The following is a 134262-nucleotide window of genomic DNA, read 5'->3' as shown; positions in this document are numbered from 1 at the left end:
TTTATGAGCTTTTCTCTAACTTCCTGAGTGTGAGTGTGTGTGTGTGTGTGTGTGTGTGTGTGTGTGTGTACAGCTGGGAGCTGTTTATGCTCCTTAAAAATCCTTCTAGTTTTATTTATTTGAGAGATATCAAGGAAAGGCAATGCCTATTAGCCGTCAAGTAATAGAAAAGGAATGCAGATAGAGTAGTAGTGTACTTAAATGGAGCTGTGGAGAATAATATAAATCAAAACTGTCATTCTTGAGAGCCTAAAGTTGTACTTCTAGCTGCCAAAGATGTCTAAAATAAGAATTAATCTGCACATTTGTATCTATTGATAAATATATTGTTTTTATTTGGCCATCACAAAATTGCTAGCATTCCCTCCTTTCACCACTTGTGTAACTCCTATAGCTTTTATTTACCTGTATTTAAATAATCCACTCTCTAATACTGTAGGGTAAGAGTATGTTAAAACATGAGTGAGCTGTTTGAGAACCCTACTAACACTATAACATGATTTTTATTCCTTTTATTCAGCATTTCAATTTTTAAAAAGCTTTATATTTTCAATATCAAACTTAAGCTAATTTTTAAAAAGAAACATTAACTAAAATTGATAATAATCCTTCAATTTTTCAGCCAGATTTATAAAAATCAGACTATGTTTATGTGATTTCTAGCAACTGGCTAAAAAACTGGAAAATGTAAAGCTAGCTATCTGGTGTCAAGTAATTATTTTTACTGAATTTTGATGAGTTATTTACCTCTTGGGTTAATGTGTATTTGAAAATATATTAACTGGTTAATTCAGGAAGTCCAAATTTGTGTGTATATATAAAATTGGGAGAGTTGTTTTGTAGAGGCAGAGATTCTCAGTATTGCCCATGCTGGTCTCAAACTTCTGGCCTCAAGCAATCCTCTCACCTCAGCCTCCCAAACGTACTGGGGTTACAGAGGTTAAGAGCTTTGTGGGGTTTTTAACATGTGTGATAACCTTGAATAAATTGATCTTCAATACATTTTCCAGGAAAGCTAAAATACTTCATCTATAAACACTTAAATCTAGAGCAGGGGTCCCAACCCCTGGGCCATGGACTGGTACCAGTCTACGGCCTGCTAGGAACCCTGCTGTGCAGCAGGAGGTGATCAGCAGGAGGTAATCAGCAGGGCTATGGAGCATTACTGCCCAAGCTCCACCTCCTGTTAGATCAGCGGCAGCATTATATTCTCATAGGAGTGCGAATTCGATTGTGAACTGTGCATGCGAGGGGTCTAGGTTCACACTCTTTATGAGAATCTAATGCCTGATGATCTGTTACTGTCTCCCATCACCCCCAGATGGGACCCTCTAGTTGCAGGAAAACAAGCTCAGGGCTTTCACCAATTTTACATTATGGTGAGTTGTATAATTATTTCATTATATATTACAATGTAATAATAATGGAAATAAAGTGCACAATAAATGTAATGTGCTTGAATCATCAGTTAGTGGAAAAACTGTCCTCCACGAAACCAGTCCCTGGTGCCAAAAAAGATTGGGGACCACAGACCTAGAACTTTACGGAAAAACACAATGTGGTTGCCGTTTTTACGTAACTATGACTTACAAGTAGTAGCATTCCTCGCTCTTGCTCAGTTCTGTCTTGTGTCTTGGAATTGAACACTCACCTCCCATTTATTCCATGAATTCGAAGTGTGTGTCTTGTACTTCTGGGGTAGATTTGTTCCAAGGGTGTGTATATCAGTTGCCTGGGTTCTCCCATGCCGTTTTTGAGGCATCAAGAACAGCATCATCTTTTTCTTCTCCTGCTGGCTTCTCTGTTCTGTCTTCTGCAGTAGCAGAGGACTTTTGTTTGTTATGTCTGGCTTAGTAGGGACTCTCCAGGGGTCCCTTAGTCTTCCCTTCCACTTCCCTCAATTCCTATTCCCTTTCATCCTCCCTCCAGGTCCAGAAGCTGGTTTTCCTCTTCTGATTTATGCCTGAGGCAAAGCAGCTGTCTTTTAAAGATAAGAACCAGAAAATAGAGATATCAAACAGACGTAAAGAATAATATAGGAAAGACAAGAAGTCCCTTTCCCTAAAAATAGCTTTGTCATTAGCTCTTTTTATGCTGAACATCCAGATTTATTTCCCATTGTCCCTTTGCTTGAATAAACCAAGTCAGTCAAACTACCTCACCTGATGAGAAAGAAAACAGTGAAAAGGAAATCCTCTAGGCCAGACTGATTTAACCAAAGTAATATAATATGAAAAGTGGCTAACTTGAATCTTCTTTTTTGGTAAATGTTAAAATTATAGCATAACCACAAAGGAAGAGTTTGGGGACACAAAAAAAGAATAGGATAAAAAGACTTACTGGAAAAAAATGAACTGTGAATACCTAGTAAAATGAGAAGCAAAGAAAGCACATGCATATTATATATACATATTTAAATAAGCATGCATAAGAAAGCATGAAGCATAGTTAGATTTTATATACTACATATTCATGGGAGGATTGAGGAGGAGAAGTCAGAGTTGAATGGCTGCACTCACTGAACAGGAGAAACCCTGAGATTCCAAAGAATAAGGTAAATTGTCAGCTGCCACTGCCACCTCTATCTTTCCTCTTAGGAGCTGTGGTCCCGGAAGAGGCAGATGTAGAAGAGAGCCTCTAGGATGAGAATGATGATCCCAGTAGTGCTTTGCTTCCCTGGATATTCCTCAAGGGTAAAATTGCATCACAAATGTATATGCATCAAGAACTAGTATCACTGGTTCCATCTGCAGGATGTAAATTACAATGTAGTAAAGAGAAAGGTCAATGCATACTTTGCATAGGGGTTAAGTGCATGGGTTTCAGTGTCAGACAGGCAGTGTTAAGACCCTAGGACATGTGATGTAGAATCTTGTTACACAATGTATGATCCACAAGCCAACATTGTTGGCCTTGACCTGGGAGCTGATTAAAAATGCAGAATCTCAGGATTCACCCTAGACCTACCAAGTCAGAATTTGCAAATTATCAAGACTCTTGGGTGATTCTTTTGCACATAAAGTTTGAGAAACACTGGTCTAGGGTAAGTTTCTTAATCTATTCCTGTCTTAGCTTTCTCATTTCTAAAATGGGCATACCAGTACCTACTTCCTAGAGATGTGGGGATTAAATGAGGAATACATGTAGAGAGACAGCCAATGTCCAATAACTGCTAATGAAGACAAGTCATAAAATATGGTTCAGGATTTTGAAATTGAATTCTATGCTCTGCTGCACACACAATTAAATTTAACTAAAGCTGAGTTTTAATTATAAATGCTAACTGACTTTTATGACCATTTCTCCAAATGAAATAGTCATTTAAAAATGAGTAGATTCTAAAAGGGCTGTCGATACTAATTGCTTAGCTATGCAAGTCACTTTATTTTTTGAGAAATCGATTTCCTTATCTGAGCACAAGGCAGTTCAGCTAAGATCCTTTTTAATTCTAAGTTTTGAGTTTTAGTTATTTGCTGTGAAAATTAATACTCTTTTTCACTGATTAATTTGGAAGATCACAAAATAGATATAATGATGGTATAATTCCTAACCTTTCTAATTGATGACTATTTTAACTTAGAAAGCAGAGAAAAGCACAAAAAAGGAAAGGTGACCAGAATAGGATACAAAACCTGAGAAATATCTTGTGGATCTCTGTTTTCATTTCTATAAGTATAAGGTCTCTAAGGCTGCAGTTAAATGTGTTGTTGGAGGTTCTTAAACATCACTGCATAAAAATCACCTGAGCCTCTTGCTAAAAAACACGAATTCCCAGGGCCCCATCTGTAGATATTCTGATTCATGAATGAAGCCTTGAAATTTATAACAAACAAGCCGAGAAATTATAATGTAGGCAGAACACAATTTGAGAAGCACCATGCTAGGTGATTTTTTTCTCATGTCAAACATAGTTTGATTCTTGCATATTAGATCATATAATATAAACATATTTTCTACTCACATATATAAATATTCATAAACCTTAATGTCATATATAAGTAGAACTACTGTCATTTGGGAAATATGAATATGAGTTTCAACTTTGATAAAAGCTCTACGTTGGGCATGATAAGCATCAGGTAAGCAAATAATTTAATGTCTGTCTTTCTCTTTGACTTTAACTACAAAATAAAACTGAACTAAAAACGTTCTTGAAAGGATCACATGAAATAAGTATTTCAAAAGCTCTAAAGCAACTTTAGACATATTGGCTTTGATAATATTTATTCAGTTCATAATTCTTTTCAAGTTTGTAAACTTATTGAAGGTAAGGATTGCATCTTTTAAATTTCGTTTAGTGGATAGCTATTGTTTCTGCCTGCCTGACATTTCTTCCCCCTTGTTTTGGTAACAGCATCCTTGTTTTCCTTTGGGAAACGTCTGTTCTTCCATTATCAGTTCATGTTCGGGAACTGGAGGACTGGTTCAAATCTGGGTCTATCAATGAGCCTGTGATCTGCCTAGCAGATCAGAGCACTCTATTTTTCCTACCACTGAAACTGGTTCAGGAATTTGTAAGTGACACAAGCCTGGCCAATAGGAGCGAACCCCAGAATTTCTGCTGAAACCTTTGAGAAAGAGAACCCTTTTTTAAGTTTTAATTTTTATTTATTTATTTATTTTTTGAGACAGAGTCTTGCTCTGTCGCCCAAGCTGGAGCGCAGTGACGCGATCTCGGCTCACTGCAAGCTCCGCCTCCTGAGTTCAAGCAATTCTTCTGCCTCAGCCTCCCGAGTTGCTGGGATTACAGGTGCCCATCACCATGCCTGGCTAATTTTTGTATTTTTAGTAGAGACCAGGTTTCACCATGTTTGCCAGGCTGACCTGAAACTCCTGACCTCGTGATCCACCCTCTTTGGCCTCCCAAAGTGCTGGGATTACAAGTGTGAGCCACCCTGCCTTTCTGAAGTAGAGAAAACAGCAGCCTAGAGTCATGTTTGCTATCACAAAAGAAAGCATAGTTGGGAATAAAGCCATTGCAAAAGAAAACAGAAATGAGTGTAAAAATGGCAGATACGTCTATGACATCGTTTAGGGCCTTGAATTAATCCCATCTAGACTTTTCCAGTACAAAAGCTTTCTCTCACTGTCTCTTTCCTACCTAGGCAATTATCATGCAGTTGGAGACTTTCAACAAATGTTGACTTACTTGTTTGCTAATGAAAAAAACAAATCCTTCATCACAGATGACAAAGCAAAGATGTTAAAATTAATCATTGCAATGTTTTGGTGATTCATTCAAAAACACATTACACGCACATGTAGATAACTGAGAGTTCCTTTTTGTTTGTTTGTTTGTTTGTTTCAGTAATCTGCGGAGCAACCAAAAACATCTTGTGTAACTAGACATTAATTTTAGGCACTATCCATAAATTACCATTCTGCTTTGCATAATTCACCAAATAATCCCCATACTGAATACCAAAAACTGCTCAGCTTGAAGAATGAGTCAGTCTGACTGTCTGGTTCTAGCTTAAAATCTAAGAACTCAGAGCTTCTGTTCTTTTGTTCCTTATTGTTTTTGAGATTTGAAAACCGGTCACTTCACTTCATATCTTGCATCTGTAAAAGCTGACTAGAATACAGGATTCACAAAGCAGGTAGATAGGAGGTTTTTTTCTTTGTTCATACCAATTTTAAAAAATTAAAAGGATGGCTTCAAGTAAATAATTCTTTACTCTTTTAACATGCTGCCATCATGTGGTTGCTTTGCTCATTCACATTCAAATGTCTCAAAGTTTACATTTATAGTGACTCTTACTCAGGAAGGTACTAAGAGGAAGCTCCCAAAGAAAATGAAGGGAAGAGAATACATTCTTCCCATAATCCTACTGCAGAGGATGGTAGAAATATATGTGTTATTTGCCAAAATGCAAGGTAGAATGTGGTAGGAACCTAAAGAGACAGAGTGCAAAAGAGACTCAGAAGGGAGAGTCAACTCTCTCAGATTTCAATCTATTAAAAAAAAAATGTAAGGCTGTAATTTTAGCAAAACTATTTCATAAAATGTGACAGTACAGTAAGCCCTTGGTTAACCCCAGCTTACCCCAAAATCCATACATACTCAAGTCGGCTCCGCACCATATATGGGTTTTGTATCCTGCGAATACTATCTTTCCATTGTGTTTGGTTGAAAAAAAATCCACCTATCAGTGAACCTGTGAAGTTCAGCCTTGTGTTGTTCAAGGGTCAACTGTATTTACATATATTATTAATTCCTTGCAACATCTCAGCAATCCTCTCTGTTTTAATTCTGAAGTGCTTGAAACCAACAGAGTATATGCCAAATGTCTATGTAAATTAAAAGTGAGAGTCTTTGCTCGTATTTTGGACTCATAGAGCTTTACATAGTTTACTTTATTGTTTCTGAGTCCTGAGTGGTGGATAAGGCAGGAAGATTTGAGAAGAGTTCATCAAATTTTTCTAACTTGAGAACTTTGTTTACTGAATCTTGCTTTATATGTAGGTGCTAAAAAATGTGGTTTGATTAGATGAATTCATGTAAAAATACTCAAACATTTTGAGATTTTGTACTTAATTTTTGATAATCAAAGAAAAATTTAGTAAAATGACTTGGATTAAGTTCTATTATGATATTAATTGTCAAATTGTTTTTAGATTGAGTTTTAGCACCTAGAAAGAGAATTGAAGAAGTTGTACATTTTTAAATTATAAAAAAGAAAAAAGATTTCTAGTGCTACATACAGGACGCATAGTTACTAAATTCTGCTTAGATTTGAGCACTTACATCTTGTCTGCAAATTATTCTTTTAAAATATTACAACCTTCATTTCTGAGCTAAGAGAGGTCTTCCTGGTCCTGCCCACACTTAGGAATCCTATCATCTCAAACCCCTGGACCTCAGCACTACTTTTTTCCCAAATCACAAGTCAGAAACAGCCAATCCAGTAGTTTGCAGCCTCCTTGCCTTCTCTCTTAAACACAAATTTTATTTAGATCACCAAAAAGATTCGTGTTATGGGCTGATTGTGTCCACTGCCTCATAATTCATATGTTGAAGTACTAATCCCCAGTACCTCGGAATCTTACCTTATTTGGAGATAGAGTCTTTACAGAGGTAATCAAGTTAAAATGAGATCATTAAGATGGGCTGTAATCCAGCAGGACTGGTATCCTTATAAAAAGAATAAATGTGAACACAGAAACAGTTTCAGAGAGAAAACAATTTGTAGACACTGGGAGAAGGTTGCTGTCTACAAGCCAAGAAGAGAGGTCTGGAACAAATCCTTCCCTCAGAAGGAACCAACCCTACTGAGACCTAGAGCTTGGACACGTAGTTCCAGAATTGTGAGACAATAAATTTCTGTTGTTTAAGCCAACAAGTCTGTGGTATTTTGTTACAGCAACCCTAGCAAACTAATACAATTAGATTGGTAAAAATGGTTTATATTAACTTCCTTTTAGGCATGTATATCTTTGCAGCTAGCCCTAACTTCCTGTTCTGATTCTAGAAAACACAAAAACAATATATTGCTATTTTCATCCAGAAACTGTTAGTGTGTTAAATCATTTTTGAGAAAAACTAAGACCCTGGAAAGAGATTGTATACTTTAACAATCAAAGTAGAAGATTAAAAATTTGTACTTACAGGCATAAATATTGGCATTGGCAGTTATTCTTCCAACCGCATCTTCCTATTTCCCTGTCCCAGCCAAAATTCTATCAGGTTATGTGGAGAGAAGACCAATTATTTTCCTCCTTAACCCTCAATATTTCAGGCCAAGAGAAGAAAAAGAATATTAGTTTTGTGATTCTCAAGTAGCAATCTTTTAAAGACCATCACCTGGAGGAGAAGAACACCAGTTGAGAATTATTGATGATAATTGTCAACCTTTTTTTACCAACCTTCAATGATAGGGTGTCCCCACCTGTAGAGGGGAAGATGAGCCTGCCTCTAACTGTGAAGCTGCAAATGCCTAATATCGGTTTCCACAACTTCCTTTACAGGCAGAGCATGGACACCCGACCAAGACCACAGACCAGACATGGCCTACACTGACCAAATCAGATGTTGTAAGCCTAAAGAAGCAGGGGCTGCTCCAATTTCATTTGGAAAAGCCAGTAGCAGCCACATCCATTTTCTGAGGTAACAGGAGCAGTTGTGCCACCACAGCACCCAAGGTCGATAATCAGGTGCACAACAATGATGATGCCTGTGTGATTCTGTAGTATAATTCTGAACACTGTTCATGGCTGATGAGCCTGCCTTCCTGCAGTTAGAACTACCCCATTTGTGCTTCAGTCAGCCATAGTTTCTGTTGCTTCAACCAAAAACTGACTGACCTAAAGGATATGGTTGTTTTAAATTTATCTTTTAAGAAATATAGAATTCTCTAATTTTTTTGCTTTTTACAATAAAGGGTTCAAAACATTTTACTCAGTAAATAGAAATATTAAATGTAGATTTAAATTCTTCATGAATGGTTGACAGATGGAGGTAAATAGGAAAGGAAAATAGAGAATAAGAGGCAGAAAGAAAGACAACTTATTAGATGTTCAAAAGTTTGTTTTTTAGAATTTTAAGACTAAAAACCTTCTTGATTTCCCATCATTGTTTGGCCCATATTTTACTTAACTTGAAAAATCTGTATCAAATATTTATTTAAGATAACTAAATAGAAACCATAATAGAGAATATAATATAATATAATATAATATAGAATGCAATTTAAAGGTATAGTGATATAATGATTTTCACCCCACAAAATGGCAAGACCCCAAAAGTGTGACAATGCACTATGTTGGAATAAATGTGGGGAACAGGCCCTTTCATGTTGTCTGTGGAAATATAAATCAGGACAACCATGTTTTGGGAGGAAAATTCAGAAGCATACATCTGGATGACTCATGCAGCTGCCCTTTGGCCCAGCCATTCTATTTCTAGGAATTAATGCGGCAGATAGATACATACATGCATAAAACTACAAAAGTAAAAGGATATTAATGGCAACCACAATCAAGAACTAATTATATCAGTTCTGTTATATATATATAAAAAATAGTATGCTATGAAGCTGTTAAAATAAGCCAGGAAGGTCTCCAAATGCTGATATGACAATCATAGCCAGGACTTATTGGTAAGTGGCAAAAAAAAAAAAAAAATGCTTACTTATATAGTATGTTATCATTAGAGGGAAACAATAATTATAATGATCTTTATGACTATATTTGTGTGTATACGCTTGTGTGTGGATAGACTATCTCTAGAAGTTCTCTTTTTCAAAAAGCCTGTTAATACAAGTAGGGATTACTTGTGAATAGGAAATTGGGTGTCCAGGGAATAGGGCAGATGGTAGATTATGCCCTTTGTATCTTTTGAATTTTATAATACATTTCTTTATTATGGATTTTAAAATCACAAAAGGTACTAGACTATACATATATGCATGGATATAGTAAATCATTTTTAACTATAAAGAAATACAAGTATATAAAGATCTATCAAAAATTATAAGAATAAACCCAAAATTCCAAAAATAAGTACTTTATTAGGAATTAGATTCATGCAGAAAACATCCATAAATTGGTTTCTAGTTAAATAACCCACATCTGTTATTTTTGCTGATACAATGTGGTAGATAAAGCTCTTTCCCTCTCACCCTAGATCTTACCATAGGCCTGGGACAATTTGGCAAAGCAAGAATGGACTTGTTCAAAGTCTAAGAACAAAGAGGAAGAAGGTTTGTATGTGTTCAGCGAAGAAAAAGAGATACAAATTAGAGAGAGAGAAGAGGGGTCTTGAATCCATGGAGCACGGTTACACACATTGACAGCCCTGGCTGTCTCCAATATTTGGGGAGAAATGTCTTTTCAACACAGAAATGAGAAAGATGGCTCCTATGGCAGATGGCAAAGTGGTTCCTCGTATGCACTGCCAGAGGTACGCTTAAAGCTAACATTTCAAGCAGAAAGAGACTTTAGACATTGTATATAATCCTCCTAACTCTTTTAATTTTTACATATGAAGAAACTGAAACCTAGGGAAGTTGTGACTTGCCTGAATTTACACTGCCTGAATCCAGGGGAATTAGGATAAATGTTCCCCTAACTGATGTTTCCTCAAATCTACATTCAGTACTTTTTTTTCCGCTACTCACATGAATTGCTTGCTCCCCAGAAGTAACCCTTCCGTATGTGGAAGGAGGTGCTTCTTCCATGTTCAGTATAACAGAGATGCAACAAAGTGAAGGAAGCGTGTTCCCCCTTCTCTTGTAAGCCCACAGCCAGAGCAGCTAAATTTCTATACATTTGGTACAACTCTTTCAGCTGGACTTCAGTTCTACAGACAAAGGATATGTAAAGTAAGATCAGGTTGGGGTAATGCTGTGCTGCAGCCAAGGCTGTTCTGGGTGCAAATACCAGAAGCCAACTCAAATTAGTTCAAGTAAAAAGAGTGTTAACATCTGAGATGCAGAAGTACTGTTCTTGGGTTTCACATACTTTGAGGAGAGTAAAGAAATAAGGACAGGTTTTATATGAAATGGAAAGCTGGGGCCAGGCACGGTGGCTCACACCTGTAATCCCAGCACTTTTGGAGGCCAAGGCAGGCAGATCACCTGAGGTCAGGAGTTCGAGACCAGCCTGGCCAACGTGATGAAACCCCATCTCTACTAAAAAAAATACAAAAATTAGCTGGGCATGGTGGCAGGCCCCTGTAATCCCAGTTACTCGGGAGGCTGAGGCAGAGGTTGCAGTGAGCAGAAATTGCACCACGGGACTCCAGCCTGGGTGACAGCGAGACTCTGTCTCAAAAAAAAAAAGGAATCAAAACTGTTTTCTATATACTCTTTCAGTTTTGCATCTGACAGGACAACATCTACAAAGAATAGAATAGATGACACTCTTGTAGCGGAACCTTAAAAAGCCATTATAGGAAAAAGGAATGAGTAAAAGATGGCTCAACTATCAGCTCTTGTTTAAAAAAAAAAAAAAGCCAAGATTTTAGATTAAAACTTTAATATGAACCTAGAACATATTATTAGGAGCATAAGGCTTACCATAAGGAAAGTTATTTTTTTTCCTTTATTAGTCATACTATATCTAGAATTTTGGGCTCCACTCTAGACACTATGAGAAATAGACAAAATAAAAAATTAAAATATCCAATGGGTAAAATTTTTGAAAACGTAGTTTTTCCAGAGGAAAGACCATAGCCAGAGGACTTGATAACCTTCTTTAAATATTTGAGGAGCATTTAATTAGGGATATTCTGTGTGCCTATGGGACAGAACTAGGATGAGTTAATAGAAGCTGTGGAAGTGGAATAGTGTGTGGAGGGAGGCCTTCTGTGTCACAAGGGTTCGTGTGTGATCTGTGAAGGGAGCCATGTGCTTCACTGCATGATAGAGAAAAAAACTTTTCAGCACATGGCCCAATTCAGGGGAAAAAAATTTGTAGGACACATTTTTCCAACTCAAAATAGCTTTCCTGAATTCCACTGGGGAAAGCTTTTTACAACTTAGATTAAATTATTTAACAAACAGCAGGATGTTGAGAGATTTTGGCATTTCTTTGTAGCTATTAGAATTTAATATCTGGGCATGTTAGCAAAATAGCAACTTTTCAAAACCCTTACATTGGTGTAGCGCTTGAGTCACAAGATACCCTCACTGAGTTATTTCATTCTTGAAACACCTCTGCAAAATAGATACGGTATTTACTATCCCTGGGAAACAGGTTTAGAGAGGCAAAATGACTTGCCAGAGTCTAGCAAAGGAGTATAACGTTCAAGCAAGATTTAGTTCTCTCCTTTTAATGCAAACTTTAATGATCAAGGTGGTTGCCGTGGAGACTTTTTTCTTCTTTCTTATCACTCTGCTTAGTATGAAGTCAAAAAGCAACCAATCACTGCCTCACAGGCTAGATGTACGTGTTCCTTCCATTCCCAAGAGAATCTTCAGATGAGAGTGTTTTGTTAAAACAGAGGGAACATGCTTTGTATAACTAAAAGAAGGTGCTGCTTTCAAAAAGTGCATAATCACTTAAATGTTAAAACTCTGCAATATGATTTTTTAATAGTTTATGAGAAAATATTTTCTGTATATTTCACTTTTAATCTACAAATACATTAATATTGGCATTATGCATTTGGATTGCTAAATAGCTATGTCATAATAACTATTGATTAATTTTTTTTATTAACCTAGGTTCCAATGATATGGGCCCTCTACATCCAAGAAATAAAACGGCATAATGATGAGCTCTAATATCAACAGTGTGTACCCAGCACTTAGCACAGTATCTACTAAGTATTAGGCAATCTATAAATATTCATCAAATAAGAGAGCTTTTTTGAGCTGCACCACTAGAAAAATGGTGGAGCAAGAGCAAAGAAAAATCCCTTTGGTTCCAGAAAATCTCCTGAAAAGGAGGAAGGCTTATCAAGCCCTCAATGCCATCCAGGCAAAGCAGGCACTTTTGGCAAAGAAGGAGCAGAGAAAAGGAAAAAGGCTCAGGTTTAAGCGACTGGAATCATTCCTACATGATTCCTGGCAGCAGAAACGTGACAAGGTGTGTCTCAGACGACTAGAAGTGAAACCTCATGCCTTGGAATTGCCAGATAAACATTCCTTGGCCTTTGTTGTATGCATCGGAAGGATTGATGGCCTGAGTTTACTGGTGCAGAGAACCATTGCAAGACTTCGCCGAAAGAAAACGTTTAGTGGTGTCTTTGTAAAAGTCACCCCCCAGAACCTAAAAATGCTGTGTGTAGTGGAACCTTACGTGACCTGGGGATTTCCAAATCTGAAGTCTCTCCGGGAACTCATTTTGAAATATGGACAAGCCAAGGTCAAGAATAAGACCATCCCTCTGACAGACAACACAGTGATTGAGGAGCATCTGGGGAAGTTTGGCATCATTTGCTTGGAAGATGTCATTCATGAAATTGCCTTCCCAGGGAAGCATTTCTAGGAGAGCTCATGGTTCTTGTGCCCTTTCCACCTCTCAGCGGCCCATCATGCTACGAAAAATGGAATGGGCTTCCTCAAGGATATGGGCATAACTGGCTATCAGGGTGAATGCATCAATCAGCTCATCTGCCAGCTGAACTAGACCCAGGTGCCAAACTGCAGTAATTTTTATCAATGAAGTGGAAGCATGTGTTTTTGTTTTTTGGGGAATTTTTATCAAGTATCTTCAGAGATTATTTCCTGCTTTATCTTCAAAAACTGGAAAGGAAGGGTCAAAGAAAAGACAGTAACTGGCTGGGTGTGATGGCTCACTCTTATAATTCCAGCACTTTGGGAGGCTGAGGCAGGCAGATCACCTGAGGTCATGAGTTCAAGACCAGCCTGACCAACATGGAGAAACCCTGTGTCTACTAAAAATACAAAAATTAGCTGGGCATGGTGGCGCATGCCTGTAACCCTAGCTATTTGGGAGGCTGAGGCTGGAGAATCGCTGGAATCTGGGAGGCGGATGTTGCAGTGAGCCAAGATTGCACCATTCCACTCCAGCCTGGGCAAAATTCCAGAGCAAAATTCCATCTCAAAAACAAAAGAAAAGACAGTAGCTTATGTTTATGGCAAGTACCTCTCATCGCAGTCCAATTCCAAGGGAAAATTCCAGCATTTTCTACATTTGCTGCCGCCTTGTCTGAAATCAGCACATTCCATGGAGGAAGGAGTCCTGCTTTGTTGCATCTTCTATCCTAGCATTTAATGTTGGTAAATGAGTAATCCAGCATTTGTACAAGGCTCCCTAAGACTCCTGCAGCAGTCGGCCAAGCCCAGGGACATAATTGAATCTGGAGATTCCTAGGGTTTTGTTTTGAAAAAGACTTGAAATACACACAGGAAGAAAGACATAAAAATAAATGTTCATTTGTCTCTGCAAAAAAAAAACAAAAAAACAAAACAAACAAACAAACAAAAAACCAAGAGGGCTTTTTCTATAAAAACGAAACAAAAAAAAACTGTCAGACTTAACAGATATCTATACACCAGTGTTCACAGCAGCATTGTTGTGACCAAAGACAAAAGGTAGAAGCAACTCAAATGTCCATCACAGATGAATGGATAAACAAAACGTACATACATAAAATGGAATATTATTTAACCTTAAAAAGGAATGACATTATGACCCATGTTCCAATGTGGATAAACTTGAAGGCGTTATGCTAAGTGAAATAAATCAGACACAAAAAGACAAGTATTCTGCTTCTGTGATGTATCTAGAGTAGTCAAATTTACAGAGACAGACAGTAGAATGGTGGTTGTCAGGGGCTGGGCGAAGGAGGAATGGGGAGTTATTTTTTAGCAGATAATGGAGTTTCAGTTTGGAAAGAAGAAAAAGTTCTGGAGACAGATAGTATTGATGGTTGCAGGGCAATGTAAATGTACTTAATGCCACTGACCAGTACACATAAAGATGGTTAAAATGGTAAATTTTATATTATGTATATTTTACCACAGTTGTTTTTAAAAGCTAAAAAAGAAATAAATCATTTACCTTTAGTTTCATGAAATTAGAAATCATGTCCCAACTCTATAATGGCATCTTGGAGATTTAATGTAGCTTAAGTTTTTAAATAATTTTTTTCTTTAAAAAAATCACTTGTATTTGAAATAATTTATTACTAAAATAAGTAGAAAAATAGCTGTCAAGTGTGAAGGAAATGATCATCTTTAAGCATAACTAAAAATTAAATTCTCAAAAGGCATAAATGCCTAAATTATTTAAAGTTTTTATAATTATGAAGTTACGTATTAATGTATATTTGTGGAGGAGGATGACAGTAAAAGTTTTCTACCAGGACTCATGAAGAAATTTAGAAAGGACACTTCATTTATAAAAACTTTTACTTAGTAACATTTGAAGAGTTCTCTCAGTTTAATAGCTGGGGGACCATATTTGTTTCCATGGGAAATAATCTTTCCTTGAAACTATTCTATAGAGAAAAAAAGAGTCGAGCATGGTGGCTCATGCCTATGACCCTAGTGCTTAGGGAGGCTGAGGTGAAAGGATCACATTATCCCAGAAGTTCAAGGTTACAGTGAGTTATCATCACATCACTGCACTCTAGCCTGGGCAACAGAGTGATACCCTATCTCATAAAATAACAATATTAATAATAATAAAGTTATGTAGAGGGGCAGAATCAAGTGTCGGTTTAGCCTTAACACATAATAAGGAGACATATCCCTTATAATAATGTGAATGGTGAAAGTATATGGCTTTGTTCACAGCCTTAAATAGATGGTATAGGTGGGAAAATACTGCTTACAGACAAACAGGGAGTCCATAGACCAGTGCTTCTCAGCTGGTGCTATTCGACAGAATGCACAAGTACTCTCCATGCAATCCAGTGCTTTCCTAATAGTCAGAAATTGCTCTTCCTTAACATTCATCCTCACCACAAATAAGGAGCTATTTCCTGCAGACCCTAACAGCCTTGATTGATTATCAGTCTGTATGATGTTTGGCCCTGCTTGCAGTAACAGTAGGCACTAGGTTATTGTCCTGATTGTGATCTTCAGCTTTCTCTGTTCAGTAGGTGTCATTGATGTGCCCTCTCAATTAAAGCTTCCTGCTAAGAGTTAACTTTTGCTATTTAACCCTCACCTTTACCTTACCTTAGTTATTCTATTGCATAATACTTGTGTAATATTATATTATTTGGTTCTGATGAGCTATCATTGCCATGACATTAAAATATATATATATATATTTTGAGACAGAGTCTCGCTCTGTCGCCCAGTCTGGAGTGCAGTGGCCAGATCTCAGCTCACTGCAAGCTCCGCCTCCCGGGTCTACGCCGTTCTCCTGCCTCAGCCTCCCGAGTAGCTGGGACTACAGGCACCCGCCACCTCGCCTGGCTAGTTTTGTGTATTTTTTTAATAGAGACGGGGTTTCACCGTGTTAGCCAGGCTGGTCTCAATCTCCTGACCTCGTGATCCGCCCGTCTCGGCCTCCCAAAGTGCTGGGATTACAGGCTTGAGCCACCGCGCCTGGCCATTAAAATATTTTTATCAGGCCGGGTGTGGTGGCTCACGCCTGTAATCCCAGCACTTTGGGAGGCTGAGGCGGACGGATCAGGAGGTCAGGATATCAAGACCATCCTGGCTAACACGGTGAAACCCTATCTCTACTAAAAATACAAAAAAATTAGCCGGGCGTGGTGACGGGCGCCTGTAGTCCCAGCTACTCGGGAGGCTGAGGCAGGAGAATGGCGTGAAACTGGGAGGCGGAGCTTGCTGTGAGCCGAGATTGCGCCACTGCACTCCAGCCTGGGTGACAGAGCGAGATTCCGTCTCAAAAAAAAAAAAAAATATATATATATATATATGTGTGTGTGTGTGTGTGTGTGTGTGTGTGTGCGTGTGTGTATTTATCATTTTTATCTTTTGGTAGAATTTCTAAATTGCATCTGAAAGGATAGCAACAAAATACTCATTCAACTTGCTATTGTAGTCTAAATGTCCTTAAAACTTACTGTAAATAATAAATAATTTCAAAACCACAATGTGCTTTCACCATCATGCCAGTTTAGGTTTTTCGATGGGTGAGAAATGAGATATGCTATAAACTAGAAGTTAGCAAACTCTATATAGTACATATTTGAGGCTTTCTGTGCCGTATGCTTTCTGTCGTTACTACTCAACTCTGCATTTGTAGTGTGAAAGCAGTCATAGGCTCAGTTATAATAAAATTTTATTTACAAAAATAGGCTTGGAGTCATGGTTTGCTGACCCCTGCTATACACAATAAGAACTAATGGAGATTAGAGAACAGAAACTAAGAATGGAGACTGGTGTAGTTAGAAATCAGATGGAGGTGAGGTCTTACCTATCCTGGAAAGGTAGAGAACACGAAGAGTGTATTCTAGGTAGGGAGACTGCATGTGTCAAGACACAGGCATAGAACTGACCATTCATAGAACCCCCAAAGAGGACTACATAAAGGAAGAATTCACTTAGGCCTGGGGATGATAAAGTTGGAGGGTGTTTAGATGAATTTTATGTCATGGTGGATAGATTATTAATGATCCTAAAAGGCTGTTTGAGATTTGGACTTTGCAGATTATAAAATTCTTATTATGCTTTTATTTCATTGTAAGTATTATCAGAGGCTACGGAGTCCATTTGAAATTTCTCCCTGGGCAACCTTTAAATCTTAACTAAAATCTTAAGAATTTCAACAACTTCAGAGATATGAAGGAGTATATGGAAGCAGAGGCAGATGATAATTACTATGCAACTGCTTTCACATTGATTTTTTAAAACCACTTTATTAAGTTATGATTAACATGCAAAAAGCTGTACATATTAATGTGCAGTTGGCCCTCCCTGTAGGTCCCACATATTTAAAAAAATACAGTAAGAAATAATGCAAATTAAAACAATACAGTATAACAACTATTTACATAGCATTTTTATATTGGGTATTATAAGTAATTTAGAGATAAAGGATCCAGGAGCATGTGCATGGGTTATATGCAAATATTATGTCATTTTATATAAAGGACTTGAGCATTCTCAGATTTTGGTATCCACTGGGTGTTGGGGGTTCTAGAACCAACCCTGCACCTACCACAAAGATAAATGACTATATATAACTTGGTGACTTTCAAGATAAGTATACACCTGTGAAACCATCATCACAATATATGCCATGAACACATGTATCACCTCTAATAGTTTCCTCCTACCCTCTGTGTTATTATTATTATTTTATAAGAATACATAACATAAAATCTATTCTCTTAGCAATACATGCTCATTTGACTCTTATAGTACTTTTGCAAGAAATTTTATGAAATCATGCATCAGTGACCTTTTATAAACTATAAAACAATAAGAAGTAAGGTACTTATGTAGTATTAATTCTATTAAATAGGATAAGGCTCATATTTTAACCCCACTTTGCAGACCTAAAAACTGAGAACTCAGAGAACTTAATCCAGTGCAATCCAGTGCACGCTAGATCAAGGTCACGCTAACTAATGGCAGAGCCAGTACTATCAGTGCAGTGCAGTAGAAACAGAACTAGTTTAGGTCAAAACATTAAGGTTAAAAAATGACTGTAGCAGTAATTAGCCAGGTAATCTTTGAAAAATCAGTCATTTACCTAAGTATGAGTCTCTTAATTTGTAAATTGCAGTTGGTATTAATAATACGTTACTACCCCACAGTAGCTGTGAAAACAAATTGAGATCGCATGTATTTGTTCTTCTTTTCCTCATTTCCTTTCACCTCTCTCAACTTTTTTTTTTTTTTTTGAGATGCAGTCTTGCTCTGTCACCCAAGCTGGAATGCAGTGGCACAATCTTGGCTCACTGCAACCTCTGCCTCCTGAGTTCAAGTGATTCTCCTTTCTCAGCCTCCTGAGTTGCTGAGATTACAGGCACATGCCACCACATCTGGCTTTTTTTTTTTTTTTTAGATGGAGTCTTGCTCTGTTGCCCAGGCTGGAGTGCAGTGGCATGATCTCAGCTCACTGCAAGCTCCGCCGTTCTCCTGCCTCAGCCTCCCGAGTAGCTGGGACTACAGACACCTGCCACTATGCCCGGCTAATTTTTTGTTCTGTATATTTAGTCAAGACGGAGTTTCACCGTGTTAACCAGGATGGTCTCAATCTCCTGACCTCATGATCCGCCTGCCTCAGCCTCCCAAAGTGCTGGGATTACAGGCATGAGCCACTGTGCCCAGCCTCCTCAACTTTTTTAGTTTATCTGCAACCAATAATGAAAGCATGCATGTGACCTGTCATTTCCCACATCTACCTGTTAGAATCTCTTACTGTAGTCTTTTTCGGTTTTCTCCTTTGTCAAATTATTTTTTAAATTTTATTTTATTGTGGTAAGAATGCTTAACATAAGATCTACCTTTGTACAAATGTTTATGTGTACATACACTATTATTGATTATAGGTACAAATTATACAGTGGATCTGTAGAGCTTATTGATCTTGCTTAACCGAAACTTTATGCTGGTTGATTAGTAACTCCACATTTCACCCTGCTTTGCTCCCAATCCTGCTGGCCTCTGGTAGCCAGAATAATTTCCTTCCTTTTTAAGGCTGAAAGTATCCCATTGTATGTATATGCAACATTGTCTTTATACATTCATCTGTCCATGGACATTTAGGTTGTTTTCACATCTTGGGTATCGTGAATAGTGTTGCAATGAACAGAGGAGTGCTTCACGATACTGCTTGATACTGCTTTTGATTTCAGTTCTTTTGGATAAATACCTTGAAGACAGTATTTTAGTCTGTTCAGGCTGCTATAACAAAATACCATGGACTCAATGGCCTATGAACAACAGAAATTTATTTCTCACAGTTATGGAGGCTGGGAAGTACAAGATCAAGGTGTTGGCAGATTCAGTGTCTGATGAGGGCCTACTTGCTCATGGACAGCTACCATAGACTCTAACATCACATGGTAGGAGAAGTGAAGAATCTCTCTCTGGCCTCTTTTATAAGGGCACTAATTTCATTCATAAGGGCTCTGCCCTCATAACCTAATCACCTCCCAAAGGCCCCATCTCATAATGCTGTCACCTTGGGGGTGAGAATTTCAACATACGAATTTGGGAGAGACATAAACATTCAGATCATAACAGTAGAATTATTGGATTAAAGACTTGAACGTAAGACCTGAGTTGAACCTAAAGGATGCTATGCTAAGTGAAATAAACCAGACACAGAAAGACAATTACTGCATGATCTCATTTATATGTAGATTCTTTAAAAATTGAACTCACAAAAAAGAACAAAAAAGTAAATAAGTAAATAAAAACACAAAAATTAAAAATATTGAATGCATAAAAGCAGAGAGCAGAATGGTGGTTGGCAGGGCTGGAAAGCAAGGGAAATGGGGAGATGTTGGTTAAAGGGGTGCAAAACTTCAGTTATTCAGGATGCATAGATTCTAGAGAGCTAATATAAATCATGGTGACTAAAGTTAATAATAGTGTATTGTATACTTGAAGTTTGCTAAGAGCAGATCTTAGGTGTCCACAGGGAAAAATGTAACTATGTGAGGTGTTGTATTAGTCTGATTATAGCAATCATTTCACAATGTCTATGTATATTGAAAGATTATATTGTATGCCTTAAATATATACAATATTTATTTGTCAAATATATCTGAATAAGGCTAGGGGAAAAAGTATCCTAAACACTGTAAAATGTATGTTTCTCTTTATAGACACTAAAATGTTTTAGATATTATTCTCAATTATGTTACTGTAATAGTGTAATACAAATATGTTTTATTATACTATAATAAATATTAAAATTTTTAAATATAAAAATAATTGTTTTAAAGACAATAACAAGGAAGAACCATAAGACCTGAGACTGTAAAACTCCTAGAAGAAAATATAAGAGAAAAGCTCCATGATAGTTGATCCATGAATTTCATGGATATGAGATCAAAAGCACAGGCAACAAAAACAAAAGTAACCAAGTGGGACAACATCAAACTAAAAAGCTCCTGCACAGCAAAAGAAAGAATTAGCAGAATAAACAGGCAATGTGTGGAAGGGGAGAAAGTATTTGCAACCCATATATCTGATGAGGGGTTAATCTCCAAAATATACAAAGAACTCCTACAACTCAATAGTAAAAAACAAACTAATAACCCAATTAAAAATGGGCAAAAAAGTTGAATGGACATTTCTCAAAAGAAGACATACAAATGGCCAACAGGCATAGGAAAAAATGCTCAGTGTCACTAGTTATTAGAGAAAAGCAAATCAAAATTACAATGAGATATTACCTAACATCTGTCAGAATGGCTACAATTTTTTTTTTTCAAGACAAGTGTTAGCAGGTATTTGGAGAAATTGAAACCTTTGTGAGAACCATTGGTGGGAGAGCAAAGCGGTGGAGCCATTGTGGAAAGTAGTTTGGAGGGTCCTGAAACGATTTTAAATGTAGTCTTTCGATTTCCACTTATATCTGCATCGGTTTCAGTATTCTTTGCTTCAACATCCCAAGTGAGAAAATATGATTGGTTTAAGTGGGGGGAAGATAAACCCAAACCTCTAAACCTTAAAGTGATATCCTTGAGCAGCCAGCTTATATAAATGGACTTTAAGCAAGAAGGGGGAAATTGGGGTGACAGATAATTATAATAGATGTAATATATGAATCAAATGTTAGTTACTGTTCTGATTCATAGTCTAGTGTGCCTTCTAGTAAACCACACATTGGGAAAAACAAGCAGTAGTGGGAAATTACCTTCTGGGAAATTCCAACAGCTAATCTCCAACAGTTAACGTAGGCCACAAATGGTAAATCAGTTACTTACGGATTCCATGTTCCATTATTTAAATGTACTACCAGTTAAGAGAAAACCACACCTTATTCTTAGACTTCTGTGGGCATCTTATGCTTAGATTTCATTTCAAATCAGTGCCTTTTGCTCCACTGGGCAATTCCTAATAGAAAAATGTAGGTACTTTATCCTTTACTGATTTACACATATTTTAAACTTTTTTAGGAGATAAAAACCCTGTATGTTCTTCTGCCTTAAGACATAGAATTTTAGAGTTGGCGATCATCTTTGAGTTTAGACTAACTCTAATTTTATGAGTGAGGAAACTAAAGGTCCTGAATATTACAGTGACTACCCCAAGCTCCAGTAAATGGCTGGAGGCCATGACAGTCTAGGTCCTTAGTTTAGTTTGGCTCTAACACATGCAATAGCACTTTATTTTCCAGTAATATTATATAAATGAAATGGAGTTTTTCCATGTGCGAATTTTCCAGATAACTAAAATGTAAGCACTAAATTAATTGTCAGCCATTTTTTGAAACGTTTTAAGGTGTGTATTTTGCACTTTTCTGTCTTGAAAAATAAAGTAAATGGGTCCTCACTTAGCCTTTTATAGACAGCTCATTCAGCAGTATAAACATTACTTACTGTGTTATTATATAAGGAAATCCTTTTGAAATATGAAAAGCTGTATCAATAGTGACTTTTCTGTGTCTTCATAGGAACTACATAAATATCTGTTGGTGGAGTGATTCTACACATTTGCAATCATGCAGGAGACTGAGGTTCATGGCAACTATTTTTCTCAGAGGCTTACAGACAAAAGTTGGAGTCTGGTTCAAATTGAAGGTTGATTCCAGACTAGCATAGTGCTGTGACATACATGTATTATTTTTATTAAAATATTATAAAATTCAGCTTTCTCTTTCCCATTCCCTCCCCATCATCTTGCCCTTTCCCTCCATTTCCCTTTCTTGTTTTGAGCAATTCAGGCTTAAAAACATTAGGTGGAGCAGAGCCAGACAGGAATCAACAAAGGGACTGACTTGCATGAGGTGTCAAACCCAGGAAGAATGAGAAAGGCAAATACATTGGCAGGTGATGTCAATGTGAGAAGGGTGAGGAGGGCATCCACACAAGAAAAGGGGGCTAGAATGAGATGTCAGCTCCCAAGTGGTGTGAGAAAGGCTCCCACACATAGGGGAGCCTGGCATGGAGACTTGGAGCCCAAAAGAGTGAGGATGACACACTTGAGTGAGAGTAACCTGGCATCACATGTCAGAGCCAGAGTCACATGAGGAGGGCTTTCAAATGGGTGCAATGGAGAAGGGAGAGACTTGGCTCAGGATGTGAAAGGCTATGCAGGGTAAGGAAGGTCCTTACACAAGGGAGATATGTGGTATGGGATATCAGGGCCCAAAGAGTGTGAGGAGGGCATCTACCTGGGGAGGCAGTCCTGCAGTGAAGCAGAGCCTGAGGAGGGTGTCCATGCAGGGTGGCAACTTATGGGTTTCAAAGCTGGAGTGGATTAAGGAGGGAGTCCATATAGGAAGGAGACCCCACTTGGGGTGTCAGAGTTCAAGGAGGATAAAAAAGTCATCCATGCAAGGAAAGTAGCCTGATGTGGTATATAAGCCTGAGTAAGGAAGATGCACATTTGGTGGGAAGGAGGTAACCCCGTCTCAGGAAGGCCAGGGAGGTGAGGGGCTTCCATGTGGGAGAGGCGGAGCAGCAGATTGATGAAATAAACATGAAAAGGAGGAAACTAGGTTGGATTCTGTAGTGTTGGATTGAAATTGAAGGTGCCAACGTAACTCATGGATTTCAATATTTAGAGATAGATGTAGAAATTAATGCAGTTGTAAATATGTATATGTGTATTTGCACATATGTGTCCACATACACATATTTCCTACATCTAACCACTGATAGGGCCTTGGAGCAGTGACCACCCCATCCCCACACCCCACCTGCAATAGGAATCAGCACACCAAGCACCCAGATCATGGCTTAAAAATCAGTGTCCACTAAAAGAAGCCAAGTCTTCCTTGAAGAAATGACTGATTTCAGGGATGGGCTTGATGAAGCACTAGATGGGCCTGAAATATCTTGTCCTCAAAAGCAAGGAAGTGCCTTAGAAACATAGGGACATGTAAAGCACATGGGCATCAGCTTGAAGGAGCTCCTGCTGGTCAAATCTGGGGCCCTTAAGCCTGGTAGTAACAATAGTAAAAATATATTATGCATGGCTTCAATTTATATAAATAAATGAATACATAGAAAATTTGATGAGAAATAGAGTGTGGAGCAAAGTTTCAAAGTACCTCTCCACAAAATACTTAGTAATTACAAAAAAAAAAAAGAATAACTTCACAATGGAGAAAGCTAGCAGACTATATCTTAAGTGATTTAAGTTAATAGCCTCAATAGTGGGACAAATTGAAATTATTAGAGACCTGATAGAATGAAATTCTGTGATATTCCTGCCAAAGATGCAAAATCTGAATATAATCATAAGGAAACATCAGACAAATCCAATCGAAAAACATTTTACAAAATAAGTGGCCTATAATTTTGTTTTAAAAGGTGGCGGTCATGAAATTCAAAGAAAGGCTGAGGAATAATTTCAAACTGAAATTTGAACAAAAAAATACATGACAAATACAACACACAATTCTGAAATAGATCCTTTTGCAATAAAGGACATTATTGGGACAAATGGAGAAATGCAAATGGAGTCTGTGAACTTGATATGGATTTGATGGTTGTAATGTAGAAATGATAATCTCTTGATTATAATGGTTGTCCTACGGCTTATGTAGGAAGAATGTCTTTGTTTGTAAAGAATATACCTCCAAGTATTTGAGGGTGATGGGTCAGCCACTTACTGTCTAATGATTTAGGAAAATAACATTATTTGCATTGTACTTGTAATTTTTCTGTACATTTGACAGTATTTCAAAATTTAAAAAAGTTTCAAAAAATATCCTCTTGTATGACTCGTGTCATTTTCTCAGCAAGGTCTTCTCTGACAATCCCTTTAAAACTGCAACCTCTGCCCAGCACTCCCATTCCTTTATCCTCTTTTATTTTCCTCATAGTATTTATCCTCTTGCATTCCACATAATTTACTGATCTATTTGCTCTCTATGACCCCACCCCTACTCCATTCCATTTCTAGAATGTAAGCTCCTTGAAGATAGGATGCTTTGCTTTTGTTCACTATTGTAAATCAATGTGTAGAACAGTGGCCAGCATATGAGATGTACTCAAATAGTCATTAAGTTACTGAATACAGTTGGTTGTTCAGGGACAGGTTCTATTTTTGCTCTATAAATTGATAGCTCTTTGTTCATCAAAAACCCAGAAGGCTATTGAGTTTCATGAAGTTTAGGTCTAAGTATGTTAAACAAGGTAGACAGTTAGGGATCTTTAGAACTCAATTAATTCCTTCATCCTAACTTCTAATTTAAAAAAAAAAAAACCCAAAAGTATATAAATGGGTATCAATGAAGTAACAAAATAGATTTCACAAGTTAGCAATAAAATACATTGCCATGCTTTGCATGCATATGTATGTGTGTGAGAGGTTCATTTAAAATCATCTATATCTTGTTTATATTGAGATTTTTGCCACAGTTGTCAATAAAAACTTCCCAAATATTGATCATTTCTTAATATTCAACAGACTACTCCTTGCTAAATCAATATTTTGCTCTTTAATGGTTCATGATTTTCACTTGTATTGAAAATGGCTGTTGTAAATATTTTTGAGTCATAGAAATTTAGCATTATTATGTACATTTAAGACTATTTTAAGTAAAGTTGTTCTAAAATTGTTATTTAATTACAAATTAGCATCAACCATTTATGGTATCTTTATATCTTATTGGTAGGCAGGTATGTGTTTTCAATTTACGATTTCAAATATCTGTGATATTTTAGTATCTGCCTTTTCCTTCTATCATTAGAATCTAACAAAGCAGAGATTTGGCTTTGTTTCTTATGACCTAAAAATATACTTCTTTGTTTAGAAATAGAACTGTTTGTTGACAGCATCACATATCTACAATTCTGAAACGAGGGCAATGTAATAGTTTCTTGCCATAACAACAACAAAAAAAACCTCCAAAAATCCCAGTAGTGCCTAGAGTGAACATTTCTGTTTTTGTGTGTGTGTTCCATTTGTGGTTCTGAAAATACTCATAAATTAGCATGATAATCACCAAGTTGTACATGGTGACTGAGGAACAATTTTCAATATTACATAACTGAATATATAAATCTAGATATAGCATCAGTTGACTGGGCTATCAGTTTTTTACATTATTATACAGATTAGATCTTACTTAAAAGACAATATAAACCTAAATTACAACATAAGTGATAGCAATGAAATTTTAAATGTTTTGTAAAATCTCATGGGGTAATATTAGTTTATCATATGCAAACCAATGCTCAAATATGATATGTAAAATTCATGATCCATTACTAAATCAAGTATTGCTTTAAGAATTTCATTAAAAATTCCAGATGTTATTGTTTCAGCAGAGTGATAGTTTGGCCAATTAAAATTAATTTTAAAATCTATTAAAAAGTTTTAATAAGTCAAGCAATGTCCTCTCATTTGGCCTGCTGTTAACACAAATTAAATGAAAATACTGATTATAACACAATTAGCAATTTTTCTAAAATGAAGAAAAAACAATTCTTACAAAATAAATATATAATAATGTATTCATTATATATATTTTTATAACATTCGGACATCACTGGCCTATCACTAGAATGCCAGACATGCCAAGCATAATTAAAATAAATCATCTTTTACATTTACTAACTTGCAGCTATTTAAAAGTAACATAGTTCTTTACTTTTAAAAATGTTGCCAGGCGCGGTGGCTCAAGCCTGTAATCCCAGCACTTTGGGAGGCCGAGACAGGCGGATCACAAGGTCAGGAGATTGAGACCATCCTGCCCAACACGGTGAAACCCCGTCTCTACTAAAAAATACAAAAAAACTAGCCGGGCGAGCTGGCGGGCGCCTGTAGTCCCAGCTACTCAGGAGGCTGAGGCAGGAGAATGGCGTAAACCCGGGAGGCGGAGCTTGCAGTGAACTGAGATTCGGCCACTGCACTCCAGCCTGGGCGACAGAGCGAGACTCCGTCTCAAAAAAAAAAAAAAAAAAAAACATCGTTATAAATATAATTTTGTCAGTGTATGCCTCCACAAATGCTGGGGTTAATTTGGTTTTTGTTTGGTTTTGTCTGTTTCTAAACTTTTATTTGAAGCTCAGGGGTACATGTGCAGGTTTGTTCTATTGGTAATCTCATATCATGGGGATTTGTTGTACAGATTACTTTGCCATCCAAGTACAAAGCCTAGTACCCAATAGTTATTTTTTCTGATCCTTTCCCTCCTCCCACCCTCCACCCTCAGGAAGGCCCCAGAATGTGTTGTTCCTCTCTTTGTGTCTCATTTAGCTCCCACTTACAAGAACATGTGGTATTTGGTTTTCTCTTCCTGCAATAGTTTGGTAAGGATAATGGCCTCCAGCTCCATCCATGTTCCTCCAAAGGACATGATCTCATGCTTTTTCATAGCTGCATGGTATTCCATGGTGTACACGTACTACATTTTCTTTATCCAGTCTACCATTGATGTGCATTTAGGTAGATTCCATGTCTTTACTATCATGAACAGTGCTGCAATGAACATATATGTGCATGTGCCTTTATGATAGAACAATTTGTATTCCTTTGGGTATATACTCAGTAACAGAATTTCTGGGTCAAATAGTAGTTCTGTTTCTAGCTCTTTGAGGAATTGCCACACTGCTTTCCACAATGGTTGAACTAACTTATACACTGTAACAGTGTATAAGTGTTCCCTTCTCTCCACAACTTCGCCAGTATCTGTTATTTTTTTAAATGACTATTTAATAATGGCCATTCTGACTGGTGTGAGATGGTATCTCATTGTGATCTTGATTTGCATTTCTCTAATGATCAGTGATACTGAACTTTTATTTCACACGCTTGATGGCCCCATATATGTCTTCTTTTGAAAAAGCATCTGTTTATGTCCTTTGCCCACTATTTAAAGGGGTTGTTTGGTTTTTTTCTTGTAAATTTGTTTAAGTTCCTTATAAATACTAGTTAATAGAACTTGTCAGATGCATAGTTTGCAAATTTATTCTCCCATTCTGTAAGCTGTTTGCTCTGTTGATAATTTATTTTGTTGCGCAGAAGCTCTTTAATTAGATCCTATTTGTCAATTTTTGTTTTTGCTGTAATTGCTTTTGGTATCTTTGTCATGAAATATTGCCAGTTCCTATGTCCAGAATGGTATTGCCTAGGCTATCTTTCAGGATTGTTATAGTTTTGGGTTTTACATATAAGTTCGTAATCCATTGTGATTTGATTTTTGTATATGGTGTAAGAAAGGGCCCCACTTTCAGTCTTCTGCATATGGCTACCCAGTTATCCCAACATCATTTGTTGAATAGGGAGTCCATTCCTCATTGCTTACTTTTGTCAGCCTTGTTGAATATCAGATGGTTGTAGGTGTGCTGCCTTATTTCTGGGCTCTTGATTCTGTTCCCTTGGTCTATGCATCTGCTTTCATACCAGTACCATGGTGTTTTGGTTACTATAGCCCTTAAGTATAGTTTGAATTCAGTTAGTGTGATGCCTCCTGCTTTGTTCTTTTTGCTTAGAATTGCCTTGGTTATTCAAGCTCTGTTTTTGGTTCCATATGATTTTTTTTTGAGATACAGTCTTGCTCTGTCACCAAGCTGGAGTCCAGTGGCCCGATCTCTGCTCACTGCAACCTCCACCTCCTGAGTGAAGTGATTCTCCTGCCTCAAACCCCTCGAGTAACTGGGACTACAGGCGTGCGCCACCATGCCCAGCTAATTTTTGTATTTTTAGTAGAGACAGGGTTTCACCATGTTGGCCAGGATGGTCTTGATCTCCTGACCTCATGATCCGCCTTCCTCGGCCTCCCAAAGTGCTGAGATTACAGGCATGAGCCACCACACCTGGCCTCCACATGAATTTTAAAACTGTTTTTTCTATTTCCGTGAAGAATGTAATTGGTAGTTTGATAGGAATAGCACTGAATCTGTAAATTGCTTTGGGCAGTATGATCATTTTAAATATATTGATTCTTACTATCCATGAGCATGGAATGTTTTTCAATTTTTTGTGTCATCTCTGATTTATTTGAGTAGTGTTTTGTAGCTTTCATTTTAGATATCTTTCACCTCCCTGGTGAGCTGTATTCCTAGGTATTTTATGCTTTTTGTGGCAACTGGGAATGGGATTTGGCTCTCAGCCTGGCTGTTGTTGGTGTATAGGAATGCTAGTGATTTTTGTGTGTTGATTTTGTACCCTGAAAATTTGCTGATGTTTATCAGCTGAAGAAGGTTTGGGGAGGAGACTATGGGATTTTCTAGCTGTAGGATCATGCCATCTGCAAACAGGGATAGATTGACTTCCTCTCTTCCTATTTGGATGCCCTTTATTTTTTGCTCTTACCTGATTGCCCTGGCCAGAACTTCCAATACTGCATTGAATAGGAGTGGTGAGAGAGAGCATCCTTGTCTTGTGCCAGTTTTCAAGGGGAATGCTTCCAGTTTTTGCCCATTCAGTATGATGTTGGCTGTGGGTTTGTCATAGATGGCTCTTATTATTTTGAGGTGTATCCCTTCAATACCTAGTTTATTGAGAGTTTTTAATATGAATGGATGTTACATTTTATTGAAAGCATTTTCTGCATCTATTGAGGTGATCATGTGGTTTTGTCTTTAGTTCTGCTTATGTAATGAATCATGTTTATTGATTTGCATATGTCAAACCAACCTTGCATCCCAGGGATAAAGCCTACTTGATTGTGGTGAATTAGCTTTTTGATAAGCTGCAGGATTCAGTTTGTTTGTATTTTGTTGAGGATTTTTGCATCAATTTTCATTGAGAATATTGGCCTGAGGATTTGTTGTTGTTGTTGTATCTCTGCCAGGTTTTGGTATCAGGATGATGCTGGTCTCACAGAATGAGTTGGGAAGGAGTTTCTCCTCTTGAATTTTTTGGAATCGTCTCAGAAGGAATGGTACTAGCTCTTCTTTGTACATCTGGTAGAGTTTGAATGTGACTCCATCTGGTCCTGGGGTTTTCTTGGATGTTAGGCTATTTATTGCTGATTTAATTTCAGAGCTCATTACTGGTCTATTCAGGGAATCAATTTCTTCCTGGTTCAGTCTTAGGAGGGTATATGTGTCCATGAATTTATCCATTTCTTCTAGGTTTTCTAGTTTGTGTGTATAGAGGTGTACATGGTAGTCTCTGATGGTCATTTGTATTTTGGTGGTGTCAGTGGTGATATCCCCTTTGTCATTTCTAATTGTGTTTATTTGGATCTTCTCTTTTCTTCTTTATTAGTCCAGCTAGCAATGTATTTATCTTATTAATTTTTTCATAGAAACAACCCCTGGATTCATTGATCTTTTGACTGGCTTTTTGTGTCTCAATCTCCTCCAGTTCAGCTCTGATTTTGGTTATTTCTTTTCTCCCACTAGCTTTAGTGTTGGTTTGCTCTTGCTTCTACAGTTCTTTTAGTTGTAATGTTAGGTTGAAATCTTTCTAATTTTTTGATATGGGCATTTAGTGCCATAAATTTCCATCTTAACACTGCCTTAACTGTGTCCCAGAGATTCTGATAATGTTGTATTTTTGTCCTCATCAGTTTCAAAGAATTTCTTGATTTCTACCTTAATTTTGTTATTTACACAAAAGTCATTTGGGAGCAGGTTATTTAATTTCTATGTAATTGTATGGTTTTGAGTGATTTTCTTTGTCCTGAATTCTACTTTTATTGCACTGTGATTCAAGAGAGTGGTTAACATGATTTCAGTTCTTTTACATTTGCTAAGGATTGTTTTATGTCTGAGTTTGTGGTTGATTTTAGAGTATGCACCATGTGGCAATGAATAGACTGTATATTCTGTGTTTTTGCATGGAGGGTTCTGTAGATGTCCATCAGGCCTGTTTGGTCCTGTGTTGAGTTCAGGTTCTGAATATCTTTGTTATTTTTCTGCCTCAATGATTTGTCTAATACAGTCAGTGGGGTGTTGAAGTCTTCCACTAGTATTGTGTGTGAGTCTAAGTCTTTTGAAGGTCTCTGAGAACTTGTTTTATGAATATGGGTGCTTCTGTGTTGGGTGCATACGTACTCAGGATATTAGGTCTTATTGTTGAATTGACTCCTTTACCATTACGTAATGCCCTTCTTTGTCTTTTTTTTATCTTTGTTGGCTTAAGTTATATTTTGTCTGAAATTAGGACTGCAACCCCTGCTTTTTTCTGTTTTCCATTTGATTTTTCTTAATCCCTTTATTTTGAGCCTATGGTTGTCACTGCATGTGAGACGTGTCTGTTGAAGACAGGATATCACAGGGCCTTGCTTCTGTATCCAGCTTACCACTCTGTGCCTTTTAATTGGGGCATTTAGCCAGTTTCCATTCAAGGTTAGTATTGATATGTATGGATTCATCCGTCATTGTGTCGTTAGCTGGTTATTATGCTAACTTGTTTATGTAGTTGCTTAATAGCATCACTGATCTATGTATTTAGATGTGTTTTTGTAGCGGCTGGTAAAGATCTTTCCTTTCCATATTTAGTGCTTCTTTCAGTAACTTTTGTAAGGAAGGTCTGGTGGTAACAAATTCTCTCTGCATTTGCTTGTCTGAAAAGGATCTTATTTCTTCTTTGCATGTGAAGTTTAGTTTGGGTTGATATGGAATTCTTGGTTGGAATTTCTTTTCTTTAAGAATGTTTTGAATCTAGGCTCCCAATTTCTTCTGGCTTGTAGGGTTCCTACTGGGAGGTCCACTGTTAGTCTAATGGACTTCCCTTTGTAGGTGACCTGTGCTTCTCTCCAGCTGCCTTTAACATTTTTTTCTTCCATTTCAATCTTGGAAAAATCTATGATTATGTGTCTTGGGGCTGATCTTGTGAATTATTTTGTGGCAGTTCTCTGCATTTCCTGAATTTGAATGTTGGCTTCTCTAGCTAGGTTGGGGAAGTTCTCACCGATAATATCCTGAAATAAGTTTTCCAAGTTGCTTCCATTCTTCCCATCTGCTTCAGGGATGCCAGTAAGTTGTGGATTTGCTCTCTTTACATTCCTTTTCATTGCTTTTACTTTATTCTTATCTGACTGTCTTATTTCAGGAAGCCAGTCCTCAGGCTCTGAGATTTTTTTCTCCCACTTAGTCCGTTCTGCTGTTAATACGTGCAATTGCATTATGAAATTCTTGTAGTGTGTTTTTCAGCTCTGTTGGGTCAGTTATATTTTTTTCTACGCTGGCTATTTTGTCTGTCAGCTCTTGTGTCACTTCATTGTGATTCTTAGCTTCCTTAGATTGGGCTTCAATGTTCTCCCAAATCTTGATGATCTCCACGCCTAGCCATAAATTATATTTGTCATTCTGGCCATCTCAGCCCAGTTATGAATCCTTGATGGAGGACTACTGTGATCATTTGGAGGAAAGAAGGCACTCTGACTTTTTCAGCTGTCAGAGTTCTTGTGACGCTTCTTTCTCATCTGTGTGGGCTAATCATATTCCTTCAATATTTGAAGTTGCTGTTTTTGGATGGGTTTTTATTTATTTTATCCTATCTGATGACCTTGGGGGTTTGATCATGGTGTAACATGGGTTCAGTCGACTGGCTTCATTTCTGAAAGATTTTAGGGGGCTAAGGCTCAGCTCAGGACTCCTGGACTCCATGCTCTAGCTCTAGGGGACTGGTATTGAGACCCAACTTTGTTCTCTGGCTTCTTGAATTTAGGAACTGCTGCACTGTAGGAGCTGGGGTGCTCCCAGACTGCAACTCACAACACTCCAATGGGTGGTGCCAGCCAAAACACTTCATAGGGTGGTGGTAGCGGAATTTATGCTCGTGTGCACAGGTCAGCAGCAGAGGCGGCAGCAGCACAGCACAGGGGTTGCATAGTCGTTATCTGTGTCAGGGTGCTAGTGGGTGCCAGGGTGCTGGCTGCTGTGCCAGCATTCACAGCAGCTGTGGTGGCAGCACCGCTCAAGGGGGCAGGGGACTCTTGCTGGTGACTGTTTACATGTTCACACCTGTGGTGGTATTAGCACAAGGGTGGGGCACCAGTGGGTACAGGACTGTGTGTGCCCTCTGTGCTTGTTCCTGTAGGTGGAGGTGGCCCTCAGGGTGGAGGTGGATCCACTGTCTTCCATGCCTATGTTTCACGTTAGCAGCAGTGTCAGTACAGGGCTGGGGCACTAGCCAGGGCAGGGCTAGTGGGCTTGTGCCTGCCAATGCTCCACAGACAATGGCAATGCGGTTGGGAGAAGGATGGGTGCACTTATGCAGGCAGCAGTGGCATGGCAGGGTGCACGTGTACACACGCACTGGTAAGAAAGGAAAGGTAAGGTCCACCCGTGCCAGCAAAGTGATGCAGAGGGATGGAGTGAGTGCATGTAGGCAAAGCACACAGGGCAGGCTGCCAAGTGGGGAGGGTGCAGGTTGGCTGGTGAGGGTCTGCCAGCCTCTCTCCTAGAGCACTCTGCTAGTCAGGCCACGTCCATCAGCCAGAAGCTATAATGTGGATCCCTAGGAAGTACCTGGGAGGCTGCACTGCAAGCAGACGTGTCCAGGCCGGGTCCCCAGAAGAGACCAGCAGAATGAAGGGTGCTCAGGTCAGATGGCCTCTTGTCACAGGCAAGACCACCCAGCAGAGTTCAGGTCGGACAGTACCACCAGGGCTCAAGTCTCCTATAGGATCAAGTCGAACCTAGGGCAATGGACATCCCTGGCCATGCTCCACTAAGGATGCTCCCACATCAAACCAACTGGGCTCCATGCTGGCTGTAGCTCTGCCCCAACCACCTATCAAAGCAGCTCCCCCTGCCAACACAAGTGTCCATGGTGATCACAGGGTCTCCTCCTGCCAGGATTCCAGAATCCAATGGCCAGGATTCCAGAGTCCAATGGCAAGAATGGGTTGTTCCTTGCCTGTTCAAGTCAACCTTTCCCCAGGAGTTGCTGGTGACCAGGAATGAGTCTTGGTGAACAGTAGCCCTGTGCAAGGTTCCCAGTTTCCTTCCCCTTCAGCTCAGCATCTGTGTCTGTCCTCCGTCTGCTCTCAATGGTTTCCCTCTGAAGTTCTGCTAGGAGCACACCAGTCTTCCCAACGTCTCGGTCACTTGGTTGCAGATGTTTCTCCTGCCTGCATCTAGTTGGCCATCTTAGAGCAGGAAAAAACAGGCTGATTTGTTAAAAATCATTACAAAAATGTATAAGTTAGTATTTTTTTTACTTTAAACAAACTGAGGATTTATATCCTATTTATCTGGCTCATTTGCAGTTTATCTGGTGATATAGTTTGTTGACTCTGAAAAGAGATGACTGATTGCTCTCCATACTAAAGAACCCCATTGAAAATGGCAGAAACAAATAAAGCCAAAATTTAGTACCAGGATAAAAAGAGAAATTGGTTAATCATTGAGGTATTGGTATTTGTATTATTTTATTTCCTGTCTACAGAAACAATATATTTCTTGTAGTTTTATTATAATCTAATATATGTAATATAAATATGACCTATAGGTACTACTAGAGTTATTAAGTAAAAATAGAATTATTGGAGACATTCTGTCAGGTCAAATTTTATTTTATTATGTCAGAGTTGGAAAGATTCTATGGGACAAGGAGCAGTAGTTCACACCTGTAATCCCAGGAATTTGGGAGGCTAAGGCGGGAGGATCACTTGAGCCCAGGAGTTCAAGACCAGCCTGGGAAACAAAGTGGGACTCCATTTCTACAAAAAATAAAAAATAAAAAAAATTATTCGAGTGTGGTGGCACACACCTGTAGTCCTGGCTACTCAGGAGGCTGAAGTGGGAGGATCACTAGGGCATGGGAGGTCGAGGCTGCAGTGAGATATGATTGTGTCACTGCACTCCAGCCTGGGTGACAGAGTGAGACCCAGTCTCTAAGAAATGAAATCAAATTTAATAAATAAAATACAATAAAAAGATTTCAAAAGAACTATTAGAAAATAGTAGTTTCATATTAGGACTATTATATTAGAATCTTAGAGATGCAAATCTAATAATTAGAGAAACTATATATTGGTAATGCTAAAATAAGGTAACTTGGTGATCAAGATGCCAGCTTTGATCTTGACCCAGGTGCTTTTGTGGCTCCTGAGCTCCCAAAGTATACTAATATTCTTAAATGTGAATTATCCTAGATTATTAGACAACAAGTCTAAGACAGACTTTATTATTTAAAATATTTGTATCTTGCTTTGTTACCACACCTCTTTCTTCCCCAGAGTATCTCTTCTATATCCAGCAAATTTTCAGTGGCTTCCTTGCAAGGTATTTGTTTCCTATTTTGAAGCTTTCCCAGTTAAGTGAAATCTAACTTCTCAGTAATATATGCAGTTTCAATACAGGGTATCTGGAATCTCATCAGCAAGATGTGTTTCTGCCAGAGATGAATGAAGAGGGGGAAGGTTGGAACCAGGAGGCTGGAGAGTATGATTGGGGGAAAAATTATAAAGGGGGCAGGGGAAGATATAACGATTGACCATAGAGAGAGGCTTTTGGAAAGAGTGAAGATAGCTGTGAATTTGAGAAGAAATTTAGGAAAAGAAAAGAGATGTAAAAAGCAGATTTTCTGAAGTTTGCCATATGATGTACTATTTGAACTCACTCTCCTTCACTTTCTAACCTTAATGTGAGTTTGATTTTCAGGTTGTAGTCTTTTCTAATACTTACCTGTCAAAGTGAAATAAATAGTGGACCCTCTGTATCCGTGGATTCCACATCCATGGATTCAACCAACAGTGGATCAAAAATATTTGGAAAACAAATTGTGTTTGTACTGAATGTCTTTCCTGTCATTATTTCCTAAACAATACAGTGTAACAACTATTTACATTGTATTAGGTATTATAAGTAATCTAGAGATTATTCAAAGTACACAGGAGTATGTGCATAGGTTATATGCCAATACCACAACATTTAATATCAGCGACTTGAGCATCTGATAATTTTGGTATCCACTGGGGTTCCTGGAACCAACCTCCAGAGATACCCAGAGACGACTGTACTTAACTATTAAGGTAAAATTCTCAATCATCTACTATCTGAAATCGTCTCTACTTAAAAGTTGTACATGGAAATATGTGGAGAAAGAAGAGGGCTTAGGACCAAGCCCTGGAAAAGTGCTATCTTGAAGTCAGGTAGTGAAGAGACAGTAAAGGAAAGAAAGCAATAAAAGGAGAAGAGGAGCAACCATATGGTATCCTGGAAGTAAAGAAATGGCAGTATTTGGAGTAAAGTGTGGTCATGCTGCTGAGAGGTAAGAAGAAGGCAGAAAACTGACCACTGGGTTTGGCAACATGACAAGTAACACTGACAAGAACCTTTTGGGAGGCCTGATGGGAATGAAAATCAAATATAAGTGGTCGAAGAGAGATTTGGAGGTGAAAAAGTGACAACCACCTGCAAAGAAAAATCCCATGAGAAGGTTTCTGTGAAAGGGAGCAAAGACAATGTGGCAGCTGGAAGGAGGCCTATGGGAAGCAGAGGAACTCTTTCTTAGCTATAGTGGGGGCAAAGCAGGAGAAGATGGGTGCAGATGCAGGGAGGATTGTATAACACTGGTAGGAAGAGCAGATTCTCATGGAATGAGGCCATCACTGAGATTGAGGGCAGGGAGTGGGTTAGATCACTGATTCTTAAACATAGCTGTGCACTGGAGTCATCCAGCAGGTTTTAAATAGTGTTTATGCTCAAATCTCACTCCCAAGAGACTCTGATTTAATTGGTATGGGGTGAATCCTAGCATTCATGAGTTTCAAAAGCTCCCCACTTTTCACCTCCCCTCCATTCTCGGCCCCAGGATTCTGATATGCACCAAATTTTGAGAAATGCCAGTTAATGCTTTTTGAGGATACAGAAGATATTAGGCACCAACTAGTTGCATAGATCCAGACTGCCATGTAGGAAAAATAAAATCAAAGTCACTTCTTGCTTTCAAGGCACTGTAAATCTGTAGGCTATTCAAAAATCTAAAATCAGTCCAGGAAATACGAAAGTAATTTAGGAGCATTAGCAATTTAAAGTATATTAAAGAAATCAGGGTATAAACCATATTCAACGATGCAGAATCAAGGGGAATAAGAGATCAATTTTGGAGATTGTGGCTCAGGAAATGTTCACTAAAGGAGAGTATTGAGCCATATTTTGAAGAAGTAAAGTGCAAAATTTGACAGCTATCTGAAGCACATTTCAGATAGAGGAAGCAACAAAAGCTTTGTAAACAAAAGCAGGTGATCAAGGAAACTATGGAGAAAACACATTGCTGAGCAACTGAAGGATAGGAGTGGCAGAGAGAATTTTCACTGTATACCACTTTTTTTTTAGTCTTTTAAATGTTGAAACATTGACAACTTTAGCCTTTTTAAGAATACATCAGGCCGGGTGCGGTGGCTCAAGCCTGTAATCCCAGCACTTTGGGAGGCCGAGACGGGCGGATCACCAGGTCAGGAGATCGAGACCATCCTGGCGGACATTGTGAAACCCCGTCTCTACTAAAAAATACAAAAAACTAGCCGGGCGACGAGGCGGGCGCCTGTAGTCCCAGCTACTCGGGAGGCTGAGGCAGGAGAATGGCGTGAACCCGGGAGGCGGAGCTTGCAGTGAGCTGAGAGCCGGCCACTGCACTCCAGCCCGGGCGGCAGAGCAAGACTCCGTCTCAAAAAAAAAAAAAAAAAAAAAAAAAAAAAAAAAAAAGAATACATCAATAAATAATGGCTTTTTAATGGGAAAAGAATAATCTAGATTGAGACCACTAGAAACAGTGAAAAGTAAGAGTAAAGAGATACAGATGAGCCTGTTATAAAGACATTGAAAGTACCAGCAGTGTCCACAGGAGTATAATCTATTTTCTCTACCATTCACCTGAAAAGACAGAATAATAATTTATCTAAATAAGACCTAACATCACTGTAGTGAAATGATCCTTAGCAGGCACAAAGTAAAAAACCAACGTGGGCCAGACACGGTGGCTCACGCCTATAATCCCAGCATTTTGGGAAGCTGAGGCAAGTGGATTACTTGAGGTCAGGAGTTTGAGACCAGCCTGATCAACATGGCGAGATCCCTGTCTCTACTAAAAATACAAAATTAGCCAGGCATGATGGTGCATGCCTGTATTCCCAGCTCCTTGGGAAGCTGAGGCAGGAGAATCACTTGAACCTGAGAGGCAGAGGTTGCAGTGAGCCTAGATCGTACCACTGCACTCTAGCCTGGATAACAAGATCAAAATTCTGTCTCAAAACAAACAAACAGCAACAACAACAACAAAAAACAATGTGGAAGTCTATCCTTGTGTGTCTAATTCTCCTACCGACGGAAATATTAGAGCCAGACCAAATGTGTTTCTTGTTGCTGTTTATTCGGAGAAATTTTTGCTTTTGTTTTCAAAGTACTTTGTAGCCCTTAAGCCATTAATTACGTTGAAGAGATATTCATATTGTTTCATGTGGTCTCTTTTTCCAAAGAGGGGATAAGGATAAAAGGTTATGTTTTCTTAAGTTCTCTCTTCATGACTCACAATTATTTTGTAAGAACAACTTTTCATTAATGCAGGATGTTTACGTGCCTTAAACAATTTCCAGAAAAGCTGAGTTCAAGTGCAAAACAACATTGAATATTGGCTGCAAATTGAATTATAAATTACTCAGAACCATCTAAGTCAGAGTTAATGTTGCTTGTGGCTTCTCAATATGGTACTCAATTTATCTGTAAGTTTTCGAAGAGGCGAAATTGTATTATGTGCTGAAATTAAAACAAACAAACAAACTTGAAATATTAAAGATACTGTATAAAACAGTAAAACTCGGGTGATTTTCTTCATTACAAAATTATTTCTTTACTCTGGTATCTTTTTAAAGGAAATTTTCAGTGTAGTTAACTACACCTGAAGAGCCAGAATAATAGTTTTTCTAAGTAAGACCTAATATCACTGTAGTAAAATGATCCTTAACAGGAACAAAGTCAAAAACCAAAGTGGAACTCTGTCCTTGTTGAGCAGATCTGATTCACCTGCTGATGGAAATCTGTAGAGGCAGACCTATTTAGAGGGAATTTTGTAAATTACTTTTAATTATTTTTAAAAATCAGTGTAGATAATTTTTCACTTTTGTAAAATGAAAATAGTCATGAAATATTGCCCGCATTCATTCTTCATGCTAATAATATTTTATCTTGGTATGATGCATTTCAGTTGAAAAAGCACATGACTTAGCTCATGCAGTCTTCACAATAGTCCCATTCTGCCCAAGAGAAGTGGAATGCTCACATAGGTTGATTAGACCAATGTCTCGTAGCTGGGAAGCATAAATGTCAAATCCAGTTTGTTCTGAATTTAATTTTCCTCTTTTTTTCCACTGCTGCATCTTTGCTTCTTACCTTTTGTGGTTCATGTTCAAGTTATCTGTATGTTATTTTAGTACAGCCCAACAAAACAAAATTTCCAGTCAAAATATTTATATATGTAGATAAATTTATCTATTAAAGACAGCTCAGCACAACTTCAAACAATAAAGTATCATTTATGTGGTGAAGCCAGAGTGGCTAAGAAGCGAAGCTTGGTTTGTTTAAATAGGATATTGGGGTTGGTCTTTTTCCTTTTTTTTTTTTTTTAACTTAAGGGTAAAAACTATGATATGAAAAGGTCACAAACAAGGGCAAACTGCATGACCACAAAGCAAAGTTGACCATTTTTTTCTTCCTACACAGAGACAGCATCTGCAGCAATTTCATTACCAATTTTTTCTTTTTGAACTCTACTGAAAACTTCAAATAAGCACTAATGTCAATAATTATAAATATTTTGCCATATTGTTTATGCTTCCTGCATTAAAAAAATTTTTGGAGCATTTTAAAGAAAATTTCAGAAATAATTTTATATTTCCCTGAAATATTTTAATGTGCTTTCTTTAAAAGTAATAAAACAAAGGACATTTTCTTACATAAACAAATGCCACTGTTTTCTCTAACAGCATTAACAATTATTGCTTCATATTACCTAGTTCTAAGTCTGTATTCAAATTTCCCCAATCATGTAAAATTTAATTAAAAAACAACCACTTAAAAAAACAACCATTACCACTAATTGGAAGTTTAATGACATCAGCTTCCAAACAAGGTTCACACATTTTACTGGGTTGTTCTATCTCGCAATTCTTTTTAAATATCTCTTAATTTAGAACAGTTTTCTCCTCTTTTTTCTCCTCCCCTGAATTCTATTGCCTTATTGAAAAAAGTAGGTCAATTTTACACATTGTGGATATGGTTAATGATTCTTTGCGTTGTCTGCTTGGTGGCTTTTTATTTTCAGTGCCAAGAAATTAGTCCTGAAGACTTGAACAGATATGGGTTCAATTGTTTTTTTTAAGAATACTTCGTAGGTGGGATTGTGTAGTTCATTTTCATGTTGATTACATCAAGAGGCATGTGGTGTATCTGGTTGTTTTAGTTTTACAATACTAAGATTGATGGGGGGTAACAGCCATATACCTTCATTGTAAATTTCCTAACCTTTCATCTAATGATTTTACAATAGATTAATGACCTTTAAATGATTCATGTGAAGGTTTAAAAATTGAGATTAAAAAAATTATATTATTTATTCTGCATATATTAACTGACATTCTGTTGTTCAGAGAAATTTTTCTCATCAGTTCAGTATAAACTGAAACATAATTCACAGCATACAGACAGGATAAATGCTTATTTTTTTACCTTTATTTGTATCTATTTATTTGAGACAAGATCTCACTCTGTCACATGGCTCACTGCAGCCTCAACCTCCTTGGCTCAAGCAATCCTCCTGCCATCTCAGCCTCCAGAGCAGATGGAACTGTAGGCATGTGCCACTATGTCCAGCTAATTTTTTTTAAATTTTTTTTTTTAGAGAAGAGATCTCACTATGTTGCCCAGGCTGATCTCTAACTCTTGGGCTTAACCAACCTCCTACTTCAGCCTCCCTAAGTGTTGGAATTACAGGCAGGAGCTACCTTGCCTGGCCTACTTCTTCACCTTGAATTATCAGTCTTGAGATATGAGTAATGAGTTGGTGCTGTGGACACTTCCAACAGCATCCAACAAATTTTTTTTTCTCTCTCTCCTCTTCTCCTTCTACCTTCTTCTTTCTCCTCCCCACTCTTCTCTCTGAACTCTCTTTTTTCTCTTCAATTTGAACGCATTACTTTTTAAAAATCCAATAGATTTGACTCAAACTTGTGTTCATTATTGTTTTTGTTGCTCAGTGTGCTCCAATTTGGCCAGTGAAAGAGTCTTCAAACTTGTCCTCTGTCCTCTCTGCCCTTCCATTCACTGTAATAATTTTTATTACCTTTTCATTTATCCATCTACTATTGTTGTTTTGTAAATATGACCATTTATGCAATATTTTATCCCTCACATAACTTAATACATAACCTTTGCTGTACTTATTTCTTTCACTTAATAATACATCCTGGAGATCACTCTATATTTGTATGTAAATATTTTTCTCATTACTTTTCAGTGCTCCATCCTATGTCATTGTGTCAATGTACCATATTTTATTCACTAAGCTATCTATCAATGATCATATGATAGTTCTTTCCAATCACTTGCTGTTGCAAATGCCACAATAAATAACCTTGTGAATAATTTTCTTTTTATTTTTGCAAAGCACAGTCTTTTTAAAAGTAAAGAATGATTAAAATAAGGGTTATTTAGGAGAAAACGTTTGCAGAAACTACTTCTATTATATACTATTAGCAAATGAGACTAGTGTCCTAATAATGAATTATTACATAGATGTAAATCTCTTTAAAATGTCTTTACATTGATTGTGTTGTGACTGCAGACCAGGCATACTAGTTAAGGAAGGCTAACTACTACAAAAAAAAAAAAAAAAAAGGAATTGTGATAGCTTAACACAATTTAAGTGTCAGTGTTCCTGATTGTCAGGTATCCCTTCATGTGCTCAATCTTGTAAATTTAACTTCTTCTATGCTGTGGAGTCATATGTGTACAACTCTCAAATACAGAAAAAGAAGGCATAGAAGGCACACTTACTTTTCAAAAGCCTCCATGTTGAAATAACACGTGTCACTTCTAGAAACACTGACAAGAATCCATCACATGGCCACCTCAGGAAGAAGAAATGGGTCTGGTGAACAGTGAGCCAGTCTCAGCCATTCAGGGTTTTGATTACCTACTTCATATTCTTCAGTGTTTTTAACCCAATTTTATATACATATTTATAATCCATAATCCATATGAAGATCATGTTAAGTGCAATGGTGCCTTCTCCATTCCAAGTAGGTTTTGCAAATGTAAGAAGCAAATGGAGTGAGGAAGCTAACGGCAGCTACAATTTTAAAAATGAATGAGCCAAGCACAGTGACTCATGCCTGTAATCCCAGCACTTTAGGAGGCCAAGGCGGGCGGATCACTTGAGGTCAGGAATTCGAGACCAGCCTGGCCAACATGATGAAACCCTATCTCTAATAAAAATACAAAACTTAGACGGGTGTGGTGGTGGGCACCTGTAATCCCAGCTACTTGGGAGGCTGAGGCAGGAGAATCACTTGAACCTGGGAGGCGGAGGTTTCAGTGAGCTGAGATCGCGCCATTGCACTCCAGCCCCGGCAACAAGAGTGAAACGCTGTTTCCAAAAAAAAAAAAAAAAAGACTACATTTTTACATTAGCTATCATTCAAAACAAATTCCAGCATGTAGGGGTGACTTGGGGAGATCTGGCCACTCCAAAATATGCAGTCTGAATAAAAATGTTGCTTGTTTATAACTGCAGTTTCAAATTATGTCTCTGAGCGTTGTAGGACAATCAAATTGCCACAGCCAACCAAGAACAGAGCTGCAATATTTCAGATACTAGTCATCTGGAATTTTCAACATATCTTTGGAAATTTAACTGTAGTTTGGACCAGGCGCGGTGGCTCATGCCTGTAATCCCAGCACTTTGGGAGGCCGAGGCAGGTGGATCACTTGAGGAGTTTGAGACCAGCCTGACCAACATGGTGAAACCCCATCTCCACAAAAACAGAAAAATTAGCGGAGCGTGGTGGCAAGCAGCTGTAGTCTCAGCTACTTGGGAGGCTGAGGCAAAAGAATCGTTTGGACCCAGGAGGTGGAGGTTGCAGTAAGCTGAGATCACGCCACTGCACTCCAGTCTGGGTGACAAAGCAAGACTCTGTCTCAAAAACAAAACAAAACAAAACAAAACAAAACAAAAAACTGTAGTTTGAACTATCCATAAAGAATGTTTATAAGCCAATTTAGAGAACACAAAATGTAGAAATTTCCAAACATATTTAAATTCTTGAGCTTTGATAAATTTTCAAATAATGCTATTATAAATCTTTTTTTTTTTTTAAAGCAAATGTACTAGTATTTGTTCCTGACACCACTGATTAGCAGCCACTTGGAGTTTTACATATATTCATATGTAAAAGTATTATAAATTTGTTATATGTTTATATTTATACATCTCATATATGTATACACTCCATTTATTTTTAAGTGTGGTATAATTCATAATATTCATTAATTTGAGGAAGCCCTTTCTGCAAATGAGTAGTTTTACTACATCGCAAAATCAGTGATGTGAAACAAGTACTTCTACATTATAACATACAATAACACTTATTTACCAGATTTTCCCCTCTCCCTACACGTTTTGTAAAATTCCTGAATTGACAGCTTAGCTGGGGGAAAAAAGTGACTTGTTTTATTTTTTAGAATTAAGTTGAGTATACTGTTTTGATTTTAAAACAGCAAAAAATGGTTGGGTGCAGTGGCTCACACCTGTAATCCCAGCACTTTGGGAGGCTGAGGCCGGAGGATTACAAGGTCAGGAGTTCGAGACCAGCCTTGCCAACACGGTGAAACCCTGTCTCTACTAAAAATACAAAAATTAGATGGGCGTGGTGGTGCCTACCTGTAATCTCAGCTACTTGGGAGGCTGAGGCAGGAGAATCGCTTGAACCCGGGAGGGGGAGGTTGCAGTGAGCCAAGATTGCGCCAGTGTACTCCAACCTGAGACACAGCGAGACTCCGTCTCAAAAAAAAAACAAACAAAAAAACTAAACAAAGAGCCAGTATGTAAAGTTTTATATCTTGTGGTGAAATATGAGAAGTCACCTGGACAGCTCTTGCCTGGAGATGTTGGACTAATCTATCAATGGAGGAAGAGATTGTCTCTATTTCCTGCTGAGAATCTGAGCAGTAGAGGATTATGGAAGAAATGACTATTTCACAAACTATGAGGACAGTAGGAAACAATGAAAACAATATTTATCTAGAAAGAATGTCATTGGCCAGGTGCGGTGGCTCAAGCCTGTAATCCCAGCACTTTGGGAGGCCGAGACGGGCGGATCACGAGGTCAGGAGATCGAGACCATCCTGGCTAACACGGTGAAACCCCGTCTCTACTAAAAAATACAAAAAAAAAAAAAACTAGCCGGGCGAGGTGGCGGGCACCTGTAGTCCCAGCTACTCGGAGGCTGAGGCAGGAGAATGTCATTGATGTCTTAAAAGTTGTTCAATAATAGAGTTTACATATTTCATTAAAGACAAAGAAAATCACAGGTATGTAGACACATAAGCACTAATTAAATCCTCTTCTGAGAAGTGTTTCATTTAGAAGTACGAAGTTATAGAAAGAGCATGGAGGGGCCGGGCGCGGTGGCTCAAGCCTGTAATCCCAGCACTTTGGGAGGCCGAGACGGGCGGATCACGAGGTCAGGAGATCGAGATCATGCTGGCTAACATGGTGAAACCTCGTCTCTACTAAAAATACAAAAACTAGCCAGGCGAGGTGGCGGGCGCCTGTAGTCCCAGCTACTCGGGAGGCTGAGGCAGGAGAATGGCGTAAACCCGGGAGGCGGAGCTTGCAGTGAGCTGAGATCCGGCCACTGCACTCCAGTCCGGGCGACAGAGCGAGGCTCCGCCTCAAAAAAAAAAAAAAAAAAAAGAAAGAGCATGGAGGACCTGAATCTGGTCATTGTATGCCTGAATGTCCCCTAAATCTGTTTTTTCATCTTCAAAAATAAAGATAAGCTCTGCTCATGTCTACGTTGGATATTTTCAGGTTGAAATGAATCCTTAGGAAGTCTTTTAGAGCAGTTGATCTTCAATATCATGTCTTAAATATCCTAAATCTGCTGACTCACTAATCATTATCTGATAACCATGTATCTATTCCTATGCACAAAAGCACTGCTCTTTCATCCTCTGCTTGGGCACTAACAATATTAAATTTCAATAACAGTAATTCAATAACAATAGATACAATATTTACCAAGATAATTCTCAGATGCATTGACAGCTGTATTTGTTTCCACTAGGTTACGCTGAGATAACCAATGACTGTAAGCTCCTCTAACCCCTCATTCCACTATAAAACAGAGTTAAGAAAGTCTAAGGGTGTAGAAAAGCCTTTATTTTAAAACACTTTATTTTAGTAGTTTTGGGGAACAGGTGGTTTTTGGTTACATGAATAAGTTCCTTAGTGGTAGTTTCTGAGATTTTAGTGCACTTGTCGCCGGAGCAGGGTACACTGTGCCCACCAACGTATAGTATTTTATCCCACATCCCCTCTAACCCTTCCCCCCAAGTCCCCAGTGTCCATTATATTATTCTTACACCTTTGCATCCTCATAGCTTAGCTCCCATTTATAAGTGAGAACGTATGATGCTTGGTTTTTTATTACTGAGTTACTTCACGTGGTATAATTGGCTCCAGCTCCATCCAGGTTTTTGTGAATGCCATTATTTTGTTCCTTTTTATGGCTGAGTAGTATTCATGGTATATATACATATACCATATTTTCCTTATCCACTTGTTGGTTGATGGGCATTTAGGAGGGTTTCATAGTTTTGCAGTTGGGAATTGTGCTGCTATAAACATACATGTTTCTTTTTCACATAATGACTCTTTTTCCTTTGGGTAGATACCCAGAAGTGGGATGGCTCAATCAAATGGCAGTTCAAATTTTAGTTCTTTAAGGCATCTCCATACTGTTTTCCATAGCGATTGTACTAATTAACATTCCCACCAGTAGTGTAAAAGAGTTTCCTTTTCACAACATCCACACCAACAGCTATTATTTTTTGATTTTTTAAATTATGGCCATTCTTGCAGGAGTAAGGTGGTATCTCACTGTGGTTTCAATTTGCATTTCCCTGATAATTAGTGATGCTGAGCATTTTTTCATGTTTGTTGACTGTTTCTGTATCTTATTTTGAGAATTGCCTATTCATGTCTTTTGATTAAGTTATTTGTTTTTTTTCTTGGTGATTTGTTTGAGTTCCTTGTAGATTCTGGATATTAGTCCTTTGTCAGATGCATAGGTTGCAAATATTTTTTTCACACTATGTGGGTTGTCTGTTTACTGTGCAATTATTTCTTTTACCGTGCAAATGCTTTTTAGTTTAATTAGGTCCCACTTACTTTTTTGTTGCATTTGCTTTTGAGTACTTAAGTCGTGAATTCTTCATCTAAGACAATGTCTAGAAGAGTTTTCTAATGTTGTCTTCTAGAAATTTTATGATTTCAGGTCTTAGATTTAAGTATTTGATCCACCATAAGTTGATTTTTTAATAAGGTGAGAGATGAGGACCCAGTTTCATTTTTCTACATGTGGCTTGCCAGTTATCCCAGGACCGTTTATTGAAAGAAAAGCCTTTGGACTCTTCTCTGAGCATGACCATCCTATTGAAAGGATCCTATTGAAAGGACTGGGGAGTCAATCCCCAGTCCTTTCAATAGGATGGTCACACCTTTTATATGGTTTCTGCCCTGAGGCTCAATCTGTGGAGGGGTGTGAAGTATATGTTGTATAACTTTACATTCTATTTTGTGGTGCCTCCCTTTTAGGACAAAGGTGGCATTTAGACTCCTTTCAATACTAAGAAAGCTGTATGGAATTTCAAATGTAAAGAATTCAGCCAATGAGTTTTTCTCAGTTATGATTCTTTCATAACATTGGGCATAAAAAATGTACGTAACAAGCAAGAGTTTTGGTAATACCCAGTTTAGTCACAGAACCCATGGCAACATCTCATCTTTGGTAAACAGTCAAGTATTACAGATCAAAAACAGATTTGATGTTCATTATGCAAAGCTAGCAGTGCACATGCAGAAATGTGGTGAACACCATCTTGTTAGATATTACCACTAAAGAGAGTTTTCTAGTTTAGTATAAAGTCATTGTGCCCACTGTGAAATCACTTTACTTTTCTGGGTCTTTTGCTTCAGCTGTCTTTTAACTTTCTTTTTTTTAAAAAAAAATTCAAATTATTTATTCATTTATTTATTATAATACTTCAAGTTCTAGAGTACATGTGCACAATGTGCAGGTTTGTTACATATGTATACATGTGTCATGTTGGTGTGCTGCACCCAGTAACTCGTCATTTACATTAGGTATTTCTCTTAATGCTATCCCTCCCCGCCCCCCACTCCACGACAGGCCCTAGTATGTGATGTTCCCCACCCTGTGTCCAAGTGTTCTCATTGTTTAATTCCCACCTATGAGTGAGAACATGTGGTGTTTGGTTTTCTGTCCTTGCGATTGTTTGTTCAGAGTGATGGTTTCCAGCTTCATCCATGTCCCTGCAAAGGACATGAACTCATTCTTTTTTATGGCTGCATAGTATTCCATGGTGTATATGTGCCACATTTTCTTAATTTAGTCTATCATTTGCGATGGTTCCAAGTGTTTGCTATTGTGAATAGTGCCGCAATAAACATACATGTGCATGTGTCCTTATAGTAGCATGATTTATAATCCTTTGGGTATATACCCAGTAATGGGATCACTGGGTCAAAAGGTATTTCTAGTTCTAGATCCTTGAGGAATTGCCACACTGTCTTCCACAATGGTTGAACTAGTTTACACTCCCACCAACAGTGTAAAAGTGTTTCTATTTCTCCACATCCTCTCCAGCACCTGCTGTTTCCTGACTTTTTATTTTTTTTATTTTTTTTATTTTTTTATTTTTTTTTATTTTCATTTTTTTTTTTGAGGCGGAGTCTCGCTCTGTCGCCCAGGCTGGAGTGCAGTAGCGCAATCTCGGCTCACTGCAAGCTCCGCCTCCCGGGTTCACACCATTCTCCTGCCTCAGCCTCCCAAGTAGCTGGGACTACAGGCGCCCGCCACCTCGCCCGGCTAGTTTTTTGTATTTTTTTTAGTAGAGACGGGGTTTCACCATGTTAGCCAGGATGGTCTCGATCTCCTGACCTCGTGATCCGCCCGTCTCGGCCTCCCAAAGTGCTGGGATTACAGGCTTGAGCCACCGCGCCCGGCCTCCTGACTTTTTAATGATTGCTTTCTCTTATTGCCAACATACTTGGTAGGAAATTCCAGTTGGATTTTCCTAATGTCAACTTACAGTCAGTATTTCACAACTTTCCTGACTTACCTCTTTCTCTACCCCTCTTAATTTGCATCTATCCTTTTACCTTCCCTGTTCCTACAGATGATTTTATTATTTTATATCCCAGACCACCAACCTCAAAAACCTGGCTCTTTTCTCTTATCGCTTAGTATCCACCATTCCCCCTACATCTTCCTAAATAGCATACTTAGTCACAAAATCTTAGTGCTTTTTCTTTCAAGATGTTTTACAACCTTCACTTGGTTTCAGTGTTACATAAGTTTTAGGCTGTATTGGTAAATTTTCATGCTGCTAATAAAGACATACCTGAGACCAGGCAATTTACAAAAGAAAGAGGTTTAATTGGACTTACAGTTCCACGTGGCTGGGGAAGCCTCACAATCCTGGCGGAAGGCAAGGAGGAACAAGTGCCATCTTTTATGGATGGCAGCAGGCAAAGAGAGAATGAGTTTGTGCAGGAAAACTCCTGTTTTTAAAACCATCAGATCTCAACCAGGTGTGGTGGTTCACACCTGTAATCCCAGCACTTTGGGAGGCTGAGGCAGGAGGATCACCTGAGGTCAGGAGTTTGAGACCAGCCTGGCCAACATGATGAAACCCCATCTCTACTAAAAATACAAAAAGAAAAAAAAAGAAAAAGGTTGGGTGTGGTGGTGCATGCCTATAGTCCCAGCTACTCTGGGAGGCTGAGGGAGGAGAATCGTTTGAACTTGGGAGGCAGAGGTTGCAGCAAGCTGAGATCGTGCCACTGCATTCCATGGTGGGTGACACAGGGAGATTCTGTCTCAGAAAAAGCAAAACATAACAAAACAATGAAACCATCAGATCTCGTGAGTCATATTCACTATCATGAGAACAGCACGTGAAAGACTTGCCTCGGTGATTCAATTACTTCCCACCTGGTACCTCCCACAACACATGGCAATTCAAGATGGGATTTGGGTGGGGACACAGCGAAACCATATCATAGGCTTTATACCTAAGTGATATCAACTTTATCAGCCTTCTAACAAAATTTTTCTCTTTTCTGATTTGCCCTGTAACCCATATTAGATTAGTATCCTAAAAGTAAGGAACCCTGTATTCTTTCTTTCTCAGAAATATTAATTGGTTCCTCGGTCTCTCAGGGTAAAGTCTGCTATCTTTCTCCAAGTATTTAGGGTATTGACTCATTATAATAGTTAGGATTGGGTTCAGCTGCAAGTGACAGATGACCCAAAATAAAAGGGGCTCAAACAAAATAGATGCCCGTGTTCAGAGAGATCCAGGGTAGGTTTGACACTCCCTAGTATCAAAGACTCTTGCTCCATTTATCTTGTTATTCCCTCATGTGTGGCCTATATTCCTAAGTTCACTTCATGGTTCAAGACGACTCTCCAATTCTATCTTCAATCCAGTCAGCAAAAATAAGAAACTGGTTTGCCTTATTTAAGGAAACTTCCTGGATGTTGCACCCACCACTGCAGTTTACACCTTTTGGTCAAAATTTATTTTCAAGACCAAATGTAGCTTTATTCTGATGAACATTAGCTATGGTTGGAATGTTTTTGTCCCCTTCAAAAATTATGTTATAACTTAGTTCACAATGCAGAAGTGTTGGCAGGTGTGGCCATTTGGAGGAGACTGAGTCATAGGCCCACCCTCATGAATGAGATTAGGTGCCCTCATAAAAGGTCTTCATGGAGAGGGTTCATCCCTTTTCAACTTTCTTTGTCTTCCACAATGTAAGGACACAATGTTCTCCACTCCAGAAGATACAGCATCAAGGCTCCATCTTCGAAGGAGAGAGCAGCCCTCAACCAGACAGCCAAACCTGCCAGTGCTTTGATCTTGGACTTCCTAGACCCTAGAACTGTGAGAATTAAATTTCTGTTCTTTATAAACTATGCAGTCTCAGGTATTTCATCACAGTAGCACAAAACAGACTAAAACACTATGTGTCCAGCTAAAAATTGGAAGTTTTATGACTGAGGTTGATAGAAAAATGGACATATGATTATAAAAAGAAATCTCTGCCTACCTACCTTCTAACTGCTACTTCTTACACCAATTCACCATTCCAGTCAAAAGCTCTCCTTAGTCCATTTAAACATAAACTCTTCAAAATGCTCCAGCCTGCAGTTGTCTCTGTCCTTTAAACTAGAGGTACTGTTGATTTGGCAGCCAATCAGGGACTTATTTTGTAACAACCTTCTTATTTATTTATTTATTTTGAGGCAGTCTTACTCTGTCACTTAGGCTGGAGTGCAGTTGCATGATCTCTGTTCACTGCAACCTTGGCCTCCTGGCTTCCAGCAATTTTCATGTCTCAGTCTCCCGAGTAGCTGGGATTACAGGGGTGCACCGCCATGCTCCGTTAATTTTTGCATTTTTAAAAGAGACAGGGTTTCACCATGTTGGCCAGGCTGGTCTCGAACCTCTGGCCTCAAGTAATCCACCCACCTTGGCCTCCCAAAGTTCTGGGATTACAGGTATAAACCACCACACCCAGCCTGTAACAGCCTTCTTAATGTGGTTTTAATGATTAAGACATTGCTTGAATTTTCCTCCCATTTAATCTTAGCTAGATTAAGGGAGGCTCTTAAGCACTATATATCCCATCTCCCAATTGCTATTGCTTGGCGTATTGCCTGGAAAGTAGAATGACTTGATGGATATGATCTATTTTACCTAACAAGCTGACAGCACCAATCTAGTGCTATCATATATTCTATTATTAGGGAACGGTTATGTATCATGCGGTATAATGTACGGTATTGCCTTCCATCTCAGTTGCATATATACAGATAAAAGAAGACAATACAGTAATAAAAATGTGTTAAATCTCTACAACAATTTCCTTGGTCACTATGTTAGAAATATGCAATAGGGGCATTACTGGGTGTATTTATAATTTAGCTGTGGAGATAAGTGTCACAAAATACTAATACAATCATCCCTCTGTATCTGTATCTGTGGGGTATTGGTTCTAGGATCTGTCCCCACCCCCCGCTGCCTGGATTCCCAAATCCATGAGTGTTCAATCCCTTTCATAAAATGGCATAGTAGTATTTGCATATAATCTATGCACACTGTATGCTTTTGATCATCTCTAGATTACTTACAATATCCATTACAAGGCCTATGCTATGTAAATAGTTGGTACACTATATGGTTTAGGAAATTACTGGAAAAAAAGTCTGTATATGTTTAGTACAGATGCAATCATACTTTTTAAAATTTTAAAATAGAGAGAGAGAAAGTCAGGGTCTTGCTTTGTTACCCAGGCTGGAGTGCAGTGGTACGATCATGGCTTACTGCAGCCTTGAACTTCTAGGCTCAAGGGATCCTCCTGCCTCAGGCTCCCTAGGAACTGGGAGTACAGGTGTGTACCACTATGCCTGGCTAATTGAAAAAAAAAATTCAGTGACAGGGAATTGCTATGTTGCCCAGGCTGGTCTTGAACTCCTGGTTTCATGCGATCCTTTCACCTCAGCCTCCCAAATTGTTGGGATTACAGGTATGAACCGCCACACCCCAAACGCAGCTTATTATTATTATTTTTTTTTCTCGAGACCGAGTCTCACTCTGTCACCCAGGCTGGAGTGCGGTGGCACGATCTCTGCTAACTGCAGCCTCTGCCTCCCAAGTTCAAGCAATTCTCATGCCTCAGCCTCCAGAGTAAATGGGATTACAGGTGTACGCCACCACACATGGCTAACTTTTGTATTTTCATTAGAGACAGGGTTTCATCATATTGATCAGGCTGGTCTCAAACTCCTGGCCTCAAGTGATCCACCTGTCTTGGCCTCCCAAAGCGATGGGATTACAGGTGTAAGCTATCACGCCTGACCACACCCAGCTTATGTTGTGAATATTTTTGATCCTCAATTGGTTGAATCCACAGATGTAGAACACAGGGATACAGAGAAGGAGGACTCACTGCATAGACAAATACACTATTATTTAGGAAAACAATTTCAACACATGGACTCCCTTCCCTTGCCCCGAAAATCCTAAAGATAAATATTGATATCGATAATAGATAAAAGGATAATACGATAAGAATCTTGATTTTTTTAAATTTTAAAACAATAAATTTCCAAAAATTCTGAGGACTAATGTATGGAAAAAGTAAGTTAGTGCTATATTAAAATGGGTGTTGGGTCCCATGATCTTTGTTCTTCCTGAAATGGCAGTGGATATGGGTTGAGCAGATTCTGCTGATCTTTGTAATATATTCCCTGCATTTGTGAATTGTTACCTGTGTGCAATCTGTGATCATGAGAAGTGCAAAGCTGGGCAATTTGGAATTTAAATCGATGGCTTTGGTTTTATCAATACTGAATTAAACACACAGGCTTCTTAACCTAAACAGAATTCAGGAAGGACTATGGCTTTGGTGCCAAATATATTATTACATCACTTTACATATTCTTCACACTTAATGAAGCTCTTTCACAATTCTATCAAGTTAGTTTATCTGGTGTTATGAATCCCTATTTAATAAATGAAGAAACAGTGCTTCAGTGTTTAACATACTTCAGGCCATATAGCAAGTAAGTGGCTACCCAAACTCAACCCTAATTCTTTTACTCTAGGTCAATATTTTGCATAATACCACACTGGAACTCAGTTATTCACAGCTGTGTGAATCCTTGAAGGCACATATTTTTCCTGGATGCCCTAGGTAGAGAGAACTAAGATTCTAATGTGGATTTCCTGATGAGAAGAATTTTGCCATTATCAATCTAAGCTAATATCCTTGGAAATAACTGGGGAACTTATTCATATTTTCTTAAAAATAGGTTTTTAAAGCAAGATGTAGTTGAGAAATTTGTAATTCCCAAGTGTAAGAGTCTCAAATTCTCTACATAAAAAGACAAGAACATCAGTAGTTAATACACATGCTAGTGTTTCAGAGGAGATAGTAACTAGTTGTGGAAAATCTAGATTAGTTAGGAAAACGCTATTAAGGAAAGAGTCAATAATAGTGGGTTCACCTACCTCCTATTAGGATTGTTTTTGTTTTGTTTTTTTTGAGACAGGGTCTCAGTTTATCACACAGACTGGATTTCAGTGGCACAATCATGGCTCAACCTCCTGGGCTCAAGTGGTCCTCCCACCTCAGCCTCCCGAGTACATGGGACCACAGGCAGGGGCCACCATGCATGGCTAATTTTTGTATTTTTAGTAGAGATGGGTCTCACTATGTTGCCCAAACTGGTCATGAACACCTGGGCTGAAGTGATCCTCTTGCCCTGACATCCCACATTTTTTATGGCAAGAGAACTAATTGGGTATGGCATTAAACAAAAATAATTACATAGCTCTGGCTAGGTATATTATATACATGTATTACCATTAACACAAGAATTGGAAAGATAAACCAAAAATATTAACATATTTGCATCATACCTTTTCCGGGGGGCAGGAAAGAGAGTAGGAAACCATCGCACCACTCTGAGAAAAGTGCAGAAAGTAATACTGTCCTGTTCTCTGAAGGAAAGCTATTGAGTTATTAAATCAATTTTGGATTTTAGTTTGGATGTTGGATGACTTGGTTGTGTATACTTTGGGCAGGTTTCAAGCTTGCTGCTTCCACATCGAAGAAAGAAAATACACCAAATAGCAAAAAAGATTTAGAAATAAAAGATACTTTATATCATCCCTCTCCAGCATCCAATGTAGAAAATAATAGCAGTTATTTACTGAAGGCTAACTATGTGCCAAACACATGCTACCATGTACATTGCATACCTTTTCCCTTAATCTTTCAACCATGTGAAAATAGATGATACCATCTTTTCACAGAAGAGGAACTCCAAGCTCCGAAAGATTAGTAACTAAGATGACACAGTGAGAAGGAGGCAGAACAGAATTCATCTCTACTTGCTTTTGAGTTCATCCTCTAACCACTACTCAGCGAGGCAACAGTAAATTCCTTTTGTTGGGCTTCATAGCAAAGAGCTGGCAGAGTATTATCTAAACTAGACATGGCATTAATGTTGGTTTGTTATATATCACAAAGCTTCCCTGGAGCCATCGTTAACTATTATATCAGGTTTTGTAGCTTAATATATCATCATTATGTCATCAGTAGGAAAACGGTTCATGAACTCTTGCTATTGACATCGTAAGAGTTCCTTGGTTCCAAGAAATAATAAACCTCAACGTCAAAATCGTTGGGAAGTTCTTCTCTAGAATTTATCTCATTGAAATTGGGAGGTCCTCTGATTCAATAAAATCTTTCCAATTGAAAACCAATCTAAAGTACTTCAGAGTATATGTTTGTTGTTGTTGTTTTTGAGAAGGAGTCTGGCTCTGTTGCCCAGGCTGCAGTGGCGCGATCTTGGCTCACCACAACCTCTGCCTCCCGGGATCAAGCGATTCTCCTGCCTCAGCCTCCTGAGTAGCTGGGATTGCAGGCGAGTGCCACCACGCCTAGCTAATTTTTGTATTTTTAGTAGAGACGGGGTTTCACCATGTTGGCCAGGCTGGTCGTGAACTCCTGACCGCGTGATCTGCCCGCCTCAGCCTCCCAAAGTGCTGGGATTACAGGTGTGAGCCACCACACCTGGCCTAGAGCATATGTTTCAAAACGTTCATCACATTGAAACTATTCAGTTATGTTAAAAAGTATAATACACTAAAACACTACAAATGAGATTGAGACACTACTGTCCCCAAGGAGCTGGAGATATACGTAGGTGTTAATAATCTACTAGTTGGAAGGATAGTACTGTGTGTACAGTATCATTATTTTAACCTCATCATTTGCAACTGATTGCATTGCACTGACCCTCTGTAACTGCCTGTGAATCATGTCAGAGTTACTCTGTCGACATTTGCCGAACATTTGTCATGTGGCAAAATATTTATTGTAGAAAAGTTGACACATAATAGCTCTGAGGTTTCACTAAATGAGCTTTACACATCAGGCTACAGGTACAACCCATTGATGCGTAGTCTCCAAAAAATAGGGTTTACGATTTAAGAATACTGCCTCGCCAGAAGCTCCGTAAGTGTAAACAAAAAGGGTTTCGTGACCAGTGAGATGACTTGGCTTCACCGTTTGCTGTCACAGAACTATCCCGTGGGGGATTTCATAAGTAGTGAGGGAGAGGTGGAAGACCCGGCTGAAAATAAAGTGGGAGCAACCGGTCCTGATTTGTTGGTGGCTGGGGATTCGCCTAGAGAGAAGAAACACGGAATCTTTACTAAGGCTGTGGAAGGCGTCAGGGCAAACCTCAGACTCCTCTCACTGGACGCGTTCGCGCCACCTGTCAGACTAGAGGAGCCGCCAGGGATTGAGAGGGTCGGGAGAGGGTGCCCGGAGCCCCGGAAGGCGGCTGCAGGTCGCAGGTCTCCGCCCGAGAGGCGCTGGGGGTGGGGTTGGGAGCGATGGGGGCGGCGTGCTAGATACCGAGGAGACTTCACGTGGTCTCCAGAGCCCTGCTAGGGGAGCCGGGGCGCTACCGCGCGCCCCTCCCTAAGGTCTCAGCTCCTCCTCCCAGGCACGTGACCGCAGCTGGCTGCTAACTGCGCTCCCGCAGAGTAGCTCGCTCTGTTTCTTCCCTCCCGCCGCGGTGCCCTTCTTCTCCCCCGTTCCCATCCCTCCGCCCTCCACCGCCTCGCTCCTCACGTCCCAATCGCGGCTTGAGCTTAGAAGCGCCCGCCCCTCCACCCTTTTCTTTGCTTGCTCATTGGCTGAAGTCTCAAGGACGCGTCCCGAGGGCGGGTGGCAGCCATTGGTGGGATGAGCAATCCGAGTTCCCGGATGAGGGAACATTCTGCAGTATAAAGGGAGCAGGGAAGGCGGGAGACAGCGCAGTTTGAATCGCGGTGCGACGAAGGAGTAGGTGGTGGGATCTCACCGTGGGTCCGATTAGCCTTTTCTCTGCCTTGCTTGCTTGAGCTTCAGCAGAATTCGAAATGGTAAACTTCGCAGAGACGCTCGATGACTTCGCGGGTTTTTGCCGGCGGGAGAAAAACCCGTTACACGGGGGATGGGGGTGAAGTGGCGACGGTTGGGAACGCGCGGAGACAGGATTTAGAAGAGCGGGGGGAGGTGTTTTGTCGGCTGCTAGCGGAGCAGCCTCGGATCTCGCGGCGGGCGGCGACGGTTGGGTGGCGCGCGCAGCGCCGCTGGGGGCCGGCGGGCGGGCGGAGGCGCGCGGCCGCGGCGAGCGCGCGGCGGGGGGCGGACGGGCGGGGTCGCCCCTGCGGCGCGCCGCGGGCCAGAGACCCCGGCGGGGTGCGGGGACGCGCTCGCGGCGGGACGCGCCGCGGTGGGGGATGGGCGCGCCGCCTTGGTAATTCTATATTCTCCGTTCCTCCTCCGCTCGCGGGCGTGTGCGCGCCGCAGGCTGGCGGTAAGGCTGGAAAGGACTCCGGAAAGGCCAAGACAAAGGCGGTTTCCCGCTCGCAGAGAGCCGGCTTGCAGGTCAGTAGTTGTTCGTGCGGTCTGGGAGTCGTGATGTTTTTCTTTGCATCTCCTTTTTTGTTATTCATGGCTCTCGATGGGCGTTTCGTCTATGCGTGGGTGATGCGGTGTCGCGACTTGGGCTGCCCATACGATAAATATAGGGGGGAGGAATCACGTGTTTCGATGTCGGGACGCGTTGCTGCGCCCGTGCCCCTTGCTTTGGCGCGCATGTTATTTCCCCATCTCTAGTTCTCCTATTTTTGTGCATTTATGTTTGTGTATGCTTAAAATTTAAGTTCCCAGTGGGCCGTATTCATCGACACCTGAAATCTAGGACGACCAGTCATGGACGTGTGGGCGCGACTGCCGCTGTGTACAGCGCAGCCATCCTGGAGTACCTCACCGCAGAGGTAAATGGGTGAACGCCTATAATCTGGAGAAGGTTTGGGGGGCGGGGAGACGGCAAGAGGAAAGGAGGAAAGTGATGCAAGAAAACTCCCAGGCCCTGAACGCGGCGAGAGGCCTAAGAGAACGCTAGAGGGAGCTGGTGTTCAACAAGGATCCTACTGAGCTTGAGTTCTCTGCTCCTGGAATTAAAATTGCGTGCCCCTGTATATCTTGCTAGTCAGATAGCGGGGAACGACTCCAGTTGGTAGACAAGCGTTTGTGAGGGTTTTATTCTGTTCTCTGAATCTTGGTCAAAGGAAAGTTGGAAGGGAACTGATTAGATTCTGCCTTCTAGGTACTTGAACTGGCAGGAAATGCATCAAAAGACTTAAAGGTAAAGCGTATTACCCCTCGTCACTTGCAACTTGCTATTCGTGGAGATGAAGAATTGGATTCGCTCATCAAGGCTACAATTGCTGGTGGTGGTATGTTAACTTCTAAAATTTTTAAAAATTTCTTCAGAGGAAGGAATTCTTTGCTGCTTTAATTTAATTAGTTTTTCTAGAAGAGGAAATTTATATTTTCATTGATGCAAGTATGGTTTTATGAAATTTGATTCATATGTATAACTGAATTTTTACTTCATACTTGAGCTGCACGTTTTTAAAGATACTTGAACAGTGTACACTTTTCTTGGTTTCAAATACTGTGATTTTTAAAAAAAATCTTAAGTAGAATTAATTCCTGTCACTCTCCTAGGTGTCATTCCACACATCCACAAATCTCTGATTGGGAAGAAAGGACAACAGAAGACTGTCTAAAGGATGCCTGGATTCCTTGTTATCTCAGGACTCTAAATACTCTAACAGCTGTCCAGTGTTGGTGATTCCAGTGGACTGTATCTCTGTGAAAAACACAATTTTGCCTTTTTGTAATTCTATTTGAGCAAGTTGGAGGTTTAATTAGCTTTCCAACCAACCAAATTTCTGCATTCGAGTCTTAACCATATTTAAGTGTTACTGTGGCTTCAAAGAAGCTATTGATTCTGAAGTAGTGGGTTTTGATTGAGTTGACTGTTTTTAAAAAACTGTTTGGATTTTAATTGTGATGCAGAAGTTATAGTAACATTTGGTTTTGTACAGACATTATTTCCACTCTGGTGGATAAGCTCAATAAAGGTCATATCCCAAACTAGTTGTGTATTAAATTGGCTTGATTGTAATAGGAATTTGTTATGAATATCTAGCAGCAATAACTAAGCACATTTCTTTGTGACTGAACTGTCAAATCTAGATCAACAACGCGAGATAGACCAAGTATATATTTTTAATGTTATATAATAAGCTACTAAAGTTTTAATTTAAAAAGTTGGCGGTAGCTGGAGTGGGACCATTTCAGTTTGTGCATTGACTTTGCTTGCTGTGTGACAGCACTGCACTAGTATGCTGTTAGTGTGGTGGACTTGGGGAGGGAGAGAAGAGGTAGGAATGTCCTGTATATCCACATAATGAACTCCGAATTTAAACTCTGAAGCTAATAGTGCTACGTGCTAGGCCCTGCTTTGAAGTCTGAAATTGTTAAGCACTCAGTAACATCACTGGGGATATACTATCTCCATTTTATTGAAGAGAAGCAGGGTTTCTTATTTGAAAGTACCAAGTTCTGGTGGTAGTTAGAATTAACAGCTTGGCTCACAGCATTTTGTAAAAATTGTTACCTTGTTGGGTTGAGCAGATCGTTTCCACAGTTTGTCATGTTTTTAAAAAAAATTAAAACTGCACATAACATTCCCCCCCACCCTCACCGTGAAGACTAACATGACACCATACTTCCAAGTGGTAATGTTCCAAATGGGAAGGAAAAGGTGAAATCAAAAGTTTGCTTTTGTTAGAGCAACACTTGAGGGGCTGATTCCTCCCTTGTTTTGGATACACAGGATTAGGGCCGCTCTGCACCACTCGTTGCAAGCTACAAATTAAACTGCTTTGTACTTATTTGGATAGCCTGACATCTGGGTCAGAAAAAAATGTGCAGCTGAAATAAGGCTGTCATACAAGCCCTAAGATTAGGTTCAAACGACGCTCTAACGTGTCCCGGAAGTGCTGAGACTGTACTGATTGACACCTTGGTCCTCACCTGACCGCATCCTCCCTCGCTTGAGGGGCTCAGAGGCGGGGCCTCCAAGCCCTGGGAATTAAACTGAAAACGAGTGTCCCCTTCCGCCATCCCGTCCTCATGCCCCCATCTGCGAGGGCCGTGCCCGGAGGTCACAGGGCACGGCGCTTCCAATGCCGGAAATCGGGTCCGGGGCGGAACCCCCCACTCCGCGATGGGCAGCCCGGCTGCCATTGCTCGCCTCGCGGGCAGGTCAGCTTCTAGCCTACCGGCGCCGTGCGCGGACCACCGAGTCAGCTCGGATGCCCGGGCCCAGGAGCTTGGTCCTGGGCCGGGACAGATTCGGCTAGCACCCTAAGGGGCCCGCGGGGGGCGGGGAGGCCGCCGTGAGGAGGCGGAGCTGCGAGGCCCGCCCGTCAGCCCGGGCCGTCGCCGCCGCTGCCGCGGTCCCCTGCGCTCCTCCCAGCCAGCCACCGCACGCCCCCAGCCGGCCCGCCTGGCCTCCTCCGCGGCGGCGGCTTCCGCCCCTCTTAGCTGCGCTGCGAGAGGAAACGGAAGAAGGAGCAAGCTATGGAGGGTAACAGGGATGAGGCTGAGAAATGTGTCGAGATCGCCCGGGAGGCCCTGAACGCCGGCAACCGCGAGAAGGCCCAGCGCTTCCTGCAGAAAGCCGAGAAGCTCTACCCACTGCCCTCGGCCCGCGGTGAGACCTCAGCGTTCCTTCTCTCCCTGCCCAATCCCCAGACCACCGCGTAGCCCGCCCCTGCCCCCACCTCGGCCCCTCCTGGAAGCCTGCGGAGCCCCGGCCTGCCTGAGCCATCCCCAGCCCCAGGCCGGTAGGGAGCATCTCGACACACCCCCGCCCTGGCCCCGGCCCCGGCTTCGGGCCGGGGCTCGGGGAGAGCTGCCCGAGGCTCCTCTGCACCAGCCTGCCCGCCGGCTCCGCGTTCCGCCGTCCTGGATGTCCAGGTTTCATTCTCCCTGGAGGAGACTTGTCTGGTCCCGTCTTACCACAGTGAGGCTTTATTTGTATCTGTGTTGTTTATGTGGCCCCCTTCCTCCCCATTCTCAGTCCCACATAAGGCCTAGGCCCCTATCGAAGTGAGAGGAACGGGGTACTCTAGTGGCTAATCTCAGGTACCATCATTTCTGAGATCTGTAGAAAACTGTTCCTAAAGCAAACATCGAATACCTGAGATGACATTGCTTTTCCCTGGGAGAGAGTTCCTTTAAAAGAGAAGAGCACACATTTGGCAAGAATGTTCAAGAGTCAGTAATGATTGCTGAATAGTATCTGATTTGATAACACCGTAATTATCGATGAACCAAGTCTCTGAGGAATATGGTACTGGGTTTCCTTTAGTTCAATTCAGCTTATTTATTGTCCTACTCAATAGGCTTCAGAGTAATAATAGCCAACATTTATTGAGCACTTACAAAGTGCCAATAGTTATGCCTAACATTTTGCATGGATTATTTCATTTATTCCTCAGAACAATTCTGTGTAGAGGTGTGGGATTCATTTGACCAGGTTTACCCACATGGAAACAGGCTTTTTGATGAATGAATGAATGAATGAATGAATGAATTAGCGAATGAATGAAAATATCTTACCCAAGGTCACACAACAATTAGTGGCAAAGTCAGAATAGTAGCTGAACTTTCAGACTTCAAAAAGTCTTTAACCGCTACACTGTTGCCTTGCTGTTCGTTTTTCCAGATTAAGAAGAAAGTTATCGATAGAAGAAAGTTATCGATAGATTCAATTAATTGTAGAAAATTGTTAATGAAAATACTTATTTTGTTGTCTCTTAAATTTTTTTTCCCTACGTCGTTGAAGCCCTGTGCTCTTTGCTTTTCTCTCTATCCTTTCCATTACATTGCCTTCTAACACTATACCCGTGAGGACAGGAAAATAAAGTTAAAGAGTTAATAATTTTTAAAATTGTGGTTTAAAAACCCACCAGATTTACGGTCTTAACTATTTTTAAGTGTACAGTCCATTAGTGAAGTATATTGACATTGTTGTGCAGACTCTTAAGAACTTTTTCATCTTACAACACAACTGTGTACTAATTAAACAGCTCCCTATTGCCCCGTCTCCCAAAACCCTGGCAACTACCATTCTACTTTGTGTTTCTGTGAATGTAACTACTTTAGTTACCTCAGATAGGTAGAATCATGCAGTATCTTTTTGTGACTGTCTTACTTCACTTAGCAAAACGTTCTCACGTTTCATTTATGTTGTAACATGTGAAGGATTCCTTTTTAAAAGAATACAGAATAGGCTGGGCGCGGTGGTTCACGCCTGTTATCCCAGCACTTTGGGAGGCCGAGGCGGGCGCATCATTTGAGGTCAGGAGTTTGAGACCAGCCTGGCCAACATGATAAAACCCCATCTCTACTAAAAATACAAAAAAGTTAGCCAGGCATGGTGGCGCATGCCTGTAATCCAAGCTACTGGGTATGCTGAGGCAGGAGAATCGCTTGAACCCAGGAGACGGAGGTTGCAGTGAGTCAGTATCGCAACACTGCACTCCAGTCTGGGCGACACAGTAAGACTCCGTCTCAGAAAAAAAAAAAAAACTGAATAATATTCCATTGTATATATATACCACATTTTGTTAATCCATTCATCTGTCTATGGACATTTGGGTTCCTTTCACCTCTTGGCTATTATGAATGATGTTGCTATGAACAAGGATATGCAAAGATCCTGCTTTCAATTATTTTGGATACCCAGAAGTGGGATTGTTGGATCATATGGTAATTCTGTTTTTAGTTTTTGAGGAACCACAATACAGTTTCTGTAGCGACTGCACCATTTTACTTTCCCACGAACAGTATGTAGGGTTTCAGTTTCTCACCATCTTTGCCAACAACTATTTTCTGTTTTTGTTTGTTTTGATAGTACCTATCTTTGGGTGGGAGGTGATACCTCATTGTGGCTTTGGATTTGCATTTCTCTGATGATTAGTGATGTTGAGCATCTTTTTATATGCTTTTTGGCTATTTTTATAACATCCCATTTTTGGAGAAATGTCTATTCAAGTCCTTTGCCCTTTTTTAAATCACATTACTTGCCTTTTTGCTGTTGAGTTGTAGGAGTTCTTTATTTATTCTGGATATTAATCTCTTATCAGATACGTGATTTGTAGATATTTTCTATTTATATGTTGCCTTTTCGTCACTTTGTTGATGGTGTTATTTGATACACAGTTTTTAAGTTTGTTGTAGTGCCATTTGTCTATTTTTGCTTTGTTTTTTTTTTTTTTTTTTGTGCTTTTGCTGTCATATTCAAGAAATCATTGCCAGGAGTTAATTATTTTTGAATCCTCCCCTACTGTTGAGTATGATTTCATTTAGTCATTATCTAGTCCTAGAGGGACAGTTTTAACATTAAGTGAGTAGGCAGTCTAGACAGAATAACTTGGCTTTTGAAGTCTGACTCCACCTACTAGCTTGTAACCTTATTCTTGAGCAGGGTGGAGAACCTCTTTAGCCTTTAGCTTTTTCATCTTTAAAACAGAGACAATGTACTAATCTCATAGTGCTGTTGTGCGGATTAAATGGGTTAATACAGGTAAAGCATTTAACAGTAAGCACTCAATGAATTTTGGTGTCATCCCCATTTTACAAGTGTGAAGCTCTGAGAATTCTTAAAACCCACCCAAACTTACACAATCTATCATGCTTCTGTCATGCAAACAATTTGAATGAATCTCCTAAAAGACATTATAAGATACCAAAGCACAACACAATTTGTTGCTCTTAAAGACTTGAATGTAGGAAAAATTAAGAAATGTGAGGGTGAAAGTTGGTAGTACAAATGTAAGGCAGTATGTGATTACCAGATAAAGTGATAGGGGATAACTATGTAGTCCAAAAACCGTAGTTCAGATGCAGATGTTGTCTCTGACTCCTTTTTAGCCACTGACAGATTACTTAACTTCTCTGAGCCTTCTTTAGTTACATGTAAAGTGAAGATGTCATCACATGATTTATGTGAGCTGAAATAAAGTTATGTGCCAGTACTCAGAAAAGTGTATTTTATATAGAACATTCTAGAAGATGTTTATTGGCACAATTTAAGAATTCAGGAGAGAGAAAGATCTAGGACATTTGTGTGAGATCCTGATAAAATATTTCATATAGAAGTTGAAGCTATTGGTTACAATGAGATATTACAATTTTAGCCCTGAACTTCACTTATACTAGTCCACCGCCAAATTCTTATAACTCAGAAAGTTGACTGAATGTTCGTCTGGATGTGCTTAAACTAAGAGAGGCAAAATAAAAGATCACATTTTGATTTCCATTATTCTTACATGATAAGTGGAAAAACATGAGACTAAATTCCTGCTAGATTCCAGGATTTTTGTCCTCTTAAAATTTTATTTATGCCAGGTAAGAAGTCTGATACATAAGACACTTTCAGAAATTGGCAAGAGTTTTTCTTGACAAAAAACTTGATCCCCAAATGAATCTAGGGTATTGTTTCTTTCCATGTTTTTAGTTGAGAATATTATTTTACAGTTTACTTATTGCAGTGGACTTCTAAGTGAATTCAGTTGTACAACTTTCAAATATTATGAGTTTGGGTTTGAAAGTATTGATATATATGAATAGCTACCACATAGAAAATATAAATATTCTAGAAAAATGTCAGTAAACAGAACTTAGTAACTCTGTAGTTTCTGAATAAACTGTACATTTATTGAGTTATTGATACGTTCTGGATTTTCAGAGAGGGATGCAATCTGTTTTAATGCTTTACATTGCAATTTTAATACTTTAGTGTTTCATAATAATTGGAAGATAGTTTGAAATGTAGATTTTTTTTTAGAGAAAAGCATTTTTATTGTTTTCAGGAACACTATAGTAATTTGAATCAATTGGTGGCTTATAGCTTCAAAAAAGACCATTCTTCATCTACTGTAATGAATGGATAAGTATGATAATCCAAATTATATATTGAATAGTATATAACTCGCAGCATCCATCTGCACAATAGCAATTTAAATAGTCCTTTTTCTTTCTAATTTTTGCTGCATTATTTTAAAATTTATATCTAATAAAAAATTCAAAGTTCTGTCTCTTTTTGTCTTACTTAAAATGGTCTAAAAAGTAGCTTTTAAATTTGTCATTATACATATGGAGTATTATCCAATGTATTCTTTTTAAGATAATTTCATTCTTTTGTGTTTCTGACTTAATTAAAATTTAGTGACAAGTACAAATTATACATTCAAAACAATTATTTCTATAGCACCAACTGAAGTGTTACAGAAATGATTTCCAAATTTCAGCTAGTAGCCAAATTATTTCAGATATTACAGTTGAAGAAAGAATACTGATTGGGGTTTGAATCTTGATTTAATAATGATGTGACCTTGGGTATATAGCTTCATCTTTCTGAACTTCAATTTCCTCATCTATAAAATGGGGTTTGATTTATTCAACAAATTTTTACTGAATATACATTTTTCTGTCCCAGACAATATTCTAAGAACTGGGGATTCAGTGGATAGTAAGACAAAATCCTTGTCCTCATGGAGTTTACATTCTAGAGGAAATATGAAGTATATCTGTCTGGTATATGACACAATAATTCCATTTCTGTCATTACCTCTTCCTTTTCTGAGCCTCAGCTTTCTCGTTTATAATCTTCACAGGCTTATTGTGAGGATATTTTATTATCTTAAGTGCTATAAGCATGTCATGTATTATTTCTATAGGAAAAAAAACTTGCATAGTGCCTTGGAGTTGATAGTATGTTTGTCTCTTCTATCATTTGTTAAAGTAATTATTTGAGCGTAAGATAATTGCTTTAAATTAGCAGTAATCTTAATCTGGATTCAACTACTCATTCCATGCTTTGTTAACATTTAGTTCTTCTGCCTTGCTGACTTCATCTCTTACATTGCCTGTGTATATAGCTGTCTCTCTCCTACATCTGAAATACCTTAGCAGTCAGGAACCATTTTAATCTTAATTATCTTTTTTACTCCCATGATGCCTAACAGTATTTTGCATGTATCTGTGACATCTATGGGCCTGGATTTTCTGGAATGATAGCTGTTTATTTAATTTTACTCTCTTCAATGAAGATAATTTGTTAAATAAATAACTGAATGAAAATATTATAGCTGTAAGGCTTTCTATATTAATACGTTCACAAATGAAGCTTTTCTATAATCAGCCTAAGTGTTCAAAAAAAAAATGCATATATATATATAGGGATTGTCTCTATAGCAAAAATTTGGAAAGCATATAAATGTCCATTAGTGGAAACTGATTAAATTCATTGCATTCATAAACTATGCACCTATTAAAAATGATGGCATGGACCTGTGTTTATTTCTATAAGGTGATATATATAATGTGTCAACAATTGAATAAAATTAAGCTAAAAACAGGTAGATTATTATATTTTTAATTTAATAATACCTAAAAAGCTAGACAGCTAGCTAACTAGAGTAACCAAAAGGGTATAGTGATTTTGTGCGGGAGGAGGGGAGGGTTGGAAGATGATTTATAAGTGATTTTTACTTTGTTATTTTATTTATTTATTTTTTTGAGACAGAGTCTTGCTCTGTCGCCCAGGCTGGAGTGCAGTGGCACAATCTCAGCTCACTGCAACCTCTGCCTCCTGGGTTCAAGCGATTCTCCTGCCTCAGCCTCTGAATAGCTGGGACTACAGGCGTGTGTCACGACACCGGCTAATGTTTGTATTTTTAGTAGAGATGGAGTTTCACCAAGTTGGCCAGGCTAATCTCAAACTCCTGACTCCTGACCTCAAGTGATCCACCTGCCTCAGCCTGCCAAAGTGCTGGGATTACAGGCGTGAGCCACCACACCTGGCTTGTTATGTTTTTTAATGAGCTGAACATACATATTTGTATAATCATGCAAATAAAAGCTATTTGTATTTTGTGAGAAAGATAAAACATTATTTATTTTTCAAATCATGTGTTCTGATATTCAGTTTAGCTAATGACATACATTATATAGGAGTCCAACAGAAACAGGAATAAAAATAGATCTCAGTTCTTCCTTTTTGGATTATCAACATAAATATTTTAAATTATGTATTAACTTTTTCATTGGTCTTTAATATGGAATATACTAAATTACATGCAGATTATGTTAAAACTCCTAGTAGAGCAGTATGTCTGGAAGGTAAATGCATAAAATAAGATTGGATAAAATCTTTCATAAAAGTGAATGTTGTCTGATTTATATGTACTATCCCAATTAATGTTCGTAACACTGCACATTATTGTAAAAGAGATCCCATGTGATAGCTAAGACATTTAATAAATCAGAAAGATCCGATGTGTTCTAAATTCTCACGGTAGTTGAACTGAGTCATATTCTTAGGCATCGGTTCCAGTGATTATTAGTACTGACAACCTTGCTGATTCCACTTTTAAGATGATTAAACTAGATTTTGAGGCCCAGAAGTAATATAACTTGTCCACATTTTCACTTGATGGAGCCAAAGGCTGTGTAGTATGACTCATGTATGCACACAGCTACTGTTAGGCAGAAGTCTTATGCATGAAATTCCAGAAAAAATTTCATTATCATAGTAACTGCCAAAAATCTGTAACAACTATATGATTCTGCTCTAGCAATATCCAAAATTTAGGTGTTAACATGGAAAATGCCCAGAGGAACCATGGGAGTACATGTTTGTGCTAAAAATGAAAGGGGGAACACACAGATAACTTCTAATTAGCATGCATTGGGTCATCGTGGCCACCTTTATTTATTTTATTTTATTTCATTTAAAAAAATTTTTTGAGATGGAGTCTTGCTCTGTTGCCCAGACTGGAGTGCAATGGTGCGATCTTGGCTCACTGCAACCTCTGTCTCCCGGGTTCAAGCAATTCTCCTGCCTCAGCCTCCCAAGTAGCTGGGACTACAGGCATGCACCAGCATGTCCAGGTAATTTTTGTATTTTTAGTGGAGACAGGGTTTCCCCATGTTGGCCAGGCTGGTCTCAAACTCCTGACCTTAGGTGATCTACCCGCCTCAACCTCCCAAAATGCTGGGATCACAGGCATGAGCTACTGTGCCCGGCTGGTGGCCACTTTTAAATATTAAATATATATAACCACTTCCATATCTGGCTCTACAATTTTTAAAAAGTTTTTTTTTTCATGTATTAGCCAAAATAGTTACATAAAGAGACACTTCCTCCTCCAGCTGTCTTATGGTTATGCAGTGGTATAGTTTATATAGGAAAATCATGATAAATGCTTGATTGCTTTTATCAGTTTTCAAGAAAAGGAGACTGTTCTTTTCATTCTCCAAAAAATAGCAAGTTATTATTTTTTAGGTTTTTGGTCAGTGGGAGCCCCTTTATATTAGTACATTTAGTTTTGGAAAATTTTGAAATAATTTCAAACTTACAGAAAAGTTGCAAGAATAATACAAACTTACACAAATACAAAATAATACAAACAATACAAAGAATACTAATTTCCATATACATTTCATTTGCTTTGTATTTGTTAAAGTTTTTACATTTGCTTTATCATGCCCTTCCTCTCTCCCTCCCTGCTATCCTTCTCTCTTTCTCTTTCTCTTTCTACACACACACACCACAGTCTATTTTTTCTGGAACCAATTAACAGTAGTTGTAGACATGATCTCCCATTACCCTAAATAATTAAGTATACATTTTCTAAGACAAGGACACTCTCCTAGATAACCACACAGTAACCATCAAGTTTATGAAATCAGTGCTTATACCTTATTCAAATTCTGCCAGTTATCTCAATTATGCCCCTTATGGCAAAAATACATGTCACATTTATGTGGCCATGATGTTTTATTTTGTAGATGCCATCTTTTTTTTTCTTGACCTTGGTATTTTTAATGAGTATAGGCCTTTTTTTCCTTTTTTTTTTTTTTAAATCTCTGCTCACTGCAACCTCCACCTCTCGGGTTCAAGCAATTCTCCTGCCTCAGCCTCCCAAGTAGGTGGGATTACAGGCATGCACCACAACGCCCGGCTATTTTTTTTTTTTTTTTTTTGTCCTTTTAAGGAGAGACGGGGTTTCACCATGTTTGCCAGGCTGGTCTCAAACTCCTGACCTCAAGTGATCCGCCTGCCTCAGCCCCCTAAAGTAAAGTACTGGGATTATAGGCGTGAGCCACTGTGCCTGGCCTAGGCCAGTGAGTTTATAGAATTTCCTTCAACTTCTTTTTTTTTTTTTTTTTTTTAAATAAATAGAGATAGGGTTTCACTGTGTTCTCCAGACTGGTTTTGAACTCCTGGGCTCAAGTGATCCTCCCACCTTGGCCTCTCAAAGTGCTGGGATTACAGACATGAGCCACCATGCCCAGCCCTTAATTTGGGTTTGACTGATAGTTCATCATATTTGTTTTTCGTGTAATACCATGGAACTGATGTGTATTCCTTTATTATTATTTTTTGAAATGAGTCTCACTTTGTCACCCAGACTGGAGTGTAGTGGCATGATCATGGCTCACTGCAACCTATGTGTCCTGGGCTCAAGTGATTCTTCTACCTTAGCCTCCTGAGTAGCTGGTACTACAGGCATATGCCACCATACCTGGCTAATTTTTGTGTTTTTTGTAGAGCCAGGGTTTTGCCATGTTGTCCAGGCAGATCTGGAACTCCTGAGCTCAAGTGATCAGCCCACCTTGGCCTCCCAAAGTGCTGGGATTACAGGTGTGAGCTACCATGCCCAGCTGATGTGTATTCTTAGTGTAACATATCAGGAGACACATAATGTTGATTTGGTCCTTACTGGTGAGGTTACTTTGATCACTTTGTTAAAAGTTAGTGATTGCTGTTTTTCCCCACTATGATATTATTCTTTGAGATGGAGTCTCCCTCTGTCACCCAGGCTGGAGTGCATGGCACGATCTCTACTCACTGCAAGCTCCACCTCCTGGGTTCATGCCATTCTCCTGCCTCAGCCTCCCGAGTAGCTGGGACTATAGGTGTCCGCCACCACACCTGGCTAATTTTTTGTATTTTTTAGTTGAGATGGGGTTTCACTGTGTTAGCCAGGATGATCTCAATCTCCTGACCTCGTGATCCACCCGCCTCGGCCTCCCAAAGTTCTGGGATTCCAGGCGTGAGCCACTGCGCCCGGCGGTGTTATTCTTTTCTTCCTTGTATTTAATACATATTTTGTAGGGAAATACTTTGAAACTGTACAAGTCCTGTTACTCAACAAACTTTCACTATCTCTTTGTAGCATCCATTGATTATTCTTTCCTGAATAAATTTCTGATGGTTGCCAAATGTGGTTTTCTAATTCCATAATTCCTTCTACATTTATTAGTTAGCATTCAGCCTCAATTATCTGTTATGGATTCATGGTTTCCTATTTAATCTGTCATTGTCATCATTTATTTTGGTGTTCAGATTTAGTTAGTGGGAGCCCCTTCAGGCTGGCTCCTGTGTCTTTTGGACATCTCCTCATTGTTCTTTGCATTTTTCAATTTCCTAACATGAAACAATTTCAGGTTCACATTTTACTTTCTCTGCCCTAGGAATCAGCTAGTTCTCCAAGAAGTCCTGATTCCTTTTATTGGACAATGCTATTTAGAAACTAGATATAGATACTAAATGAACTCATAGCTTACAGAGGTGTCATTGCTTCTAGCCCTATCAGTGGACAGTCAGGAAATAAATGTATGTGTGAATGCATGTATGTATATTTATGTATATATGTGTGTTATATGTGTTTGTGGTCTACACATATCTATAGTAATTTAGTCAGTGTTAATTTCAGTATCTGTGATGCACGCACACATATATAGTGTATTCACACACTTCCAATGAACCCTAGAATGCCACAGGGTTCATTCTAGCCATCTCCATTTCCATATTTGTGATACTGTTCTCTGTTACAGAATGAGAAATGTGGCTCCCACTTATTTGCTCATTTTCCCTTTTATGTAAAATTTTGTATGTATTTTAGCATATAAAAGCCCATAGGTCCAGGCCCTCTTGAGCTCAGCCATGATTTTGGTTGTGACTGTCTCTATTTTTTAATTTATTTTATTTTTTGATACAGTCTCCGTCATCCAGGTTGGAGTGCAGTGGCACAATGTTGGCTTACTGCAACCTCTGCCTCTTGGGTTCAAGCAATTCTCCTGTCTCAGCCTCCCGAGTAGCTGGGACTACAGGCGCGTGCCACCACACCTGCTACTTTTTGTATTTTTAGTAGAGACGGGGTTTCACCATGTTGGCCAGGCTTGTCGCAAACTCCTGACCTCAAGTGATCCCACCACCTCTGCCTCCCAAAGTTCTGGGATTACAGGCGCGAGCCACCGCACCTGGCCATGACTGTCTCTTGAGTCCCAGTAAGCTTCCTTGGTTCAGGGTTCACAGGCGTTGCCAACCCCAGATGCCAAAAGGAAGAGAAGGGAAAGGAAGAAGCCTAATTTTTCTATTAGAGGAGGGAAAGACAGGGGAAGCCCACCATTTAGAAAATATTCAAACCATATCTACAGTGTTAGAAGATACTGCTATTACATGCTGTATGCTCTCTCTTAACCATCATTTAGTCTTAGTTGTATAAATAACTATACATTTAATGCTTACTACTACCAGTCCTTATGTCAGCATATATGTAATTATTTTGGATTCCTAACACCTGTTTTATAGTGGATTCCCCGAAGGGCCTGTGGGAACTAAGTTCCATTAATTCTACAATGTTGAAAACAGTTCATCTGTGACCTTACTGCTTGAAGTCGATTTGGTGGATACAAACTCTGCCTTATATTTTCTTTCCATGTGTATCTGTGTTACTCCATTGTTTTATGCAAGTACTACTGATGAACAAAGTCTGATGATTTATAAGTCATTTTCTCTTTTTGCCTAGATGTTTAGTTAATTTTATTAGAATATGTCTTGGTGTTGGTTATTCTTGGTCAATATTAGGTCTGTGATTTGCCCTTTCATTTAATAGTTTCAGATTTTTTGTTCTTGTATCAGAAAAGTTTATTCTATCTTTTGTTTTTCTTCAGTACTCGTATGTATGTTGGATCTTTATTGTTAATATTTGCTGTTTTCTCTTGAAATTTTTTTGTCTTTTTCACTTTTAAAAAGATTTTTAAAATTTCCCTCTGGTATATTTTCTTTCTTTTAAAGCATTATCTGTTGTATTTATGAGTCTTTGTTTCTTCTAGATTAGTCTTTTTTTAATTGGCTTTTTAAAAATGTCTTATTTTTATTGAGTTTTATCATGTAAGTTTTTGATAGATAATTTCTTCTTCTTTTTTTTTTTGAGACAGAGTCTTGCTGTGTTGCCCAGGCTGGAGTGCAGTGGCGCAATCTCAGCTCACTGCAACCTCCACCTCTGGGTTCAAGCAATTCTCCCACCTCAGCCTCCTGAGTAGCTGGGATTACAGGCACCGGCCATCATGCCCAGCTAATTTTTGTGTTTTTATAGAGACAAGATTTCACCATGTTGACCAGGCAGGCTAGTCTTGAATTCCTGACCTCAGGTGATCTACCCACCTCAGCCTCCCAAAGTGCTGGCATTACAGGTATGATCCACTGCATCTGGCCAATAATTTCTGATGTTGTTGTAATTTTGATATATATTGTTCTTTTATATCATGCATTATTTTTTAGTTTTTTCAGCTTGTTTTGAAGTAGTGCAGTGTTCATCTGTTTTGTTAGCAAGTGTTTGTGGTGTGTATTCATTGTCTTCAGAGGTTTAATTTGTATTCATCCTTTTTTCTTATAATTTTGTATCAGATTTGACTTGTCATTTTCTTTTATTCATTTTTATGTGCTGTTAGACTTTCTAAATATGTAGTGATCCTTCTGTTTTTGTGTAATGTTTAAAAATGTCACCTTGCTAAATGAGATCTTCTCATTCCTTTATCCTTCCCTACTTTTGTCTGGAGTTTCTCTTTTTGTTTTTTTTTCTTGTTTTCCCTCTCCTCTTCAGTTTGGGTCCTGTTCCCAGCAGTTTCTTCTTGGTATGACTTTGTTCTGGAAGAGAGCTTTGGTTGATTATTTTTAAAGGCATGTAGTGACTAGAGTCTTCCATGCCCTTAAAGTTTTATTGTGGACCCTTGCACTTGTGTACTATTGTATATTGTAGTAGGCAAAACTCATTCCTTTTTACATACTCTTCCCAGTTTTGCCTGTTGTGCTATATAGAGAGTATCTGTTGGTTATTTTTATTTTTATTTTTTTTATGTTCTGTGGGCTGGCAAATTCCCCTTTATTATACTCCACTACCTACACAGATCTTGTAGCAGTTGGTGGTTTGTCCCCACCTTCTTATATTTTGGGATTTTGTGCATGAGATTTTCTCTGATTTTATGAGGGAATTTGGAGAGATTTAAAATTTAAGCTGCTGTCAGCCTTTTTTCCAGAATTCCCACAAAAGTTTTTATGTTTAAATGTTGTGAACTACTACTTCCCTTAGACCATGCTGGTTTCCATGTGATTGCAGACTAAATACAGACTGTAGTTTAAAAATTGGCCAGACATGTGGCTCACGCCTGTAATCCCAGCACTTTGGGAGGCCAAGGCGGGCGGATCACTTGAAGTCGGGAGTTTGAGACCAGCCTAGCCAATATGGTGAAACCCCATCTCTACTAAAAAAAAAAAATTACAAAAATCAGCTGGGTGTGGTGGTGGGTACCTATAGTCCCAGTTACTCAGGAGGGTGAGACAGGAGAATCACTTGAATCCTGGAGATGGAGGTTCCAGTGAGCTGAGATTACACCACTGCACTCCAGCCTGCCTCAGTCTTAAAAAAAAAAAAAAAAAAAGACAATTTATGTTATATTTCTCATTAATAACTGTAGATTGGTACCTACTTGAATGTGTGTGTGTATATATATATACACACACATATACGTAACATAACATTATGTATAAATATATATACATATATTTATGTTTTATAAATATATATAACTATATATAAAAATAGCTTTATTGAGACATAATTCATATGCCATACACTTCGTTCATTTCAATTATACCATTCAGTGGTTTTTTAGTATTTTAGCAGAGTTGCACAACATTTATGGAAATCAATTTTAGAATATTTCCTCACTTCAAAAAGACACCTCATTACTACTCTTTAGCAGTCACTCCTCATTTATTCCCAGTTCCACCCTCCCCTGAACCCCCAGCTTTGTCAACGATTCATTTACTTTCTGTCCCTGTAAGTTTGCCTGTTCTGTACATTTCATATAAATGGAACCATATAGTATACTATCTTTTGTGACTGGAGTCTTTCACTTAGCATAGTGTTTTCAAGGTCCATTCATGTTGTAGCACATATCAGTACTCTGTTTTTTATTTTTGAAAATATTTCGTTGTCTGGATATATCATTATCCATTCATCATTTGATAGACATTTGGTTGTTTCTTTTTGCCATTATGAATAATGTTACAGTGAACATTTGTGAGTCAGTTTTTGTATAGTATGCTTTCATGTCTCTTGGATATGTACTTAGGAATGGGATTGTTGAGTCAAATGGTAACTGTGTTTAATTTTTTAAAGAACTACTAGATGATTTTTCAAAGCAGCAGCACCATTTTACATTCTCACCAGAAACTTATTAGGGTTCCAATTTCTCCTCATCCTTCTCAACATTTGCCATTGTTCATCTTTTGGATTATAGCCATCCTTGCGGGTGTGAAGTGATACATGTCTTTGTGGTTTTGATTTTTATTTCCCTAATAGCTAATGATGTTGAGCAACTTTTTTTTGTGCTTATTGACCATTTATTTGTTTGTTTTGGAGAAATGTCTGTTCAGATCCTTCACCCGTTTTTTTAACTTGTGTTTTTGATCTTTTTATTATTGAAATGTAAGAGATCTTTTTTTTTTTTTGAGACTGAGTCTTGCTCTCAGCTCACTGCAAGCTCCGCCTCCCAGGTTTACACCATTCTCCTGCCTCAGCCTCCCAAGTAGCACCTTGCCCGGCTAGTTTTTTTGTATTTTTTAGTAGAGACGGGGTTTCACCAGGTTAGCCAGGATGGTCTTGATCTCCTGACCTTGTGATTCGCCCGTCTCGGCCTCCCAAAGTGCTGGGATTACAGGCTTGAGCCACCGCGCCCGGCCAAGAATTCTTTGTATATTCTGGATACATTTTTTTTTTGAAAATCAGGTATGTTATTTGTAAACATTTTTTTCCATTCTGTTGATGATAGCCTCTGAAGTACAAAAGTTTTATATTTTGATAAAGCCCATTTTCTGTTTTCCTTTTATCACTTTTACTTTTGTTTCTATAGTTAAGAATATTTTGCCTAAATCAACATCATGAAGATTTACTTCTGTATTTTCTTCTAAGAGTTTTGAAGCTTTAGCTCTTACATTTAGGTTCATGATCCATTCCGAGTTAATTTTTGTGTCCAGTGTGATGGAGTCCAAATTTATTCTTTTGCATGTGGATAGGTAGTTGTTGACCCACAAGTTCTGATATGCAGTATTTTCATTTCTATTCAGTTCTAAGTATTTTGTAATTTCTATTATAATTATTTCATTGATACACAAGCTGTCTAGATTTTTTTTTCATTTTGTTTTTTCTTTTTCAACCCATTTGTGATTTATTTTATTTTATTTTATTTTTATTTTTTGAGACAGAGTCTTGCTGTCTCCCATGCTGGAGTGCAGTAGTGCGATCTCGGCTCACTGCAAGCTCTGCCTCCCGGGTTCACGCCATTCTCCTGCCTCAGCCTCCCAAGTAGCTGAGACTACAGGCGCCCGCCACCACGCCTGGCTATTTTTTTGTATTTTTAGTGGCGGCGGGGTTTCACTGTGTTAGCCAGGATGGTCTCGATCTCCTGACCTCGTGATCCACCTGCCTCAGCCTCCCAAAGTGCTGGGATTACAGGTGTGAGCCACCGCACCCAACCCATTTGTGATTTTTGTTTTAGTTACATTTTTTGTAATTGATTTCTCACATAACTGTATTGTGCTCATAGATTGTGGTATATGTATATGGTACTAATTCTTTGAGATTTGAAGAGGACCACTCTGTGGTCTAGCAATAATGTGGGCCTGTGAGAAAGGAATATTCACCAGTTAGGTATAATGCTATATCCCTTAGAAAAAGCTTATAAATTTGATGTCTAACTCATCTGTATCCTCAGTGATTTCTTAAAATTTACCTTATGTCAGATACTGATTGAAATGTGTTAAAATCCACAATGATGATGGATTTCCCTTTTTTTCCATTAGTTTGATAAAATTTTTTATGTTTAGTTTTAACTTTTATTATGGAAAGTTTCAAGCACACACAAAAGGAGAAAAAAATAGTATAATCAATCCCTATCACTCACCTGTCTTGAACCATTATGAATATATATGGCCAACCTTATTTCATACACATTCTTTCTACCACTCCTTTTATGCTTCTCCTCCCCAGATTATTAAAAAGCAAATCCTTGATAAGACTATTATTTTTTTACACTCATTGTTCACATTTACTCTCGTATTTACCACACTATTTGCGTACCATTCCTTTTTGCATCTCAGCCTATCTGTAAATGTTTTCCTTTTGCCTGAAATGTATATATTACAGTATCCTCTAGTGAAAATCTTTTAGTGATAAATTTTCTATTTGTTGGAAAATGTTTTTATCTTGTGCACTTTCTGGAAAATTAGTGCATAACTCAAGTTAGCAGTTTATTTTTTCTGAGCACTTGAATGATAATATTCCAGTGTCTTGGCTCCCATTGTTGCTGTTGAGAATTAAATAGGAAGGATAAATTTCTGTTACTGTGTGGATGATCTCATTGACTGCTTTAAGGACTTACCTCTTTTTCTTTGGTAATCTGCAGTGTCACATGATATGACGAATAAAATTATGTCATAAATAATTGAATGATTATAATCTCCAGTTACTGGCTTTAACTTAACATTCTACTTCTGGGTGGTGATTAGTATTCTGTAAACAGTTAAGTACATAAGGGAATGCATGCTAATTAAAAAGATCCTATGGTGAATCTTTTTGGAGAACACAGTTCATAATTTGTCTGCTTTAAAACTTTCTTCTCAGGATCTTGTGTATGTACCTTGATGTAAACAGGCACAGTATACTTTATCTTTCTACAGCACTATTGGAAATAATTATGAAAAATGGAAGCACGGCTGGAAATAGCCCTCATTGCCGAAAACCATCAGGTAGTGGTGATCAAAACAAGCCTAATGGCACAAAGGACAGCACATCTGGTAGTGGTGAAGGTGGAAAAGGCTATACCAAAGACCAAGTAGATGGAGTTCTCAGGTAGGAATAAATATGGTTTACATCTCAATCATAACTGGTATTGTACTTTTTGATGTTATAACACCTGAAAAAAGTGAAATACAACATTAGAAGAATAGACATCAAAGAATTGAACTCTGGGTTTGTCTTATGCTTCATATTCTTTATAAAACTAGTCTGTAAAGTACCAACTCTATAGAATATTCTGTTTTTTAAAGTAACCTCAAGTTACAAAGCTTTTTCCAAATAATTTTTTTAAGAAAAATTATTGCAACTTTTTGACACAATATTGTTTGCGTAGCAATATTAAAAGAGGATGAAGAATTGTTTTATTTTACATAGATGAAAATGGGAGAATTTCATGAGAGGAATATTGAGTGTAATAGCAACATTTTCAATTTCCTACTTATATTAGTGAAGGATTTTTTTTCTATTTATATTATTTTTTAAGGCTATCTTTATATATATGCAGACACTATAATGTCTTTTCTTTTTGTATATTTTTAACTCTGATTATTCTGTCTCTGTTTTTAGTTTTACCTCATGATACACTTTTACTTCAAGCAGAAATGTTAGAGTTGAAAAGTTATAAACTGGGTTTTGGGTATCTGGCTTTTTTAAATTTTATAAGTAAAAGGTTTTCTGCAAATGAGATGAAACTTTTGGAAACACTAGAAAAAAGTCTGTTTTGTTTCCTGCTAAAGCTTAAGGAAGCTGTATTGATGTTGTACTGATATTATTTTGCTAGGGAAACTAAAGATTAAGAATTTTGAACAGAGATTAATTCAAGAATTCTCATGGAGAGTGAATAATAATATAGTGAACTGACTCAAGTGAAGAGTAGTTAAAATTAGTTAGGTTAAATCTCTTTCTCATTTGTCCTTTCTTGTCTCTCTTTTAATTTTATTTCTTTTTTCACCTTTTTACCCCATTCTCAACTTTTTATTTACCATAATTTGTAACTGAAGTATATTTTGAGATATAGGTTTTATTTATTAAGGAAAGTGGTTTACCATATCTTAATTTTAAAATCAAATACCCATATATTTATACTTTGCATTTGTCCCTATATATTTAAATGCGAAAGCTTGGTTTTAACATTTTATTTGAGAGTGATTACAATGACAAAAAAGGATTCTCTGACTGGGTGTGGTGGCTCACGCCTGTAATCTTAGTACTTTGGGAGGCCAAGGCGGGTAGATCACCTGAGATCAGGAGTTCAAGACCAGCCTGGCCAACATGGCAAAACCTCATTTCTACCAAAAATAGAAAAAGTAGCCGGGCATGGTGATAGGCACCTGTAATCCCAGCTACTCGGGAGGCTGAGACTGAAGAATCACTTGAACCCAAGAGGCAGAGGTTGCAGTGAGCCAAGATCACACCACTGCACTCCAGCCTGGGCGACAGAGCAAGCCACCTTCTGAAACAAACAAACAAATGAACAAAAAAGTATTCCTTAATCATGGTAAAGCCATTATAGAGTATTTGATGAGTATGAATGGTAGTGAAGCACTTTGAGTATATAAATAATGCTACTAACCACTTTTATACCTATAGTACTGTATCAGAGGTAGCTGAATAAGTGAAAGAAATGAATAAGTGAGAAACTTACTTTTGAATTTATTTCGTAAAAAACTTTTGTTAGTAAGCAGTGTGCTTGAAACATGTTCCTGGAAAACACATTCTAAAACAAATTGTATTTCCTTATAGGATTTACTTTATGTTGAGAGAACATATTCTCAAGAGTTCAAAGAAAGTTAAATGTATTATATATGATTTGTTTTTTTTTTAAGAATATAGAATCACCTATATATTTGAAAGTTTACCAAAAAACTATGGTTGAAAGTTTTGGAAAAGAAGAATCTCCTAAATCTGGTGTTTTTAAAAAGTCTGTTTCTTCATTTCCTCTACCCTAGCCTTGAAAGAAAAAGAAGAGTAGTCCAAGGTGTGGTAGAAATAAGGAAGGAAGAGCATTGATGCCTCTTTGTTCTGGTATTGATTATATATATATGTGGGATGGGGTTGGTTTTGTATGTATGTGGGTGGTTGTGTGTGTGGTTCTCCAAAGCCCAGAGGAACTGGCTCTAGGCAAAGAAACACCTTGAGAATGGAAGAATGAAAGATGATGGTGAGTGTAGATACACTCTGTGTGTGGCCAGAGTTGGACAGGTGGAGACATAAAAGGTGGAGGAAAATTTTTCTGTTTTCTCTGTCAAATTGGAGATGAAGTCTCCTGAGAGTAAGAAGAAAAGAGATGAGGTTGAAAGCTTAAGAGAGTGGTAAAAGTATGGAATATTTGCAGAGGATAAAAGCAAAGGGAATGGAGTATGACTGATTTAGCTTTGAGGCCCAGCCACATTTGAGACCATGAATTCTTTAGGAGTGGAAGAAATAGCTTAGTAGTATACCTGTATTAGAGATTGGTCCTCTGGTCAGTAATCTTACTATACCTTTTTAATTAAATATAATTTTTTTTCTTTTGGGGACTAAATATGATTGGAACAGTCTCTAAGAGAATCCCTACGTTTTCAAAATACTTCAGTCTGTACTTTATATGAGTTTCTTAGCTGAATATACCTTTTCGCTTATATTAGCCTTCATAAGTGTTGCTTTAGTGAGGGTACAGATCACCAGCAAACACTTACATGATGTATGTTTTTGTTTTTTCTTTTACCTATACACAGGGGATTTTTCTGAAGAAAACCATGTTATCTTGTTGGTTAGCATCATTATGCAAACAAGTTGCTCAGTGACAATTTGGCTCAATGGGGAGAAGTCTTACAATAATACTGCATCCATTGCATAAGTAAGAGCTAGCTTACAGTAAGACTGAAGAAAAAGTGTGTAACTTTGTAAACTAATATTCTGTTAAACTTGGCGATTTTTTTTTTAATGGAAGTATATTGAAAAATAATGGAGACAAAGTTGTCATGGATCTTACTTGAAATTTTTAATATACCATTGAAAAACTTTAATATATCATTTAAAAACTTTACAAGATCAGTGTGAAATTATTAATGGGAGTATCATTGTATTTATCAATTAGAAACACTGTACAGCTGTTAAGTCAATTTAATTATGGGATTTGAATTTAAGATTTGATTTAAGCTTCAGTTCTTTGAGAAGAAAAGAAATCATTTTGCTAAACTTATAAAATAAGTAATTCCTTGTCTCAGGAATAAATAAATGTTTCCTTAAACACTAGTTAAGTTTGGAGTATATTTAAATAATTAGCTATATAGCACACATGAAAAAAAGAGAATTGAAAAATGACCTTCCTCTCCCACCAACTATGTTTCCATGTACATAAGAGAAGACATAAAGTCCGGACCAGGCAGAGTTTTCCCATTGTTGAGCTCCACACAGATCCTTTTGGCCTTTTTGTACATTATTTCCTTCCAAGATAGGTAATGGGTTACTCTTTTTAAATTTATTTTAATTCTTCAGTGAGGCAGGAGAAGGTTTTACTCTTTTAGAAAGCAGCAGATTGTAAAAAGTGTAACAAACAGATGTAGCTGATGAAAAGGAGCATGATGAACAACAATATGAATGAAAATAGATACCTGAATGCTAATTTCTCATTCAGGTGTGAAAAATTAGGTGAATGGGTATATTTGGAGCCTTACTTCAAATACATAGCCTTCAGGCTGTCCATTGGTGATGATGACTTTATAACTGCTGGCTTCTCAATAATTTCTCCTCTAATATATAATGAAAAATATAGTGCAGAGAAGATATGGTAGAGCTGGATACAGCTGAAAGTTAATGAAATAACTGTTTTTCCTGTCTAGCCGTTTTTTTTTTTTTTTTCTCATCTGTGGCAATTCTTAACTTTATGACCCTATCTAGAGCACTGCAGTTTTTCACCTACTTTGTCAACACTATCCAGCAACCTTCTGTGCTGCCTTTTTAAGTTGACCAGGCTTTTGTGCTCAATAATTATAAACAAGACAATTTAGAGACTTAATCTGGAACATAATTCAACATCCTACACACTCAAACCAAGTAGTAATGGCTTTAGGATTGTTCAGTGTTTAATTTACCTTTTATTTTTTGCATTCAGGTAGTGTCTGCCATATTCATAGCTGTATACCTTGTCTCACAGTCTATTTCACTTCTGTTAACTGCTTCTCTTCTATTCCAAATGATTTTTATTACCAACTACATTTTCATGACAGCATTCATCACATTTGATCTGAATGTGACTTTTTAGATCCCCATCATTTCTGCTCTCAAATTGAAAGTCATCTGTCCATCCATCCAACATATATGGTGAACAAAATATAATCCCTGCCTTCAAAGAATCTGTAATCTAGAAGAGTTGTCAGACAAGTAAAGAGGCAAATGTAGTACACTGTGGTAATTGTTGGGATAAGGCTAAGTTCAGAGGATGTGGGGAGGATATAAGAGGGGCAGCAAATGTAGTCCTGAGAAATTTGAATTCTTAGGAAAAGGAAGAGCTAAGCCAGAGTCCAGAGAAGTTGTAGAAACTAGCTAACCAAGAGGAGAAGCAGAGAAGGTGTGCTTAGCACCAAAAACAGCTGCAAAGATCTAGGAGGTAAGAGAGTCGGCTTCAATACTGATTGTAAGAAAGAAACAGGAAGATGATAGGTCACTTTGAAATCTGATGGGTATCCTTTTTTTCTGTATTCCAGTTCTAAGACAGCAGGATTTCCAAGTCGGATGAACAGATTTGAATTCTTACTTGTGAGGCCTTCCTTTATTACTTATTTGAAATAGGAGGCCTGCCCTTCCTTTCTGTTTCTATTAGCTACTTTATTTTTCTCCAGATATTTATCACCATATGATGTACATTATATTTTACTTATATATTTGTTTATTGCTTGTCCTTCTCCCAATTGTAAATTTGTGATTGTTTTATTCACCACTGTAGCATCTGAAATTGTGCCTAACAGAAAGTAAATATTTGTTGTTAGTAAATATTTGTTGAAGAAATAAGTCCTCATTCTCATCTGTTACTTGGTTATGTGAATTTAGGCAATTAACCACTCAAAGACTGGTTTCCTCATTGGTTAAATAGCAATAATGTCTACTAAATGAGGAGCAAATGAGATAATTTGTGTAAAATAATCAGTATAATAAAATTCTATAGTTCTTTATGTGAAATCTTTGTGACCAAATGCAATTTGGAATTCAGAATTCTTCATATTTTAGAGAGGTATTAATATAGTCGGCTCTCCACATCTATGGGTTCTGCATCTGTGGATTCAACCAACTGTGAATTGAAAGTATTTGGTGAAAAATAACAATACAACAATGAAAAATAATACAAATTAAACAACCAATAAAGTGTAACAGCTGTTTACATAGCATTTACATTGTCTTAGGTATTATTTATAACCTAGAGATGATTTAAAGTACATGGGAAGATGCATAAAGGTTATATGTAAGTACTACACTATTTTATATCAGGAATTTGAGCATCCATAGATTTTGGTATTCAAAGAGGGAGGATCCTGGAACTAATCCCCTGTGGATACCAAGGAATGACAGTGTATTATATATTATACATCTTAGAGTCTAGGGCAGCAGTCCATAACAAATAGTAACATGTCTCAGCAAAACATACAGGTATTCACACTTAATTGGGATAAATGAAGATTCTATAGTAGCTTCACATCTTTTCAGGTCAGATTTTTGCCTAGAGGCAAAATCTAAGTCCAGTTCACTTTTTTATGCAGTAAAATTAGTTATAGAATGACTTTGATTTTTCAGAGCTTTATGGATATTAGAACATTGATATGGGATGGTGGACCTGTACCTAACACACAGTAGGTGTTTTATAAATGCCTCCCATTTCCTTTATTTCTATCACATAGTTTCTAAACATTTCTAGGAGAATGAGTCTCTACACAGGTAGGGATCATTCTCTTTTTTTGTTTACAGATACATGTCAAATACCTAGAACACTGGGCACAGTGGGTATTCAATAAATATTATTGACTAAATAAAGGAAATGTCATGTTTTTGAAATAAAGTTGACATATGTTAATGTTTTTTAAGTCTCTAAAGTAGAAAAATCCAATTTTAATTTCTGTAAATTTGTATAATTTTATATTACTTGCCCTTTTAACCCCCAATTTCATATAACAAATGATAGATGCCTTCATTATATAAAGAAAGCTAAGGCTCATTTACTTTGAAAATATTTACTGAGACCCTGTTGTGTGCCCAGCACTGTGATATCTAATAGGTTTAATAGTAAAAAAAAAAAAAAAAAAAAATCAATCTTGTCTCTTTTCTTTGAAAACTTTGAATCAGTCTTTGCGGTTCTTTTGCTGCCAGTGTCCACTTATACCCCAGATCATTTTGCCGGTCACTTACCTCTGTCTACCTCTGTTATCAAGCCACCCACACATGGAACACATCTAAAGTTGCAAAGTACTCTCCAAAAATTTTGAAAATGTACTGTGGCTTTTGTGAAAGTAAATTACTAGATTGTGGAAGCAGGTTGGCATCCACTTGTACTTAATGTTCTCTGTTCCATTCAGAGTATTTCTTTTCTAATCCTAATGTACTTTAAATACTCCAGGCTTAAATCTGTTAAATATTTAATGTACAAACTGTATGTATATAATCTTTAGAAATGCGCTTATCACAATGAAAATCAGGGATAACATTTTTTGAGTACCATGTTATATTTTATCATGAGATGTTATCTTTTTCAGAGAGTGACACAGATAAATTATCTTTGGCATAACAAGGCTGGCTGGGTGCAGTGGTTAATGCCTGTAATCCCAGCACTTTGGAAGCCTGAGATGGAAGGATCATTTGAGGCCAGAAGTTCGAGACTAGCCTCAGCCCCAACATAGCAAGACCCCATCTATACCAAAAATAAATAAATAAATAGGCTGACTTAATTTGACATTTAAACCATAGAATACTGCAGTTGTTTTGCATGTACTAAACTATTGCTTTGATAGTTGGTTAGATCTACATTATGCAAGAACAAAATTTTTGGAATGTAATGCATGTTCATTCTTAGCTGTGACATGCTTTTGAAGAGTTTTGGAATTACTTTATCCACTTACAAGTACTAAAAAATTGTTTGTATTGTCTCATTTTAGTTACAATATATGCTCTGACTTTCATCCACGATTATTATGGGCTTTGCTTTACTTCTGTAGTTGTAATCCCTTACACTAAGGACATTTTCATGGTTTACTCTTCTTAGACTGGGGAAGAGGTTGGAGGAATATGGTCTATGGTTGAAAAAGAGAATGAAGCAAACTAATCCTTAAAGGGATAAGCCATCATTAGATTTTGAGAAAGAGTCCACAGATAGTTCTTTATACTATCCTAATAAATTTAAAAATTAGAGATATTACATGACCGTCTTCCTTGAAATTTACATTATAACACACTCTCTTGTTCACAGCATAAACAAATGTAAAAATTACTATGAAGTACTTGGAGTTACGAAAGATGCTGGTGATGAAGATTTGAAAAAAGCTTATAGAAAGCTTGCTTTGAAGTTTCATCCAGACAAAAACCATGCACCTGGAGCAACAGATGCTTTTAAAAGTAAAGTAAACCTTTAAAGCAATTTTACTAAGCTCTCTTTAAAATTCACTTTATAGTGTTTCAGAATATTAAATTCTGCTTTTGGACTGGTGCATTTAGAGACCAGCACAAGCAAGGGTCTCGAAAATCCTTTAAAACTTCAGTATTAACTGGTCATACCTGAAGTCAAACGAATGCAGTTTGCCTTCACAAAAGCAACATTCCAGTTCTGATACAGTCTTAAGTAACTTTTCTAGGCACGTATGCATGCTTTCTTGTTTACCAGGAACAAGTAGGGTGATGATTATGCATGAGCTTCTAGCATATTGCCGTCTGGTTCTAAATGAACTAAAAGCAAAATATAGTTTTTGTGAGTTTTTAAGGTACAATAGACTGGAACTTGGATATTTAAGAAAAATCTCCCCAGAGTTCTTTTATTTCTATTAAATTTTGCCCAGTTTTTTCATTTTATATATGTAGTTTTAGCTAATGTCATTTTTTCTTTTTAAAAATATCATTCCTCTTGCCTACTATTTATTTTTTGTTTTCTATCCCAATATTCTTTACATTTTTTGCCAGTTTAATAAATGTCAGAGAAGTGATTTTGTCATTTTGTATTTTGTTAAATACAATTTATTTGTAATAATTAATTTCTAATTCATAGTTAAATGCCTAAATTTGTGATTGTTCATTCTTGTGAATTTGGCATCCATAAAGCCAGTGTATAATGTTTACAGTACAATAGTGGGGTCTTAGAATCACTGGAAGTAGATACTCATTTTAAACATCTTCCAAAAAGATAGAAGAATCAATTGGTCCTTCATGAAAATACTGATAAGATTGTTTCCAAAACAGTTTTGTTTCTTGAAGGAAGTTGCCAACGAAAATACATTTGGGAATTAATAATATATTCCAATAAAAGCCATTGCCAAAGTGGTGCTGGTAACAGTAAAATACCACTGTGACAGGGAGAGACGTCTCAGTTTGTTTCCTTAAAGTAAAAGTGGTGTGTTGAAAGTACAGGAAAAGCTTTACTTGAAAACACTAACTTGTAAATTACATTTCCATTAGTTCATTACCTGAAGAATGTGTCCAGAAAATAGTGCCATTATTTTCTTTCCTCCAAATACACGCCTTTATTAAACAAAAGTAAAGCTTTCATTTTAAAAAATAACACAGATAATAGCACTTAGGTTAATTTATAATTCAATAGTACAGAAAGTTGGGAAATTTCTGATGGAATTGTCAAGTAGAATAAATATTTGTTTAATTTGTTTTATAGCTTGAGCCTAATGTATGCAGTCACAGAGTTACCAGAAAATGTAACTGAAATCTTTAAATAGCTAATTTATTATATATTCCCCCAAAAGCTAAAAGTGAGTTTAGATTTATGAGTTCCACAAATTTAATTTAAAATTTTTTGAGTTTTAAAAACGTTTAAAATATTTTGGCAGTGGATTATTCATATGTTTGTGATCTGCTAAGTGATTTCAGTGTTAATTCTTCATTAATGCTAAGAACATTAAACTATTTCTTCAACTTCTGTATTGAAGTCATGTTAGCATCTTGGAATAACACTAAATGTATGTAGCATATTTCTACAGCCTCTGTAGTGTTTTGAATAGGTTAGCAGCATAGATGTCACCTAAGGAAGCCAGCTGGACACTCAGTGGGGTTTTACAAAGCTGGTTATACTTTCGTGTGGTACATTTCAGAGTTTAGTGCTCTGCTTTGCAAAACTAGAAACTTAATACCAACATGCCGGGAGATGATTTATATCTAGAGGAGAGGATCACATTGTTCAATACACAAAGAGATTACCTGTAAATCAGAATGCCAGTTTATTAGTCCCAAAGAGGATCAGAATAGGAAATTGGCTGATGAGCCCATTTTTCACTGAGTGGAAACTACATAGAAAACTCAAGTTGTAATCCACATATGCTTGGCTAGTAACAGTAGTTAATTAGAAAATATTACAGATAGCATCATCACACAAAAATGGCAGGTTTTATTCATTTAGCATACAGGATCTTCTCATTGTCTTCGGTATCATCTTATTTTATTTTTAACCAACCAGTCTGTTTTTGGAATACTAAGCCATTTATCTCTGAGCAAAGACAATACTGTTGTCTTTTTTATAAAAGCTAAAGTATGGATTGATTGCTCTGTAATTACTAAAACACTTTTTTCAGAAAATGGAAACTTCTTGCTTTTATTTCCTTCAAGAATAGAAAATGAAGAGGTAATTAATAATTAAATGAAGAGATGTTTCATTTGTGTGTTTTGTAAAGCTTTAAAAATAAAAAAGATGGTTCTCAAGGAGAAGGGACGAAATGAACTCATACGTTCATGTAGCTATTTTGTCTTTCCAGTTAGGATTATAAGTTTCCCAAGTGGGGAGTATTTTATTTACATGTAAAATGACTTGCAAAATACATGTAAACATATTTTTTAAAACATTTTAATGAAATGAATCCCTTTCCTTTTTTCTGATGTAGATGTCTTCAAAACATACCCATTCTACATTATCTTCAAAGATTCCCCAGCATTTCAGAGACTATTTGAATAATACCTGTGTCTATTGACATACACATGAATGTTGTAATAGGGCGTAGATTAGTTGTTTATGTGTTTGATTGACAAGTAATAGTGGAATGGGAGTTGTTGCTTGTATTAGTTCTGGTAGTTCAATATGAACATCTAGAGTATATCTCTAAGAACAAAGAGTTTAATTCTGCCATTTGGGTTAGTTCTTGTAGAGAAGTACAATGAGAGAATCTGAGATATCTTCTTCCCCAAAGAATTTATAATTCATAAAGGGGAGATAAACCTTACACAGAACTTTTGTGATATAGTAATGCCTCACATTTAAGAAACATCTTACAGTTTTTCATTCCCATTTTTAAATTTAATGCTTATTTAAAAATCTCATGAAATAGTTAAGAGACCAGTGTCATCCTCATTTCAAAAATAAGAAAATTGAGACTCAGATTTACCCAGGATCTCACAGAAGACCAACTATATTTAAATACCAAAACAGACTACAGATGTCCAAAGAAAGGTTAGAAAGATGAAGTCTCATTGTGAGCAGAGTAGTTGGAGAAACCTTCATAATAGTTAGAATTAAGGTTAAAATTAAGAGTTTTCTTAAGAGTTAGCATGATGTCTATGGTTAGAGAAGAGAGGGGATGGCAAAAGCTTGGCAGCGAGAATGAGGTGGGTGATCTAAAATTCCATGAGGACTTCCACTTTCAGGAAGATAGGACAGATATACTTTTCCCTATTTCTCCCAATGAGTACAACTGAAAACCCCAAACATTAATATATAAAATAAAGAAAACAAACAAAGGAAGACTCTGAAAGGTGGAGAGAAAAAAGGTAAACCAACTAGGTAGGGACCTCAGTATTTAAAGAACAACACAGCAGTTAGTTGCTTAGGTTTTTTTTTTTTTTTTTTTTTTTGACGGAGTCTTGCTGTGTTGCCCAGGCTGGAATGCAGTGACACAGTCTCGGCTTACTGCAACCTCTGCCTCTTGGCTTCAAGCAATTCTCTGCCTCAGCTTTTTGAGTAGCTGGGATTACAGGCACCTGCCACCACACTCGGCTAATTTTTTTGTATTTTTAGTAGAGATGGGGTTTTCACCATCTTGGCCAGGCTGGTCTTGAACTCCTGACCTTGTGATGCACCCACCTCAACCTCCCAAAGTGCTGGGATTACCAGCGTGAGCCACCGTGCCTGGCCTACGTATTCTTTTTTTGCCCCATATATATCCCAGATTAGATGCTGGAGGAGTAGGTAACACAAAAACACCAATAAGTATAGACAGAAAAACCCCAAGAAAAGCCTGCCTTATCTAGCCAAATGATCAGGAAAGGGATAGCCTAGAAAGACAGAAAAACAGTAGCCACTCTACTGCAAACACCACAGGAAAAATTGTTGCCCCACCCTGACCCACACTAGCAAAGGCTGAGTAGAGAGCCTAGACTACCACCCCCTCTATGCTGTAATGAGATACTCTAAGCTCCCTTCTGGGATGGTAACAGAGAAGGTTAACTAGATAGCTTAGACTTTCATTTATGCTGGGTAGTAAGAAAGGCTTCCCTCACAATGTCAGTGGGGATCATGTGGACTTTCACCTCCACCTGGCAGTGAAAGGGTGCTCATTCTCCCTGCTGGGGTAGTATCAGAGGTAGCCTAATGTACAGTCAGGACTTTAATCACCACCCAGAGGTAACAAAGTCATTTCCTTATGGTGTCAGTGAAGTTAAATGGAGAACAGTAATGAAGCATCTCATCTCCTCCTAGGCAGGGAGATATAAGTGGAGGTTTGATGTTTCCATAAGGGAGCTTCTGTATCTATCCAATGGGATCCTTCCCCTTGAGTGTCTTCAGAGGCCAAGGGAAAAAACCCGGACTTCCACTCCCACTTAGGAACAATGAGATGATATTCCCCTTCTCTGCTGAAGTGGAGTCAGAGGAATACAATAAAAACAAAATATGTAAATAAGATCCAGACTCTCATAAGATAATACCCCATATTATGAAGTTTCAGTTGAAAATTACTTGTCAGTCTAAGAACCAGGAATATCTCAAAACTATAGAATGTTTATGATCATGTAAATGTTTCAATGGGTCGTCATATAAATGTTTCAATGAGCAACTACAAATAAGCTTAAAACAAAAGAATCTCTGCAAAGCAATAAAAAGTCTGAGCAAAGCTGTTAAAGTATAAAGAACAAAATAGAAATTTTACAACTCAAAAATAAAAACTATCAATAAGTAGAATAAACAGCAGAATGGACAGATAGAGGAAATAATTGGTGAGCTAGAAAATAGAAAAATAGATGTTATCCAATTTGAACATAGAAAATAAGCTCAAATGAAAAAGGACATAGCCTCAGAGACTGGTGGGACTATAGCACAAGATCTAATATTTAGGTGATTAGTGTCCTAGAAGAAAGGGAGAAAGAAGGCAGAGCTGAAAAGGTACTGAGAAAATTAAAGGTTGAAAACTTCCCAAATTTGGCAAAAGATAGAAGCCTATAGATTCCAGTTGAATGAACCCCAAACTGATAAACCCAAAGAAAGTCACACCAAGACACATCATTGTCAAACTTTTGAAAGCTAAAGACAACGGCTTGAAAACAGCAAAAGAGAAATGACGCCTTACCTCTAAGGGGAAAAGCAATTTAAGTGACAGCAGATTTCACATCAGAAACCACAGAGGCCATAAAGAAGTGGCACATATTTCAAGTGCTGAAGGAAAAGGAACTGTCAACCTAGAATCCTATACTCAGCAAAAATATCTTTCAGGAATGAAGGGGAAATCCAGACATTTGTCAGATGAAGGAAAAATGAGAAAATTTGTCAAGAGCAAATACAACCTAAGAGAATAGCTAAAGGAAGTTCTTTAAACAAAAGGACACAATAAAAGAAAGAATCTTGAAATATCAAGAGGAAAGAAAGAACACGGTACTCTGGTATTATTTGTGGTGCCCCAAAGTTTGTATGTTGAAACCTAGTCACAAATGTGATGGTATTAGGAGGTGAGGCCTTTGGGAGGTGGGATTCCACCTTGTGAAGACAGAGTTAGAAGGAACCATTTGTGAACCAGAAAGCAGACCCTCACCAAGACACTCAGTCTGCCAGTGTCTTGATCTAAGCCTCAGCCTCTGTAGCTGTGAGAAACAGATTTGGTTATAAAATATCCAATTTATGATATTTTGTTATAGCAATCTGAATGGACTAAGACACATGGTAAGCAAAAATATGGTTAAATACAGTATACTTTTGCTTCTCCTGAGTTTGTTTGATATTTGAAGCAAAAATTACAACATTGATAAGGTTTTAGATGTAGGTAAAGAAAATATATAAGGCAATTTTTTTTTTTTTTTTGAGATGCAGTCCCTCTCTGTCACCCAGGCTGGAGTGCAGTGGCACAATCTCTGCTCACTACAACCTCCGTCTCCCGGGTTCAAGCGATTTTCCTGCCTCAGCCTCCTGAGTAGCTAGGATTACAGGCATGCGCCACCACACCCAGCTAATTTTTTTGTATTTTTAGTAGAGACGGGGTTTCACCATGTTGACCAGGATGGTCTCGATCTCTGGATCACATGATCCACCCGCCTCAGCCTCCGAAAGTACTGGGATTACAGGCATGAACCACCGCGCCTGGCTGGCAATTACGTTTTAAATGGGGGAAGATAAAGGGAAGTAAAGGGAGGTAAGGATTCTGTACTTAATTCAAACTAACAAAATGATGACACCAGAGGATTATAAATTATGTATATATTATGTATATATAATACATATACATTATGTGTATATAATGTATATATAATACCTAGAGCAACCACTAAAAAGTTATACAAAGATATATACTTAGAACAGACTATAGATAAGTCAAAATGGAATTCTAAAAAATGTTCAAGTAACTAACTCACAGGTTGTCAGGAAAAAGAAAACAGGAATGAAAGGACAGAAAATAAAAAATAAAATGGCAGGCTTAAACCCTAACTTATCAGTAATTACATTACATGTAAGTGACCTGTCTATGCCAATTAAAAGTCTTTTGGTATAATGCATTTTAAAAGCATGATTTCACTAGGTGAAGTGGCTCACGCCTATATATTCCTAGCAGTTTGGGAGGTGAAGGTGGGAGGATCAGTTGAGCCCATGAGTTCAAGATCAACCTAGCCAACGGTGAGACCCCTATCTCTACAAAAAATTTAAAAATTAGCTGGATTTGGTAGCACGTGTCTGTTATCCCAGCTACTTAGGAGGCTGAGGCAGGAGAATCACTTGAGCCTGAGGGGTTGAGGCTGCAGTGACCTGTGATTGTGCCACTGCACTCCAGCTGGGGTAACAGAGCAAGACCTTGTTTTAAAAACAAAACATGATTTTGCTGTATGTTGTCTACAAGAAAATTATTTGATAACACTATATCCAGAATAAAAATAAGATTGAAAAACTATATCATGCAAATATTAATCAAAAGAAAACAGGAGTTGCTATATTAATATTAGAGCAAGTAGGCTTTAGGGTAAAAAAAATTACCAGAGTAGTACATTATGAACATGTATATGATAAAAGAGTCAGTCCTTTAAGACATAAATGTATATGCACCGAAAGACAGCTGCAAAATATGTAAAGCAAAAACTAATAGAACTGGAGGAAGAAATAGACAAAGTCACAGTTATAGTTGGAGACTCTGATACCTCTCTCTCATAATTGATAGAACAATTAGATAGAAAATCAACAAGAATATAGAAGAACTAAACACCACCATCACCCAACAAGATTTAATCAACATTTATACATGCCGCTCAACAACAGCGGACTGCAAATTCTTTTCAAGTTCCCACAGAACACACAGGAAGATAGACCATATCCTAAGTCATAAGATAAACCTCCACTAAAATAAAATATTGAAATTATACAAGTATGTTCACCAACCACAGTGGAATCAAAGTGGAAATCAGTAACACAAAGGTAATAGGAAAACGTCCAATCCTTGGAAACTGAACAACATACTTCTAAAGTATTCATGGGTCAAACAGGAAATATCAAAACAAATTTTAAAAAATAATATTGAACTAACTTGCCTGGGCACGGTGGCTCACGCCTGTAATCCCAGCACTTTGGGAGGCTGAGGCGGGTGGATCACAAGGTCAGGAGATCGAGACCATTCTGGCTAACACGGTGAAACCCTGTCTCTACCAAAAATACAAAAAGCCAGGTGTGGTGGTGGGCACCTGTGGTCTCAGCTACTCAGGAGGCTGAAGCAGGAGAATGGCGTGAACCCAGGAGGCAGAGCTCACAGTGAGCTGAGATTGCGCCACTGCACTCCAACCTGGGCAACAGAGCAAGACTCCATCTCAAAAAATATATATGTGTGTGTGTGTGTGTGTGTGTGTATATATATATATAACTAAAAATGAAAATACAACAATCAAAATTTGAGAAGACCAGCTAAAGGAATGCTGAGAGGAAACTTGTAACATGAAATGCATATGTTAGAAAAGAGGAACAGTCTCAAATCAGTTATCTATGCTTCTACCTTACAAATCTAGAAAAAGAATAGAAAAATAAACTCAAAGCAAGCAAAAGAAGGAAATTATAAGAGTAGAAATCAGCACAAGTGAAAAGAGTAGCAATAGTGAATATCAATGAAACAGAGCTGGTTCTCTGAAAAAAATCAATAAAATTGAAAGACTGACCAAAAAAAGAGAGAAGACAGAAATGACCATTGTCAGAAATGGTGTCAGAGACAAGGATATCACTGCAGACATCAAAAGGATAATAAGAATACTATGAACAATTCCATACACGTAAGTTTACAAATTAGATAAGATGGTTCAATTAGTTGAAAAATACAAATGATCACAACTCAGTCTGATATAGGTAATGTGAATAGCCCTATAGAAATTGCTGTGGTTTGGGTATATTGAAATTTGATCCCCAATGTGGCAGTGTTGGGGGGTGTAGCCTAGTGGGAAGTGCTTTTGTTATGGGGGGCAGACCCCTCATGAATGTCTTGGTGCTGTTCTCACAGTAGTAAGTTCTTGCTCTTTTGAGGCTAGATTAGTTCTCGCAGGAATTGATTATTTCCTGAGTGAGTGGGTTGTTACAAAGCCAGGACACCCCTCAGGGTTTCCCCTCTTTGCACCTGTCTGCTTCCGCTTTGATTTTCTCCACCATGTGATTTAGCACAAAAGCCCTCACCAGAAGCCAAGGCCATGCGCACAAACTTCTCAGCCTATAGAACCGTAAGCTAGTCTCAGGTATTCTATAGCAACACAAAATGGACTAAGACAGAACTGTTCAGTGAATTAAAGTTGTAATTACGAAATTCCCAAAAAAGAAATATCCAGGCTCAGATCCCCTTGTTTTTTTTTTTTGTTTTGTTTTGTTTTTTTTGAGACGGAGTCTTGCTCTGTCGCCCAGGCTGGAGTGCTGTGGCGCGATCTCGGCTCACTGCAAACTCTGGTTCCCGGGTTCACACCATTCTCCTGTCTCAGCCTCCCAAGAGGCTGGGACTACAGGTGCCCGCCACCACACCCAGCTAATTTTTTGTATTTTTTTAGTAGAGATGGGGTTTCACCATGGTCTCGATGGTCTCGATCATAGTCAGGATGGTCTCGATCTCCTGACCTCGTGATCCACCCGCCTCGGCCTCCCAGAGTGCTGGGATTACAGGCGTGAGCCACCGTGCCCGGCCTTCAGATCCTCTTATTGAAGAAGTCTATCAAACTTTTTAAGGAAGAATTAAAACTAATTCTACATAATCTCTTCCAGAAAATAGAAGAGAAAGAGACATTTTCCAGTTAATGTTAAGAAATGTTTTACCCGGCCGGGCGCGGTGGCTCAAGCCTGTAATCCCAGCACTTTGGGAGGCCGAGACGGGCGGATCACGAGGTCAGGAGATCCAGACCATCCTGGCTAACACGGTGAAACCCCGTCTCTACTAAAAAATACAGAAAACTAGCCGGGCGAGGTGGCGGGCGCCTGTAGTCCCAGCTACTCGGGAGGCTGAGGCAGGAGAATGGCGTAAACCCAGGAGGCGGAGCTTGCAGTGAGCTGAGATCCGGCCACTGCACTCCAGCCTGGGCGACAGAGCGAGACTCCGTCTCAAAAAAAAAAAAAAAAAAAAAAAAGAAATGTTTTACCTTGCTTATATCAAAACCAAAGACATTACAAAAAACAAAACAAAACAAAACAAAATTACAGACCAGTATACTTTGTGGAATAAACCCAAACGTCCTTAACAAAATACCAGAATTTTGCAGTATATAGAAAGAATAATATACCCCAAACAATAGAAGTTTATTTCAAGGTAGCAAACTCAATTCACTATTTGAAGATCAATAAGTGTAATCCACCACATTAATAGACTAAAGGAAAAAAATCCCACGATTATATTAATCAGTGGAATAAAAGCATTTGATACATTTCACCACCCATTCATGATAAAAACTGTCAGAAAAAATAGCAATAGAAGGGAACTGCCTCAACTTGATGAAGAGCAACTACAGAACTCCTGTAAGCTAACATTAAATGGTGAAAGACTGAATGCTTTTCCCTTATGATCAAGAATAAATCAAGAATGTCTCTCTACCACTCTTATTCGACAAAGTGCAGGAAGTAGTAACCACTGTGTTAAAGAGAGAAAAAGGAAATAAAAGGCATACAGGTTGGAAAAGAAGAGCTAAAACTGTACTTACATGCAAATGACATGATTATCTATGTAGAAATCCAAGGAATCTGCAGAAAAAAACTGTAACTACAAAGTGAATCCCGTAAGATTGCAGGATACAATATAAATATACAAAAAATAATTGCATTTCTATTTACTAGCAATGAACATTTAGACACTAAAATTAATAATACATTAGCATTTACAACCATACATACAAAAAAATACTTAGATGTAAATTTAATAAAACTTGTATCAAATGTATATACTGAAAGCTATACAATATTGATTAAAGAAATCAGAAAATAGCTAAATAAATGGACTGAAATATCATGTTCATGGATGGTAAGATTCAACACAGTAAAGATGTCAAGTCAGCCGGGCGCAGTGGCTCACACCTGTAATCCCAGCACTTTGGGAGGCCGAGGCGGGCAGATCACCTGAGATCGGGAGTTCTAGACCAGCCTGACCAACATGGAGATACCCTGTCTCTACTAAAAGTACAGAATTAGCCAGGCGTAGTGGCACATGTAAGTCCAGCTACTCAGGAGGCTGAGGTAGGAGAATCACTTGAACCTGGGAGGCGGAGGTTGCAGTGAGCCAAGATCGTGCCATTGCACTCCAGCCTAGGCAACAAAAGCAAAACTCTGTCTCAAAAAAAAAAAAAGATGTCAAGTCATCACAAATTGATATACAGGTTTAACACAATTCCTGTCAAAATCCTAGCAGCATTTGTTTTGTAGATAGAAACAAGTTTTATTCTAAAATTCATATGAGGGGAAGTAAGAACCTGAATATTTAAAAACATTTATTTTTATTAAAAGAATGTAGTTGGAGTAATCAGTGTTCCTGATTTCAGGATTTACTATATCAATAGTAAACAAAACTGTGTGGTATTGGCAGAGAAATATACACATAGATCAATAGAACGAGATAGGAAACCCAGAAACAGACTGATACTAATATAGCCAACTGGTTTTTCACAAAGATGCAAAAGCAATTCTATGGAGGAAAGACAGCCTTTTCAACAGTTGGTTTTGAGGCAATTGGACACCCATAGGCCAAAAAATTAACCCCGACGAAAAGTGTCATCCCTTATACACAAAATGAACTGAAAATAGATCATGAATGTAAATATAAAACATAACACATAATCAACAATCATGGGAGCAAATCTTTAGGATCTAGGGCGAGGCAATGATTTTTTAAGACTTAACCCCAAAAGCACAGTACATAAAAGGAAAAGTTGTTAAGTTGTACTTTAAGATTTTTAAAGTTTGCTCTGCCCTATTACAAGGATTAAAAGAAGCTCCAGGATGGGAAAAAAGATTTGCCAGGCACATATTTGACAAAGGACAGGTATCTTGAATATATTAAACATAAAGAACTCCCAACACTCAAAAGTAAAATAACAGACAATCCACTTAGAATGGTCAAGAAAATGAAGAGATATTCCATTGAAGATGATATACAGAGGGCATATAAGCACAGCGAAAGATTTTCACTGTCATTCATTAGTCATTAGAGAAACGCAAAGTAAAACCAAAATGGGACATCACTACACATTTATCAGAATGGCTAGACTGAAAAATAATGACAATACCAAATGCTGGTATGGATGCAGAGAATGGATCACTCATTGTTAATGGGATACGTAATGACACAGCCATTCTGCACAACAGTTGGGCAGTTTCTCAAAAATACATGCAGCTACTATACAACCCAACAATGCACTCCTGGGGATTTATTCCAGAGAAATGAAGATTTATGTTTACACATAATCCTGTACATGAATGTATATAGCAATTTTATTTGTAATAGCCAAAAACTAGAGAAAAACTAGATGTTATTCAGTGGTAAATGGTTAAACAAACAGTGGTAGATCCTTAACCATGGACTACTACTCACTAATAAAAAGAAATGAACTGTTGGCAAATATGACAACCTGGATCTCCAGAGTATTATGATTTACAAAGCCAATCCCAAAAGGTTTCATTCCATTTATATATCATATAATATAATCCCATTTATGTACTGTGTTATTTCATTAATACAATATTCTTGAAATGACAAAACTGTCAAAATGGAGAATAGATGAATGGTTGTCAGGGGTTGGGAAGGGAAGGAGGAGGAGTTGGATGTGGTTATGAAAGATCAGCATGAGGGTGATATTAGAAATGTTCTCTATCCTGACTATATCAGTATCAATATCCTGTTTGTGATATTGTAAGATAATTTTGCAAAATATTACTATTGGGAAAAATTAGGCAAAAGGTATAGCGGATCTGTGTATTAAAAGTTTAAAGAAAAATAAATGAAGTGGAAGGTACCTTTTGGTCAGATAAGTGAAAATGAGGTAGAAATGCATTTTGTAAAACTTTTGAATACCAAAATAAATTTTGGATATAATTATTTAGATAATAAGGAACTGCAAAAAATCTTGATTATATGGGTATAGCACAAAGTAAATGAATAGAAAATTACGCTGGCCACAATATATAAATTGTCTTATGTGTACAATTTTAGATTATATCTTAATGTTTAGAAATTATTTTTTCTAAAAAAGGAAGCCTTAAAATAGAATTATGTTGCCTATATATTAATAGTTTTAAAGTATTAAAACTATTAAAGTAGCATTGTTACATAACATGGGATAGTCCTTTTAGTTTATAGATGTTAAATCCTAAAATTGATATTGTTACTAAAACTACAATTTTAGGAGACTGATAGATAATGCTTCTTTTTTTAGGTATGAGTTAATACCTTGGTGTTGTTTGTAAGTACATTGTTTGGAGCTTTGACTGTGCTTTCCCTTTGAAATAATTTATAAATGATGGCTACATTTCTGAGTCACAGATTCTTTGAGAATTTGAAGAAAGTATTTCCTCAAATAGATGGACCATCCACCTAATTTTTCATACAACAGGGTACACATACCACCTGAAAGCAATCTCTGAATCCCAGTTTTAAGAAGCTCAATTGGAAGAAAATATCCGGAATATTGTATACAATTAATTTCAGTATAATGTGTAATCATCCAAAAACAACTACCTAATGAGCATCTGTTTGCTTGTACAGTATCTATGGCAGCCACCACATGGGATCTAAAAACTATTTTTAAAATATTCTGTATTGCAAGAGGCTTAAAATCTAGTTTAAGAAGCAAGATGTATTTATGAAGTGATTATTAGAAGTGTAAGAATAATAAGAATAGGGTAGTTCCTAGTTTTAGATTCAAAGCATTACAACTTGTAAATTGGTTGGTAAATTTGTAAATTTTAACAATTTTCTGGATTAGTTTCAGGTAGTCTTTTTTTTCAGCATGACATTAGTTTTTGTGTGAGGCATACTTTTATAATATAAAAACTTTGCTTGCCAACTTTTACTCATTTCTTTTTCAGAGACTGGAAATGTTCATGCTGTTTTAAGTAAATATTGGTAACTATTGTACCATTACCTCTTGGATTTGGGACTGTGAGATGGGAAATAGAATTATTTTTTATAAATAAATGTTATGAAGGTAGCAAAGTGAAACAGAAAAACCGAGGACTGTCTGTATTTACTTAAAAACTAATTCAGACTTTATGCTGGACCTTAAGGATATGGCCATGAAAACATAAACACAGTCCCTGTCTTAATAGAGTTTACTGTTTTAGGGGATAAGTTGTGTGGGATGATAGAATGAAAGAATAGCTCATTCAGGCTCCAGGGTACAAAAAAAGATTTTTGGTATAGGCTGCATAGAGTGTACTTATTGTGCTAAGAAGAATTTGAGTTCTTGAATTTCAGGGCCCTCATTTGTAAAGTGGGGATAATAATGGACAATGTAATAAGGTATTGGGTGCAGAGCCTGGCAGTTCTTAGGTACTGCTATTGTTATTTGTTTAAACCACTTGAAGAATGGCTTAAGAGGCAGGATTTTAGGAGATGGAGCACAATATTAAAAAAGGAAGATGGATATTCCTTTGTTTTCAAGGCAGTAGAGAGACTTGTCTGTTTGGTATAAAAAGTTGTATTGAGAGATAATACGTGTAATTGCACACAATGTATATTTTTAAAAGAACTTATTTTTAACAATTTTCTGGATTAGTTTCAGGTAGTCTTTTTTTTTTTTCCAGCATGACATTAGTTTTTATGTGGGGTAGACTTTTATAATATAAAAACTTTGCTTACCAACTTTTACTCATTACTTTTTCAGAGATTGGAAATGCTTATGCTGTTTTAAGTAATCCAGAAAAGCGAAAACAGTATGACCTCACGGGCAATGAAGAACAAGCATGTAACCACCAAAACAATGGCAGATTTAATTTCCATAGAGGTTGTGAAGCTGATATAACTCCAGAAGACTTGTTTAATATATTTTTTGGGGGTGGATTTCCTTCAGGTATTTTAATGTAATTATAGATACTATATTTTATGAAGCTACAGAGTCTTATCTCTAGTTACATTATTTAGAGATGTATCTATCTTTTCTCCTACATTTCTTGTAGTGTTATGATCCTGTGATGGTTTTTCATGAAAGCAGGAGAAAAATGTTAGGGTTATTACTTTTACAATAGCCTGCCTTTTTCCTAGAACATATTTTAATTAAAAAAAAATGAAGAGTACGGATATTCTGTATTTTATATAAAGCTGAAAGGGAATGTAAGCATGAAATGTAATGTCTGTGTCTTAGGTAAGTACTATTACCATTATGAATGGTTTTCTTAAACCCAGATGACTATTTGACATTGCTTCTCTAGAAATCTTTGTACGTATTTTATCAATAATATTATAGTTGACTAATTTGGATTTATGTAGAGGTACTCATCTCTTCCCATTTAAACAGTAGAAAGTCTGATTCATAGGTTATATTCAAAGTAAGTGGATTTTTAAAGTTAAATTAACATAGAAATAGCTAACTTTAACTAGACTATCAAAGTGAAATATTGTAGTGATATCACTAAATAGATAGATTTTATACTACCAACATAAATAGTATTAAACTCTACTTACATTTACAGTAAGTGGTCACTTAACATAAGGTTTTTGGAAACTGTGACTGTAAGTGAAACAATGTTCTGTATAACAACTAATTTTACCACAGGCTAATTGATATAAACAAGAGTTAAATTGCTAAGGCATATAGTACATCATGTTTACTTGAAGTTGCAGTTTCCAAGGACCTCTGGATGACATTAAGTGCGGACTTACTGTACTGTGGAAATCTATTTTCCTTGAATATAGCTCCTCTAAGGTACTTAAAATTATAGCTTTAGTCTTGTTTACAAAATTTACTTCAGGTGCTGAAGTAAATCCCATTCAACATTAGGAGAATCTTCATGAATGTAGCAATGTAATTGGACCTGGTGGCCCTCTCTGAATATTATTGAGAAAGGTTGTGGTCATTTCTTTTTATTTTTTAATAGAAACAGGGTCTTGCTCTGTTGCCTAGGCTGGAATACACTGGGATGATCATAGCTCAGTGCAGCCTCAAAATCCTAGGTTCCACCAATCCTCCCACCTCAGCCTCCCAAGCTGCTGACTACAGGCATGTACCACCATGTCTGACTAAGTTTTTAAAAACTTTTGTAGAGATAGGGTCTTGCTGAGTTGTCCAGGCTGTTCTTGAACTCCTGGCCTCAAGCAATCCTCCCACCTTAGCCTCCCAAATCCTGTGCTGGGATTACAGAGGGGAGCCACCATGCCCGGCAGGGTTGTGGTCATTGATAGGACGTTTTGCAAAGCATCCTTGAAGGAAAGAGGATATATAAATGCAAATTAATGACTGAAAATATAACCTGTGTTTTGACATGTTAGAATATATAATTACAGAAAAATTGTTAAAACTAGTAATTTTGACTGGAAATATACTAGGAACAATCAGAAATCTTTCAGGCAATAGTAAATTTTCTTCTGATATTTGATTTGCAGTTATTTTGCTAGTTTTAACATAGTTTGTCAATGGTAGCCATTTCTGATTGCTCATCTTCTATGAAAACAACTTGAATGTTTATCAGCAAGAGAATGTTTGAATAAATTGTGGTCCATCTATACCAAGATATATTATAGAGCTATTTTTAAACAATGAATTTGAATACTATCTTTTGATTTCTAGAGATGTTTATGATTCATTGATAAATGCAAAAAGCAAAGTTTCAAAGTAATAATCCAACATTTATAAAAACAACTAGTCATAAACAAAAGAGGTTTATAAAAACCTCTATGTGTGTAGAGAAACTCTTAGTCAAGTTTTCATAAAGAAGGAACTTCTACCTGTAAAGGAAGCAGATTGGGAAGAATCATTCCTATTTCTATCCACCCTTCACTTACAAGAGGAGAGGGCAATAAGTATTTACTACTGAAAATAAACATGCATTATTTTACTAATTTTTAATAATTAAAGAAAAATGTGAAAGAAAATATACTTTTTCTGATCATAAATGCTGTCTCTAATTTAACCTTGCTTTTAATCTTTTAGGTAGTGTACATTCTTTTTCAAATGGAAGAGCTGGTTATAGCCAACAACATCAGCATCGACATAGTGGACATGAAAGAGAAGAGGAAAGAGGAGATGTATGTTTATAACTAGAAATCATAAAATGGCAAATTTCAGCTCAGGAAAAGCAATTAGAGTTGTCTGGAAAGAGGGCAAGTTGTTGTAGGAAATAATGAGTTTTTCTCTTACTAGAGGTGTTTGGTAGAGACTAGAAAATCCTTAGGGATATTGTAGGAATAGGAGGAGAGGTCAGCCCTGGGTGGTTGGATAGTATGACCCCTTTAGATTTGTTATCTATGATTCTAATGAAGGTACACCTGCACTGTGCATGTTGTGAAGGCAACTTGTTATTGTTGGCCCTGAAGAATTTAGAATACTGAAAAACTTGAATTGGAGGTAACTTTCCTTGTTCTAATGCAGTTATACCTAATTGCCTATAGCAGTTTAATTACATGAAGTGGAAAGGTAAATGGAAAGAGCACTAGACTAGAAATTAAAAGACCTGGCCCCCAGCTTTGCCACTCATCAGCTCCCATCTTCTACCCTCAAATCCAAGGTAAAACATAGTTTTACAGCCTGCAGCATATTGATAGAGTCTCTCTGTGTGTCGGGGGAGGGAGTCGGGAAAGAAGGAGAGAAAGAAATGAGGACTTCCTAATCTATAAAATGAAATCAAATTTTATCAGTGTTTTAAAAATCAGAATCTACTGGTGATGTGCCTGGGCAGTTATATTTAAGAATCACCCCATTGGTATTGTTAGCAGATTTGAAAGCACTGAACTACATGATATCAAATGCTCTTTCTGCTTCAAAATGTATGACAACTGTTGGATTATTAACAACTACAGTTATATTACAATTTGTTATTCTTTGATGATTTTTTATAGGGAGGTTTTTCTGTGTTTATCCAGCTGATGCCCATAATTGTATTGATCCTCGTGTCATTATTAAGCCAATTGATGGTCTCTAATCCTCCTTATTCCTTATATCCCAGATCGTAAGTAGCTAAGTGAAGTTTTACAAAAATAAATTGTTGCTATTTCTGACCTAGCTTCCTTTAAAGAGCTTGTGCTTGTGTAAACTTTGAAGTGCCAAATCTGTTACTGCAAGTGTACCAGATTTTAAATTTCTATCTAATGTTTAAATTAGTTACTTTAAGTAATAAATTTGTCTTATGTTGTTAATTTATATTTCTATTCTCCCACTGTGGATAAGGACAGAAATGCTATATTTGAACTTGATAACAATTTAATGTGGTAGGTAATGTGTTGCCATGAAAGGCAAAAAATACTCTAAAGGACAAAACTACTTTAAAGACAAAAAGAGCAATGATTGATCTTACATAGTTTTATATCATTAAGGGGAAAATGACTTTACTCTTCATTTTGCAAAATATTGATTAAATAAAAGCAAATATTACTTTTATATGGTGTATTTTTTTCACCATATACTTTATATATAAGAGGTCTGGACATAAAGGAAATTTAATACAGCATCCATTCTAGACAACTTTAATACAGTGAACATAAAGGAAACTATAACATCGTATTGGCTGTTACAGCAGCATGAACAAATAAAAAGCAGATAAAGAAAAAATAATAAAAATCATATTGGCAGTGATTTTACAGTATTACAATCACATTGGTCTAAAAATAAGAATTACTTTATTCCAAATAAGATTTTTATTAATGAAAAATTGTGATAACTTTATAAAAGCATAGTATATTTAAAAGTGTGGTTACTTTTTGTGACATGAAATCATTGTTTTGGGCAATTTGACAACGTAAATAAATTACAGGTTGAGTATTTCCTATCCAAAATGCTTGGGACCAGAAGTGTTTTGGATTTTGGATTTTTTCAGATTTTGTAATATTTGCGTATATTTTATCAGATGTCTTGAGAATGGTACCCAAGTCTAAAAATGAAATTTATGTTTTATATATACTCTATACACATAGCTTGAAGGTAATTTTATACAATATTTTTAGTAACTTTGTACATGAAACAAAGTTTGTATACATTGAACTATCAGAAAGCAAAGGTATCACAATCTCAGCCACCCATGTGGACAACCTGTGGTTGTTTGGCATCATTCCTGACTCTGGATTTATATGCTACTGATAAGCAACCATTTTCTTACTCTAATTCACATATAAATATTTAACAGTGAAAAAATGATGTGTTCAGGGTTAACTAACCAGCATAGTAGCATCACCAGAATACCTGTGTTAGCTGTTAAACAATAGCAACAACAAACAACTACAGGCTTTTAGTTTCCACCTATGGTGCTGTGTTTTGATTAAAAGGTGACCCATCATATGAGGTCAGCTTTGGAATTTTTCACTTGTGCCATCTTGTCGATGCTCAGAAAGTCTTAGTTTTAGAGCATTTTGGATTTCAGATTTTTGGATTAGGGATGCTCAACCTGTATTACCAATATTAACTTTTCAATGATTGTTCATTGTTTTTGTCTGCTTGGTTTATAGTAGCATATTGGAATGTCCAATTTTAATTAAAATAATGATGCTGCATCTCTTTTACAGTGGAACAGGGCAGACTATTAAAATGCAGACAGAAAACTTGGGTGTTGTTTATTATGTCAACAAGGACTTTAAAAATGAATATAAAGGAATGTTATTACAAAAGGTAGAAAAGAGTGTGGAAGAAGACTATGTGACTAATATTCGAAATAATTGCTGGAAAGAAAGACAACAAAGTAAGTTTGTCATGGGTTTAACATTTTAAAACTTATTCACAGTCTTTGGAACTGATTAATGTAGATTTCCCTATTCAAGGAATGTTCTGGAATTCCCTGGCATGTAATTGGAGCACAGTACTTAAATGAGATCATGTATTTTATATACATGTGGCCTAACACAGGAATTGACACATAGTAAGGACTTAATAAATGGTACTTGTGTATTGTTGTTATCAATAAATATTTGGTTGAATAAGTAATACCAAATTTTATTGTATTGATAATATCCATCGTAAGACACATCATTCTTTTATGTACCACCAAGAAAGAAAAAAAATCCTGGCAGATAAACTATGTCATCAATTTTAAGATGCATCCTGTTTTCAGGGTTAAGTTTGAAACTCTTTGTTAATTTAGCTTTAGTATTTAGAATTTAATGTACAATGAGTTTTGTTGACATTTCATTTTTCTTTACTTTGTTCACAGAGAGGCTCTTCGGAACACTTAATTTGCTTAGGCTTTTCCAGCCTCAGTTTTCTTAATTTAAGGAACAGTTCCATCTATAAAGATTGACCATAAGAATCTGCTGAGAAGTTGCACGTGAACTGAGTGTTGTGGTTCTTGTTTTTGTGACCATTGTTATGAATAATAATGTAGACCATATAGTGTAGTGTAAGGAGAACTGACTTTGGAATTAAACAGAGTAAAGTTGAATCCTAGCTCTGAAATTTTTAGCTGACGAATTGTAACCTCTATGAGTTTATTTCATGTGTAAAATGGGTGATGATGAGTGGGCGGAGGAAATAATAGCTATCATTTATATAATGCCTACTGTTTCAGTCACTGTCCCAAGCATGTTATAAGTATTAATTCATTTAATCTCCACAACAACCCTGTGAGGTTATTATACTCATTTTACACATGAAGAAACTGAAGCAAAGAGAGATTACTAACTGGCCCAAGGTCATAGAGGTTGTTTGTAATTCAAAACCAGACAATTTGTCTCTAGAATCCAGGCCCTGTGCTCCAAAGTCTTCTCAGAAATAACCAGCTTTATGGGGTTTGTTGTGAAAATTAAATCAGGCAATAAAATACTTCACACATAGTAAATGCTCAGAAAATGTCAGCGATTATCATCATCTCCCCCTTGCTAGGGAAGAGTTGATAAAATGTAACTTCCAAGAGAGTCCTTAACCTCTCTGGTCTTGGTTTTTTCCTCTATATAGTGGCAGTTAGAGATGTGACCTCCTTGACTTCTAACTCAATGAGTTTGTGAAATCAGTCTGTCTTCAGTGTGGAGAAGGTTACATTAGACTAGTGACTTTTAGGTTTTCAGCTGGGAATGAGTTGCCACCCTCCCTCCACCCTACCCATCTCTAGAGATGTTTGGTAATGTCTGGAGATAGTTTTGTGTGTCATCATGGGATGGGAATGGAAAGGGATTGCTACTGGCATCTAGCGGGTTAAGGTCAGGGATGCTGCTAAACATCCTACAATGCACAGGACAGGCCCCCCACAACAAAAAAATTATCCAGCCCAAGCAGTACTTTAAATGATGGAAAGAATATTAGGCTAGGCATTGGAGAGTTGGATTGGAATCTACACTCTGCCATTTGTTAGCAGTGTGAACTTTGGTTTTTCTAAGTCTCAAATTTCTGCTTTAGGAAGAATCATCTATAAATAGATATAAGTGCATTATGTGTAAATAAAAGGCATAGTATGATATTGATTGAGTTGTTAATCCTAGTTGTTGATTTAGTAAAGATTATTTCTGGAGATTTTTACAAATGCAATGCTCTCTTAACTGTGAGTATATTTTTAATGTGATCTTGACTAATCCATATAAACCAGATGTCTTCTACTTTGACCACTGTGTTCCAGAAAGTAACTGATTTCTTTTTTTGTTAAATCTTCTTTAAGTGCTCCTAGTCTTTACAGGTATTAATAAACAGTGAAATGACTGAGAGTAACAGGAAAAAACAAGGAATACTCCTTGAAGAATTTTGATTTGTAGTCTGTATATCATTAGTAGCTGTGCTGTCTACACACTGAAGGAAGCCTCAGAAGTACTTATTTGCTGAATAGCAATATTATGATCATATAACAAACATTTTTTAAATCTGTGTTCCTTCAGTAACATTATTATATGTATTTTTTAATTTAAGTAAACTCAGAACAAGATTTAAAATGTTTGTATTAAATACTTAAGTCTTGGGATAATCTGAAATCTTAACAGAAGGCCACAGCAAAAACAACCACTGGCAGTATTGAAAAGCATGTAATATTTTTAGGAAAAGAGGCCAAGATGATGCTTCAGAGGAGTAGTTTTTAATCCACTGGGGAACAGGAGTAGAGAGAAAGGATTCCAACGTGAATTGACAGGATTCTATCCTTATTTCTTTTCTGTGTTTGTTTACCTGCTAGACTTCAGATAAAGTCTTCATTAAAAAATTTTTTTCCTACTAAAACGGCTTTTAGGAGTTGTACTTGCATTTTTTTAAGTCAGTTAATCAAAATATATCGAAGGGCTCCTGTAAAGCATCACTTGAGCTTAAGCAGCTAGGTGACAAAAATTTTATTCAATTAGCAAAATATTTTTCTTTCTTAACAGAAACAGATATGCAGTATGCAGCAAAAGTGTACCGTGATGATCGACTCCGAAGGAAGGCAGATGCCTTGAGCATGGATAACTGTAAAGAATTAGAGCGGCTTACCAGTCTTTATAAAGGAGGATGAACTGGAATTTTTATTTATACCTTTTAGCGTACTCTTTATTTTTTCTGTAAGTAAGTTTAGTTTCATCATGAGAGATGAAGAAAAAGATTTGATACTGAAAACTAAACTGCATAGGTGGTTCCTGAAATCTTGGACTGTTTATGACCTACTGGCTCCTTTAAATAGTAGTTGAAAACTAAAATGGAATATTTTAGTTATGCTTCTACAATTATTTTCATTTTAAAAGCTTACATGATTCCTAACTAAAATGTCTTGAGAAAGGATTATCACACCTGTAGCAATTTCCAGTTTTAGTGATTCTCCATTTTTTCCCTTGTCATGTAAATATTTATGGAATGATCATTTTGTGTACATACAGGTCACTGCTTTTTTATTTAAATTCCTTTAGTGTTTAGCTCCATGAGACACTTCAGTTTAAATTGATGGAATAAATGTTATATGACACATTTACATTTTCCTTATCAAGGTGTCAAATATGTGAACTTTAAACAATGAAACTTTTCCAAAAAGAAAAAACTTTAACTTTGTGTAAAATCTTATAGTATTATCAGCTTAGAGGGAATTGATATTTTTAATATTGCCGTTATATTCCAAAATATATATTGAGATAAATGAACTGGTGTAGAATATCAGTTTGCTATTTAGTTTTATGAATTACTATACATATACATGCATAGAAATGAAATGCTATACTGATAGATTTTAAAGAAAATATGAGGAAATGGCTATAAATATTAAACTAAAAGGGTGTTGAACAGTAAAGTGCAGTTATGTCATTTATAATTCCAATACGTAAAAGGCCACCAAATTTTGATGTATATGTCCTTGAAGACTGCTAAAATTTATGAAGAGGACTCACATTTTCCCCCATAGGAATTTGCAGTTTCTTGGTGATCATTTAAGCAGGATCCAAAGAAGTTCTCCTACAAATAATAAGAAAAATGAGTACTAAAATATAGCTTTGTGCCTTTTAACCCTATGCCAACTCCTAAACATATAAGTAGATTACAGTATACTTACCTGATCAGAGCATGATCTGTTTGGCCATATGCAAGTGTGAGCAGAAATAGAGCAGCAGGTAGAATAGTAACTTAAAGCAAATCATCCTTTAAAAATTCTGAGCTAAAGTCTATTCACCATTGAGTAATTGTATTAATCCTATAGGAATAAGCTCCTTGTAAGTAAATCCATAATATGAATTAGAAAAAAAACAAACACCGGAAATTGAAGTTTTTGGTGCCTGTATACTGGATATGAAACTATTTGATTTCTAGTCTTCTGTGGTTAGCAGTTGTAATATTTTAATGATTTTGCTTCATACTTGGTTAATGGAACATAAACATATCTTTGGTACTTCTTTGTGAGTGAGAGAATGCTAGATAGGGTGGCTTTGTTCTTTGTTTAACATTTTTTTCTGAATGTAGTTAATTTATGGCATCTGTTGAATAAAACTGCTAAAATGATCTCTTAAAAATGTTCTGTTGTATCCCCTTTTCCAAGTGAATCAATAGAAATGCCTGATTGAATTAGTAGGTTAAACTAAACAACATACTGTCATAGGAAAACTAGACAGCTTAACCAACTTGCTCTTAGAAATGTTACCTTAAAAAAAAAAACACACAGTGCTTAAGAGAAAATACAATTTTAAATATTTTGTTGAGCCTGTAGAGTTTTTTTAAAAAACTAAGTTCATGGCATTTTAATTAACTTTGAAAGTTCATATGTATCAGAAAATTTATGAAAACTTGAATGAAAAATATTTCGTCTATTTTTCTAATTTTAATGGCAAATTTACACTATTATGGCTGATAATTCTGTGAACTTACCTTCTTGTTGACTGATTCTTTTTCCCTTAATCCCAGCTTTAAGGAGATAGGTGAAGTTATTATACAAAGTTAAGTGATACCATAAAGTGTATATTATAAAGTCATACATGGCTTTTGGACGGTATTATATTTCAGTTGCATTGCTGCATTCCATTAAATTTCATAAAATGCTAGGGAAAATGTGTTTGATAAAATTTTCTGCAGTGAGAAATGACAGACTGAGTGCCTGACAATTTAAGCCACATATGAAGTATGCAAGTAAAGATTCAGTCCTTAATATCATCTATATCATGGTGTAAAAGCTCAACAAGTGTCTTATAATTTGGAGTTAATCATACAAAGTAAGAAGAGTTTAGATATCTTGAGATAAAAGATTTTCATGTTTGCTGCTTTTTTATAATAAAAATCCCAACATTTTGCCATCTTATTTTTAACTACCTGAACTTGGCAATTTCATTGGCTCATTCTAATGACCACCTAAAAGTCCTCAATCTTTAAATATTGCTTTATTAGCTCTTCTAACTGGTATTCTAACAGTTTAGCAGCAGTTATATTTATTAATGCTTTACATTTTTACCCCTTTTTACATAAACACACACAAATACACCAATGCATATACACACAAACATTATTGTCCTTGTGAGGGTTTGGGGGAAATGAAAATAGTACCTTTCTCCTCTTCTTTTGATTCCTTAATTCCCAAATAGACTGGTGCTAGTCATTTAGTCATTTGTAAATTTCAGAATGTAGTTTGATTAAATGTGAACTGAATTCTCAACAATGAAAAATGTCAAGTTGGATTCATCTAATAAGTGAATATGTTTTGTAAACAGATTACATTTGAACGCCTAAATATTTGTTTCATAATCATTACATGCTTGTTTATGATTTACAAAGATTTGGTAGAGAAAAGTACAGTCCTTAAGGCATATATATGCCAGTGCATTAAACTACTCAGCTTTTGTGTCAGCTCAGGTGTTCATAGGAACGGGAATGTGGAATACCAGCTTTTTACTTTAATTATACTTTTATGCTTAATTTTTCTTCCAGTTAAATCTTTAATTACACTAGTTTGTAAAGTAGTTACTGAGAGAAATGATTAAGTTTTTTATTTCCCTTCTGTTGATCTGTAATATTTTTAAATGAAGCTATTTAACACATATGACATGCTGATGTTACTTAATGGATTCTTATGTATTTCATTAAAAAAAAAAAACTCCCACCTGTGTTAAGACAGCTAAATATTTCTTGATGTTGGCTTGAGGACCAAGTGAGCCATCTTGCCAGTTAAGCAAGTTTTATGTCCAAGGACCAAATGGTTAAAAGAGGAGAATTTGTACATTTGTTGAGCTTCCCCATGTGAAGCTTGGGTTCAGTACTATCCTATTACTACTAGCTATCTTCATACTGAGTGAAGCAAACTGAAAGGGAATTCATAATCTTTTTTCTTATCTGAACAGAAAAACTAATGAAAGTCAACAATACATATTTTAATTTTCATTCAACAGCTGAAAAACCATGTCTGTTGACCACATTGGACTATTGCGTAGTTAAAATCCATAAAATTCCCTATAAACCAATGAAAAGAAAGTAATCTGGCAATAATTTCCAACATTTTAAATTCTAATTTCTAGTTACAAAGAAAAAGGATAGAATGAGGCTTTTCAAGGAATTCTTGCTCATCCCTTCAATAATTTGGCAGGCAAAACAGTCCTAGAATTCAGCTTCCTTTTTGGTTGTATTACTATTAAATAGATAACTTTCATATAAATGGAAACACTTTTCCTCAAAACATTAATTCAAAACATACTCCTTATATTAAGGATTATAGCACCACATTTTTTGTAAATTCCCTATGTGTAACTTTTTCCTGTTGGTATGTGATTTTTTTTATTTAATATGACTATCTGCTGGTGTTGGGGCCAATAGATTTGTGAATATTCTGTGGATGTGTCTATGTACAGGTGTATATATATATTTTTTTCCAGCTAATACCTCAAATGTGTGATTGTTTAATATATACCACACTATGTTTGCACAGTGCAGGGCTTCCATTAGCAGTGGATATTTTTATTTCTAACTTTGAAAATTAATCAACACAATTTCATTGGTGTGAATTCTTTCTGTTGCTCTTTTTCATATTTTAATGCAGAGATTCCTATTACAAGGTCCATGCTTCAAACATAATTATATCTTTCTATATCCAGCCATCTGGAAATATATAGGGTTAAGAAGTATTTCTTGAAATGTCCTTGTTTAGTAAGTTAGTAAAAACTGGGATGACTAATTGCCAAGATGTCTTGTAACTGCATAGCAGATGACACCTGGCATGGCAAGCCTCATTCACTTCAGCACAAGACTGTACATTTCAATCTGATATTCTACTTTGCCATTTAAGTACACAATTAAAATCATAGAGATTTTCAGTGACATTGGAGTATTGTAATTATTAGTTTCAAAAAGAATTATTTTGAATAGGATGATTAAACCAGTGAGAAGAAAGAAACACAAATAAATGATATTTTGCAGTTTATCTGTATTAAGAAATGCTTCTTGCCAATTTCTGGTTTTAGTTTTTGGATTGCTGCATAAGACTTTCTTTCCATTTACTTTACGTGTTTTTAAACGCTGCAGGTAATTTTTAAGGTTTGATGGAATTATAATGGAAGCCTTGTATAAGTTAAATGAAACTGGTAAAGGAGAGCTTACTTTGTCTATAATGCATTCAGGATTATAAATTAGATTTTAAAATGAAATGTCTGATTTGTAAAATATTTAATGTTATATCAGACTTAAATAAAATTTTCTGTGAGAACGCAAAGTAAATGCATTTGATTTTTAATGAATGTTCTGAATGAAATAAATTTTTGTCTTTCAGTCTCTGTAGTTTATCTCAATATATTAATAAAAAGGTCTGTTCTCACTGTAAAATGTTTGTTTTTATCATGTTTTATACTCTTAATATGGCCACTCTTTCATTCATTCAACTATGCAACAAGTGTATCAATGCTTGCTATATCCCAGGCAGTGAGCTGGGTGCTGGGAATTAATCATTGAATAAGAAAGACAAAAACCTTAGAGTTTCCATCTAGCAAAGAAAATAAATATCAAGTAAATAATTATAATTATGATAAATTCTACAAAGAAAATTACAGGGCACAATGAAAGCATTTATCTAGAAGGCCTAAACTATTCAGTGAGCGTCAGGAAAGGCTTCTCTGAGAGTGAGTTAAAGCTGAAATCAAAAGAAGAGATTAGTAGGATTAAGGTATGCTACAGAAATAGGCAGAACGTGCTAAGTTGGTAAAGTGATAAATCTTTATGGAAGTGGAAACAAACTTGTATGATCATAGCATAAGGAATCCAGGGTAGGTGAGAGAATTAAGATAGGGGCCAGATCCCCATAAGAACGATATATAAACCATGATGCTGATATTGAACTTTATCCTAAGTCAATAAAGTTGATTTTCAAGAAAGGAGTTAAATGATCCGATTTGGGTTTTTAGAACATCATTTTTGTTGCTCTGTAGAGACTGGAGGGCAAAACAATGTAAGAAGAATAGGAGGTTATTGTCAAGAGAGAGATGATCATGGCTTGCACTAGGGTAGAAATACAGATGGGTGACTAGTTTTCAAAGATGGGAGGTAGAATCAATAGAACTCTGATTAGATTTTGGCCGGGCGTGGTGGCTCAAGCCTGTAATCCCAGCACTTTGGGAGGCCGAGACGGGCGGATCACGAGGTCAGGAGATCCAGACCATCCTGGCTAACACGGTGAAACCCCGTCTCTACTAAAAATACAAAAACTAGCCGGGCGAGGTGGCGGGCGCCTGTAGTCCCAGCTACTCGGGAGGCTGAGGCAGGAGAATGGCGTAAACCCGGGAGGCGGAGCTTGCAGTGAGCTGAGATCCGGCCACTGCACTCCAGTCCGGGCGACAGAGCGAGACTCTGCCTCAAAAAAAAAAAAAAAAAAGATTTGTGACATGCAAGCAGCAATTAAAAACCAGGCTAAAATTTTCTGAAAATTTGGCTATGAAAGGGAGTAGAGGAAAAACAGAGTGGTAGCTGAAAGAGGATGTGATTTCTAAAGAAGCTTTTCTTTTGAGCATCTCGCCCTGTCACTCAAGCTGGAGTTCAGTGGGGCGATCACCACTCAATGCAGCCTCAAACCCTGGGCTGAAGGAATCCTCCTGCCTCAGCCTCCCGAGTGAGGGAGCACGCCAGGTTCGGCTAATTCTTTATTGTTGTTGTTGTTGTTAGTAGTAGTAGTAGTAGTAGTAGTAGTAGTAGTAGTAGTAGTAGGAGAGATGGGGTTCTATCTTGCCAGGCTGGTGTGGAACTCCTGGGCTCAAAGGATCGTCCCGCCTCAGACTCCCAAAGTGCTGGGATTACAGGCGTCAGTCACCGCACCCGGCAAGGTTTTTTTTTTTTTTTTTTTCCCAATTATTTATTACATGAGATCTTACTAATTTTTAAAAATTCTGATGTAAAAGGGAACATAGAAAGTACCCGTAATCCAGTGTCTGCATGTTAAAAGTAGACGCTTGAAGTGCTCCAGAAAACCCATGGCTCCTCCCCATTCAATCTAGATAAGGCCTTGAGTAAAGAGCACCCGTGGGGGAGTCACAAGAACCTAGGAAACAAGTCAGAAACCTGTGGACCTGGTACTTCCAATCACAGGCAATCTGTTGCTTGTTCTTCAGCTCATCACACCATCCCCTCAAATTTCTTCATCTACAAGAAAAGGTTTTAAGATAACGGACCCTGAAAAACTAATGACATTTATACACCCTCTCTGCACAAGAATGTCTTGTAACACATAACCTTGCTTGCATTTTCTGGGGTCCTCAGGATCCAGCGATCTCGTACAAATCCTCTACCCCACAGCTGACGTCCCTCGGCCCGTGACACAAGGCGCAGGCGCAAGACGCGGTCCGCGGTGGGCGGGGGAGGGGCGGGGCGCGTCGGGCGGCCGCGCCCTCGAAGCTTCCGCCAGGCCCCTCCGGAAATCCAGTATCTTGGGGCGACGGCGTAGAAAGTGCTTCCCGGAGCGCAGAAGAGGTCATCAATCATGTGACGGTGGCTTGAGGAGGAACCTGTCTTTAAAGCTGTCCCTGAAGTGACAGCGGAGAGAACCAGGCAACCCAGAAACCCCAGGTAACTGGCGCTACTTTGCCTGGTTTGAGGCCTAGTCCCGGAGGTGGCGCGGCTGGTGAGACTAAACAGAAGGAGAGGACCCCCTCTTCTTTAATTTGGGCCTAGCTCTTTGGGGTGGAGGGGCAGGGATGGGGTGGGCTGAGGTAAGGCGTGCCAGCTGAGTACCCGTGGGGGTGTTGGGGCGCTCCGACTCCCACTGGGCTCGCTGGGCCAAGCCCTAGAACCGCGGGGGTTTTGCCTGGTTCTGACGAGGGCTGATCATGCTTATTAAGTTGGGGGTGGGGAGGACGAGGAAGCCAAAGAGGTAAGAGTCACCGGGAGTTTCTCTTCCAGGCGTGGAGATTGATCCTGCGAGAGAAAGGGGTTCATCATGGCGGATGTGAGTGACACCCCCACATAAGAGGAAGGGGAGAGTGGGGAATTTGGAGGGGAATACTGAGCGGGGAGAGGTAGAAAATCCTCCCATCCCCACCCATCCCAGTTAATTATTTTCTCTAGTATGTGAAGTGGGAGACTAATATGAATGAATTTGCAGGATCCTGAGTTTCTGCCTCGAATGGGGGTGGAGGACACTAAGGAGCTTGAGACTGAGAAAATTATATTCTCCCTACTCACCAATCCAGCTGGGGCATAAGAGAGGCTCTGTATATTTACCATTTGAAATTCTGAATGATGGTTGACTTGTTTTCCTGTCAGAATTTGGTCAGTAGGACATGTACCCAGAATACTTTTTTCCAGTAAGTGGTAACAATATCTTACTAGGTTTATTGTAGCAATTTACGATGATTTCTAACCCATGCCTCTTTAGAAACATAACATGAAATAAAATGAGGGGTGTGTGTGTGTGTGTGTAGGATGAGAGCAAAAATAAGCCAATGGTCATAACATGAAATAAAATGATCATTCGGGTTTGGAGAATAGTAAGTGTTGGAAGCTCAAAACAACAGATATCTGATTAATCCATGCGAGGTCAAAATTGATACCTAAATTGTCAGTGAAATTCCTGGGATGAGAGAGTGTAATGAAACAAAATAAGATAATCTTCTGGCCGGTGCGGTGGCTTAGTCTGTAATCTCAGCATTTTGGGATGCCGAGATGGAAGGATCACTTGAGGCTGGGAGTTCAAGATCAGCCTGGGCAACGTAGCAAGACCCCGTTCTACAAAAAGAAATTTAAAAATTAACCAGGCGCGTTGATAACCCTGTAGTCCCAGCTGTGCTGGAAGTGAGGCGGAAGGATTGCTTGAGCCCAGAACTTGGAAGTTGCAGTGAGCCCCAGCTTAGAAAAATAAAATAGTCTTATATTTCTTTAGTCTTAACTGTAACTGTGTTTAGTGTTAAACACTTGACACACTTCGCCATTTATCTTATATTCTGTACGACTGGACTGGGCGTGGTGGCTCACGTCTGTAATCCCAGCACTTTGGGAAGCCAAGGCGGGTGGATCACCTGAGGTCAGGAGTTTGAGACCAGCCTGGCCTACATGGTGAAACCCTATCTCTACTAAAAATACAAAAAATAAGCTGGGGCGTGGTTGTGGGTGCTTATAATGCCAGTTACTCGGAAGTTGAGGCAGGAGAATCGCTTGAACCTGGGAAGCAGAGGTTGCAGTGAGCCGAGATCGTGCCATTGCACTCCAGCCTGGACAGCAAGAGCGAAACTCCGTCTCAAAAAAAAAAGACTGCTGCCTCACATAGTCATATATAATTTATTTTAGATCCTTAAACAGAATATTTTAATAATTATGTTATAATAATATGCCTTACACTGTTTCATTATTTGTTGAGTAGGTGAGTTCAACAAATAATGAAACAATGGAAGGCATATTTTTATAATGTGATAATCACGTGAGACAACAGTCTTACAGAAGTCATATCACCTTACCCAAGACCATTAAAATGATGGTGGAAAGTCTATCTTTGAACCTGGAAAGGTGTTTATAATGTCTTCTCAAGTGAACGCAATAGCAACAGGATATAAAACACTAGTATGAAAATTATTATGTAATTTTATGGCTAAAATGTATTTGTGTTTCCCATTTCTAGGTATGCTAATCCATGCAACTTCTCAAAAACTTCAACAGTACTCTTATGATGTAGGTTCTATATTAGCCCTATTCAACAAATAATGAAATAGGCTTAGGGAAGAAAGGTTAGTTAACTTACTCCAAGTCGCATGACTAGTAAACATCCAAATCAGACAGAGAAAGATAAAACACAGCAAGAAGGGTTATGAATGGTAACTGAACGTCCCTAAAATTTGGATAGGATAGGATCTGGAAAACAGTGGAAGGCCTATTATTATAACATGATTTTTTAATATTCTCTTTCAGGACCTAAAGCGATTCTTGTATAAAAAGTTACCAAGGTAAGAAATTTTTAATTTGTTACTGAATAAATTCTATATGCCATATGTTAATTTTATGAAGTATTTTGTCTGTGTATTTTCAATGTTTTGAAGTATCTCTGAGATTTCCTTTAATAAGAATATTTTTTGCCAGCATCATGTCCTCTGGAAAATTTTCATCACAACCGCTTTCCTCATTTATGTCAATAAGTTTGCCTTCACTGAGTTCTCTGTGTATCTAGAGGGATAGTGTCAGCATTCCCTTGGTCTCCTCTTTCTTCTATAACTCTTTATTTGAAATTCACTTCCAACATTATTACTTTTCATTTCTTTGCTGTATTTCATCTTTGTTGGCCAGTTTCCTCTTTTTATTATCTCTTTTTCTAAATGTCACATACTTTATCATTGGGAGACAAGGAGGTACAAAACTACATGCTTTGCTATCTCTGCATGAACTGCATAACAGATGCACAATGACCAACCATCAACATACTTTGAAAGAAATGATGTGGCCGGTTACTTATGACAGTGTGCATCTCTTAATTACATAATTATTTATGTTATGATTTGTAGACTAAAGAATTAGAAAAGTTTATACTTTATGCAGTTATTCAGGTATTATGCCATGCTAACTAAAATTTGACCTGTGCTCTTCTGCAGGGAGTGGTGGTACTTAACCATACTAACTAAAATGTGCATATTGGAACTGTGCAAAATGAGGACTTTCTGTATTTTTCTGTAGTTACCTTAGCATAAAGAAAGGGTGCTCAAATTGGAATGGAGAGATACCCCACTACACTGGCGATATGACGAAATAGTTAATAGTGCAGTTAATTCACTTAGAAGTCTTAGTGATTTACAATCCTCTGTTGAGTGTTAGCATCTCTTATTGAAGAAATAGCAAAATTGCATTCAATGTTCTTAAGTTATAAACCCACCAGAAAGATACCCATTATTCATCTGGACATCTAATAAACAAAGCAATAATTGATTCTAATTACATCATCTGTGATTATAAGTTTCAAAAATGTTTCAGACAATGGCGATCTCATTTTAACTATTAAGTGTACTCTGAAAATCATAAAGAGCATGTGACACTGGGTATGGTGAAGCTGTCTGTATAAAGGAATCAGAGAATAATACCGAAAGTATTTATTATATTACTGAGTAGTTCTAATGTTGATCAGAAATAATTGGAAAGTATATGCTTATTTCTTCTTTGCATTTGGATGTCTTTTATCTTTTAACAAAAGGGGAAATATCAGGTTGTCGTGCTTATCCAAGAAATAAATTCAGTTAAAGGATATTTGTTAAAAGCTTTATGAAAATCTTTCATAATGGCAGGAAAGGTATTAGTACTGTCAGGTTTTTTTTTAAATAATGAAAAAAAGCCAGTTCAACTCATATTATTATTGAAAATAGGCTTACTGCATCCCAGAACAATAATAATGAAGAAATAATAATGTTTTGAACATTCATGAAGAATAGTAGAATACACTTTGATTTGTTGCTAGATGTATGAGTTTGGATGCAGGCATCCTGCTTCAGAGTCATGGATTCATGCTTTTAACTGTTGAACCTCAGTGCCTCTCAGTAACAAAGTCTGCCAGCTACGGATACTAATGAAATGTGTGTTTTTGTGCATTTTTTGAATTCTCTGCAAAATATCATTCTTGCGTTTGCAATTTAAAATCTGGTTGTGACCCGAAGCAGTCTCAGGCTTTAATAATCCCACTTTGTATGTTTTAAAATAATCAAATATTTCATAATTATGTGTATAAAACTAAATCTGATGACTTTGATTAGTAATGCAACATTTGTTTTTAGAAAAAAATGGTGGTTTTAGTAAGCTTAAGGTTTAGATTTCTTGACCTGTGCTCTTCTGAATGATTCTTCAGAATGTTTCACAAAATTTAATTCATTTCTTCTAAAAGTGTAATATCTCTTCATGAGCCAGTTATTTTTAATTATTAGTAAAATCTATTTATATTACTCTTTGTGCATTGTATGTAGAATTGAAAACAGCTTTTATATTTGTGACCTGATTTCTAAAATTATATACTTAAGAGTGTAAGTAATTTTTCTACTTTCTTGAATTCATTTCTCTGTGAAGTCCATCAGAAAGAAAGTCCTTTTATTTTCTTTGGAGCATTAGTTGTGTTTAAAGTAATTTCCATGGAAATTTTAAAAAAGAAGCTACCTGTGGTGGCACTAATTTTTCTAAACATTTTTGTGGTTTCTTAATTTATTACCTGTTTTTAATTTATTTTGAGAGTAGGTAGCACATTCATAAAGTTCAGATCCAAGAGTTCACTGAACATAGAGTGAGTAGCTGCCCATCCTTCCTCTCCAGCCACATGCACAGTTTCCCCTCACAGAGGCACCCACCATTATCTGTAGAGATATTTTATGTACCTATGAGCAGACATGTATATACACATATTTATACACACAGCATACACATATGCCTGCACATTTTGGTACATAATTTATTGCTGCTTGTATACACTGTTCTAAACTGTATTTTTTCACTTAAGAATGTAACTTTGAGAGTAATCTTTCCTGGTACATAGAGAACTTCCTCTTTCTCATGACTGCAGAGTATTCCTTTGTAGGTTTATATCATATCTTTTTTTTTTTTTTTTTTTTTTTTTTTTTTTTTTTTTTGAGGCGGAGTCTCGCTTTGTCGCCCGGACTGGAGTGCAGTGGCCAGATCTCAGCTCACTGCAAGCTCCGCCTCCCGGTTTACGCCATTCTCCTGCCTCAGCCTCCCGAGTAGCTGGGACTACAGGCGCCGGCCACCTCGCCTGGCTAGTTTTTGTATTTTTAGTAGAGACGGGGTTTCACCGTGTTAGCCAGGATGGTCTCGATCTCCTGACCTCGTGATCCGCCCGTCTCGGCCTCCCAAAGTGCTGGGATTACAGGCTTGAGCCACCGCGCCCGGCCGGTTTATATCATATCTTACCTTGTCCTTCTTGATGGACAGTTGGGTTTGTAATGCTTTACTGTTTCAAATGATGTTGCTTTTGGTAACTGCACAGAATAATTGGCATATGTACAAATATCTGTAGGATATGTTTTATATAATCTAGTTTTTAACTTAGAAGAATATATTTATTTTATGTATTTATCTGTTGTTGTTTTTTTGTTTGTTTTTTAGTTTTTTTTTTGAAACAGTCTCGTTCTGTCACCCAGGCTGGAGTGCAGTGGCGCGATCTTGGCTTACTGCAACACAGGTTCAAACGATTCTCATGCCTCAGTCTCCCAAGTAGCTGGGATTACAGACAAGCACTACCACACTCGGCTAATTTTTGTATTTTTACTTGAGACGGAGTTTCATCATGTTGGCCAGGCTAGTCTCAAACTCCTGACCTCAGGTGATCTGCCCACTTTGGCCTCCCAAAGTGCTGGGATTACAGGCATGAGCCACTGTGCCTGGCCTAAGTTATGTATTAAGCTTAGAGAAATATTTTAATCCATAAATAAGTTTAGGATTGAATGAATAGGAAATTATGCTAATAATAGGCTAAAAATAGTATAAAAGTCATTGATAAACTTATTTTATTCTTATTTTTTATGTAAGGAAGACAAATGATTTTGTTTGTAACATTTTCCACTCACATTTAATAACACTTCTCTGATTTAAAAGTTTTTGACAATGGGGTTTTTAAAAATTTAATGTCAGTATTTAAACATAAGGTTAATATAGTATTTCTTATTCCTTAGTTAATATATTAAAGTTAACACTTTAAAGTTAATGCAAAGAATAGATAATTCCGGGTTGCTGTAGGGATATTGAACATATCTCTGAGTTGTAGTTTATAGATTCCATAAGATAGTTACAGGACTGTAAGTTTTATGTTACAATGAAAGGGTTTTGCATAAATGTTGAAAGTTGAGGAGTATCACCTTATATTTTTTAACACAGTACTTTTGTGCTCTACTCTATGTATTTCTTAATTGCTAATTTCCCAGGGATTCTCACTGATTATTTAGTACTTAAACTTTAGTGATAAATTATGTCATTGTCACTGTGCACAATTGACACCATTGGTACTAGTTAATAAGTGATATTTTCGAATTATGTGCCAGCCTACACTTTATGTGCGTTGTATTAAATTTCACAATATCTAAGTAAGTACAGTTATTCCCATTTTTCAGATAGTTAATCTGAGGCTTATAAAGGTTTCATAACTAGCTCAAGACAGCATAAATAATCAGTGGCAGAGCCTGGACTGGAACCCAGGTCTTTCTAACTTTAGAGCTATAGCTTGACCATTCTGCTTACTACTTCTTAGGTAAGCATGGCTGAAAGGATTGCTGCATGGCCTTCATTCGTTTTGCCCTGTTTCTTCAGCCAGGAACAGTCTTTCCACGTCTTTTCACTTAGTGCCATAACATCTCAGCTGAGATATTACTGCCTCCAGGAAAGCCTTCCCTGGTCCACTCTCTGTCTGCATCAACCTCCTGTTTTCTAGGTTCTCATATCCCTATGAACTTTTTTTTTTTTTTTTGAGACAGAGTCTTGCTTTGTTGCCCAGACTGGAGTGCTGTGGCATGATCTCAGCTCACTGCAAGCTCCGCCTCCCAGGTTCATGCCATTCTGCCTCAGCCTCCTGAGTAGCTGGGACTACAGGTGCCCACCACCACGCCCGGCTAATTTTTTTTTTTTTTTTTTTTTTTTTTGTATTTTCAGTAGATGGGGTTTCACCGTGTTAGCCAGGATAATCTCAATCTCTTGACCTTGTGATCCACCCGCCTCAGCCTCCCAAAGTGTTGAGATTACAAGCGTGAGCCACCGTGCCTGGCCCCTATGAACTTTTTAACAATACTTGCCCCCAGTTTTAGTTTTACGTTTGTTCTTGTGAGATTATTGATAACACACTCACTTTTTAGATCGGAAGCCACGTGAAGGCAATGATTGTGCTTATTTCTGTTTTTCATAGTATCAAAGTATTAAGTGCCACAAACACCGACCATTTAATATTTGCATGAATAAAAAAGGAAAAAGGCTCTTTTTTGTCACTGTAGCCACTGCTGATCATCTTTCATGCTTTTGGAAACCATGGACTGATCATTCATTAGCAGTTTTAATGGAGAGTTAGCTTTGTCTTAGATTCTTATTAATAAACTGCATGAATTTGTAAATATTATAAACATTTCTATAATACACATTGATTCCATTTCTGGGAGAATTTTGGGGTCCTATGGTTTTTCAGAAAATACATGAGAATTATTGTGTCTTTGAGGTGCATAGTTTGAGAAAATGAAATATTTTGTATTTTAACTTTTTTATATTTTAACTATTTTCTTTTTCTAGTGTTGAAGGGCTCCATGCCATTGTTGTGTCAGATAGAGATGGAGTACCTGTTATTAAAGGTAAAAGTGAACATTTAAATGCAAATATCTTCTTTGCTTTTGACTAAAAATGTGTGTAATTTACATCTGAGTAGTACAGCAGGCAAACATGTAAAATTCATTTTAGTAAATTTTAGGAGATGATGGTCTTAGTATTGGCAGAAGTGTTTGCTTTTGTATGTTGAAGGTTGAATTTGAATCTACAATGTATTATATATCACGTATATCATGTTAACATCTAGAGTTTAAGCATGGATTTATCACAGACCCATTTCCCGTTAAAGACATTTACAGTGCAATGTAAACCATTAGTAAATCTAAGTGATGAGAGTGAGCGTGTATGCAGCTAGATATACACATAGACACCCCTACATTACATACACACACACACACACACACACACACACACATTTTATCAAATTGCTAGTTGTTTTAGGATAATACCCATGTATTTGAATCATAAGTAAACATGATGTCACAGAGAGTCAGTGTGGATTCAGACAATATTTACTATTTTTATTTTATGGTATTATGAGCATGGATGTTCCTAGTTTTTTTGGGACACTGTAATGGCTTTATCAAACATTAAAGATTGGATAATGTTCTGTATATTTTGTGTACAGTTTTCCACCTGGAGTTGTCATATATGTCAGATAATTTTAGACTTTAGAAATGAACGGAGGTTTAGAAGTCAACTGATTTAATTCTTTCATTTCATAAGTGAAGGTGATAAAGTGCAAAGACACTTGGACTTCATTAGCAGTTTCAATGGAGAGTTAGCTGTGTCTTAGATTCTTATTAATAAACTGCATGAATTTGTAAAGATTATAAGCATTTCTATAATAGACATTGATTCCATTTCTGGGAGAATTTTGACAAACACATTATAAGAACATGGAATATCAACAAAGGAGGTCCCATGGTTTATAATCTTCAAACATTGCAGTCCAAAGTCGGGCGTGAGTCAGTAACAGAACCCATCAACTCCTGATGTGTGGTCCAGTGTGCTTTCTAACTCACTATAAAATGGTCGTTGAATGGCTGTGGACAGATTACTTGCTTTCTCTCAATTCTGTAATGAGGGATTTGAACAAAATAATCTCAGATTTTCCAGTTCTAATGTTTTTCCTGAGGATCTCTATGTTAAAGCCTTGAGCCCTGCACTCATTAATACAACAAACTCCATGCGTACCTTTTAATGAGTGAGAGAAACATGAAACAGGTAACTAGCTGCAGATTGCTAATATCTATGAGAGATACTCCTTGCTGTGGGTTTTATGAGAGCAGAAGTTTTGTAACTTTTTTCATTAGTTTATTCTAGCCTAGTCCTCAGATAACCAGTTAAATGTAGTTGATTAATCTATGTTTTAAGTTAGATATCAAGAAAATATAAACATTTAATTTTCTTTTTAAAATTTAAAAAAATTGTGAGAGTCAGCATTTCTTCTCTTATTTGTGATCAGTGAACTTTTGATTGAGCAATTTTTCCTGATTAGTGATGAGACCCCATTAGTGATGTGATTTTCAGTATTGTGAAACGTAACCTTTGTGCTCAATTTTAAAAAGAGGTTTATGAAAAAGGGCTGTAAATCTCTCTACCATATCCTCTGCATAATTTTTGTTTAAATCACTTATTTTTCTAGTGGCCAATGACAATGCTCCGGAGCATGCGTTGCGACCTGGTTTCTTATCCACTTTTGCCCTGGCAACAGACCAAGGGAGCAAACTTGGACTTTCAAAAAATAAAAGTATCATCTGTTACTATAACACCTACCAGGTAAGTTCATAATTATCAAATGATTTGCTGATTTCAGTTGTCATTTTTGTGCCTTTTATATATAAAATAGTTTGTGTTATAGTTCTCAATTTTAGTTTTGAAGGGGATGAAATTGTAAAATTTTAGCCTTCAAACTGGTTGTGTTAAACGGTAGTAATTTTCTTCACATTTTATACCAGGAAATAATTACGATGGAAAAGTAATTAAGTGACTTAATAAAGTACATGTTATCCTAAAAAGAGTAAGTCAGGTCACTGTTATCTCCAGTAGATGGTGCCCTTAACTAAACAACTATGATTTTTCAGATGACACACTTTTTTTGTTGTAGTAACAGATTAAAAAAAACTTTCCTTGAAAGTTTATTAAATTTGCTCTTGCTGCTAATTCCTTCATTTTTTGGAAACATATATATGTAATAAATGAGGTTATTATTTGTGGGAAAGAAGTTAGTTTTTGCGTGTCTCGATCTCAAGCTATATTTTCTTAAGACTGTATTAATTCCTTGTGCTTTAGAGCTATGTTTCCTAATCAATTGATGTTAAGCTACTCTTTTTTTTTTTTTTTTTCTTCCGAGACAGAGTCTGGCTGTGTCGCCCCATGCTGGAGTGCAGTGGCATGATCTCATCTCACTGCAACTTCCGCCTCTCAGGTTCAAGAGATTCTCACGCCTCAGCCTCCCAAGTAGCTGGGATTACAGGCATGTGCTACCGGGCCTGGCTAATTTTTGTATTTTTAGTAGGGATGGGCTTTCACCATGTTGGCCAGGCTGGTCTTGAACTCCTGGCCTCAAGTGATCCCATCCACCTCAGCCTCCCAAAGTGCTAGGATTACAGACGTGAGCCACCGTGCCAGGCCCATCTTTTATTTTAAGAGTTATATATTTTAATGTGTATTAGGTAAAACAACCAAACCATCTGACCTTTAATTTCAAATAAGGATTAGATTGAAACTAATTTTTTTTTGAAGGTAGTTGATTTAAAGTTATTTTAAATTTAATTTAAATTACTGTAATACACAAGAGCCAGAAAATATCGTGAAGATAAACCTACCTGAATGACTGAGAAATACTGTATTTATCCATTTAATTATCAACTACTTATTAAGTCCTTATGATGTAATTGATATTCTGCTGGGCTTTAGAGATAAAAAGATGAAGACATGGTTTCACCTTAAAAACTTTCCAGGCTCAATGGTGTTAATGTCTCTAAGAGATCATCACTAATTATGGAAATATTCACTGAAATATAAAGTTCCTTTCTATTTTATAATGTAATACCATGATGTTGGACTAAAACATTGATCATTTTAAAGGTTTTGAAAGATTAAGACATTTCAGTTTAGTTATACTACGTTTTCACAATGCAATGTATTATTTGGCTCTTATTTTCTTTTTAGGTGGTTCAATTTAATCGTTTACCTTTGGTGGTGAGTTTCATAGCCAGCAGCAGTGCCAATACAGGTGTGTTTAATTACCTTAAATATCACTTTTAATCCTTAATTAAAAAGAAAATTTAATTACCATACCTTAATTTAAGAGGAATAGTAGATTTAGAGCCAAAAATCTTGAACTTGTGGCCCAGTTTCACTGTCTTTTTTCTGTGTCTTGGGAAAAGTGATTTCTCTGAATCCTGATTTCCATATCTGTATAATGGAGATAATATATGCTTTCTCCATCTTACAATGTTATTTTCTAGTTCAAATGAGACCGTATGGGTAAGTGATTTTTTGTTGTTGTTGTTGTTGTTGGAGACAGGAAAATTAAATATTATCTTGAATACTATATCTTGCTCCCATTACAGCAGTTTAAGAAAACAAGGTGAAGATAGCCCAACAAAATGCATTAAAATGATTGATGAGTTATAGACCAATCTATTAAATTAGAATTTTTTAAATTTTACCTAATAGGGAAAATGAATGTGATTGAGAATTTAAAGAGCCTGAATATGATGAACATAGTCTCATTCTTCTTAAGAACTGAAGAATTTGAGAACAAATGCTAGGAAGCTGTATCCTTTATAGAGGATAGTAAAATTCCGTTGTATCCAATACCTTCACCGAATATTTATGTGTAAAATAATGACTATTCACTTGGTTGTAATTTTTTTACTTCATTTTATATGAAGTAGGATTTTTATTAAAAGGTCTGTCTCCTTTAGATTTGATTGCTGTTGAGAATTATAATATTTTTTTTTCTGTTTGGTTTTTCTCCCAAGCTGAGCAAGTTCTTCTAGCTATGTCACTGAAGCCTGTTCTTAGATACCTTATCTTTAGAATGAGAGGTTTAGATTTGATGATCTATTAGATCTCTTCCATTTTGAAACATTTTAGAAATCTGTAAAATACTATATGTAAAAGCATTTTCTGAATTATATAGGATAGTAATGGTGTTTAGATTTTAAGGATATTTATGAAATATACTAAATCTCAATTTTGATACATGACCTATCACATACCAAGTCACCAGTTGTTATATATTATGATAATGTGCAGAACAATATTTTAGTACTTGGACCCTTTCCTTGAGAGTCCAGATGCTTTTTATATTCTATAAGACAGAGAAAGATCTTTATTTGTTTGAACATAAAACAGGCTCTGTTTGAGGTAGGTAGCCTTTCACTCTAGTAAACTAAGGAGAAGCTAGATATGCTGATTTCTAGATGTTTATCTCCCAGGAGGTTCATCAGTGAACTCCAGTGTGTTTTATACTCTACCATTTATTTTTAAAATATTTTTTCATTTGAAATATTTCTTTATGTCTTAGCTTTGTTGAATTTATAAAAATAAATTTCTGATTTCCTTTGTTCAATATAGAAGCTATCTACCTATCTTTTGATGTAATCCGTTAAAATTTGCTCAGAGACAAAAGTATGCCTGATTTGGTAAAAATTATATGTATTATTTCTGAGTCAGTGCAAATTTTGAAACAGGTATAAATTAAGATTTTCATTCTAAAACTCTAACAAATTATAGTGCATATAATTTATTCTGTATTTCCTAATATATAAATATTTTTCATTCATTTACTTTAGTAATAGGTGCTGAAAATAAACTTATTAATGACTACAGAGTTTTTGGTTGCTTTATTTAGGGTTATAGTACAGGTTGAACATCCCTCATCCAAAAATCTGAAATCCAAAACATTCTAAAGTCTGAAATTTTCTGAGCACCAATATGGGATTCAAAGAAAATGCTCACTGGAACATTTCATATTTGAGATTTTTGGATTAGGGATGTTCAACTAGTAAGTATTGTACAAATATTCCATAATTCAAAACACTGGTATCCGGCATTTTGGATTAGGGATATTCAACCTGTATTTTGTTTCAGTCATGGGAAATAAACTATGTTCTGATTTACTTTTGGTAACTGTGTATTTTGGGCTTGAGGAAATTTGAGTTTCAGACTTTGAGGAACATTTTTCTAACATGTACTTTTCTTAATCTCTTTTATTTTAGGACTAATTGTCAGCCTAGAAAAGGAACTTGCTCCATTATTTGAAGAATTGAGACAAGTTGTGGAAGTTTCTTAATCTGACAGTGGTTTCAGTGTGTACCTTATCTTCATTATAATAACACACTATCAATCCAGCAATCTTTAGACTACAATAATACTTTTATCCATGTGCTCAAGAAAGGGCCACTTTTTCCAACTTATACTAAAGAGCTAGCATATAGATGTTAATTTATAGATAGATCAGTTGCTATATTTTCTGGTGTAGGGTCTTTCTTATTTAGTGAGATCTAGGGATACCACAGAAATGGTTCACTCTATCACAGCTCCCATGGAGTTAGTCTGGTCGCCAGATATGGATGAGAGATTCTGTTCAGTGGATCAGAATCAAACTGGTACATCGATCCACTTGAGCTGTTAAGTGCTCCCAATTGTACAATATGCCCAGGCTTGCAGAATGAAGCCAACTTTTTATTGTGAATAATAATAAGGACATATTTTTCTTCAGATTATGTTTTATTTCTTTGCATTGAGTGAGGAACATAAAATGGCTTGATAAAAGTAATAAAATCAGTACAATCACTAACTTTACTTTGTACATATTATTTTGCAGTATAGATGAATATTACTAATCAGTTTGATTATTCTCAGAGGGTGCTGCTCTTTAATGAAAATGAAAATTATAGCTAATGGTTTTTCCTCAGACTCTGCTTTCTGTAACCAATCAGTGTTTTAATATTTGTGTGTTCTTTATAAAATTTAAATACAATTCGTTATTCTGTTTCCAATGTTAGTATGTATGTAAACATGATAGTATAGCCATTTTTTTCATACGTGAGTAAAAATAAAATAGTATTTTTAAAAATATAGTTTGAGCACTATATAGGTCCTTTTTTTGTTCAGACTTTTTCCAAAAATCTAAACATAATTACTCTTTCAGCCACATGAATAAATAATGAGTGTTTCTTGTAGGTATTGGTTTGGAGATTGTTTTACGGTAGTATAAACTGTTACTTGGAAAAGAAACCTCAGGTTGCAGTCAGCCAAGATTGCGCCACTGCACCTTAGCCTGGGCAACAGAGACTCCGTCTCAAAAACAAAAAAGGAAAGAAACCAAGAAACCTCAGGCATGAACCTAATTTAATCTCCATGAAAGAGGTACTACAGTTCTAGAATATGCCCTTTATGTTCAGGAATCCAGTCTATCATTCAGAGTTGTTAATTTCTTTCTAGTTTCTTTGACAATCAATTTTTCCCTGGAACAGTTCAGTACATATGCATTGAGCACCTGTGTGCCAGTCAGCAGAGCTATCACATTGCACAATTCTAAGAAACACCATTCATGTCACATCATATTTCTATGCTCTGGGAGTTGCTATTCACATAGAATATGTGTGATTGTTATCCCTAGAATTGTGCAGTGAGGCAATTGGCTAGGTGCTGTGCTGCTTTTTCTTTGTTTTTTTTTTTTTTTTTAGGGACAGAGTCTTGCCATGTTGCCCCATCTGGAGTGCAGTAGTGGCATGATCTTGCCTCACTGTAACCTCTGCCTCCTGGGTTCAAGCTGTTCTCATGCCTCATTCTCTCTTGTAGCTGGGATTACAGTCTTACACCATCGCGCTTGGCAAATTTTTGTATTTTCAGTAGAGATAGGAGTTCACCATGTTGGCCAGGCTGGTCTTGAACTCCTGACCTCAAGTGATCCGTCTGCTTTGGCCTCCCAAAATGCTAGTATTACACGTGTGAGCCACAGCACCAGGCCATGTGCTACTTTTTCTTCCTTCCATCCTTCCACCCTCCTTCCAGTGTAAATATGAGATTAATTTGTGATACTGTCCTTTAAAGAACTTAGAGGTCAGTAAAGGAAGCAGGTATATAGAAAGTGCTGTGATAAAGCTATACATAGGATGGTATAGAACCACAGACTAGAGGCACCTAAAATAGGCAAGAAAATAGCCTTTACAAATAAAATAGAAGCAAGAGATATAATGCTTTACTTGCAAAAAAACTATAAATACAGCCATGTACCATATAATGATGTTGCAGTTAATGAAAGACCACATACGAGAGTGGTCAGAACAGCAGGCTATACCATATAGCCTAGGTGTGTAGTAGTAGGCTATACTATCTGAGGTTCCTGTCAGTACAGTATGATGTCCATATAATGATGAAATCACCTAACAAAGCATGTCTTGAAATGTATCCACATTGTTAAGCAACACATGACTGTAGTTAATTGTTACAATTGAAATATTAGATGTAGTCATTAAAATCCAGAATTCCCATTATCTGGATTATTATTTAATAATGTTCAGGAAATTTTGCCAGTGCAATGGTGCATTCAACAATGTCTTTTAGAAATGAGGTGGCCAGATTTCTATTTGCAGGTAATAATTGTATATCGAAAACTAGAAAAAGAAATGATTATAAATGGAGCTACTTAACCTTTACATGTTGAATGCTGTCACTGTTAAAATTTCTGAAGGGGTATAATAGAGAAACTATCCCATAGTTCATCTGGAAAAATAAGTAGGTGAAAATAGCTAAGAAGTTTTTGAAAGGGTAATAGAAACCTAGATTAACTATTTTTGAAAGGTAGTACAGAACTGAATGCACAATTAGATATCAATGGTATGTACTCACCCAAAAAAGATTTCAGTATCATACATGTGAGGGCTTAAAACATTGTGATAAAGATGGGATCACAATGGGAAAAGGATTATCCAATAAGTAGGGCAGGCATTCTCTGTGCCTGCTAGGGAAGTGTAACTTGTTATACTCTTTATGTACAGCAGTTGGCAGTCTGTGAAACTTAAATTCACATACATAACCTTTTGCCCTGCAGTTCCACTTCTAGAAATTTATCCTACCAAACAAAGCACATAGATGTGCAAAAGTATGTATTTACAAGTATATTCTTTGCAACTTGGTAATATCAAAGAATTGGAAGCAACATAAATATCTGCCATAGGTAGGGTAACCGTATGCTCTGGCTTTTTCAACACTATCAGTTTATACCTGCTGTTCTTGGTATAATTATTAATCGTGCTCCTTTCACTCTCAGTGTCTCACTTTAGATAATAAATTATACAGGATTGGTAAAACAAATTTCATTTGCCCAATGGAAAAAGGAATGAAGAGGTGCTTTAGGTACTGAGATGAAAGGATCTCTAAGGCATAATAATGTTTATCGAGAAAAGCATGGTGTGAAACTGTGTGGCATGCTACAATTGATGTATAAGAAGAAAAACGTGTGTATTCGTATTTGTTTGTATATGGTAGACTGTCTCTGAAGACATACATGGAAGAACCTGATCACATTGGTAGTCTCCAAGGAGTGGAACTAGATACCTGGGGGATAAGGATCCCAGGAGTGCTCCTTTTCATCGTAAACTTCATTGTACTTTGAGTTTTTAACTGTTCAAAAATATTAAAATTAGAAATAAAATATTTCAACAAACAATAAAATGGGATATTTGGGGAAGAAAGTTATCTCAGGGCTTCCAAATAAGAAGAAGCAGTTGGATATATGAGTATTTATTTCAAGGAAGTGGCTTATGCGATTGTGGAGACTGGCAAGTCTAAAATCTGTGGGACAGGTCAGAAGACTGAAAAGTCTCAGGTAGGAGCTGAGGCTGCGGTTTGGGAGCAAAAGTTCTTCCTCTTGGAAACTTCAGGTTTGCTCTTAAGGCCTTTCAGTTGATTGGTTGAGTCTCACCCACATTATGGAGGATTATGTCTTTCTACTTATATTTAAGGGATTATAAATGTTAAGTACATCTCCAGAATACATCCACAGGAGTACCTAGATTCAAGTTTTAATAACTAGGCAATGTGTCCTAGCCAAGTTGATGCACAAAACTAACCTTCACAGTCCACTCCTAGTCAGCTTGGCACCTGTATGCATATTTTTTGGTTTTTTTGTTGTTTTGTTTTTTTGTGAGACAGTCTCACTCTGCCACCTAGGCTGGAGTGGTGTGGCCCGATCTCAGCTCACTGCAACCTCTGCCTTCCGGGTTAAAGCGAGTCTCTTGCCTCAGCCTCCCGAGTAGCTGGGATTACAGACGTACACCACCACACCTGGCTGATTTTTGTATTTTTAGTAGAGACGGGCTTTTGCTATGTTGGCCAGGGTGATCTTGAACTCCCAACCTCTGGTGATCTGCTTGCCTTAGCCTCCCAAAGTGCTGGGATTACAGGCATGAGCCACTGCACCTGGCCTGTATGCATCTTAAACCATATTTTAGTCTCTATTCAAATAAAGACAGTAACTAGGTTGTACTTCTAACATGTACAACCACGAATATTCCCTGGAGGAGGTTTCCTCAGAAGAGGATGCAATCCATTCCCCAAAGGAGGATGCAAAGTCCTTTGGTGATCACTTTTTTCCTTGCTATCCTGTACCTTAATACTGCAATGTAAGGATACTACTGTTAAGATATCTTACATTAGCTAAGAGGATAAAGGAGGGCGAAAAAGATTTGTTCAGTATATATATGTGTGTATGTGCAATATATACATATTGTATACATAAGTACACAGACATAATCACAGTTCTTGTTTTGGCAATTGGACATGTGGTTGTAGCTGGTATTTTTAACACCTTGTATTGCCTATTCCATATTTCCTTGCTCTCAGCAAGCAGCTTGGCTATTTGGGATTCTGCCTGGTGAGGTATTCCAAACCTTCATTCCTGAAGAATCTCAGCCATTCATTGTCCTGCCTGTATTGGGTTTTGAAGTTTTCCATTGACTTTAATCAGGGCTTGGTAAAACAGATCTAGTGGATCTCCTGTGTTCCAGACATATCCTTCTTTATTTGCTTGTGCAGTAGCAGCCCAGTTTCCCCAGGCAATCAGGACTAGTCACCGTAGTCAGTACAGTAATTCTCTTCTGTATGTGTTGATTCAGAGGCATGATGAGTGCAAAGTGGCAGAGTGGTAATCTTAATGTCCAGTTTAATAGAATCATTGTGTCTCCTGGTTGAGGTATTACTGGTTTTGGAACAAAGTCTTCTAGAACTAAAGAGCATAGGAACTTGGGGACAGAAAACAAAAATCGTTCCAGTGGACAAGGGGTGATAGTGAGTGGCACAGCTCCCATTTCCACCCATTTCATTGCTGGATCTGTGAATACTGGCTCTGGAAGAAAGAACACCATATATTGGATGCTGATTTTACAGCATATATAGCCTCCTGGAGAACATTCCCTCAGCCCTGCAAGATACCGCCACCTACCTAGTGCTGTAACTGAGCTTTCAAAAGGCTATTCTACCATTTTCTCAAGCCAGCTGCTCCAGGATTATGGGCAACATGGTAAGACCAATGAATTACATGAGCAATATGGAAAACAATGTTGCCTCCAAAATCCAAAGATGCTTGTTAGGTATGTACTGTTTTGTTTGTTTGTTTTTTATTGTCAGAGGGCCAGATGCAACAAGTTATTATTTACCTTAGGAGAGATATCTTGACATGTCCCACAACACTGGACCCCTAGAAATTTTGGTAAATCGGAAGGCATTTGAATTTTTGTCATATTTATTTCCCACTCTCTGAGACAAATGTCTCACCGATATGTCTAGGGTATTTGCTACTTCTTGTTGACTAGGTCCAGTCAACGTAATGTCATCAATGTAATAGACGACTGTGATGTCTTGTGGAAGGGAAATGCGATCAAAGACCCTGTGGAGAAATTATGACATAGGGTCAGAGAGCTGATACACCCTTGGAGTAGGACAGTAAAGGTATGTTGTTGGCCTTACCAGCTGAAAGCATACTGCTGTTGGTGGGGCTTATGGACAGGAAGGAGAAAAAGACATTTGCCAGATCAGTAGCTGCATACTGGGTGTCAGCGGATGTGTTAATTTGCTTAAGCAATGAAATCACATCTGGAAAAGCATCTGCAACTGGAGTCACCACATGAGTAAGTTTGTGATAATGTACTCACTTTCCCAAGACCTATCTTTTTCTGCATAGGTCAAATAGGTGGGCTGAATGGAGATGTGGTGGAATCGCCACCATTGCATCCATTAAGTCCTTGATGGTGGCACTGACCTCTGAAGTCCCTCTGGGAATGTGGGCTTGCTTTTGGTTTACTGTCTTCCCAGATAGAGGCAGTTCTAGTGGTTTCTACTTGGCCTTTCTTATTATAATAGCCCACACCCTGTAGATCAGGGAACCAATGTTGGGGTTCTGTCGGTTGCTGAGTACAGCCATACCTCATTCATTAACTGTGTCTAGGATTTGCTTTGAAGTGTTCCAAACAGAAAAAAAAGAAATTTTTAAGTGTGGGAGAGATCAACAATATGGCAAAATATTGATGACATTTTGAAAATTTCAGGAAAAGTTAAGCAAAAAAAAAAAAAAAAAAGAAATTGTTGCAGATGGTATCTTTGTGTAGAGAAGGAAAAAAATTGTAAGTTTTTTGATCATGCAGTTTGCTCTTGTTTGAGACCTGTCTTTTTGGATCATGGTTTGCCTGTAAGTTTTTTTTTTCTTGTTGTTAATAAAGGCCAACTTCAGTATCTGATTTAAACAAACCAGGCTGGACTTGTCAGTTGCTCTGGTTTCATCACATGAAGGATACTTTATTGTCTGAGACTGTGCTTAGCTGTCTTGAATAGCTAAGTTCATCAACCCAGGCATACCTTGTTTTATTGCTCTTTGCTTTACTGTGTTTTGTAGATGTCTTTGTTACAAATTAAAGGTTTATGGCAACCCTGAGTTGAACAAGTCTATTGGCACCATTTGTTCAACAGCGTATATTCACTTTGTGTCTCTGTGTTACAGTTTGGTAATTCTTGCAATATTTCAAACTGGTTTGATGATTATTTTATCTGTTATGGTGCTTTGTAATCAGTGATCTTTGATGTTACTATTGTAATATTTTGAGGTGCAATAAACCACACCCATATAAGGCAACAAACTTAATAAATGTGTGTGTTCTGGCTGCTTCACTGACTTGCTGTTCCTCCATCTCTCTCCCTCCCCTTGAGCACCCCCTTCCCTGAGACATAACAGTATTTAAATTAGGCCAACTAATAATCCTAAAATGGCCTCTAAGTGTTCACATGAAATGAAAAGTCTCACATCTCTCATTTTGAATCAAAAGCTAGAAATGATTAAGCTTAGTGAAAAAGGCGTGTTGAAAACTGAGACCAGAAACTAGGCCTCTTGTGCCAAAAAATTTTGAATGCAAAGGAAACATTTTTGAAGAAAATTAAAAGTACTACTCTAATCAACACATGAATACAAGCAAGACAGCATTATTGCTGAGATGGAGAAAGTTTGAGTGTGAGTGGTTGGGACTGAAGATCAAACTAGCCACAATATTTCCTTAAATCAAATCCTAATCCAGAGCAAAGCCCTAACTCCTTTCAATTCTGTGAAGGCTGAGAGAGGTAAGGAAGCTGCAGAAGAAAAGTTCAAAGCTAGCAGATGTTGGTTCATGAGATTTAAGGAAAGAAACCATCTCCATAACAAAACTGCAAGGTGAAACAGCAAGTGATGATGTAGATGCTGCAGCAAGGTATGCAAAGGATCTAGCTAAGATCATTGATGAAGATGCCTACACTAAACACCACATTTTCAATGTAGCAGAATAGTCTTCTATTGGAAGAAGAGGCCATCCTTTGAAGCTTTGAAGCGACTCATTGACTTCTCCTTTCTAGCACTTTCATAGCTAAAGAGAAGTCGATGCCTGCCTTCAGCGCTTCAAAGGATAGGCTGACTCCCTTGTTAGGGGTTAATACAGCTGGTGTTTAACCTGAAACCAGTGCTTACTTACCATTTTGAAAATCCTAGGGCTCTTAAGAGTTATGCTAAATCTACCCTGCCCCTGCTCTATAAATGCGACAAAGCCTGATAATAGTACATCTGTTCTCAGGATGGTTTACTGGATATTTCAAACCCACTGTTGAGATTTACTGCTCAGAAACAAGAATTCTTTTAAAATATTACTGCTCATTGAAAATGCACCTGGTCACACAAGAGTTCTGATGTGTACAATAACAATGTTGTTTTCATACCTGGTAACAGGATCCATTCTGCAGCCCAAAGACAAAGGAGTAATTTTGACTTTCAACTTTCAAATCTTATTATTTAAGGAATATATTTAATAAGGCTATCACTGCCATAGATAGTGATTCTTTTGATGTATCCAGGCAAAGTGAACTGAAAACCTTCCCAGAAGGATTCACCCTGCTAAATGCCATTAAGAATATTTGTGACCAGGTACAGTGACTTAAGCCTGTAATTCCAACACTTTGGGAGGCCAAGGCCTCCCAAGAGGAGGTCAGGAGTTCAAGACCAGCCTGGCTAACATGGTGAAATCCTGTCTTCACCAAAAATACAAAAATTAGCAGGGTGTGGTGGTGCACACTTGTAGTCCCAGCTACTTGGGAGGCTGAGCCAGGAGAATCGCTTGAACCTGGGAGGCGGAGATTGCAGTGAGTTGAGATCACACCACTACACTCCAGCCTGAGTGACAGAGTGAGACCTCATAAAAAAAAAAAAAAAAAACAGAACCCAAAGAACAAACAAAAATAAGAACATTTGTGATTTATAGGAGGAGGTCAAAATATCAACATTAGCAGGAGTTGAGAAGAACTTGATTTCAGCCCTTATGAATGACTATGAGAGGTTCAAGACTTACTGGAGGAAGTAGCAGATGTGACGGAAATAGTAAGAGAACTAGAATTAGGAGTGAAGCCTGAAGATGGGTCTGAATTGCTGCAATCTCATGATTAAAATTCAATGGATGATGAGTTGTTTCTTATGGATGAGCAAATAA

The 134262-nt window shown here is 37.4% G+C and overlaps 3 protein-coding genes, 1 long non-coding RNA gene and 1 pseudogene across 8 annotated transcripts; 4 read left to right on the top strand and 1 right to left on the bottom strand.

The window, feature by feature from the left end:
* Positions 1-12321: 12321 nt before the first annotated feature.
* Positions 12322-13074, top strand: LOC117064136 (annotated as a pseudogene).
* A 42401-nt stretch (positions 13075-55475) lies between these two features.
* LOC117064124 (histone H2A.Z) lies at positions 55476-57764 on the top strand. Its single transcript, XM_033178298.1, has 5 exons — positions 55476-55693; positions 56124-56201; positions 56480-56593; positions 56926-57055; positions 57330-57764. The coding sequence occupies exons 1-5, from the start codon at positions 55691-55693 to the stop codon at positions 57389-57391; spliced, it is 387 nt and encodes a 128-aa protein (XP_033034189.1). The 5' UTR covers positions 55476-55690; the 3' UTR covers positions 57392-57764.
* Positions 57765-58891: 1127 nt separating this feature from the next.
* DNAJB14 (DnaJ heat shock protein family (Hsp40) member B14) lies at positions 58892-110317 on the top strand. Of its 4 annotated transcripts, none has more exons than XM_033178264.1 (8): positions 58892-59388; positions 75778-75949; positions 83328-83473; positions 97847-98032; positions 100109-100203; positions 101014-101123; positions 102670-102842; positions 103311-105429. In XM_033178264.1, exons 1-8 carry the CDS (start codon positions 59256-59258, stop codon positions 103364-103366), a joined length of 1071 nt encoding a protein of 356 aa, XP_033034155.1. In that variant the 5' UTR covers positions 58892-59255; the 3' UTR covers positions 103367-105429. The 4 variants fall into 4 exon arrangements, with proteins under 4 accessions (XP_033034155.1, XP_033034166.1, XP_033034144.1 ...); XM_033178275.1 differs by lacking the exon at positions 103311-105429 and adding an exon at positions 105436-110317 and having other exon boundaries at positions 58893-59388; positions 102670-102846; XM_033178253.1 differs by lacking the exon at positions 103311-105429 and adding an exon at positions 105436-110317 and having other exon boundaries at positions 58894-59388.
* On the bottom strand, positions 79723-106485 carry LOC117064140. Of its 2 annotated transcripts, none has more exons than XR_004429281.1 (3): positions 106420-106485; positions 85207-85273; positions 79723-80837 (listed from the first exon to the last, which is right to left on the bottom strand). It is a non-coding gene; the product is annotated as an uncharacterized LOC117064140 (long non-coding RNA). The 2 variants fall into 2 exon arrangements; XR_004429280.1 differs by lacking the exon at positions 79723-80837 and adding an exon at positions 83466-83800.
* A 2019-nt stretch (positions 110318-112336) lies between the features above and the next one.
* LAMTOR3 (late endosomal/lysosomal adaptor, MAPK and MTOR activator 3) lies at positions 112337-126444 on the top strand. The gene is made up of 7 exons (XM_033178313.1): positions 112337-112543; positions 112877-112922; positions 114875-114909; positions 120209-120267; positions 121890-122023; positions 123419-123482; positions 125479-126444. The coding sequence occupies exons 2-7, from the start codon at positions 112914-112916 to the stop codon at positions 125550-125552; spliced, it is 375 nt and encodes a 124-aa protein (XP_033034204.1). The 5' UTR covers positions 112337-112543; positions 112877-112913; the 3' UTR covers positions 125553-126444.
* The last annotated feature ends 7818 nt before the right edge of the window (positions 126445-134262 follow it).

The sequence above is a fragment of the Trachypithecus francoisi genome, unplaced genomic scaffold (assembly GCF_009764315.1).
Source record: "Trachypithecus francoisi isolate TF-2019V2 unplaced genomic scaffold, Tfra_2.0 Contig01566, whole genome shotgun sequence".
Lineage (NCBI taxonomy): Eukaryota > Metazoa > Chordata > Mammalia > Primates > Cercopithecidae > Trachypithecus > Trachypithecus francoisi.
The sequence above is the reverse complement of the archived record's forward strand: the minus strand, read 5'-3'. Positions and strand labels throughout refer to the sequence as shown.

Excerpts from the sequence above, each read along its gene's own strand:
- LAMTOR3 (XM_033178313.1), top strand. Across the intron at positions 114,910-120,208 it reads TTGTATAAAAAGTTACCAAG|TGTTGAAGGGCTCCATGCCA; the intron begins GTAAGAAATTTT and ends TTCTTTTTCTAG. Across the intron at positions 122,024-123,418 it reads GTTACTATAACACCTACCAG|GTGGTTCAATTTAATCGTTT; the intron begins GTAAGTTCATAA and ends TTTTCTTTTTAG.
- DNAJB14 (XM_033178253.1), top strand. The coding sequence starts at position 59,256 with ATGGAGGGTAACAGGGATGAGGCTGAGAAATGTGTCGAGATCGCCCGG. Across the intron at positions 75,950-83,327 it reads CAAGTAGATGGAGTTCTCAG|CATAAACAAATGTAAAAATT; the intron begins GTAGGAATAAAT and ends TCTTGTTCACAG. Across the intron at positions 83,474-97,846 it reads AGCAACAGATGCTTTTAAAA|AGATTGGAAATGCTTATGCT; the intron begins GTAAAGTAAACC and ends TTACTTTTTCAG.
- LOC117064124 (XM_033178298.1), top strand. Across the intron at positions 56,202-56,479 it reads CGCAGAGAGCCGGCTTGCAG|TTCCCAGTGGGCCGTATTCA; the intron begins GTCAGTAGTTGT and ends TTAAAATTTAAG. Across the intron at positions 57,056-57,329 it reads GGCTACAATTGCTGGTGGTG|GTGTCATTCCACACATCCAC; the intron begins GTATGTTAACTT and ends TCACTCTCCTAG.